At 39.4% G+C, this 144,179-nt stretch overlaps 1 protein-coding gene, 1 long non-coding RNA gene and 1 other non-coding gene across 15 annotated transcripts; 2 read left to right on the top strand and 1 right to left on the bottom strand.

Annotated features, from left to right (window-relative positions):
* Positions 1–16,062: 16,062 nt before the first annotated feature.
* Positions 16,063–16,169, bottom strand: LOC142870283 (U6 spliceosomal RNA). Its single transcript, XR_012918714.1, has one exon. It is a non-coding gene; the product is annotated as a U6 spliceosomal RNA (small nuclear RNA).
* Positions 16,170–35,639: 19,470 nt separating this feature from the next.
* PUM2 (pumilio RNA binding family member 2) lies at positions 35,640–132,843 on the top strand. 13 transcript variants are annotated; one of them, XM_012787722.3, is made up of 23 exons: positions 35,773–35,885; positions 58,116–58,184; positions 59,118–59,242; positions 60,092–60,165; positions 66,208–66,316; positions 68,289–68,476; positions 69,066–69,235; positions 72,330–72,600; positions 72,845–72,938; positions 80,971–81,096; positions 84,498–84,640; positions 87,292–87,430; positions 93,944–94,087; positions 94,202–94,489; positions 99,370–99,606; positions 116,312–116,579; positions 118,573–118,702; positions 122,413–122,547; positions 125,390–125,527; positions 126,190–126,315; positions 126,544–126,665; positions 127,301–127,493; positions 129,836–130,315. In XM_012787722.3, the coding sequence occupies exons 6-23, from the start codon at positions 68,297–68,299 to the stop codon at positions 129,965–129,967; spliced, it is 3,036 nt and encodes a 1,011-aa protein (XP_012643176.2). In that variant the 5' UTR covers positions 35,773–35,885; positions 58,116–58,184; positions 59,118–59,242; positions 60,092–60,165; positions 66,208–66,316; positions 68,289–68,296; the 3' UTR covers positions 129,968–130,315. The 13 variants fall into 13 exon arrangements, with proteins under 13 accessions (XP_075856684.1, XP_075856683.1, XP_012643173.2 ...); XM_076000567.1 differs by lacking the exons at positions 59,118–59,242; positions 60,092–60,165 and adding an exon at positions 41,846–41,937 and having other exon boundaries at positions 35,765–35,885; XM_076000569.1 differs by lacking the exons at positions 35,773–35,885; positions 59,118–59,242; positions 60,092–60,165 and adding an exon at positions 35,640–35,673 and having other exon boundaries at positions 122,413–122,541; positions 129,836–132,843.
* LOC142870015 (uncharacterized) lies at positions 104,201–112,315 on the top strand. The gene is made up of 2 exons (XR_012918534.1): positions 104,201–109,501; positions 111,068–112,315. It is a non-coding gene; the product is annotated as an uncharacterized LOC142870015 (long non-coding RNA).
* Positions 132,844–144,179: the final 11,336 nt, after the last annotated feature.

Below are 144,179 nucleotides of genomic sequence, written 5' to 3'. Positions count from 1 at the left end.
ACCACGTACTAAGATCACATTTCTTAATACCCAAAGCTGACTGAGTCCCCTCTTCTAACCCCACTAGGCGTAGATCCAGGTTTTGTGAAGCCTGAAGCATACAAAATTTGGGGGCCCTCTTTTAATACAACATAGGTACAATGGTGACATCAGTGAAAATGGTAGAGTGAGAAACTCTGAAATTCTGCCTCTCCCTACAAGCAATGAAAAATACTGTCACAATCAACTTTTCAGAAACTAACTAAAAGCTTGCAGTAATCAGGGGAGTCCTTAAGCTAGAAAAACAGCTGCATCCTGGTCAGAACAGGGAGCTTTGTGGCACTTTAACTTACTCTGGTTCCACTCCCCAGCTCATCAGTGGCCTTGAAAATAACAGCTTGCATTCCCAGTGTCAGAACCTGTCCCGGAGGGAGCAGAATGGGAGCACAAAGAATTGTAATTATTTTTTCTGACCTGTCTGGTGGTTCCCTGAAAGACCAACTCACAGGACTTCCCTTTGCCTCACCTAACTTGGAGCTCAGCCAGCGCTAAAGCAGCAAGCAACAATTGATAACAGTCAGGGCAAACAATAGACTCACCAAAATGCTTGGAAGGAAAAGCTGGAAAATGAGACGCTCTGGGGAATAAGGGCTTTGAGAACCTCTGTTACATTCCTGCGAATCTAGAGGGCACACACTTGCCCAGAATGCTGTACATGCTCTGAAAGACCTGAGAAGGCTCTAAACTCTCACCTCTGGCCGACCTTCCTCCAGGCTCTGTACAAGGGGGAAGTGAGGGCTAAGGCACAATTGCAAACCGCCCGGCTGAATGTTGAAGGTGTGCTCCAACACACACATGGAGACCATCTGCAAAGACTGGGAGTTTTCTAGCATCAGGTTTTAGAAGGAAATCTCTCTCTAATTATGTGCTGACTAAACCATGGATAATGGAACAGAATTGAGAATCCAGAAATAAACCTATACATTTGTGGCCAACTGATTTTTACAAAGGGTATCAAGATCATTGTTGTCTTTTCAACAAATGGTGCTGGGGCACTGGATATCCACATGAAAAAGAATGAATTTGGACATCTACCTCATATCATTTACAAAAATTAATCCAAAATGGATCAAAGACCTAAATGTAAGAACTTAGAAACCCATAAAACTCTTAGAAGGAAACATAGTTATAAACCCTCACGACCTTGGATTAGGCAATGGTTTCTTAAATATGCCACCAAAAGCACAAGTAACAAAAGAAAAAATAAATTAGGCTTTATCAAAATTAAAAGCTTTTGCATCAAAAGACATCATCAAGAAAGTGAAAAGGCAACACACAAAGACAACCTCCTCTTTATGACTTCCTTAATAACATCTTTTCTCTAGATTCCTTTATGGCAAGAATACAGTATATAATACAGGTAACATATAAAATATCTGTTAATCAACTGTTTATGGTGTGGCTTCTGGTCAACAGTAGTTATGTTTTGGGGGAGTCAAAAGTTGTCTATGGATTTTCAACTGTGCAGGGGGTCAGCACCCCTAACTCCCACATTGTTCAAGGGTCAAGTGTATCTGCAAATCATACATCTGATAAGAGCCTAGAATCCAGAATATATAAAGAACTCTAACAGCTCAACAACAAAAAGGCAAACAACTCAATTTTTTAAATGGGAAGAAGATTTGAATAGACATTTCTCCAAAAAAGACCATCAAACACATGAAAATATTTTCAACTTGTCATTGGGGAAATGCAAATCAAAATCACAATGTTGGTGAGGATGTGAAGAAATTTGAACCCTCAAGCACTGCTGGTAGGACTGTAAAATGGTGCACCTTTGTGGAAAATACTTTGGTGGTTCCATAAAAATTAAAATATAAAGTCACCATATGACCCAGCAATTCCACTCCCAAGTATATACCCATGAAAATTGAAAACATGTTCACACAAACTTGTACACAAATTTTCGTAACAGCATTATTCTTTTTTTTTTTTTTTTTGAGACAGAGTCTCGCTTTGTTGTCCACACTAGAGTGAGTGCCGTGGTGTCAGCCTCGCTCACAGCAACCTCAAACTCCTGGGCTCAAGTGATCCTCCTGCCTCAGCCTCCCGAGTAGCTGGGACTACAGTCATGCGCCACCATGCCTGGCTAATTTTATATATATATTAGTTGGCCAATGAATTTCTTTCTATTTATAGTAGAGACGGGTCGCTCTTGCTCAGGCTGGTTTCGAACTCCTGACCTGGAGCAATCCGCCCGCCTCGGCCTCCCAGAGTGCTAGGATTACAGGCGTGAGCCACGGCGCCCAGCCAGCATTATTCTTCATAGCCACAAGGTGGAAATAACCCAAGTATCCAACACCTGATGAGTGAATAAGTAAAATGTGGTTTATCCAAACAACAGTTGTTAGAGGCAAGGACCCTCAAAGACCCTCAACTCTCCTATGACTCGTCCTACGCACGGACTTCGCCCTGGAAAATTCCAGCTATAGCTCCGAGAAGAATACATTCCATGACGTGCTGACCACGGGATGCTCCAGGGAGTGCTGACTGCAATTGTTCCCGACCACCTGCCAGGTTGGAGATGAGTAACCAGTCAAAAACAGGATACCGATAAGACGCTGATTGGGGCTGATTAACCCAGACCCAAGCCTCATCGTCACCCCACTCTATTTTTTTGTTTCTACTTCCTTGTTTCTGTATGCTTATAAAACCTACTAAGAATCTAAGTAAAGCAGACCTTGACAACCATTTGCTTGGTCTCGTTCCTTTCTCTCGCTCATCTCTTTCAGGCAAGGTCCCCCTTGACCCCCGCAAGTAACAGAAGGTCCCTCGGGCCGAGACAAACAGTGTATTATTCAGCCATGAAAAGAATGAAGTACTGATATATGCTACTACATGCATGAACCTTGAAAACGTTATACTAAGTAAAAGAAGCCTGGCACAAAAAGCTGCATATTGTATTCTTGCATTTATATAAAATGTCTAGAATAGGTAAATCCATAGGGACAAAAAATGGATTAGTGGTTGCTAAAGGTTGGGGGAAAGAGGAGGTGAGGAGTGACTGCTTAATGTGTATAGAGTTTCTTTTGGGGATTACTGAAAATCTTCTGGAGTTAGAAAGTACTAATGGTTGTACAACATTATAAGCATGAAGAAAACCACTGAGTTCTACCCTTAAAATGGTTAAAGTGATGAATTTTATGTTATGTAACTTTTATCTCAATTTTTAAAAATTAAAACGAAAGATTAGCTCCAGGGCTTTGGAAGGGTCCTATGCAAGTGTCTGTGTTCTATTAGCTTTCAGGGAAATCTGCCTCTGTTCCCCCATCACCAGGGTAGCAGGAAGTGCAGTCTCCCCCTGTGGTTCTCCCCCAGTAACCCAAGGCCCCTGGGGCTGCTCACACTGCTCTGCGAATCAGTCATTGACAGTCTTCCTGTCAATCATCTGCTATTCTGCTGGGAGAGCAGAAGTGCAGACATCTCCTAGAGGACAGACCCAGCAATCGCTAGCCTCCAGAAAGCCCCATCTGCTAGTCTTGGCTTCCTCCACTGCATAAGGTACACCAAGTGCCCCAAAAATACGGTGCTGTGGATACGTGAGAGATGGTTTATCAATGCAAACCTTTCATCTAAAACTAGCTAAATATTAGCCTACCCCAACGAGGCACACATGTCTGCCCTATGGTGCCCCCACAGTGCTGGCAGAGCCCTAGAGATGAGCTGATCCAATACCATCTTCTTTCCTGGTAATGCCACTAAAGCTCAAAGTAGAGCAAAGCAGAACCCAGGCCACAGATGCAGCTAGTGACTCCAGCTGTGCTGGGTGGGGACTCTGTAGCGCCCATGCACATTGTGCTATCCCTGCTCCTCCCCAATATGGCATCTGTGTACAAACAGGGCTCTTAGGTGACTGCATAGCAATGGGGGTGAAGGACTTAAGGGTGTGCATGAAGGACACTGTCCTGCCTGTAGGTCCTCTGGACTCAGCAGCAATGTTCTTTGTCCACCTGGATGCTGGTTATCCCACGGGCATCCAGAATTATGGTCTCTGCCTGGCAAATGTTCAGCCTGGTCTGGCTCAGGCAGGTCCTGGTGTTTCTCTCTCACTGGTTCACATCCACCTCCATTAACACAGGTGTAGGACAGGAGGTGACCTCGAGGAAGGTGCTGGTCAGTTAATACCAGTTTGCTGGTGAGTATATGTGGTGCTTGTTTTTCCATTCTTGGGATAATTCACTTAGTAGTATGGGTTCCAGCTCTATCCAGGAAAATACAAGAGGTGCTATATCACTGTTGTTTCTTAGAGCTGAATAGTACTCCATGGTATACATATACCACATTTTATTAATCCACTCATGAATTGATGGGTACTTGGGTTGTTTCCAACCCAAGTTTACAATTTGAATTGCTTTACAATTATGAATTGTGCTGCTATAGACATTCGAGTGAGGGTTATTTTCTTTGTTGCTATTGTGAAGGGTATTGAGCCATTGATTTGGTTCTCAATTTGACTGTTGTCGGCATATATGAATGCCTCTGATTTCTGTGTATTGATTGTATACTGAGACTTTACTAAATTCATTTATCAATTAAAAAAAAAAAAAAACAGGTGTAGAACCCACGCAGTTTCCGCCACAGCCTCCATCTGGCCTGAGGCTTAAGCAAGTCATCCCTTTGGCACTATGGTGGCACACAGGGCCTCCCCCAGTGGCAGCCCGCTGATTCTCCACACATCCTGCTATGGAGCCTGTAAGAACATCCTGATCTCTTCCACTCCACGTGGGAACCCAGGGCATGCTAGTTCAGGCCCTGACCCTAAACCTCCACACCACATGGGCACGTGCAGTGACATGACAACCCCTGGTTGTCAAAGTTGCCCTGCTCATCATTCCCCTCCCAAAGTTCCAAAAAGAAGTGAGATACAAACCTGCTTTTGGTTTTCCCTCAATCCATGTATCTATGTAACACCCCCCACCAGACAGGGTAGCAGGGGGAGGAAATCTAAGCACATACACCAGATCTCTTATTTCTCCTGTCTCTCTCTCTGGTATCTTCCTACACCTCAGCAGGTCAAAGAGGTCAGCTTCCTACCCCCTGTCTGGGTGGAGCTCTTCCTACCCCATGCCCCCCAATTCCCTAGGGCAGGAGGCCTGCGGGGCTGTTCTGGACTGAATGGAATCCTTCCTTCTTTATGGGAGAAGGTCTGTGTTGATCCATTAAGCTTAACTCTTGAAATCAGAGCCAGAGGACATCCAAAAAGCAGGGGTTACCAAAGCCCCACAGATCTCCCAAAACCACCCAATACCAAGCAGGGTCTCAACAGGCAAGGGCTGTGCATTTCGCGCTGCTCTGAGAAGGAAACAGCTGAGAGCCCGAGGAAGGGTGGGCAAGCTACTAGGATGGCAGCATTTCTTCTCTTTTGATAAATTTAAAGACAGAGAAAAGAACCAAAATGAAGCAAACACAAAATAACAGAGGAGAATTTAGAGAAACCAAAAATCCACAAAACCTCTGGGCCTTACTCTCCATCATGGTTCTTTGTGGCTTTAACTGCAACGAGACCCTCAGGGTCATGGAACCAGGCATGAAAGAAAGGCCTGCACGTGTGGTCCCAGGCCAGGCTGGACCAGCACCTGAAGATCCACTCCTGGCCTGTTCCAGGCCACAGTCAGGGCCATTCTTTGGCGAGGTTTCTTAGCACTATCCAGGCCAAACTGTTTATTGGGTTTCTATTCCCTTTCAGCAGAAATGGGGCTCACAGGGCCAGTACTTAGCCATCCTAGCCTAGCAAGAGCAGATGGGATGGCGTTCTGCAAACACTGTGGCTAGAGGTCTATAGGACACTGTCAGAGCCAGTGACTTGCTACTGAAGCCCGTGGACTCCTGGGCCTTGTTCCTTAAGCTCCTTGACCAGGGCTGTGCTCTGAACCCAAAGGCACTGAACCTGCCCCCTAGGTGGTCACAGCTGTGAAGCTGCTGTATACATATATGGGGGTGTTGGGGTGCTCCTGGGGTGGCTCCAGGGAAGCACGCTGGTCCCCAATTTGCTGTTCTAGGGGTTCCCTCCCACACATCCTTTCCCCGACCAGGTCATTCCATTTTTGTTCCCAACACTTGGGAAAATGTAGTTTCTCTTGGCCTGACCAGGCCTTGAGGAAGGCAAAGGCAGGCACCTTTCAGGAATCAGTGGGGCCCCACGCACCCTGTCTGGCCGCCCAGGGGAGGGCCCTAGGTCAGGTGGGGTGGGGCAGCCTGGGGGCTGGCACTGGCACATTTCCTCACTGTTGACAACCTGGAGTGTCAAAAAGTCCTTTCAAGAATACCCTGGGACACAAATGGTGGGAACACAACTCAGTACCGACTTTTTCAGGCTCTGTGGCCCTACAGCCCCACAAGAGAGCAGGAGAGAGTGGTTGTCAATTCAGAGACCTTGAGTAGGACCCAGGCCTTTCCCATCTGCCCGGGCAGGAGCAGCTGGCCACAGCGTCCCTAGGCTTCGGGGAAGCAGGGCAACGCAGCAGCGGTTCCTGTCCCCTCTCTCCTGAACACAGCATTTCCCACCACACAGAGCCCTATAAGGACAGGACTGAGTCCTGGGAGAGGAGCTGCCCCAGGGGCCCGAGGGCATTCTTGGCACCGCTCCCAGGGCAAAGGGCCCCGCTCAAGCAAAGGCTGATGGGTGGATGCTGGGGCCTGAGCTGAGAGATGCCGCCCTCTAGTGTGCACAGAGGGACAGAAAATTGGATGGAGAAGAGAGAGAACTCAAAGCAAAGGAGAGGTGGAGGGAGACGGCATGGGAAGAAGGGGAGATGAGCACCCCATCCCCTGGGCAGTTCTGTTTCTCACCACGCAGTCACTATTTCCACCTGATCTTACATCAGTCTCTGAGACCAGGACAAATTCGACCAGGGCTCTCTCTCAACTCCAAGAGTGCTGACCAAGGTGGGAATTCCTAAACCCACTAGTCTTGCTGAGACCTCGGAGGTCACGCTGAGGACCAGCTGCCAGATAGGTCAGCTTAGGTGACATCTCCCTCTGACTCCAACTGTCCCATCGATGCCTCTGATTTCCACCCCTCCTTTATGTTTTTGCTAAATCTGTGTTTCTGTCCTCAACCTCCCTCCAGAGCTTCAGACCTCCACATCTGGCTGTCCTATCCACTGGGTACTCCACACTCAAGTCCCTTAAACACCTCAAACTCAGCATGTTCAGAATGCAGCTCATCACCTTGCCCAAACCCACTGCCCCTCCTGGCATTCCTAATCTTCAGCAACCCTCCCATGTTTACTTAATACAGTAGACACTGTGATGGGCTACTAAGGTAGGAATGAGGGGTTTATTCCTCCAACTGCTAGACGCTCTCTCTGCCTGCAGAAAGTCTTCAGGAATTCCCTTAGCTGCAGAGAGCCACCTCACCAACGCCACTCCCACCCCAGGGAAGTGCACATCCAGTGACTGATGGGTGTGGGAGCACAAAGGCCCAGGCCCGTTGCCCTGGCTGTCACAGCCCTGCAGAGTCATCCCAGCTTTACAGCTCCCTGCAGGGTCAGCAGGCTCTTCTGTCGAGGCTGCCTTGCAGCTCAGCTTTTCCATTTGCCCCATCCTGCCTCCTGCCCTTCCCTTCCACAGGTGTCGACCCCAGGAGAACTGCCAAATCGACCTCGGCAATGCCACTCTCTGCCTGAGACTTCTTTCCAGGGAGGGCAATTTGCACGGTGCCTGTTGTAATCTCGAAAGACACAATCCCAAGTGCCATAATCCTGAATAATGAAATCGCAGAAGATCAAAATCCCTAAAGTCTAAAATTTCTACCATCTAAAATCCCAAAAATCACAACCCTGAAAGATTAAAATCCCGAATGTTGAAATCCTGAAAGCCCGAATTCTGGAAAAGGTATTAGGGCACTTTTAGTTGTAGGCAGGATGGTTGCATCATATTAGTTGCATCATGTTAAGCAGAACTATCACCTTGTTATTGTCTTTATTTGCACTTGGCAGAAAATTCAGATGAGTGGATTGGCCATTCGATACATCAAGGAGGAAAATGGCAGTTTAAAAATGCATCATTCGCCTGCATTGGCATTCCTTTCTGCTGAAGAAATCCCAGGAGCTTTTAATGAATTAGAATTAAAGCCAAATTTGTCTGAAGAAGCTAGCAAAGTTACTCACTGGTTTGAAAATAATTATGTGCATGGAAGGACGGGACGACATACAACAGTGTTGCTGTTCCATCACCAGTATTATTTCTGTCAAATTTGTGGTCTGTATACGAGTGCATGCAAAATGGATTTCCTTGTGCCCAAAATAACATAGAAGCATGGCACAGAAGATGGGCAAATTTAATAGGGAATGCGTGTTATGTGGGTATATATGGAATCATGGAAGAATTTAAAAAAGAATAGTGCCATGTAGAAAATGAATGTCAACGTATTCTCCCAGGAGAGCAATGTCCTCAAAGAAAAAAAAAACAGCTAGCTATTCATTGTGATGCAAGACTTAAAAATATATTAATGATCATGAAAATCAGGCAGCTCTATGGACTACCTCTGTACAATTGTCCATACTCTATCCCTGTAATACACAAATTTTCTTTGTTGTTTTCATTTTGTCATTTTTGGGGGGGGTTAGTTCTTTTTTTTTTTTTTTGGCACTGTTTTAAATTGGTGGCATTACTTTTTATTATTAGCAATGCAATGTATTTATTTTTTCTTATTTTTGGAGACAAGATCTCGCTATGTTGTCCAGGCTAGAGTGCAGTGGCTATTCACAGGCACGATCATTGCAAACTACAATTTCAAACTCCTGGGCTCAAGCAACCCTCCTGCCTCAGTCTCTCGATTCGCTGGGACAACAGGCACATATCACCACACCCGCTATGCTATGTATTTCATTTTCACATCATTTTCAGTATGGGAGGCATAAATTGTGTAAAGACTTTTGAGAGTGTTAATTTGTTATATGCATTTTATGCAAATTTGACTCCACCAAAGCACATCGTCACAATGTTGACTTTGTGTAGAAGCACTGTGCGTGTACGTAAAAATGTTGAAACTTCCTCAATAAATATCATTTTGTCCATTTTATATGTATTTTTGAAAGATAAAATTTCTTGAGATCTCAGCTTTTTGGCCAATTGCATGTGTTGTGGTGACTCATTGTGGTTTTTGATCAATCTCCTCAAAAGACTGTGGTCCTCTGTCATGGTATTTCAGATGTCCACAGTCACAAAGCTGGGTGTGCACAATTACCAATCATAGTGATATGTGTTTATAGATTTCCCTTTATGGCCTATTTCTTTGTGAATATGGTTCATCTGCTCATAACTGTTATACTCATCTGCTCATAACTGTATACTCGTACAACTGTCATTAGTATACTTGAGTGTTTATTCTTGCAAAAATCTGTGTGTTATTATTGCCTATTTTATTGTGTAAAGTAGCCTATGAAGTGTTCTGTTGGGTTTGAATATGTTTCTGAAATAAATCTCCTTTTAAAATTGTAATTAAATAAATGCTTTTAAAGAATTTTTAAAATTATTTTTTCTAGATTTATACTTTTGGGATTTTAATCTTTCAGGATTTCAACATTCAGGATCAGGGCATGTAGGATTGTGTCTTTTGGAATGATGAGCCAAACCCCAATTTGTAACACTTGATCAAAGGGTTCAAACCCTTAGAGCCACCACTGACATCTCCTTACCCACAGCCAGGAAGATGGCTGGTCCCCTAGAGAGCTGCCCTCCTCCCCTTTTCTCACACCCCAAGGAGCCAGATTCACCTTCCGAAGCTCCACTTTCCTGTCCAAAGCTGCAGTTCAGCTCCCTCATCCTAGAGTCACGCTGGAATGCCTTGCCCGGGACCCTCATTCCCTAGACAAGCTGTCTGTGCAGCCTTGCTTGCCGCACACCACGCACACCCCCTGGGCTGCCCAATCAGGCCCCACCAGATCCCGGAGCAGGTGAGCCACGGGGGAGCTTCCAGTGGTGGAGCTCAAAGCCGAAGCCGAGGACGCTGACTTGAGAACCGACTGGTTGCCCAGTGGAGACAGGCAGAATCCTTCCCTGGTTTGTCTCCTGTCTCCCTGTGTGGGGCTCCCACTCCAGAGGCCACTCTGGGTGTGTGATGATTAACTGCTGTGAGTGGGGCCAGTGGATGGCAGACAGAGCTGGCACTGCCTGGAGCAGAGTCTCCAGGACCAAGGCAGTAACTGAGGTCCCTCAGAGACATTGTCCAGCTTGGTTTGTCCCTCACACAATTCCCAGGGCTCATGGGAGAGCCCAGGACAAGCTGGGGCCCACTGCTAAGTGAGGATGAGGCCAGTTGCTCTTTACTGCCAGGTGGCTGTCTTCCCATCCAGTTCTTATCTCACCATCTAGACTTTTCTTTGTCTTAAATCATTGAAGTATAGGGACTGATTCTTGGCATTGGCTAAGTGACAAATTGACCTGATTACCCCTTATATGAAACCAGGCCTATAGATGTCATTTATTCTTAGATTCAGAAATTTTTCTTTCTTTTTATATATTTTTTTAGGGTTTTTTAGGTTCTTTTTTTTTTTGAGGGTTTTTTTAGTTTGTTTTTAGCTTTGTTCTTTACACTGTTTCGAAAAGAACAAATGTACTTGCTCTTTGCTCTAGACATTTTGAAATGACATTTAGACGAAACTATAAAATTTTGCCCTTTTAAAAATTAATGAATTATGGGAGCTTTTTGTTTTTAAATGAAAACGATATGCATATCTGAATCCAAACTTAACTTTCCAAAGAACACTTCATTTTGAAGTAATTTTCAGAGTTGTGTACCTCTTTCACTATTAATTTAATCCTAAATATTTTACAATTATTGCCTGGTTGCATGTTACAATTGGGGGTTGGGGTGATCTGCTTAAGAAACTCAGTTATATTCTTTGATTCTTCACTTAGAAAAAGCATCCAAAAGTGTCTCTCTGAACCTATTCTGGTTCAAGGGCTGCCTCATTTGTGCAAAAAAAAAGAAGGAAAGACAGAAAAGGCACCCAAATAGAAGTCCTTTAAATCAGCAACCAGACCTATATTCAGTATGATCTCATTTGTTTTGCACATATGTGTGCACATGCACACTCATAAGTATATATGTTTGTGTGTGTTTGGAAATTTTCTGGAAGAACACAAAAGAAAATGTTAACTGTCACTGCCTTGAAGGAGTGAGACCAGGAAGTGAGTGCATGTTTCTGTGGCTGCCGGCGTCTCTGCCAGCAAGCACAGTCCAGGAGGCATTTGTCTACTCTGGGGTTACAGCAACAGAAATCTCAGTGGCTGGTCCTGTGTTTGCGGGTGCTAAGAGACAGAGTAGAAGGCATGAATTATTTCAAGGGCAATTGCGGTTGAGGAGGTATACCCTTAAGCCAGCAGCTGGGACAGTGATGTCCCGGGCAGGCGGGTTCTGTGGAGATGTTATAGGGGAGCCATTGCTGGAAGCTCGGCCTTCAGTCTGCTCCCCTAGCCCTTGCAACAATTTTGTAATCACCTAGCTTCCTGTATTAAGTTTCTTTCTACTTAACTTGTCTGGAGTCACTTCCATCATCTATAATCGTATCTTGAACTGACCACAAGAGACAGCGGGTAGAGAGGAGACTTACAATTGTCAGGAAAGGAGATCTTCATAGAACATTACCAATAGCATCCTTTGTTGAATGTATCCCCACAGATGAGCACTATGATCTGACCAGATCCTGGTGTCTGTAGAGCAATGTGCATCCCTTCCTTCTCCTAGTTCCTCCTTCTCCGCCTCTTCAGCAAGATATTTGTGTTTGTATATTAGTCAGGACTATTGGATTGCAAGTAACAGAAACTGTTGACTCAATCTATTTTAAGCAATATATATGTATATTGCTTAAATATATATTTAATTGTGATCCACTACTATATATATATAGTAGTGGATCACAACCAAACAGCAAGGAGGGTTGGAGTGGACCAGGGGTGGAGAAGATTTTCATGTTGGAAGGCCATGTTAATTTAGCTGTAATCAAATAAGGCCACATTCAAGAAACATTATTTTGTAAAAATCTAACTACTATCCACTTAATAATTTCAAAAAATGAAAACTGTCAATTTTAAAGTCAACCCTTTTAATGACTTAGTTGTGTCTGCTTTTTGTTGGAGAGCATTTGAATATTTGTTTGCAGCGTGGAGGTCTGCAGTTTCAGTTGATCCTCTACATGGGCATAAGTCATTTGTGACCTTAAGGACATCTTGATTTAAGTAAGGTAGGAGAATGCAGATTCACAGCAATAAGTGCTTGAAAAGCAAGAAAGCATTTTGGGGGCATGTTGCCGAAGGCTTGGGTATTCTACTGCATTTTTTTTTTTTTTTTTGAGACACAGTCTCACTTTGTTGCCCAGGCTAGAATGAGTGCCATGGCGTCAGCCTAGCTCACAGCAACCTCAATCTCCGGGGCTCAAGTGATCCTACTGCCTTAGCCTCCCAAGTAGCTGGGACTACAGGCTTGCGCCACCATGCCTGGCTAATTTTTTGTATATATATTTTTAGTTGGTCAATTAATTTCTTTCTATTTTTAGTAGAGACAGGGTCTTGCTCAGGCTGATTTGGAACTCCTGACCTCAAGCAATCCGCCCGCCTCGGCCTCCTAGAGTGCTAGGATTACAGGTGTGAGCCACCGCACCTGGCCTTTTGGTATTTTAAATATGTTCATTTTTAAAATAAAATAAAAATATAAAAGATGAACAAAAATGTATTAATTAAACTAAAAGGATTTGTTCTGTAAAATTTGGATTCCATCAAAAGGCTGCACTTAAGGACCTAGAACGCTGTATGTGACCTTAAGGCCGAAAGTTCTCCATCCCTGGCGTAGACCCTTCTGTTCCTTTCTCTCCCCTCAACCCTAAACTCTTTTTCTTTTTCTTTTTTTTTGAGACAGAGTCTCGCTTTGTTACCTAGGCTAGAGTGAGTGCCGTGGCGTCAGCCTAGCTCACAGCAACCTCAAACTCCTGGGCTCAAGCAATCCTACTGCCTCAGCCGCCCGAGTAGCTGGGACTACAGGCATGCGCCACCATGCCCGGCTAATTTTTTTATATATATATTAGTTGACCAATTAATTTCTTTCTATTTATAGTAGAGACCAGGGTCTCGCTCTTGCTCAGGCTGGTTTCGAACTCCTGAGCTCAAGCAATCCGCCCGCCTCGGCCTCCCAGAGAGCTAGGATTACAGGCGTGAGCCACCGCGCCCGGCCCCTAAACTCTTTTTCTCTTTCAGTCTCTCTTTTATGCAAATTTCCCTGTTATCTTTCCTTCCTTAGGCTGGCTGTCCTCCACAAAAGTGTAATGATGGGCTGGGCGGGGTGGCTCATGCCTGTAATCCTAACACTCTGAGAGGCAGAGGCGAGCGGATTGCTCGAGGGGTCGGGAGTTTGAAACCAGCCTGAGCAAGAGTGAGACCCCCTCTCTACTATAAATAGAAAGAAATGAATTGGCCAACTAATATATATATAGAAAAAATTAGCCAGGCATGTTGGCGCATGCCTGTACTCCTAGCTACTGGGAGGCTGAGGCAGCAGGATTGCTTGAGCCCAGGAGTTTGAGGTTGCTGTGAGCTGGGCTGACGCCACAGCACTCACTCTAGTAGCCTGGGCAGCAAAGTGAGACTCTGTCTCAAAAAAAAAAAAAAAAAGTGTGATGATGACTGCTGGCAGGTCTTGACTTGAATCATCACTTTGTAAAAGAAGTAAAAGAAAGGAGAGGGGCTTTCCTCTCCCAACTTCAGTTTGAAAAAAATCCTGGGAAATAATTCCATTTGAATCTTGGTTCGTGTGCTTGTCCCTTGGATAAGTCACTATGTCACGAGAGTGATTTAGCCTGGCTCAAGCACAGCCTGTTACTGGAAAAGACTGAAGAATACTTTTAAAAAGTAAATGAAAACCGCAGTATGTCCCTTGACTGCTTCAGTGCATACACAATCCTATCTTTGTAGGTATACAATTCTAATAATGATTTTACTTAAAAACTGACTCTCAGGCCGGGCGCGGTGGCTCACGCCTGTAATCCTAGCTCTTGGGAGGCCGAGGTGGGCGGATTGCTCAAGGTCAGGAGTTCAAAACCAGCCTGAGCAAGAGCGAGACCCCGTCTCTACTATAAATAGAAAGAAATTAATTGGCCAACTGATATATATATAAAAAATTAGCCGGGCATGGTGGCGCATGCCTGTAGTCCCAGCTACTCGGGAGGCTGAGGCAGAAGGATCACTCAAGCCCAGGAGTTTGAGGTTGCTGTGAGCTAGGCTGACACCACGGCACTCACTCTAGCCTGGACAACAAAGTGAGACTCTGTCTCAAAAAAAAAAAAAAACTGACTCTCAAACACAATAAAGATCACATTCATTATGATAGATTGTTTCAAAAACAGCTGCAATAATTCCTCCCTGTGTACCCATGTCCTCAGATAGTTCTAGTGGTATATAGATAAACTGGCGCTCTGAAGAAAGAAAAAAAGGCATTTGCCAATTTCTGTGAAATATGTACTCCCAGAATGGCAAATTTCAAGCTACCAGCAGTTTAACAACTGGCTTGCAAAATTCCTGGAAATTTAACAATTGGCTCTCAAGTTCTTGTTCCGATCTCCCCTCCCATACCAGCCTAGAGATTGGTCTCTTGTCAGTTCGGACTACAATAGCGAACTTGAAGCCAGCAGAGACTTAAATTTAAATTTCCTTTTCCATGAAGTGCCTGTCCTTTGCAAAAGAAAAAAAGCTTACACATTAGTGTGTTCTCTCTCTTGCTCCACTTGGAACTCTGGTTAACCATGTGAACGAGCTAGCTGAACAAGCTGACTGGTGAGAGACACAAGACCCAGTTACCCTGGTGGCCCCAGCCAAGAGCCAGAACTGTGAATGAGGCCATCGACTGGTAGCCTCAGGAACTGGAGCAAGGTCACGGAAGCTTGAGGGAAGGCAGCCCCAACAGCAAGCCCAGCCAGGCCCAGAGGGACTGTCCATTGGACCCAGGCCAAATTGTTAAGCCACAAAATCATTGACCAGTTAATAATTACTGTTTAAAGCTACTGCATGTTAAGGTAATTTGTTATAAAGCAAAAGCTAATTGGTAGACTTATCCTACTACCCAAAGAGAAACAACCAAGGATTATATCCAGCTACTATATTCAGTGGAGTCCAGGATCTCTAAGTGATCTCAATTCTTACCCAAAAGTTTAAGATATAGTTCATCATCATTGCACAGCAACCCATATATTAAATTCAATCAGGCCGGGCGCAGTGGCTCACGCCTGTAATCCTAGCACTCTTGGTGGCGGAGGCGGGTGGATCATTTGAGCTCAGGAGTTCGAAACCAGCCTGAGCAAGAGCGAGACCCCATCTCTACTATAAATAGAAAGAAATTAATTGGCCAACTAATATATAGAGAAAAAAATTAGCTGGGCATGGTGGCGCATGCCTGTAGTCCCAGCTACTCGGGAGGCTGAGGCAGGAGGATCGCTTGAGCCCAGGAGTGTGAGGTTGCTGTGAGCTAGGCTGACGCCACGGCACTCACTCTAGCCTGGGCAACAAAGCGAGACTCTGTCTCAAAAAAAAAAAAAAAAAAAAAAAATTCAATCATCTTCAAAACACTTGATAAACAAGGCTGGGGAAAAAAAAAACAGGTTAACCGAAGGTCCTTTTCAGAAAAGAGAAATAGAAAAGCAAAATATCTAGTGTAATGACATTTGTTATTATTTCTGGTTGCCCAGCATTACAATTCCCTTTAATATCTGAGGATTCCTTTGCTTTTACGAAGCAGAGCCTGCATCCCAGTATAGAAGCCCAAACGTTCCCCAGACTCCCTGGCCGCTTGGGGATGGGCGCGTGCATGGTCTAGGTTCACCAGCCAAATGTATTTTACATTTTGAATCAGAAAATTGCGATGTGAAGAAGCAGGCCCTGCAAAACCCATTTGGCTAGTGAGTGGTGGCAGGGCTGGCAGTTCCTGGGACAGTGTCTAGTGTCAGCATCAGTGGTCTTGACAACACAAGCCTCAGGGATTCTCCCAGTGTCTTCACCACCGAAGGCTTTTTTTTTCTTTTTTATTTATTTACTTACTTTTTTATGGAACACTTCATGAATTTACATATCATCCTTGTGCAGGTGCCATGCTAATCTTCTCTGTATCTTTCCAATTTTAGTATAAGTGCTGCCAAAGAAAGCATGACACATAAGTCTTGCCTTGTGTTCCTGCCTTCATATCCTTCAAGACCAGAGAAGAATTTGTTTCTATATCACAAAGCCCAGAAGCCCTGTGTCTGTCAAAGTTTAATCAGGTAACAGAAACTACAATAGCAATGTTCCTAAGAAAAGAAAGTTAATATAAATAATTGTCAACAATGTTACAAAGCCATTGAAAAGGCAAAAGAAAAGATGTTAAAAATAATATCAAGGGGAGGAAACCGCAAGCATCATTTTCAGCAAAAGCAGGAGACATGTAATCCACAGGCTCCCAAAAACATGTATAAAGGCTACCGTTACAACTGTATTAACTCCCCTAAAAAAAAAAAAAAAAAAAAAAAAGGCTACCCAAAGCTGCTAAATCACTTTATAATCTTTATGAAGATAATAAGATGCAAAAGTTCCTTGGAGTGGGGTAGGGGAGTAAAAAGCAAGACAGCCCAAGGGCAACAGATCACAGAAAACACCAGCATGAAGATTTCCTATAGATAAGAAGGTTAGGCCGGGCGTGGTGGCTCATGCCTGTAATCCTAGCACTTTGGGAGGCCGAGGCGGGCGGATTGCTCAAGGTCAGGAGTTCTAAACCAGCCTGAGCGAGACCCCGTCTCTACCAAAAATAGAAATAAATTAATTGACCAACTAAAAATATATATACAAAAAATTAGCCGGGCATGGTGGCGCATGCCTGTAGTCCCAGCTACTCGGGAGGCTGAGGCAGTAGGATCGCTGAGCCCCGGAGATTGAGGTTGCTGTGAGCCAGGCTGACGCCACGGCACTCACTCTAGCCTGGGCAACAAAGTGAGACTCTGTCTCAAAAAAAAAAAAAGAAGGTTAACCTGAAATGAAAAATCAATATCTCGGCCAGGCATGGTGGCTCATGCCTGTAATCCTAGTACTCTAGGAGGCCGAGGCAGGCGGATTGTTTGAGCTCAGGAGTTCGAGACCAGCCTGAGGAAGAGTGAGACCTCGTCTCTAACAAAAAATCGAAAGAAATTAGCTGGACAACTTAAAAAAAAAAAAAAATATATATATATATATATATATATATATATATATAAAATTAACCAGGCATGGTGGTGCATGCCTGTAGTCCTGCTACTCGGGAGGCTGAGGCAGGAGGATTGCTTGAGCCCAAGAATTTGAGGTTGCTGTGAGCTAAGCTGACACCACAGCATTCACTCTAGCCTGGGCAACAGAGTGAGACTCTGTAAGAAAGGAAGGAAGGAAGGGAGGGAGGGAGGGAGGGAGGGAAGGAGGGAAGGAAGGAAGGAAGGAAGGAAGGAAGGAAGGAAGGAAGGAAGGAAGGAAGGAAGGAAGGAAGGAAGAAAGAAAGAAAGAAAGAAAGAAAGAAAGAAAGAAAGAAAGAAAGAAAGAAAGAAAGAAAGAAAGAAAGAAGGAAAGAAGTGGATATATAGTTTTTTTGTTTTGTTTTGGTTTGGGTTTTATTGAGACAGAGTCTCACTCTGTTGCCCAGGCTAGAGTGCCATGGCATCAGCCTAGCTCACAGCAACCTCAAACTCCTGGGCTCAAGCAATCCTGCTGCCTCAGCCTACCGAGTACCTGGGCTACAGGCATGCGCCACCATGCCTGGCTAATTTTTTCTATATATTTTTAGTTGGCCAATTAATTTCTTTCTATTTTTAGTAGAGATGGGGTATCGCTCTTGCTCAGGCTGGTTTCGAAGTCCTGACCTCAAGAAATCAACCTGCCTCGGCCTCCCAGAGTGCTAGGATTACAGGCATGAGCCACCACGCCTGGCCTGATATATAGTTTTAAAATAAATTATGAAGAAATTGATATGTAGAGAAGACAGACAATGGAGCTCCAACAAGCACACAAGTGGAGTCCCCAAAGAAGAAAAGCAAAACAATGGAACTGAACAAATCGTGCAAGAAAATGTTCCTGAAATAAAGGGCAACTTAACATGTTGTATACTAAGGAAAATTGACACAAAATAGTCACTGCCAAAACATATACAAGTAAAGTTATTAGATGTTAAAGATAAAGAAGCAATCCCTCTTCCTCTTTCTATTCCTCTTTCTTTTTCCTTTTTCTTCTACTCAATTCAGTCCAAAAGCCACTTGGTGGCATGAAGCAAAATAGGCATGCATGTAGGGAATGGGGGCCGGGGGGCAGCCCCAAAGTAGTAGTGTCAGAACTCGGGCAGAGGAAGGACATCTGGGTAGAAGGTGACTGTCCTGGGAGATTGGAACCCAGGGAGGGTAAAGAGAGTGTCTATGCTGGAGGACAGGCTGGCATGGGAGCGGGCAGCCTCTGTGGGTGAGGAGGCCTTCTGCATGGTGGGACAGCTCAGCACAGGGTGTTAGGGCCCGATCAGTGTGAGAGCGGTCTCAGACAGGGTGGGAGGAAATCGAGTGTTCAGTGAGAGCCTGACCATGGCCTGGGGCAGTAAGAAGCAGCTGGGATGAGTGGGAACATACTCAACAGAGCTCAGAGAGATAGCCACAGTGGCGGCTGGCTGGTTATCAGGACCAATGTGGAGGTGACAAGAAAAGCAGGCAAGGAGCCATGGAGATGTAAGATATAAATGTAGGACACCTCCCCAACCCCTGCCTTGGGAACCAGGGTGCCCACCCCAGCATAACACACAGTGCCCAGCACCGCCAGGAGGCCACAGGCCAGAGGAAAAGCAGGCACCTTGCCTAGCACTGGTTCTGGCACCTTACTGACTCAGATCTGTGTACATGCAGGGACTCATGTGCCCAGCATAGCTCAGCCACATTCCAAATAGGAGAGGCTTTAGTGCAAACTCCCAGTACTTACTTTCTAAGTCCACTGTTGTAGAACTAATTCAAGAGGATTCTGTACTTAAAATCTAAACTCCAAGCAATTGCAGATGGAAAGGCAGAATTCTTTGTACTGGGCATATTACCAAGGATATCAAAACATGTTCATGGCTGGGAGAGGTGGCTCACGCCTATAATCCTAGCACTCTGGGAGGCCGAGATGGGAAGATCGCTTGAGGTCAGGAGTTTGAGACCAGCCTAAGCAAGAGCGAGACCCCATCTCTTCTGAAAATAGGAAAATTAGCTGGGTGTGGTGGTGTGGGCCTATAATCCTAGCTACTCAGGAGGCTGAGGTAGGAGGACAGTTTGAGCCCAGGAGTTTGAGTTTGCTGTGAGCTAGGCTGACATCATGGCACTCTAGCTCAAGACGTGTTCATTCTGGGCCAGACAGCACAGGATGAGGGACACAGTGAGAAAGGTTTGGAATTAAGGATAAAGAAGAGAGGCTGGGCACGGTGGCTCACGCCTGTATTCCTAGCTTTCTGGGAGGCCGAGGCGGGTGAATTGCTCAAGGTCAGGAGTTCGAGACCAGCCTGAGCAAGAGCGAGACCCCATCTCTACTATAAATAGAAAGAAATTAATTGGACTAATACGTATAGAAAAAAATTAGCCAGGCATGGTGGCACATGCCTGTAGTCCCAGCTACTCAGGAGGCTGAGGCAGCAGGATTGCTTGAGCCCAGGAGATTGAGGTTGCTGTGAGCTAGGCTGACGCCATGGCACTCACTCTAGCCCGGGCAACAAAGTGAGACTCTGTCTCAAAAACAAAGGATAAAGAAGATAGAGTCAGGATCAGGCATAGCTGGATAAGGGTTTCACCAGTTCCATAGTGTGAAGAGATCGGATTTACTGCCAGAATAACACTCCAGAAAAGAGCTACAGTGAAACTCTCTGTGATATTGGAAATGTTCTTTAACTTTGCTAATACAGTGGCACTAGCTTCTTGTGGCTATTGAGCACTGGAAATGTGGCTAGTACCACTGATGCAAGTTAAGTGAACTCCATTGCTAATCGTGATCCAAGTGGTGTCCAGAGTGGGCAAAGCAAATGAGAAACTGCTCCCAGAAATGCATTATTAGAACACAATAATGACCACTTGTATCTGCTTATTTGTTCCTCGTGTCATGAAGGGGCTTCTTTGTAAACAGGTCAAGTGCCATACGGATTTCCCAGTGGAGCAGAATATCCCAGTGAGCCCCTCCTTACCTAAACACTCCCCACAAAAGCCTGTTAGAGACTAAAAGAAGTGGCGTTGTTCCATCCAGACCAGAACCTATGGGGGTTCTTAGTGAGAAGGTGTAACAGAGGGAGGGTGGCAAAGATGGAGTAAGAAGAGGATAGTTGGGAAATGAGGGATAGAACTGAGTCAACAGCAAAAGAAACTTACCTGGAGTCTGGGGTAAGAAACCAGCAATTTCTAAGAATCCTGTGGTGAGGATGCTTTAATGTGCATTTATTATTTACTAATGTGTGCAAACTCATTAATTTACCCCTGGGGAGATAAAAGATTCAGAAGCCTTCTACAACTCATAATAAGTCAATGGGAAGATGGGGATAGGAGGCAGGCTGACCTCATTGGTCAGCAGAGCCTGTGCCCTGAAAGGGCAGGTGGAGAGTAAGGTTGGAGAGCCTAGAACTTCAGAGAAAATACTGAGGAAGGGAAAAAAGCCAGCTGCTCTGAGGCCAAGCTCCAGGGCTTTCTTCGCCTGGGAAGACTAGGGAGGTTGAGGCTGGCCTGCTAGGACTGCCACAAAGCAGTCTTCCCGCAGCCCTTCTCGTACATCAGACACAAGTGGAAGAAGTTATGTCCGCGTCCATGAGCCAGAGTTCCTATTCTTCTTCCCGTTTGCCCACTCTGGGTTCCAGGGCCCTGCCCAGTTCCCTCCAGCACTGTGGGCACTCTCGGGAGGGGTCTCCGGGTGCTCACAGGCCAGTCTGTCAGCTGCAGTCAGCGCCAACCATCTTCACTGACCGTTCCTCCCCTGCTCCTCTCAGCTCGCGACCCTGAGCAAGGGCATCTCATCTCTGCCTCTGAGGACAGTGCCCCTCATGAAAATGCCAGTGTCTGTCCCCAGAATGCTGTCTTCTATGTTTCCAAAGATGCTGAGCAGAGACGCCAGAGGTGCTGGGCTCCAAGCACAAATTTCCCTGATTTCGTGAAATATTTTACTGCCTCAGCATGAGAGCAACCTTACGTGTGTCACCCAAATGCCCAGACCTCAGCAACCTGGCACTGCCAAATAAGGTCATTAAAAAAACCTCAAACCCTAACTTTTAATGTAACGAGCTCCTCACCTACCTCCCACCTGGTGAAAACCAGTTCAATAGTTCTCTTTCCGGTATTTTGAGCCACCCTCACCCTCAGGGCCTTATGCTGCCCCATGATCGACTCTACCTTATCACTCACTAGCTTCCTTCCCTGTCTGGGATCTGGTGTTCAGTCACATGTATGGGCCAGGCAGGGAGTGGCCGGATTCTGGAAATGGGATCACATCAGCCATCGAGCATTCTTGGTCCCACCCAGCTGTTTCAGATATGCACCCAAGTGTTTACAGCTGACGTCACCCCTCCAGCTTCAGGGAGAAGACAGCCATCACACAAGTCCAGCCATTCCCAGAGTCCTACAGGAAACCCAAGCTGGCCCTGTGGCTCCTAGGCCTAAGGTAGTGGGCCAGCCTGTAAGACCTCAAGGTGATGTAGGAACCAAGGGAAAACGTCTTTGACCTCTAAATGTTCACTGAAAAATCAACTGACAAAAGGCAGATTTGGTTGGGCGGTAGCTCATGCCTGTAATCCTAGCACTCTGAGAGGCCGAGGTGGGAGGACTGCTTGAGGTCAGGAATTCAAGACCAGCCTGAGCAAGAGTGAGACCCAGTCTCTACTAAAAATAGAAAAATTAGCCTGGTGTAGTGCACACCTGTAGTCCCAGCTACTCGGGAGGCTGAGGCAGGAGGATCACCTAAGCCTAGGAGTTTGAGGTTGCTGTGAGCTAGGCTGACACCATGGTACTCTAGCCCAGGGGACATGCGAGACTCTGTCTCAACAAAAACAACAAAAGAAGGCCGAGCATAAGTGGCTCACCTGTAATCCTAGCTACTCTGGGAGGCTGAGGCGGGAGGATTGTTTGAGCTCAGGAGTTTGAGACCAGCCTGAGCAAGAGCGAGGCCTCACTCATCTCTACTAAAAAAATAGAAAGACATAGACATAGACTCTGTCTCAAAAAAAAAGGGGGGGGGGCAGATTAATAGGAGAAAAGGCAAACAAATTTATTAACATGCACATGGAGGAGAATCAGAGTAGTTATTCCCACCCTCAATGGGGCACAGAAACTTATGTATTCTTTTTCATACTGGAGGGAGGAGATGGGGAATGTAGATAATTCTATTGAGGGTCAGTAAATGATTAGTAGGGATAATGAATGGACCAAGGAGACAGAAATTAACTTGGAAATGACTCTTGTTGGTATTTGAATGAGCCCAAGAGGCAGGCACCTCTTGTGGAAAAGTCCATCCAGGAGAGGTTGCATTTCTCAGTCTCCTCTTCTGCACCCGGTTAGCAGGTAACAGGGAGGGGACAGGAGGCAATTATGTTGTTTGGTAAGAAGCTTTCTTGGTCAGATAAGGAAATGCAGAGAGAGTCCCTCCTTGCACCTGGAAAAGGAGGATCAAGACAAGGTTAGAGGCTTATTTCTAAGGCCTTTCCATTTTCAAAAACATGCAGCATGCCCAAACACCACATTTTGTGGAGCCATTTCTGCACCCCGATGGTTGTCACGTGCCTCTGAAGGTTCTGTGGCTCTGCCATTGCCTCCAGGCCTTGGCGCTCAGGGGCACTTCTGCCAGAGTCAGGACTGGCCCTGGGTGCCAGCGCCTGGGCTCGAGTCTCAGGGACCAAGCTCCAATCCAAATTCCCAGCATGGCTGGCTATGATTTGACCCTCCCCTCTCTCTACCAGACACCTTCTCACTCACAGCCCTGGACAGCACCCCCGAAATACGCACATGGGAGGAAACATATGTTCTTCCATTTTTTGTTTTCCCAAGTGGCACAGTCGTCTTCCTTGGCCCTAGCAAGCCACAAGCCAGTACCAGGGGCAGGTTCCAGGACAGAGGGGAGGGAGTCCCGTCAGCAGGTGGAGCTCTGGGTCGGGAGCACAGGGCAGCAGGTGGTGGGATGTCCATCAGTCTGTGTGGGAGTTAGCAGCAGTTAGGGGGAGGGGACTGAGGAGTCCCACTGTCCCTGTGGTGAAGAGCAGTGGTGGGAACTCCCAGAGGTTCCCCAGTGCCTTTCTAGGTCACCAGCAGCCTCAGGGACACAGGCAGCGTGGGTCTCTGCTGGAGGTGGAGAGCAGCTGTGCCCCATACCTGCAGCTGCCTCCCCTGGGAGAACAACAGAAGAGTCACCTTCAAGGGGCTCTGGTCAGTACGCCAAGCCAACCATCGGCCCCTCCCTGGGGCCACTGTGTTTCATATCCCAGGAAACTTCACCTTCCAGAACAGTCTCTTTGTGGCCTAAAATGGTGCTTGGCACACAGCTTATACACCAAAAACGTTTGTTGAATGAATGGAGGACTCTGAAAGTCAGGCTGCTTAATTGTAGCTGCTGGTTTCATAGCAAAACATTTTTACTAGTCTGGCCAGAACCCTGCCTCACCCCAGTCAGACTGGTTTGGATGACTTCATTTCACAGAGCCTGGACTCCTCAAAACAGCATCCTTACAGCAGCAACTCTCAAAACAACACCATCATCTCAAAATAATACCTCACGGCGTCATCAGCCAAATGCCTCAGCGTCATCTATCAAAACACCACCTCACCGCGTCCTCTCCCACAGCCCAAACCCTCTTTCCCGGGGCAGCTACCAACTGTGGTGAGGACACCAGCAGGGACAGGTGACACTGCATGAAGGCAGAGTCCTCCCTCACCGCATCTCCTCAGAGGGTCTGGAGGAAACGCCTATCAAAGTTCCTTTCCATACACAGAAAAATAAAGACTAGATAGATCCTAGTAGATTCTCAGAAATATATTAATATTATTCATATGATTATGTTAATGGAAAAAAGCCAAACTCTGTAAAATAATTTTAAAGAGGTTTCTTCTGAGCCAAATTTGAGGACCATAACCTGGAGCGACTCCCAAGAAGCCTTGAGGAAGTGGACTCGCTGTGGCTGGGTTACAGTTTGGTTTTATACATTTCAGGGAGATAGAGGTTACAGGTAAAGTCATAAATCAATACGTGGGAGGCATACATTGGTTTGCCCCAAAAAGGTGGCCCATCACCAAGTGGGGACTTATAGGTTATAGGTGGGTTTAAAGATTCTTTGGCTTGTAATTGGCTAAAGACAGGAAGCTTTGTCTAAAGACTTGGAATGTTTTAAAATAAGGAACTGTTATCAGAGATAAGCCACAGACATAGATTTGTTGTGTAAATTGAGGATCTGCAGGTTTGTCTTGCATATTCTTAGGCCTGTTAATGGGTTACCAAGGATAGGATCTCTCCAAGAAGGGAGGGGGGCATGATGAGGCATGTCTGATCTCCCTCCTCCTGGCAGGCAATTTAGTTTTAGGATATTCCTTTGGCCCGTTTAGTCAGCTGATGGTGGGGGCGGTGAGCCTTAAAATTTTATTTTAGTTCACAATTACATCTAAAATATTTTACATACTAATTTCAGTACTGACTCCAATTGCGCATTCCAGCACAAACATGTAGCATAGTATTTAGTATACATATTAAGAAAGTCAAACATTAAACAATATATTCATTGGTTTCTTAATTTATGTTCTTTCCAAGGGGCAGGGTTTTTTGTTTGTTTCTGTTAGTTTGTTTTTCCCCCCATAAGTGCCATGAAGTTCAAAAGTTAAAAGTCCCCTAGCCACAGGAATTCACTCACATTGTGCCTAGCAGATAATAAAGCTTATGTTTAAAGTTCAACAAAGAAAAATTTCCTTTCCCAGAGGTGTTTGGGTGAGAGTGAGTAGACACCTTCCGGTGATGACCCCTGTTCATTCCACATCTGTTTCTGAAGGGCTGTTACCAAAAGCTCAGCACTCATCCCCAAGGCCACATCAGAAGAACAGGGACAAGTGGTTTGAGAAGAAAGAAAGAGGAGTTTATTAATTTGCCAGCAAATGAGGAGGCTGGCAGACTCCCATCTCAAAGTACCAGCAGCGTCCTATATCTGAGCAGAAGTACAGATGATGTTTTTTTGTTTTTGTTTTTACATTTCAAAGAAGGAATGGGTCAACTCCCCATAGTGGAGGAGACCAGGAATTTTTAAAGGTTCTGATCAAGGCCATCTTTGGCTAAGATGATCTCCTGACCTCTGCCCAGACAATTCCTTAGAGCTATCTCCAGTGGCACAAAGATCAAAAGATATTCCCAGCCGGGCGCGGTGGCTCACGCCTGTAATCCTAGCTCTTGGGAGGCTGAGGCGGGCGGATTGCTCAAGGTCAGGAGTTCGAAACCAGCCTGAGAAAGAGCGAGACCCTGTCTCTACTATAAATACAAAGAAATTAATTGGCCAACTGATATATATATAAAAAAATTAGCCGGGCATGGTGGCGCATGCCTGTAGTCCCAGCTACTTGGGAGGCTGAGGCAGAAGGATCGCTTGAGCCCAGGAGTTTGAGGTTGCTGTGAGCTAGGCTGATGCCACAGCACTTACTCTAGCCTGGGCAACAAAGTGAGACTGTCTCAAAAAAATAAAATAAAATAAAAAGAGAAAAGTCAAAGATGACTCTTGAGATGACTCAGATCTGAGCAAATAGGAAGAATGAAGCTACCACGAGGAAATGCTTTCAACCCTGGGATCTTGTATTTCTCTGGAAAGAAAATGAAAATCAGGAACTGAAAAAAGGACATGCTAAGGAGCTGGGTATAGTGATCATAGTCCATAGAAGTTGGTGACCCTGCAAATGTGTGTACTGATACGCAGGTAAGCACAAAAGGAGCACAGTGAGGACCACAACACCATTGTGGGTGGTAATGCAGGTGAGCACACTACATACGTCCCAGGTGAAGCTACAGGTGTGCATCATGCATTGGGACAGGCATGTACCATGCAGCACACTCAGGTGAATCTTGTTAAAATAGCAGTCTGGAAGGGTAGTTACTCACCTTATTTTAACTAATGTATATACCAGACTTTTGACATGAATTGTACAGTAAGATTCATCCAGTTCTATTATCTTCTATGGCAAAACTTTGAGATTTTATTTAGGATTTGTGTATGAGAAGTCCATACCCAGGAATGAGAACTGCAATCAGTTTACTCTAAATTCCATAGACAATAAATATTAATTCTGTGCAGAAGGATTTGCTCTTGGACCTCAGTTTTTCTTACTTATAAGCTGGTGAAAATAAATCCATAACTCATATAGCCAAGAGCATAGTCTTTTCCTCATAGGTTTCCTTTTCCCAGGAAATCTTCCAGATCCTTCTTGGTGAGCACCACACTGAGATTGTCTCACATCCTGAAGTTCACTCTGTGACATTTACTTTTAGTTTCAAACAATTTGTTCCTACTCATGGTCAAGAATTCTTATTTTTTGCTTACATCAATGTTTCAAAGAGAATCTGTTTCTCTGATATCTATAAAATGCTGAATGCCAGCTCTGCTTCCAGCCAACCACATGATGGGGTAGTTCTCTTTCCTGCCATGCTGTGTTTCTGTCTGGGACCAGCCTTCAGTGTGAGCTTTGGCAATGGGAAGGGTATCCTAAACCCCTTCTGAGACGAGCCATTCTTACACACAGCACACAGGAGACCATAAACACAGAGGTTGCTGTACAACCAGGAAGTTTTCAATAATATTTTTCACATAGCAATGCATCTCTAGTTTAATGACAAAATAAGAAAACCCAAACTACTTTCAAAATCTCCATTCCTGGAAGTCTATAAAGTACAAGATACAGGTAAATTTTCCCTGACAGCATGGATTAATGGTGATGGGAGCTCACTATATTGCTCTGGTTGGCCTCAAACTCCTGGGCTCGAGTGATCCTCCCACCTCAGCCTCCTAAGGAGCTGGGACTACAGGCACATGCTCAGCTACTTCTTAATTTATAAGTATAATTTGCCTGCCTGACTCACCTGCACACAGGCTCAGAGTCATTCCAGTGGTATGCAGGTCAGGCTCTGGGAATTCTGGACGCGTGGCCTGCTCGAGATAGTACAAGGTTTTCTGGGTATAGTTTTTTCCCTTGCCTTAGTCAGAAACATTGGACAAAGTCATATACATCCCTGTTTCGAAGACTCGCTTTTCTTGTTTTAAGCAAGGAAAGCCTTACTTGCTATATGTGCAAGTGCACAGGTATGAGGAATAACCAGGATTTTCCCCCTGAGAGCCATAACAAGCTGATAGAGCCATGCTTCTGGCTTGCCCTCTGATATTCAGGTGGCCTTTCCTTCATGGGTCAATCAATAGAACATGTAAGATTTTAACCCCATTGGCCTCAGGCACAAACATTTAGAGAACACAAGTAAACAAACTCACAGCCACCTTAGCTTCTCTAAGTTAGAAACATTGTTCCCATAACCCAAAACGTGCCCAAATCCAGATCCCCATTGTTTTATTGCCTGTCAAGGAAGAACATTAGGTAGTCAATGTTTACTTAACAGTGGGGTAATTATTTTTTTATAGGCTTTTGGGCAATGGGGTGGAATTCGAGGCCACATGAGCCATGTTGTTCCATAGAATACCACCAGAATGATACTTCAAAGATAGGAAATAAAACTTAGAAATCCTCTACTTGAGATTGGATGTTTCACTGGAAACAAGTATTATTCAGTGCTGTAAGTTGATCAGCCTATGAACACTAAGAAATTTCCTCACAATTGGGAAAATGAGAAGTCGATGTAAACCAAGCCTTCACAAATATATAATTTCTTAAGAAACTGGGCTCTATCCTAGAAGGGGAAGGCAGCTTACGGTAGCTATGTATAGGCTGGTTCAGAGCTCTTGCTTGGTTTCAGTACTGAGACAAGACTCTAATAGGCCAGGATGCTAATGAGGGGAAAAGCCAGGAAGTGAAGCAGATGTTACCATAGCTCACCATCATTTTTTTTTTTTTTTTTTTTTTTTTTGAGACAGAGTCTTGCTGTGTTGCCTGGGCTAGAGTGCAGTGGCATCATCAAAGCTCACAGCAACCTCAAACTCCTGGGCTCAAGAGACCCTCCTGTCTCAGGCTCCCAAGTAGCTGAGACTACAGATGTGCACCACCAGGCCTGGCTAATTTTTTTCTATTTTTAGTTGTCCAGCTAATTTCTTTCTATCTTTTTTAGTAGAGATGAGCCTCATTCTTGCTGAGGCTAGTCTCAAACTCCTGAGCTCAAGTGATCCTCCCACTTCAGCCTTCCAGAGTGCTAGAATTACAGGCTTGAGCCACCGTATCCAGCCTTTCAGGGCACTCTTAGTTGAAAGAACAAACTGAAGCTCATGGGAGGGGAACAGACCTGTGACTGAGTGGTGTGGGTGTGGGCCTGGACAAAGAATGTTCAAGAAGATCTCTTTGGAGTGACCAGAATCTATGCCCTCCAGCAAAAATCCAATTTAGGGCTGCCTAAACTCTTTCCTTCTCTCACCGTGATTGTCTCAGGCTGCAGAGAAGTGGCCCTTTCTAGTTCTAAACCCAGTACTCAGGCTACAGGTCTAAAGGGAAGACATATTGGTCCCAGATAAATGAGAAAGCTATCAAAAAGATTTTACTCACACTAAGTCAAAGCAAAAAGAAAGTGTGCCAGTTCTGCCCATAATGAACTACTATAGGAAGGAAAAACAACAGTTACATTTCCATGAGGCAGACATACTGGCAGGAGGGAAAAAACACATCACACAAAGGACAGAGAACCCAGTCTAAAAGAAACCATACTCAAAGAACAAAGGTGCTCCATACAAAAACTTGTACATGAATATTTATAGCAGTATTATTCATAATAAACAAAAGGTAGAAACAACCCAGATATTCATCCATTGGTGATAGAGAAACAAAATATGGTGTAGCCATGCAATGAAATATTATTTGGCCATAAAAAGGAATGAAGTACTAATACATGCTCCAAGATTGATGAACCTTTAAAACGTTATACAAAGTGAAAGAAGACAATCACATGTTATATGATGCTATATATATGAAATGTCCAGAATAGGCAAATTATCTATTTTGCCTTTCTAGACAAAAAATACATTAGTGGTAGCTTAGAACTAGAGGGTGGAGGAAGAGAGGAGTGATAATCTAACCACACATGGTTTCTTTTTAAAGTGATAAAAATATTGTAAAATTGACTTTGGCAATGGTTGCACATATCTGTCTATAGATTGAATTGTGTATGTTAAACAGATAAATTGTGGCAGGGCAAGGTGGCTCATGCCTGTAATCTAGCACTCTGGGAGGCCGAGGCTGAAGGATCGCTTGAGGTCAGGAATTCCAGACCAGCCTGAGCAAGAATGAGACCCCCAAGACCCTGTCTCTACTACAAAATAGAAAAAATTAGCCAAGTGTGGTGGTGTGCACCTGTAGTCCCAGCTACTCAGGGGCCTGAGGCAGGAGGATTGCTTGAACCCAGGAGTTTGAGGTTGCCGTGAGCTAGGCTGACCCCATGGCATTCTACTCAGGGTGACAGAGTGACTCTGTCTCAAAATAAATAAATAAATAAATTGTATGATATGTGAATTATATCTCAATAAATCTGTTTGAAAAGTAAGATCTATCAAGGTTGTCAAAAAGAGACACATTTAAACAAAAAAAATAAGAGGCATGAGATTTGAAAAAATTCCAAACATTTTTGAAAAAAAGATTTTTACAAAAAAAACCACAAAGTCACATTTTCTGCAAATGATTAGGCTAGAAAAGAGTTTAATAATTTGACCGCAATAGGACAAGTTCCAGAAGATGATGCATCAGTTAAAGTCCAGGACAATAGAAACTACACAGATTATTTTAACAGAGAGATTTAACCTCAGGGAATTTGTTAAATAGGCACTCAAGAATTGGCAAAACAAAAAGGGTCAATGAGATAACAGTCTTAGCAACTGCAGTAAGCAGCTGCCACCTCTGGGGAAATAGAGGAGTAAAAGAGGTGGATGTTATCTGAATTTAGAAAGTTAGAGGAGGAACCCCATGGAATTGGGACATGGACCTCTGAGGAAGGGGTGACCTGGTTGCTCCTGATAGTTCAGGAGTTTGGAGAAGAGGCCCCAAGGAACTGGGCTTTACTCCTCTGAGGAAGGGTCCTGTACAGCTGCTGCTTATTCCTCTAAGGGGGTACTACAAGGCTAGTTCTGAGAGTGTGCAAGGAAAAGTTGGAAACTCCAACCAGCTGCTGCAGTTGGGCTGACCTGCTGTTCTGGGTTCATTCTGACAGGAAGCACATGCCAACAGAAAGGAGCAAAAGGATTCTTCTTTCTTTTTTGCTTTTGTTTTTTAAAGGGGGCGGGTGGTGGGATCTCCTACTTTCTAATTTCTTTCCAGTTGCCTACTCTTGGCAGAGTCTAACAGGAATAGCTGCTAAAGAAGTACAGTTTGCAGGTTTCCAACTTAAGTATTGCAAAGGTCGGAGCTGAGAGACAATAGATTAATAATCAGTACAGATGACTTGATAAAACATCAAAATGAGATGAAAAGGATGACTGCAGAGCTAAGGAAACATTGAAACCAAAACAATTATATTGCTACATTGCACCATGGCACAATTTGGCAATGAATCAAGTTGAAACAATAACACAGAGAAAAGATTTGAGATAATCACAGTAAATTCAGAAAAAGAAGAAAAATTTATTAAAGTAGCAAGAAGATAGTATATGTGAAAGACAAAGATGTCTCAAATAAGAAAAATCATAGTCCCTGGCCAGGCACGGTGGCTCACGCCTGTAATCGTAGCACTCTGGGAGGCCGAGGCAGGTGGATCGTTTGAGCTCAGGAGTTCGAGACCAGCCTAAGCAAGAGCAAGACCCCGTCTCTACCAAAAATAGAAAGAAGTTAATTGGACAGCTAAAAATATACAGAAAAAAATAGCCGGGCATGGTGGTACATGCCTGTAGTCCCAGCTACTCAGAAGCTGAAGCAGGATTGCTTAAGCCCAGGAGTTTGAGGTGGCTGTGAGGTAGGCTGACACCATGGTACTCTAGCCTGGGCAACAAAGTGAGACTCTGTCTCAAAAAAAAAAAGAAAAGAAAAATCATAGTCCCTGAATCTATCAAAGGTTAGAAAAAGAAATTTAGAAATATTCTTTTCTTTCTTTTTTTGTTTTTTTGAGACAGAGTCTCACTTTGTTGCCCGGGCTAGAGTGAGTGCCGTGGCATCAGCCTAGCTCACAGCAACCTCAATCTCCTGGGCTCAAGCAATCCTGCTGCCTCATCCTCCCAAGTAGCTGGGACTATAGGCATGCACCACCATGCCTGGCTAATTTTTTCTATATATATTAGTTGGCCAATTAATTTATTTCTATTTCTTTAGAAATTAGAAATTTCTTTCTAATTTCTTTCTATTTTTATAGTAGAGACAGGGTCTTGCTCTTGCTCAGGCTGGTTTCGAACTCCTGACCTGGAGCAATCCGCCTGCCTCGGCCTCCCAGAGTGCTAGGAATACAGGCGTGAGCCACCACGCCCGGCCTAGAGAAAAAATTCTTAAGTGTAAGGTTCGAAGCAAACTAGCCTCAAACTCTTCCACAGAGCAATGTAGACAAAGTTCTGAGAGGAAATTTTTTTCCTTCTTTTTTTCTTTTTTTTAGCTATTGTTAGCTTCAGATGAGGGGAAATATTTTTTAACAAAAGCAAGACCCAAGAATAGTTGTTTAAGTAAAACAGGAAGGTTTTCAAACATGAATTTAACTAGCATGAAATGGATAAAAATATTTTGTCGCTCCTCTTATCAAAAGGTAAAGTCTGTTTCTTCATTTTTTGAATCTGTGCTGGCCTTATGATTTGTTTTTCCCAGTGAGTTGTGGTGGAAGGGACACTACATGAGTTCCAAGCCTAGGCCTCAAGAAGCCTTGCAGCTTCCATATTCCCTGTCTGCTCCCACGTGAGCAAGCCTGAGCTAGCCCGCTGGAGAGGAAACAAGGCAGTTTGGCTGATTGCCAGACCTAACCATCCAGCCCCAGCCAAACCACCAGCCCACTGCAATTTCAAAGTGATCTGGGAGAGCTCCACAGAGCCTTCCGGTTGAACTTAGCCAAATTTGCCAATGCACAGATTGCGATCTAATAAAACAATTATGGGGGGTAGTTTATAACACAAGTAAGGGCTAACCAATATGTGACAAAATCCATATAACCAAATCAAAATGAAGTCCAGAAATGGAGCGGTGAACAAGGAATGTATTTAAATACTAAAATTAAGACAAATCAGTAGGGAAATTGTGGATAAAATAGAATGTAAATGGTAGAAGGCCTGACAACGCAAAAAAGATAAAAGTGAAAAATTAGAAGTACAGGGAAGAGGTGGCAGAAAGTGAAAGAATGTGAATTTATCTTTAATAGTAGGAAATTTAATACTGACCAATATTGAAACATTGTTTGAAAAGTTACTCTGTCCTATTAATGATTTTTATAATTTTATGAGGAATCTTTTATGAATCAATCTCTCTTGAGATGAAGTAATATGCATCTGAATGGTTCCTTCAGTTTTTTCTTTTGTTAAATTCAGATAAGAATACATTTAACACTGTATTTTTAAAATATTTTACTTTAAAAATAGTATGTGCACGAAGAACCTATTCCTGTTAGTGTCACTCAATCTATGCATCTCTCTATCCATCCTTAAATCTGTATTTATGCATGCAATAACAGTGTTCGCCAAATGTGGATATTAGTTTTCTGTGATATTAAAGTTGGGATGATTTGAATTTTTTTGGATTTCTGGAAAATTCTATAAAGGACTTACATTATTTTTATCAAAACAACAAGGTTATTAAAAGAGTTTACAAGAAAGTTTCAAGAATAGTCCCAGTGGAAAGGGAGCATTTGCACAGGGAATATTAAAATGGCATTATGCTCTAAGATGTGACCTGTCTAAATCGGTAGTTCTCAATCATGGCTACACATTATTACAAGTAAGGAGCTTTTAAAAAATACCAATGTCCAAATCCATTAAATCAAAATCTCTGGGAGTGGAGCCTGGGAACTGAAATGTTTTAAATGTTCCCCAGGTGATTCTGATGTGCAACTCTGGTTGAGAACCACTTGACTCACAGGCCATATAGACACATTCCCAAGATGCAGTGCTTGTTGCTAGAAAGTCAGGACATTCCATTCTGTGGCTTCTCCAACTCACAAAAACATCCACACCAGGACTAGTTACTAAGGAAGAAGGGGAGAACGAATACTGGATTGGCTATGAGCAGTCTGGTTCCCCTTGCCATCCTAAGATGCCTGTCAGCAGGGACCATGTCAACATATTTTCTTGTTTACATCCAGGAGAGAGAGACTGGCTTCTTCCCCTGAGAAGCTCTGAGTTGGCACCTCTTTGTGTCCTTTATTTGCCCATTACTGAATCAATTTCTGGCGAGCTGGATGGAATTATTGTGATTGGCTTAATAATGCTTCTCAAACTTTATTGTGTATAGGCATTGCCCAGGAATCTTGCTAAAATGCAGATTCTGATTCCATAGGTATGGTATGGGGCCAAGATTCCGAATTTCTAACAAACTCCCAGGTGATTAGAATGGCTATTGAGGTATCAATTACAATGTTCTCAACTACCAAGCACACTAGATATTTGCATTAGCTGAGGGGTACATTTTTTCCTTGCAGGTAAATCTAAAGAGAAGCCAGTTGTAATCAGAAGTGCTTAACGAGCATGGCAGATTGCAAAGCATATGTGAAGGCACAGACGCGAGAAAATGCTCACTGTGCATAGGGAATCAGGGGCTGGAGAGGAGAAAGGACACAGGCAGAGTCAGATTACTAAATTGTTGGGCTTTAACCTGTGTCCAGTAGAGTGCAAAACCTGTCAGAGACTTTCCATAAAAAAAGTCTTCTAGGGTCAAATGTGGTTGGTATGGATGCATTGCATACTATGCTCCTCACTTGGATATTTACAATGCATATTTTGATTGTAAAGGAGCTAAGACATCTGGTAATAAAGAAACCTTTTGTCATATAGAGATAATACCTCATAGGCAGGGCAAACTATGTAATTTTTTGGAGCTCGGAGCAAAATGAAAATGAGAGGCTCCTTTTCCAAAAACCATTGAGACTTTCTATTGTAACAAGACAGCATTAAACCAATTGTGGAATCCTTCCAAGCTCAAGGCCTTGCGCAACTGCACAGATCACATGGCCATGGAGCCAGCCTTGCTCATGGCGGTTAATCCAGAGTGTTAAATGAAACAATGTATGGAAAGTGCTTTGGTGTTGCATACTGTAAGCACACTTTGGTATACATCGGGTTTTTATTTTTTTTAATTTTTTTTATTTATTTAATTTTTTTTTTTTGAGACAGAGTCTCGCTTTGTTACCCAGGCTAGAGTGAGTGCCATGGCGTCAGCCTAGCTCACAGCAACCTCAAACTCCTGGGCTCAAGCGATCCTCCTGCCTCAGCCTCCCGAGTAGCTGGGACTACAGGCATGCGCCACCATGCCCGGCTAATCCGTTTTTTGGTAATAATTAAAAACCGAATAACTCATGCGTTCAGCAGGCACTGGAGGACATACTGGAACAAAACACACATGGTCCCTGCCTTCGTGGAGCTTATGGTCGCCTAGGGAAGACATACATTAAGCTAAGTAAGTACAAGGCCCTAAATGTTTACGAAGTGCCAAATGTCAGGAGGGCCAGGGACCCTGCAAACCATCAAGAACAAGTTGGACACGGAGCCCGCGCTGTCCCACATTACAGCTGTGTGGCAGACAGCGAGTTGGGTCAGGCTGCAGGAACCACTTCTCTGCACAGATGCCGGGCCAGGAGGGCGGCTGCGCCCAGGCCGGTTTGGAGTCTCCAACTAGCTTGTAAACTGCGCAGGAGAGAGCGCTCAGCCCGTGAGTAAAAACAGCCACGAGTGAGCACCGCTGGTCGCTGGAGACCCACGAGACTTTTGTGTTCGCCCCGCCAAGTACTGGTGCCGACGACGAGCTCAGAGACGGCTCGGCTGGCCCAGGGAGCAACCACCGGGAGAGTGACGGTCCACGCACAGGGAGCAACTTTCCTCCCCCACACGGATCTCCGTCGCCTTGGGGGGTGGGGACGTAAAGGTGAAAGCAAAAGGCCTGAATATGTCCGGGTCCTGTGGGTGTCAGAACCCCGGAAACGAAGTGCCAGGAGGACCCCGCGGTGGCGGCGACCACACCCTCACGGGCAGCTGGGGGAGAACAATGAGCTACTGGGAAGAAGCCGAGGGAGAGCAAATTCGGAAGTCGAGGCCTCAGGCGGGCACACAGCGGAACGCCGCGTTCCGGGACACCACGCCTGCGCCGTCCAAGCTGGGCGCGCGCTCCCGCGGGGCGCCGTGACCAAGCCCGGGAGGGCGGGGGAGGGCACGCCGGAGGGACGGCCGAACATGCGAGAGCGCAAAGAGCGTGCGCATGCGCAGAGCCCCCGCCGGCCCGCGCCCGGAGCGCGGGAGAAGGGACGCAAGCCATTGAGTGGAGCCGCGCCTCGGTGAGTGCTTCCCCTCCCCTTTCTCCCGGAGTGCTTTGCGCGCGCCCGGTGGGCGGGGGGAGGGGAGGTGGCGGTGGCAGCCATGTTGTTGTGAGTCTCTGTGTCTCACCCTCGGTACTTCGGTGGTTCGGAGGAGGAGGGGGAGGAGAAGGAGGAGGTGGGGTGGGGGGGGAGGGAGGTAGGTGGAGAGAGAAGACATTGCCGCCACCGAAGGCGGAGAGGGGGAGGACGGCCACGAGCGACGCCGTCGTGTGCCCAACGGTCGGTGTCCCCGGCTGAGGCAGCGCGGCCGCAGCAGCCCCGTAAGTCAGTCCGCGCTCGGCTCCTTTTCCTGTGCTTGGGCGCTGCAGAAGCTGGCTCCCTGGGCTTTGTGTGGCGGCCTCGGCGGGAGCAGACCGTCGGCGGGAGGCCGGCCGGGGCCTGCGGCGTGCCCGGGCGAGCTGCGGCCTGGGGCCCGCTCGCACAATGCAGGGGGAGGGGTGCCGGAAGGGGGTGTGCGCCGGGCGGGGGAGGGGGCGCCGCGCTCTCCCTTTCCCGCTTCCTTTCTGCCCCGCGCCCCCGCCTCGCGGGCCTGGGGCACCGACCGGGTTCGCCCTCCGTGTCGGTGCTCTTGGGGCTAGAGACCGAGCTGTGCGCCCGCTCCAGCTCTGGGGTTCGGAAAGTGGGGGAGAGGCCGGGTGGATCCGGAGAAGCGTGCGAATTGGAAGTGGGTGAAGAGGAAGGAGTGGGTTTATGAAAACAAGTGTGGGGCTTCTCCAAGGCCCGAGTGTGTCCAGGAAAACCTTGTGATAGACAGATGTGGGCATGAAAGAAACAGGGACTTGGGTTCGACTTGTTTAGGTGCCATTGGTAAGGAATGTTTTGTTACAGGAATAGATTTCAGTACTGAAAGAAATACATAAAACCAAGGACAAGATGAGCGGCTTCTAGTATTTTAGCAATAGTTTTGCATCTGAACTGGGTCAGATTTTGGGGAAATGATTTTTTTAAGGTTTTATGCCCAAACACGTGTGTAAAAGTTGGTGCTACTTCTGAGCACATAGCTAGAGAAAACGCACTTTTCTTAGCTTTTAATTCTAATACTTATTTAAACTTTTGGGGAAAGGAGTGTATTGCCGGCGTATTAGCTGCAATAAGACATCATGTCAGAACTTAGTACTTTGAGATTTTTTACTTGTTAAAGAAAACTGGTGACATTTTTTGGTGAAAGTTTTGAAGAAAAGCTCTAGAAAAACGCCTTTAAACGCAGAGAAATGTAATATCTGTGAAGGTATTGTATGTCAGGAAAACAGTTTTTTTTTGTTTTTTTTTTTTGAGACAGAGTCTCACTTTGTTGCCCAGGCTAGAGTGAGTGCCGTGGCGTCAGCCTGGCTCACAGCAACCTCAATCTCCGGGGCTCAGTGATCCTACTGCCTCAGCCTCCCGAGTAGCTGGGACTACAGGCATGCGCCACCATGCCCGGCTAATTTTTTTTTTTTGTATATATATTTTTAGTTGGTCAATTAATTTATTTCTATTTTTGGTAGAGACGGGGTCTCGCTCAGGCTGGTTTCGAACTCCTGACCTTGAGCAATCCGCCCGCCTCGGCCTCCCAAAGTGCTAGGATTACAGGCGTGAGCCACCACGCCCGGCAGGAAAACAGTTTTAATAAAGGAAGTTACCTGAGGATTTTAAAAGCTTGTTTAATGCTTAGATTCGTGTTTAATATGTGACTCTTCATCATGTGACCTTGAGTATTGGAGGATGATTTAAGGAATTCTGACTGGTAGTACTGTTAAAAATACCAGGATAATTATTTTTAACTGGTCGTTTCTGTTCTTAGTTTTCTTTCTTTTTTTTTTTTTTTTTTGAGAGAGTCTCACTCTGTTGCCCCTGCTAGAGTGCCCTGGTGTCAGCCTAGCTCACAACAACCTCAAACTCCTGGGCTCAAGTGATCCTCCTGCCTCAGCCTCTGGAGTAGTTGGGACTACAGGCATGCACCAGCCGCCATGCCCATCTAATGTTATATATATGTATTTTTAGTTGTCCAGCTAATTTCTTTCTTTTTTTTTTTTTTTTTTTGAGACAGAGTCTCACTTTTGTTGCCAAGGCTAGAGTGAGTGCCATGGCGTCAGCCTAGCTCACAGCAACCTCAAACTCCTGGGCTCAAGCGATCCTCCTGCCTCAGCCTCCCGAGTAGCTGGGACTGCAGGCATGCACCACCATGCCCGGCTAATTTTTTGTATATATACTCTTAGTTGGTCAATTAATTTCTTTCTATTTTTAGTAGAGACGGGGTCTTGCTCTTGCTCAGGCTGGTTTCGAACTCCCGAACTTGAGCAATCCGCCAGCCTCGGCCTCCCAGAGTGCTAGGATTACAGGCGTGAGCCACTTGCGCCCAGCTCTTTCTATTTTTTAAGTAGAGACGGAGTCTCACTCTTTCTCAGGCTGGTCTCTAACTCCGGAGCTCAAATGATCCGCCCATCTTGGGCCTCCCAGAATGCCAGGATTACAGGCTTGGCCCACCACGTGTGGCCTGTTCTTGTCTTTTATTAATATCCTTTTAAAAAATTATGTACTTCATGTGCACAGTCATAAATAAAAGATGGCATTTGTTGCAAGAATGTCTTTAAAATTCTGATTTTTGCCGGAATTGCATTGTGTAGAATTGTCTTGATGTCCTTGAGGGCAGGTTTTTTTTTTTTTTTTTTTTGAGACAGAGTCTCACTCTCTTGCCATGGGTAGAGTGCCCTGGTGTCAGCCTAGCTCACAGCAACCTCAAACTCCTGGACTCAAGCAGTCCTTCTGCCTCAGCCTCCCAAGTAGCTGGGACTAGAGGCATGTGCCACCATGCCCAGCTAATTTTTTTCCTATATATTTTAGTTGGCCAATTAATTTCTTTCTGTTTTTAGTAGAGATGGGGTCTTGCTCTTGCTCAGGCTGGTTTTGAACTCCTGACCTCAAGAAATCAACCTGCCTCGGCCTCCCAGAGTGCTAGGATTACAGGCGTGAGCCACCGTACCCAACCTACACTAATTTTAAAAATTAAAGTTATATTTCAGAAACCTGGCTTTTAAGTTCAGGTTATTTTTTGAAGTTCAGTGTTCTTATTTTCGCACAAGTCTAGCTATTTTCGAGTTACACTTGGCATTAGCAAATATAAGCATCTTCAAATAATTTAAGTAAACTGTGTTTAATTTTAATATATGGTTTTCTTTGCTTGTCTGAGTCCAAAGTTGTTAGGTTTTTCAGTATTTCAACTTTTTTTTTTTTTTTGCGACAGAGTCTCGCTTTGTTGTCCAGGCTAGAGTGAGTGCCGTGGCATCAGCAGCCTAGCTCACAGCAACCTCAAACTCCTGGGCTCGAGCAATCCTCCTGCCTCAGCCTCCCGAGTAGCTGGGACTACAGGCATGCGCCACCATGCCCGGCTAATTTTTTTTTTTTTTATATATATATCAGTTGGCCAATTAATTTCTTTCTATTTATAGTAGAGACAGGGTCTTGCTCTTCCTCAGGCTGGTTTTGAACTCCTGACCTTGAGCAATCCGCCCGCCTCGGCCTCCCAGAGAGCTAGGATTACAGGCGTGAGCCACCGCACCCGGCCTCAACTTTTTAAAGAAGCCTAAATTACTGACATTTAAATTGCTCTTATAAGGCTGTCACTTTACTAGACCAAATTTTCTTAGGCATTACAAGTACTGTCTATAAAATATCAAATACAGATTTAACAGTCTGTTATTTAACACAGATACTAATACTTCAATTTTGCTTCTCTTAAGTCATCCATATTTGTTTATAAATATTCTGTTGAAAGATAATTTGTATTCCTGAGTAGATACTTAATCCTAGTTAACATAAGTAATTATGGTCAGATTTGGGCCAGGTGTGACATCCAGAGAAAATTTTCTCAGTTACCAAGCTGCCTCTTTATAGACACTGATAGGGTCTCCATAATTTTAAGTGGAGATTAGCTCCTATCTCCTGAACTCAAGTTCTACATACTTTCTAATTTAAAGACCTTACTGAGTTTCTAAGACATGAAAATATTCTGTATATTTTCACCTTAAAGTTTATGGGCATTTAAAATATTTCTGAATATTTGAATCTCACATGGCTTTGTCTGACTTGCATTCACAGCTTGAGGCCATTTTACTAACAGGTGTGAGTAAGATAAAAACTGCACAGATAGCTGAGTTAAATTGGTTTGTGACATTAAGTAGATTTCTTGCTGTTTTTAAGAAGGTATTAAAATATAGTCTGACTTGCTCCTATTGTCCTACCTCCTCATTCTTTGTAAGAGGGAACTGGTCAAATATGGCTCAGCCCCTTCCTCTGTTTCTCTTTGGGAGTTTTCCCTCTGTAGAAAGCACTTAATTTTTTCTATTTCTTCATGAGACTGCCCTTTTCTAGAGGAGGACAGAAGTCCAGTGCTAACCCGTGACTGGGTTAGGATAATTATGGGGTATGGAAGCTGCTTGGCCTAGATCTGAATTATATCTTGAGTGTACCTTTATCAGTAGTAAAGGAGATACATAGATTACCATCAGTCTAACTCCTGTCTCAGTTCTGAATTTTGGTGTGGTGGAAAAAGGTTTCCTCAAACTCTCATTTAGAAGCTAATATTTTAACTTTTATATTTGGCAATATAGACAGAATACAATTTTCATTTAAAATTTATTGCTTTTGTAGTTGAAAAAGTGAACTTCTGGAGAGATATTTTCAAGCTTTTCCAGTGAATGAAACACTACACAATTATTATATAGGTAGATACATGATAACTTCTTTTTCTTCTCAGAGTTTTAGGTGGCAGTATGTTTAGAGACAAGTTAATGTTTTTGTCCATAGTGACTTTTTCTTTTCAGTAACTCAAGATTTGCCTAATTAAACATAAATATCACCTTCTAAAAGGTTGTTTTAATTCTTAATGAAATTAGAATTTTTTCTTCACTTTTTTTTTTTTTTTTTTTGAGACAGAGTCTCACTCTGTTCCCCAGGCTAGAGTGCCATGGCATCAGCCTAGCTCACAGCAACCTCAAACTCCTGGGCTCAAGCAATCCTACTGCCTCAGCCTCCTGAGTAGCTGGAACTACAGGCATGTGCCACCATGCCCGGCAAATTTTTTCTATATATTTTTAGTTAGCCAATTAATTTCTTTCCATTTATAGTAGAGACGGGGTCTTGCTCTTCTTCAGGCTGGTTTCGAACTCCTGACCTCGAGCAATCCTCCCGCCTCGGCCTCCCAGAGTGCTAGGATTACAGGCGTGAGCCACCACACCCACCCTCTTTTCTTCACTTCTTACTCTTACTATTCTCTTGTGAAGGGATAAAACATTTTATTTTATTTTATTATTTTTTATTTTTTTGAGACAGAATCCCACGTTGTTGCCCAGGCTAGAGTGAGTGCCGTGGTGTCGAGCGCTAGGATTACAGGTGTGAGCCACCGTGCCTAGCCAAAACAATTTATAGTACTGGGAAACATCCATATATGTACACCTCATGTGCTTTTCTCTGTAGCTGCCAAGTACAAAAAAGGGGAAGTAGTATGAAATATGAAAGGAGAAGGGAGAAAATGGGGTAGTTGAGATGTCAGAATGTTAGTTTGACAGCAAATGGGCAAGGGAAAAAAGGTGGTAATCACCTACTTGGAGCAAAATATATGTTTGGACCACAGTGATCTCTTCTCCCACAAATGTGTTTTCTGTAAAAGGTTTGGTTCCGTTGGCTATAAAATGACACTACTAAACCACCTCATCAATACTGCCTAGGAGGGTATAACCTGGAATTGCCTGCCAACATAACCTACAGTGTGGTGGTGGGGAAGGATTATTTACATTTTTTTTAGTCCTGAAAAAGATGCCAGTAAGCATATATGGCATCTGGTTTGAGGATAGTTCTTTTTGATTTCTGTTGTACACATGTCAAGGGTAGCAAGTTCTAGATCTCAAAGTGGTGATCCCTGATTTTAGGCACTATTTCTGAAAGACTTATTAAGGGGCTCATTGGGAGAAAGTCTTCACCCCCCCTTCCCTCCCTCCTCCTCAAGTTGGGAGAAAGATGCAATTGATCTTTTTTTTTTTTTTTTGAGACAGAGTCTCACTTTTTTGCCCAGGCTAGAGTGCCATGGTATCAGCCTAGCTCACAGCAACCTCAAACTCCTGGGCTCAAGCGATCCTCCTGCCTCAGCCTCCTGAGTAGCTGGTACAATAGGCTTGTGCCACCATGCCTGGCCAATTTTTTTTTTTTAGTTGCCCGTCTAATGTCTGTCTGTTCTTTTTTTTTGTAGAGACAGTTGTCGCCATTGCTGAGGCTGGTCTCCAATTCCTAACCTCAAGCGATCCTCCCGCCTTGGCTTCCCAGAGTGCCAGGATTACAGGCGTGAGCCATCACATCCAACCTTAGTGCCTTCATTTAATTTATAAATTATGTGGATCCTATACTAGCAAAAATAGGAGTACTCTAGGCTCTTGGGAAAAATAAATGGCTTGTCAGTTTTTACCAGAATTCTGGTTGAGAAAATAGTCATGGAGTATGGACATTTAGCCCATTTGTAGTCTGACTGTTCTAAGTTGTATCTTTTCATTAAGCCAGACTACCAGAAACCTGCACACATTTGAGGTTACATGCCTGTCGTGTGCCAGACTGTCCTTAGATGTTGGTGATACATGGTCCTTGTTCTTGAATTTATTCTGGAGAGAAAGAGTATTATTTATTTTTTTGAGACAGAGTTGGCTCTTTCCCAGGCTATAGTGCCGTGGCATCAGCCTAGCTCACAGCAACCTCAAACTCCAGGGCTTAAGCAATCCTTCCGCCTCAGCCTCCTGAGTAGCTGGGACTACAGGCATATGCCACCATGCCCAGCTAATTTTATATATATATATTTTTAGTTGTCCAGATAATTTCTTCCTATTTTTAGTAGAGACAGGTCTTGCTCTTGCTCAGGCTGGTTTCGAACTCCTGACCTTGGGTGATCCACCCCCCTTGGCCTCCCAGAGTGCTAGGATTACAGGTGTGAGCCTCCACTCTCGGCCGAGAGAAAGAGTATTAAACTCATGATTACAGTGTAGTACAATACTGCCACTGCTGTGGTGTTACAAGAGTGCTTTTAAGGCAGGTAGGTAGAGACTTCAGGGATAGGAAAAGCTTTCCACAAGAGATAAAGCTGAGTCTTAAAAGATTTACAGAAGTTAAATTAGTCAAGAGATAGGTGAAATGGCATTCAGCCAGATGGTTTGATATCTGTAGTTACCCTGATGAGGGAGAATGGCAGAGATTAAAAGTGCCAGCATAAACTCATGCTACTCAGGAGGCTGAGATAGGAGGATCACGTGAGCCTGGGAGTTGGAGGCTGCAGTGAGCTATGATGGCACCACTGCACTAGCCTGGGCAACAGAGTGAGACTTAGTCTTCAAAAAATGTTTAGATACACAAACTGGGTTTTACTTTTTTTTTTTTTTTTGAGACAGAGTCTCACTCTGTTGCCCAGGCTAGAGTGACATGGCATCAACCTAGCTCACAGCAACCTCAGACTTCTGGGCTCAAGCAATCCTTCTGCTTCAGCCTCCCAAGTAGCTGGAACTACAAGCATGCCCCACCATGCCCAGCTAATTTTTTCTATATATTTTTAGTTGGCCTATTGATTTCTTTCTGTTTTTAGTAGAGACGGGGTCTTGCTTTTGCTCAGGCTGGTTTTGAACTCCTGACCTTGAGCAATTCCTCTGGCCTCGGCCTTCCAGAGTGCTAATATTACAGGTACTTTTTTTTTTTTTAATAGTGACAGGGTCTCTGTCACCCAGGCTAGAGCACCATGACACCATCATAGTTCACTGCAACTTCGAGCTCCTGGGCACAAGTGATCCTCCCAACTCAGCTTCCTGAGTAACTGGGACTACTGGCTTGTGCCAACATGCCTGGCTAGATTTTTAAATTTTTGTAGAGGTAAAGTCTCTCTTTGTTACCCAGGATGGTCTTGAACTCCTGGTCTCAAGCCATCCTCTTGCCTCAGCTTCCCAAAGCGCCTGTGATAATAGGCATGAGGCACCACGCCTGTCAGGTTTTAACTTTTTTAAAACCCAAAGTGTCATGAAGGTATGGCTGAAGACATTTACTATAGTAGATATTGAATGTACATGTACATTTTTTATGTTGACCCTGAAACTTTTGGAAGCTTACAGATAAGACTAAAATGAGGATATTCTTTTTTTTTTTGAGACAGAGTCTCACTTTTGCCCAGGCTAGAGTGAGTGCTGTGGTGTCAGCCTAGCTCACAGCAACCTCAAACTCCTGGACTCAAGCAGTCCTACTGCCTCAGCCTCCCAAGTAGCTGGGACTACAGGCATGCACCACCATGCCTGGCTAAATTTTTTCTATATATGTTAGTTGGCCAATTAATTTCTATTTATAGTAGAGACGGGTCTCGCTCTTGCTCAGGCTGGTTTTGAACCCCTGACCTTGAGCAATCTGCCCGCCTTGGCCTCCCAGAGTGCTAGGGTTACAGGCATGAGCCACTGTTGCCCGGTCAGGATATTCTTTTAGGTGGAGCTTATTTTATTGAAAAGACATTTTTCTGTAATTTCTTTACAAGCCATGATACACAGTCTGTTTATAGGTATATGTATTAGGAAAAATCTAGAAAACCTAGTCTTGCTTATACATTATCATAAACATACCTATTCCCTTGAGGTAAGCTATAGAAATCACTTATTTTTAGTGCTTAGGTGTGGCATATTAGCTAATTCATTAAATATTTGAGTCTTTCCACATATGAGGCCATTGATTTCTAAGTTAACATGACTATAAGAACTATATAAATGTGATTAGTGATTTTATCATGTATATATTTAAATATTTTAAAAAATACAAGTAGCGTGTGGGAAATATTCTAGGAGTAAAGAACTACAAAAATTAAAAACGATGTGTATCCTTTTACCAGATATAAACACTATTAACAGTTAAGTGTAACTCTTATTCTTTCTTCTGTAGCCCACATATATATGCACTTGTGTAAAAATAGGACTATTTTTACAAAACTGGATGATAGAAACATGGACTGGTTTCTTTTCACTTAATATCCTAGAATACTTTTATAGTTTTCTCCCCTCCCTACTACAGTGTCCTTGATATTCTGTCTTTTTTTTTTTTTTTTGAGACAGAGTCTCGCTTGTTGCCCAGGCTAGAGTGAGTGCCGTGGCATCAGCCTAGCTCACAGCAACCTCAAACTCCTGGGCTCAAGCAATCCTGCTGCCTCAGCCTCCCGAGTAGCTGGGACTACAGGCATGCGCCACTATGCCCGGCTAATTTTATATATATATTAGTTGGCCAATTAATTTCTTTCTATTTATAGTAGAGACGGGGTCTTGCTCTTGCTCAGGCTGGTTTCGAACTCCTGACCTCGAGCAATCCGCCCGCCTCAGCCTCCCAGAGTGCTAGGATTACAGGCGTGAGCCGCCACGCCCGGCTGATATTCTGTCTTTTGACGTTTCTTGTAATTAATTAATGAACACTGGCATAACCAGAACAGTTGACAAAGTTGTGTTAAAATTTTTTCATTACTAATTTTGATTTAGAGGAGTTTTAAAATCTGATGGGTAGCCGGGCGCTGTGGCTCACGCCTGTAATCCTAGCACTCTGGGAGGCTGAGGCGGGCGGATTGCTCGAGGTCAGGAGTTCGAAACCAGCCTGAGCAAGAGTGAGACCCCGTCTCTACTATAAATAGAAAGAAATTAATTGGCCAACTAATATATATATATAAAATTAGCCAGGCATGGTGGCGCATGCCTGTAGTCCCAGCTACTCGGAAGGCTGAGGCAGAAGGATTGCTTGAGCCCAGGAGATTGAGGTTGCTGTGAGCTAGGCTGACGCCACGGCACTCACTCTAGCCTGGTCAACAAGCCAGACTCTGTCTCAAAAAAAAAAATAAATAAATAAATAAAATCTGATGGGTAAACTATTATTAATACTGCAAAATACCAATTAAATGCCATGAAAATTAAGAGAAAGATTGGTGTGGGTTTTATACAGAAAGAGGCATTTGAGCTAAATTTTGTGGAGCTTGTGGAATTTGCCAGTGAAAACATAAATGGTAAAGAACTGTTCGGGGGGCTGTTATATAATGTAAGCAAAAGGAAGACTGGAGAGGGCCAGGCATCATGGCTCAAGCCTATAATCCCTGTACTTTAGGAGGCCAGGGAAAGAGGATTGCTTGAGGCCAGGAGTTCAAGACCAGCTTGGGCAACATAACAAGCTCTGGTTTCTACCAAAAAGAAAAAGAAAAATTAGCTGGGTGTGGGTGTGGTGCTGTGCTCTTGTTTTCCCAGCTACTTGGGGATTACTTGAGCCCAGAAATTTTAGGCTGCAGTGAGCTGTGATTGTGCCATTGTACTCCAGCCAAGGTGACAGAAAAACAAAAGGGGGTCTCAAAAAAAAAAATGAGGAAAGAGCTTTATTTATTTATTTTGAGACAGAATCTTGCTCTGTTGCTTGGGCTAGAGTGCCTTGGCATCAGGCTCACTCACAGGAACCTGAAACTCCTGGGCTCAAGTAATCCTTTTGCTTCAGCCTCCCAAGTAGCTGGGACTATAGGCATGCACCACCATACCTGGCTAGTTTTTTATATATATTTTTAGTTATCCAGATAATTTCTTTCTAGTTTAGTAGAGACAGGGTCTCACTCTTGCTCAGGCTGGTCTTGAACTCCTTACCTTAAGTGATCCTCCTGCCTCAGCCTCCCAGAGTGCTAGGATTATAGGCGTGAGCTACCACGGATGGCCAGAAAGATCTTTTAGAGAGTTGTATAATTAACATTTAGTTGAGTGATGGCTTATGCTTGCTTGGTGTGAGAAAAAGCATGGGGCTTTTGGAGTCTCAGTAGTATTGAGTTCTCTGCCATTTTAGTAGCTTTGTTTATTAAAAGGTAGGGAAGTTGACCACAATGGCCTTGATTTGTGTAGTAGGAGTATAGTACCTACTTTGCAGGATTGTTGTGAGAATTAGATATAATGTGCCTAATATATCTCTGGCATAAAAATGGGTGTTCAATAAATTCTGTTATTCTCTTTGTCTTTTGGTTTTTGGATGTTTTTTTTTTTTTTTTTTGAGACAGAGTCTTACTTTGTTGCCCAGGCTAGAGTGAGTGCCGTGGCATCAGCCTAGCTCACAGCAACCTCAAACTCCTGGGCTCAAGCAATCCTCCTGCCTCAGCCTCCCGAGTAGCTGAGACTACAGGCATGCACCACAATGCCCGGCTAATTTTTTCTATATATATTAGTTGGCCAATTAATTTCTTTCTATTTATAGTAGAGACCGAGTCTCACTCTTGCTCAGGCTGGTCTCGAACTCCTGACCTCGAGCAATCTACCCGCCTTGGCCTCCTAGAGTGCTAGGATTATAGGCGTGAGCCACCATGCCCTGTCCCGTTATTCTCTTTGGGGGAAGGTTGTCTGATTAAAAATTAGTCCAAAATTTTACTTATATGGAAATCAGTTTTTAGGAAAAATTTTCATAACACTAGTCAAAAGTATGATTGAGGAAGTAATAAGCCAAATTAAGTTCACATAATGATTTGGACCCTAAGTAAGTTAACCTTGAGGAAAGGAGCCACCTTTAAAAGCTACGGTTTATAAATGTTTTGTTTAAAAAAGAAACAATTTTCTTCCAAATCATGTACCTATCTCCTTCACGATGCAGCTTGAATACCATCTGCTTCATGTGGCTTTCTGTTTTCTTTGTTTGCAGTAGGTGCAGTGAGTGCTCAGTGATGATGTTCATTAAAAACAGTCCAAGGAGGATGATTACCAAAGAAAATGTCATAAGCATAAGTCACTCTCTCTGTGTATTGACTTACATTTAGGTGGCTCAACAAGGTTTTTTTTTTTTGTTTGTTTTTGAGACAGTCTCGCTTTGTTGTCCAGGCTAGAGTGAGTGCCGTGGCTTCAGCCTACCTCACAGCAACCTCAAACTCCCGGGCTCAAGCAATCCTTTTGCCTCAGCCTCCTAGCTGGGACTGCAGGCATGCGCCACCATGCCCAGCTAATTTTTTCTGTATATTTTTAGTTGGTCAATTAATTTCTTTCTATTTATAGTAGAGATGGTGTCTCACTCTTGCTTGCTCAGGCTGCTTTCGAACTCCTGACCTCCAGCAATCCAGCCCGCCTCGGCCTCCTAGAGTGCTAGGATTATAGGCTTGAGCCAAGCCCAGCCTCAACTAGGTTTTTATATACTTTTATTGTGTTTGTACTTGGTGCAAAAGGTAGCTATAGCCTCCAGGTATAGAAGACTGATTTGGAGAAGTAGCTCCACTCAGGCATTTTGTGTTGGTAAATGTCCTCAGCACTACAAAAATTGAGGAGGAAGAGCCTTGTTCATTATCTTATGATTAAAATGAACATTTTGTATTATATATGAAGGCATTTGTAAATTCATAGTCGCTGTCCATATACTAGCTGATTTCATGATCTGAATTCACATTTCATAAAGTATGTTTTTTTTCATTCAGTAAATATTGAGGTTTTTTTTTTTTTGCACCAGTGCAATAGTGAGTGAGAAGGGGGGAAAGTAGTAGAACAAAAAATTCAATCTGTAACTGACTGTGAACAATCAAGTGAGATAACTCACTTCCTTGGGACCAGCCAATATTGAACATTAAGATGGTTAAGACACAGACCCTAATACCTTTTACCCCAGAGATTAATTTCTACTATGGCTTTAAAATGTAATTAAAGGATTATGAAAATGTGATGATTCATGTCATGTGGTGGTAGAATGTTTTAATACTACTTATTGTAGCTCTAAATACTTTTTCTTCACATATGGTAAAGAATTGAATGAGAAAATATAGTATTAATGATATAAATATATTAATGCATTTTCTTGATTTTTTTACATAAGCTGTCAGCTTTTTGGATTATGTACTAGTAAATATGAAAACTGTCACAGAACTTATTCAAGTTGTTACTTGAGGTGTTTAATCTATTTTACTCACATAATTAGTAAAATTAGCTAATGTTAAAGTGTAGAATGAACAAAATAAGACTATCTTTTTTCTGTTCTAGGAAACAGTCATAACATCAGAAACTAACTTTGTAATTTAAATTTATCTCAAGATTACATGGGTCTTGGTCATAGAAAAGTTTCTATGATGTGTTTTCTGTGTTAGCAAATTCTAATTATTAATATTAAAGGAATTTACATTGGGAGGTTTCAAACCTTAATAACGCAGACCAAGAAGACCTGAAGACAGAATTTATACCTCAAGCAGTACAGTGTGCCATAGCTCCTGAATACATTTTCTTCAAATAGTCAATTCAATATTATATAACCAGTTGCTAGTAGGCTCTGTTGCTTGTTAGAAGAAAAGATTGTTTCTTCCTAAGATCTAACCATTCAGGGTAAAGTCATTAAATTCATGTCCAAATTCTAACTTTTTCATTGCCCTTTGATGACACTAGCATTTGTAGCTGCTACAGATAGCAGATTGACATTTTATAAAAATTTTGAAGTCCTGCTTACTGGTGTATGTGCAACCTTCTCCCAACCCCTTTACCTTTATTATTGCCAATATGGAGGTGATGGGAAGAGAGTTGAAAATGTTTATTTCTGCCCTATTATCTTGCCCAATTTCTCTTTCCTCGGGATTGAAATAAACAGTAACACCTTAAACTGAAAAACTGAGCCTAAGTCTTGCTGCGTGAGGTTGTTGGTTGTTTTTGTTTGTTTGTTTGTTTTAATTTTTTCCCTGTAACTACCCTTGTCATTGAAAGATAATAAAATTACCTTCATTTAGTTGTGATCTGAAATCCCCATTCGTTTTAAGGGGAAAAAATATGCCTGGTGTAGTATAAGTTGAAAGGTTGAAAGCAAAGCCCTCATGTTTAACTTTTACTATGCTTTTATTGGGGAGTGGATTATTTTCATTTGATTTTTGTGGAGCAGTCAAGAGAGTAAATGCACTAGAGTAGAGGTCAGAAAACTATGGCCAGTAGGCCAAATCTGGGCCATCATCTGTTTTTACATGGCCTACTGTGTAGGAATGGTTTTTACATTTTTAATTTGTTAGAAAAAATTAAAAAGAATAGTATTTTGTGACACATAAAAACATATGAAATTCAAATTTCACTGTTCATGAAGTTTTATTGAGACACATCCATGATGGTTCATTTTAGTATTGTTTACAGGTGCTTTTGTGGTACAGAAGCAGAGTTGAGTAGTTGCAACAGAGACTGTATGGCCTTGCAAAGCCTAAAATGTTTACTGTGTGAACCTTCACAGAAAATTTTTTGACCCCTGCACTTGGGGCATGATTCACTCCAGCAGTTAGAATGTATCCACAGAGCCATGAGATCTTTCAAAATTATCCAGTTACTTAATGATCTCATCTATTTGGACCACAGATAAAAACCTGTAAGTAAGCAAAAAAGGGTGTCAGTAAAGCTCCTATACTTTACTCTTTTTTTTTTTTTTTTTTTTGAGACAGAGTCTCACTCTGTTGCCCAGGCTAGAGTGAGTGCCGTGGCGTCAGCCTAGCTCACAGCAACCTCAGACTCCTGGGCTTGAGCGATCCTCCTGCCTCAGCCTCCCGAGTAGCTGGGACTACAGGCATGTGCCACCATGCCCGGCTAATTTTTATATATATATATCAGTTGGCCAATTAGTTTCTTTCTATTTATAGTAGAGACGGGGTCTCACTCTTGCTCAGGCTGGTTTTGAACTCCTGACCTTGAGCAATCCGCCCGCCTCGGCCTCCCAGAGAGCTAGGATTACAGGCGTGAGCCACTGCGCCGGCCTATACTTTACTCTTGAGAAAAATTCTTAGGTCTGCTACTGTATTCCTTTCTGCTGTTTGTTTCAAATAGAAATTTTACCCTTCTCTCATTCATAAAATTTAGATGTTTGTTGTAGAAAGGTAATAAAATACAGAAGATGAAAAAATGTACTTGGTCCATTTCCTTTCAATCTTAAATATTAGCATTTTATTTTTTTATTTAGTTTTTTTTTATTTTAGCATATTATGGGGGGTAGAGGTGTTAAAGTTACATATATTGCCTATGCCCCCCTCCCACCATTATTTAGGGTTTTGTTTTTTTTTTAATTTTTTAGTGTTTTTTTGAGACAGATTCTCACTCTGTCACCTGGGCTAAAGTGCTGTGGCATCAGCCTAGGTCACAGCAGCTTCAAGCTCCTGGGTTCATACAGTCCTCCTGCCTCAGCCTCCTGAGTAGCTGGGACTATAGGCACCTGCCATCACACCTGGCTAATATTTTCTATTTTTAGTTGCCCAGCTAATTTTTTCTGGTTTGTTTTTTTTGTTTTTTTGTTTTTTTAGTAGAGACAGAGGTCTCTTTCTTACTCAGGCTGTCTCAAATTCCTGAACTCAAGTGCTCCTCCCACCTTGGCCTCCCAGAGTGCTAGGGTTACAGGCGTGAGCCACCATGCCTGGCCTATATAAGCATTTTCTTAATTGCATACCTATATGGTTTTCATAACTACATAATACTATATTTTGGAATTATGTGTTATATCCTTTATAGGTAAGAGTTGGGAAATCTACCTTCTCAGGGTAAATAGACCTTATAGGGGTTTTCATACGTTCAGTCTACCAGACTAGCTATTCCCTTGAAGATAACCACCTGTGTATCTGGATCACATCCGTGATTGTTCCACAGTGAGCTCTGAGTCCTGCCTCAAGTCAAACATGCTCTTCTGTTCTGTAGCATTTGAAACTGAAGATACTGTTCCTAAATTTGTTTCTCAGAATCCTAAATTTTAGTAAAAGCTCCTCAGGAAGCTGCTGATAGTGGTCTAAAGAATGAAACAATTCCTTTATATGTTCTGGTTTCAGCAGTTTCTTGGTTTTGTCCTTCCCCCACATTCACTGCCTTCTTGGTAATCATAGGTCTCAGACAGATTTCTGTTGTCCCTGCATAATTTTTCTTTTGGAGGTCAGCTTTGAGGATAATGGCCAAAGCTCAGACCCACTGACATCTGAGTTTAGTAAAGGTCTGATCTTTTCATTTTCGGTTAGAGATAACAGTAACCTAGGGATTGAATATTTCACTATTTTATGAGTGTTCATTTTCTCGTGGATCCAGTGAACCAACTTTCTGGGAGTTGGATCTATCTTTAAGTTCTATTGGTAACTTTTACCTTTAGTAACGGAGTGCAGCACAGCTGCTATTGTATACCATGGGTGACCACTTGGCTACCCAGGAATCAAAATTTCTCATCCCCTATCCTTTCTCCTCCCAAACCACATGTTTCTGTGAGCCAGGGCTGTACTGGCAAATCGCACACCAAATGTAAGGCTATAGGAAAAAAACTCAGTTTCTACCACTATACTCTCACAACACAGAACGCTGTGTGACCCCAGATGTAGGGAAGTATCATACAAGCAATTGGTTCTGCAGCAAATTCCCCAGTGGACATCAGCTGGGTGTCTTGTAACTCGATTCTGATACTCTACCTGGGGAGAGCATCAGATGCCATAGATTGAGGGCTCAGTCCCATAATACTCCTGCCTTCCACCTCAGATTCCAGTTGCAAATTGTAGGTTGTTGCCTATACTTCCAGCCAGCTATAAATTGGGATTCCCATGATCCTCTCCTTATGTTTATTTAATTTGCTTGAACAGAACTCAGGGAAATGTATTACTTATATTTACACACTTATTATAAAGGATACAGATGAACAGTCAGATGGAAGAGATGGATAGGGCAGCCTATGGGAAAGTGGGGCATAGAGTTTCCCTGCCTCCTGTATGCACCACCCCTCCAGGAACCTCCACAAGTGGAACTCTCAGAACTAGAACTCTATTCTTTTGGGGTTTTATTAAAACTTTATTACATAGGCATTAAAATTGTTGGCTATTGGTGATCAACTGAACCTTCACCCCTTCCTACTTCCCTGGAGGGGATGGGTGGAAAGGATTGAAAAATCCAACCCTCTAATCAAAAGATTGGTTCCCCTGGCATCCAGCCCTCATCCTGGGGCTATCTAGGGGCCCCCAGGCAATAGCTCATGAGCATACAAAAGACACTCATCGTTCTAGAAATTCCAGGGGTTTTAAGAGCTTTTTGTCTGGAAACAGACAAAAGACCATAAATACTTTACAATAGCAGTCTTGACCCCTTTATTCTAAAAGAATATTTTTACCAGATATAAAATTCTGGGCTGGCAATATTTTCTCCTTTCAGACTTTAAAGTCTAGTCCTTTATATTTTGTCCCCCGTTATTTCTGACTAGCTGACATTCAAATATCATTGTTCATCTTTGTGTAGTACTTTTATTATGGCTACCTTTAGGATTTTCTCTATATCTTTGGTTTTCAGTTTTTTTTTTATTATGTGTGTAGTTGTGGGATTTTTTTCTTATTTTTCTTGCCTGGGGTTCATTAAGCTTCCTGAATTTGTAAATTTGGTTCTGACTAGATTTGGAGAAATCTGGCCATAGTTCACATATTTTTTCCACCCTCGTCTCTCCTTTCCTTCTGGATCTCCAGTAACAACTAAGTATACTGTTTGATATTGTCCCTATGAAAGTTAATTGTATAAATTGAGTCATTCTTATACCCGAGTATAAATCAGAATCGAGGGGCCAGAGGGGAAAAAAGTGCTTGGGGCATATAACACCTGCTCCAAAAATTAAGTTTTCTACAAGTCCAGCTGCTGAAATGGCCTGCTATAACCACTAATACCAGTTTTACCTAGTCTTAGGTAGAAACAACCTGCTGTGGCTCTAAGACTGGTTTTACCTACCATGGTCATCGCTCACCAGTCAGTTTGCCAACTCCCAAAGCTTTGGTGCCAATGAGTTTTCTTTCAAAACAACATGTAACATTTCTCTCTCTCTCTCTCTCTCTCTCTCTCTCTCTCTCTCTCTCTCTCTCTCTCTCTCTCTCTCTCTCTCTCTCTCTCTCTCATTTTTCTATATGTATTAGTTGGCCAATTAATTTCTTTCTATTTATAGTAGAGACGGGGTCTCATTCTTGCTCAGGCCGGTTTCAAACTCCTGACCTGGAGCAATCCTCCCACCTCAGCCTCCCAGAGTGCTAGGTAGTGTGAGTTTTTAATAAATACAACTCACATGGTAGTTAATGAGTTAATATATTTTCCAGTTTGGTTATTACTATTTGGTTTCTTTTATTAATTTCTCTGCTGAAATTTTGTGTTTGTTCATTCCTTAGCATGTTTTTCCTTTCATCTTTGAGCACAGTTTTGATAGTTGTTTTAAGATCCTTGGCTACTAATTCTAACCTGGGTCATCTTGGGGTCTTTTTTATTAATTGAGTTTTCCCTTTAGTTCACATTTTTCTTTTTTCTCATGTATAGTAATTATGGATTACATTCCAAACTTTATGATTGATACATAGAAAATACTTTGTAGATTCTCTTACATTCTTTTGGACAATGTTGGTTTTAATTTGATTTGATAGGACTTAAACTGCACCTTCCTGTGCCTTCTGTGGTGGTCAGCAGCAGAAATTTCTGCTTAATTTTTCAAGCCTTAATTGGGCTTCTTGGAGTCTGTCACACATGTGTTCAGTTAAGGGGTCATCTAAAAATTCTGGCATAATTTATACACAGGATTTTGTTATGTCCTTTCCAGGATTTCCCTTCTTGCTTTTCAGCAGCTCTGGTTGCCCCACACTGTCTTTTCTTTTCTTTTTTTTTTTTTTTGAGACAGATTCTCACTTTGTTGCCCAGGCTAGAGTGAGTGGCGTGTCATCAACCTAGCTCACAGCAACCTCAAACTCGTAGGCTCAAGCAGTCCTTCTGTTTCAGCCTCCCGAGTAGCTGGGACTACAAGCATGTGCCACCATGCCTGGCTAGTTTTTTCTATATATATTAGTTGGCCAGTTAATTTCTTTGTATTTATAGTAGAGATGGGGTCTCGCTCTTGCTCAAGCTGGTTTCCAACTCCTGACCTTGAGCAATCCACCCACCTTGACCTCCCAGAGTGCTAGGATTACAAGCTTGAGACACCGCGCCCAGCCTGTCCTTTCATTATTAACATTATTCTCTAGCTGGGCATGGTGGCTCATGCCTGTAGTCCTAGCACTCTGGGAGGCCGAGATGAGCGGATCGCTCAAGATCAGGAGTTCGAGACCAGCCTGAGCAAGTGCCAGACCCCATCTCTACTAAAGATAGAAAAAATTAGCCAGGCATGGGGCACATGCCTGTAGTCCCAGCAACTGGGGAGGCTGAGGCCAGGAGTTTGGGGTTGTGTTGAGGTAGGTGGACGCCAGGGCACTCTAGCGCCAGCAACAAAGCAAGACTGTGTCTCAAAAAAAAGAAATTCTCTATAGGAATTTTAGGGCCCTACTTCTACATCCAGTCCTGTCCTCAGCCAAAAAAAAAAAAAAAAACCTATTAAAATAATCTTACTATGTGCCAGTTCATTCATTCTTTCATCCTTCCTTTCCCCTTTCACCCCTCCACTCTCCTCTTCCTTTTTTTTTTTTTTTTAAACTGTAGACTATCTTCCAGCTTCAGGTTTTTAGTTGTTTTGCATTGCCCTCAAGTAATTTTTATATTTTCTCTGGATTTGATAGTTATCTGCAGGAGGGTTTGGTGTAATAGGAGATATTCCCCAATTCGTTCCTAGGAAACATAAAAGACTCATTTAAATTGCTTGAGAACAGTGACCATATTTTAAATCATTTTTCTCTACAAAGTTTTACACATTGAAGATGCCCAATAGAACTTTCCTGAATTAATGGAAGGATGAATGAAATGTTCACTTTTTGGTAGCTGTTAATGAATTCATCTTTTCTAGCAAGTTAGTAAGAGAAAAAAATGATTTATTTGCTATCCATGTCTACTTTGATGTATCAGTTCAGATCTTTTGCCCATTTTTTGATTTAGTTTTCTCTTTTTTTCTATATATTTTTTAAGAGAGTTCCTTCTATATTCTAGATACAAGTTCTTTACCAGATATGTGCTTTGTAAATGTTTTTTTCCTAGTCTGTGGCTTGGCTTTTCATTTTCTTAATAGTGTCTTTTGTAGAGCATGTTTCTAATTTTGATGAAATCTAATTTATCAGTTTTTCTTTTGATGTTGATCTGAAAACTCTGGGCCAGACACAAGGTCACACAAACTTCTCCTGTGTTTTTCTAGAAGTTTTATAATAGGTTTTATATTTAGGTATATGATCAATTTTGAGTTAATTTTTATATTAAGGTGTGAGGTATGTATTGAGTGAGGTTCGTTGTTTTGCGGTGAACATATTGTCCCAGCACCATTTGATAGAAAGATTGAAGAAGAGGTGTTTGTTTTGGTTTTGTTTTTGTTTTTCCACAGACAGGGTGTTAGTCTGTTTCCCAGGCCTGGAGTGCAGTGTGATCATAGTTCACTGTACCCTTGAACTCCTGGGCTCAAGTAATCCTCCTGCCTCAGCCTTCTGAGTAGTTGGGACTATAGGTATGTACCACCAAACCCAGATATTTTAAAAAATTTTTTGCATCCTAGTGAGATGGGATCTCGCTATGTTGCACCAGCTGGCCTCAAACTCCTGGCTTCAAGTAATCTTGCTGGGTCTCCCAGATTGCTGGGATTACATGTGTGAGCTACCATACCTGGCCTATATAGAGCTTTGTAATAGCTGACTTTTGAGTGCTTATGTTTCAGCCACTGTTTTAGTGTTTTGTTACTGAATTCAGTGTTCCCTGCAAGTCCATGTGGCCATTACTGTTGTTACTACCCTCACATGAGGAAATTGAGAAAAAACAATTTAGGTTACTTGTCCAGTTACAGAACTACTAAGAGCCACAACTATAATTTGAGTTCAGTTCTCTCCCTTTGTAAACCACATTAGTAAGCTTCATTGAGGAGTTTGAGCCTTATCTTTAAGGGAAGGATTAAAATATGGGAGTCCCATGATCAGAGTACAGGTGAAAAATGACTACACTTTGGAGATTAGATCGTAAAGTGGGGAGATAGGAAGAAGACTGCACTGTTAAAGTTCAGAGGTGATGGTGGGCCAAGCGCGGTGGCTCATGCCTGTAATCCTAGCAGTCTGGGAGACGGAGGTGTGTAGATCGTTTGAGCTCAGGAGTTCGAGACCAGCCTGAACAAGAGCGAAACCCTGTCTCTTCCAAAAATGGAAAAAATTAGCCAGGCATGGTGGGGCATGCCTGTAGTCCCAGCTACTCAGGAGGCTGAGGCAGTAGGATTGCTTGAGCCCAGGAGTTTGAGGTTGCTGTGAGCTAGGCAGATGCCATGCACGGCACTCTAGCCAGGGCAGTAGAGTGAGAATCTGTCTAAAATGAATGAATGAATGAATGAATGAATGAAAAGGATTTACAAGGGTTAAGTTGGACTGTTAATAAAAAAAAAAAAAGAAAGGAAAGGGAAAGGGAGGGAAGTGATGGTGGTTTGAACAACCAGACAGCTAGAGAATGGATCAGTTTAAGTGATTTAACAGGACTTGGTAAGGGATTGGGTATTGGGTATAAGAAGAAAACAAAGTTAGAAGTAAGGATGAAGAAAGTAAATTTGAAATTTCCTATGGCACATCGGGGAATTGAAGGAGATAATTGGGAATTTTAAAGAGGAGAGAGATTTGTGATACAAATGGGAGATTGCTAAATATTGTACTATGAATACTGTATTCTCAAAGCAGCTTAAGTAAAGTAAATGTTGCTTTCAGGTAGAATTGGATCGCCATTTTATTGATAGAATGTATTTGCTAAATATTCACAGTTGATTTTTTTTCTTTTATCATTTCACAGGTAGACTTTTTATCATTGTATAAATAATGAAATCTTGAAAACTCTTAAGGAATTAGCAATGCAAAATAACTTTATAATGGGAAATACAACATAAAAATATAACTCTTTTAGTGCTGAGTTTTTATTTTTTTTTTATTTTTTTTATTTTTTTATTTTTTTATTTTTTAGACAGCACATAACTTCTGCATAGTGCTGAGTTTGCTTCTTCACTTTCCATCTGTTCTTTCGCTTAAGAACCCTTGACTTCATGTTTTTCCACAAGTTTTAATGTACAGGGTGTCCCCAAAGTTGCCATACCTCGAGAAAATGGGAAATTGTATCTACTGGTAGATTGCCATTGTGTACTCTATTTGGAAAAACCTGTTTTCATAGAGAGATCGGTTCTTCGTGTCATGCTAATATTAGTAATAACAGCAGTATAGTATAAAAATAGTTGATGCAGGCCGGGCGCGGTGGCTGACGCCTGTAATCCTAGCACTCTGGGAGGCCGAGGTGGGCGGATTACTCGAGGTCAGGAGTTCGAAACCAGCCTGAGCAAGAGCAAGACCCCGTCTCTACCATAAATAGAAAGAAATTAATTGGCCAACTAATATATATATAGAAAAAATTAGCCGGGCATGGTGGCACATGCCTGTAGTCCCAGCTAGTCGGGAGGCTGAGGCAGCAGGATTGCTTGAGCCCAGGAGTTTGAGGTTGCTGTGAGCTAGGCTGATGCCACGGCACTCACTCTAGCCTGCGCAATAAAGCGAGACTCTGTCTCAAAAAAAAAAAAAAAAATAGTTGATGCAGTCTGTTTAAACATTTCTGCTAACTTTTGTTTTTGTTACTCAACAGGTTTGATCTGTGGATGAAATGAATCATGATTTTCAAGCTCTTGCATTAGAATCTCGGGGAATGGGAGAGGTAAGTATGTATGAAACTAAGAATTTATATCTCACTTTAATTATTTTGAGCCATTGAAACAGTTTTAAAAGTAAATCTTATTGAAATAGTGGTTATATGCTTCAAACTAAATGGGAGATTTTTAAATCTCAGAATATACAATTCTTTAGTTGGAATTTTAGCTTTTTTTTTTTAACTTTTAGCAGTAGGTAATTTTTAGTATGATTATTTGTGTCTAAGTGATTTGATTGAGTTGGTTAGATAATGCCTTATATTTTGATAATGAACTATAATTAGCTTTGCTCAGAAGAAAACCACTTCCTTTATCCTTGTTCTGTTGTTTTATATATGTATGTTGTGTTTGCTTTGGCCACACTTGATTGCTCACTATTCTCCCTCTAAAAAATCTCTTGTTCACCCAAAACTGTTTGGTTAATAAACTTCTAATTCTCTACAAGACTCTACTGAAAAGACATATCTGTTGTCTCATTACTATCTTCAGTAGAATGAATCAGGTCATTTGACTTCTCCTAGTTCTTTATTTATTATATTGCTGCTTATAGTTTGTTTTATATTTGTCTCCCCTGTAAATTGCTAGCTTTGAATGCCTAGCACAGTTAGGTACTTCACCTGTTTGAATGGATTTTATCATTCCTGTTAATCTATGATTTTCTTTGGGGTACCCAATTTAATCTCACCATTACATATTTCAAGGCATCAAAAATACTTAGTTTCCCTTATTAGCTAATGAATATTTAGAGAACTTTATGAAAACTCTTGTGGTCACATCTATATTTTGCCATGTTCTATACTACTAACATAGACTTTGATAATAGAAAATAACAGTGAACAGACATAAGACGTGTAATTAACTGCTTGCTCCTGGAGATTATTTTACTTTGGTAGATTAGAGACCTTCATGAGACTCACTCCATCCAATGCTGTGCTCTTCAGATGCAGAAAAAGAGTCCAGTCACTCCTTTGGGCCACAAGAGGGCACCCTGCAGCTAGCTAACCCTCCCCTTCTTCAGAACAGCGTTTTCCAAAGAGTTTGTCATTTTCAGAGGACTGATTTAAGGGTGAGTTAAGGTGCTTAAGCTTAAGTATTGCCAAAATAAACTTGTTAGTTCAGTGCATAAGGTAAAATTCTGGGCCCCAAGAAAAATTTGAGAGAAGGAGTAATTTTTTGTAAAAAAAATGTAGCTTCATTACAGTGCAGTGTTTGCTTAGGCATTATTTATGCTGTGGGGGAATAAAAAGGCAGTTGAAAAGGGCTTTTGTTCTTTCCCTGCCACCTGTTGTCTTTGGTCTTTAGAAAGCAGAATAACATATCTTAAAAGCAGATTTGAAAAGTGTTTCAGCTTTCTAGTCTGAACTTGTTGATTCTTTTAAGAGCAAGTAGAGTTACACTCCTACATTAATTCTAGTTAGACTCCGTATACTTTATACTTCTTAGATGTATATTCTGTATATGTTTATAAATTGTCTGATTTTTTTCCCTTTCTAAATAATATTTGATAAATCCAAAGGATGTCTTTTAAAAAATGTCATGACCAGAAACGTAGTTGAAAGAGTTTAGTTATTTGGGGGTGGAGAAAGAGTATCTGAGGTTTTTGATAAAGAGGAGCTAGGTTAAATAGTATGTTAAATGAAATAGCTTAACTCCAGGCTTTCTTAATGGACATGTCAGATACAGAGTAAAAGTGACTAGAATTTAGACTACTTGGTGGATAGCAGCAGGTCAGTGTACCTGACCTTCATCCAGTAAAAATTTATTTTTAAATAAGTTGTTTTCACTAATTAAGTTTTTTTCTTAACAGTTTACCAACTAATACTGTTAAATCTAAGAGATAGCTAAGAAACCTACTCAGATTTCTGTCTCTGGGTTCTCTCTCCCACAAGCCTTTCTATCTTTCCTCATCTCACAGGCAGCAGGGAACCTTCTGGGATTTCCTTCTTTGCCTGTCTCTCTCTCACCAGTCTTCTCCTCCTTTCCTGACAGGTGAGGTTTTGGTTTTTGTTTTATCCCAGAATTCTTTCATTGGAATAAATTTAAAAAAGGCTTGAGATTTCTGGCTCTTGAGTTTTCTAAAAATGTTTGGTTTTTTTTAATGCAAACTTTTTTTAAAATAGATTGCCCTATTCTTGATTTTCTGTAAAAAAATAGTTTTTGCTTATTGTGTCTTAAGTGTTGTAAATCTCTAGTGTACAAAGCATTGTATTTATATAAAGGACTAATTTCAAATGTACTATGTTTTGTAGATTATGGTGGCTTTACTGAACCATCATCAGAAGGGCAGTCTCTTCTGGCTGTTCATCCAGAAATAAGGACAGATTTGTATTCATCTATTCATAAATTCACCCTTTCTGTTTTTTCCCTAATAGCATATTTTTTGTCAAGACCTACTGGCAGCATTATGTCATGTGGCTTAAAGAGCAAAGCTTAATCCGTAGGAGATTGAACTCAGCTTCGTTAGTATAGTGTTTTAATCAGATACACTGCAGAGGCACAACCCTTTTATCTTCTTTAGATTGTTGAGGTATATATAACTGGGTTCCTGTTTATTTTTTAAATAATAGGAAAGAAGATTCTGCCTGAAATTCTTTAGGAGCACACACAGTTTAACTTTAAATCCCTGATTTAATGTGTTTTATTTTGAGAGTATTTTTATAGGATAGTATGATAAACAATGTACCCTTTTTTCTTTTCTTTCTCTTTTTCTTTTTTTTTTTGAGACAGAGTCTCACTGTGTTGCCCTGGGCTAGAGTGCAGTGGGTTCAGCCTAACTCACAGCAACCTCAAACTCCTGGGCTCAAGGGATCCTTCTGCCTCAGCCTCCTGAGTAGCTGGGACTACAGGCATATGCCACCATGCCGGCTAATTTTTCTATATATTTTTTAGTTGGCCAATTAATTTCTTTCTATTTTTATTAGAAATGGCGTCTTGGGGTCTTGCTCTTGCTCAGGCTGGTTTCGAACTGGTTTGGAACTCCTGACCTTGAGTGATCCGCCCACCTCGGCCTCCCAGAGTGCTAGGATTACAGGTGTGAGCCACCGGCCCAGCCCTCTTTTCTTTTCTGACACACTAAAGAAAATGTTATAGAAAATTTATGCACTAAGATTACACATGGTCTGATGAAGTGTAAAACAGAGGAGTAAGGAGACTTCTGTTTTCTTTCAGATCTCTTACTAGTATTATGACATTTGAGTTAGACTGACTGCTTTAAAAATAATAATAAGAATAGCCTTTTGCGTGAATCACCTCTCTCAACTGCTCTATTTTTTTTTTTTTTTTTTGAGACAGAGTCTCACTTTGTTGCCCGGGCTAGAGTGAGTGCCGTGGCATCAGCCTAGCTCACAGCAACCTCAATCTCCTGGGCTCAAGCAATCCTGCTGCCTCATCCTCCCAAGTAGCTGGGACTATAGGCATGCACCACCATGCCTGGCTAATTTTTTCTATATATATTAGTTGGCCAATTAATTTATTTCTGTTTATAGTAGAGATGGGGGTGGGGTGGGAGGGGTGGGGGGGTGGTGTCTCACTCTTGCTCAGGCCGGTTTCAGACTCCTGACCTCGAGCAGTCCTCCCTCCTCTGCCTCCCAGAGTGCTAGGATTACGGGCGTGAGCCACTGCCACCCAGCCAACTGCCCTAGTTTTGACCTGAGCTGTTAGGAATAACTGGAATGGAAACTTGCCATTTCAGATAGTATTTAAATAGCTGATCATAGTTTGTCTACATAAACCCTATCTTAACAAGTCTGTCTTAAACTTTACCTACTATAATGGGAAGAATATCATGATAATATCTTAAATTTTTTTTATTATACCTGTTGGTGGATACTGGACAATTTTAGAAATATTGATGAATTAAACTGATTGAGAAGAACTACCTTCTGTGATAGTTAAGTGTAAAGAGAAGGGCCTTAGAATTATTATATATGGGTTCAAATCCCATTGCTACCATTTATCAGTTGTACATGGAACTTTAGTTTAACGTCTGGCTCTGTTTCCTTATGCGGAATGTTACTATGTTAGGCCAGTGTTATCCTTAAGTAATAGGGCTTCATCATCCCCCTGGAATATTCAAAACTGACTCAAGTAAAATAAAGGGCAAATAGCTGTAGACAAAATCTTTGTAGTGAATAATAATAGTTTGAAATAACCAGCCAGTTAAATGTGAGCCAGTGTGTAAACTCACGTTTTATAATAAAGGATTCATACTTTTGGTAGTGAAAGTACATCATATTTACATGTTTGCCATGTGCTAGATGCTGTGCTAGGTAGTACTTATGTTATTATTATTATCATCCTTCCTTTACAGATGGGGAAACTGGAGCTCAGAAAGGTTAAAAATTGGCCCAGAGCCACACAATAGTGCTTGAACAGTAGTTTGAACTCATGAGTGTCTTGACTGTTGTGTACTACTACTTCCTGTTGGAAGTAACAGCATTTAATAATGTTTGCTGGTGATACTAAGGGATGTTAGGAATGAAGAAGATTTGGGAAAGTGGTATGAGTTGAAAACATAAAAAGCGTTAATATCTTTTATTAACAAAAAAGATTAAAACCTGGGAAAGCACCATTCTTAGCTTATAGGAAATTACCTTGTATTTTTTGTTTTCTACACAACTTAGTTTTTAGCATTCTTGTTTTTTATAAACTTCAATTATAAGTAGAGTAACCTTACATCCTGATTTGCCCAGGACTGTCCAGATATTTATGTGTTATAGTATAATTCTAATAGCACCCCCTTTCTCAAACTGTCCCAGTTTGGATTATAAGTTATATGAATGCCTTAATTTAAAATATAATGTCAGCCGGGCGTGGTGGCTCACGCCTGTAATCCTAGCACTTTGGGAGGCTGAGGCGGGCGGATTGCTCAAGGTCAGGAGTTTGAAACCAGCCTGAGCGAGACCCCGTTTCTACCAAAAATAGAAATAAATTAATTGACCAACTAAAAAAAAATATATATATACAAAAAATTAGCCGGGCATGGTGGCGCATGCCTGTAGTCCCAGCTACTCGGGAGGCTGAGGCAGTAGGATCGCTGAGCCCCGGAGATTGAGGTTGCTGTGAGCCAGGCTGACGCCACGGCACTCACTCTAGCCTGGGCAACAAAGTGAGACTCTGTCTCAAAAAAAAAAAAAAATAAAATAAAATATAATGTCGACATTTATCTTTTAAATTCTTTTGTCTTTGGATTATGTTAATTTAGTTGGTTTGGAGATTTTACCTAATTTGTATTAGGAAAATCTGAAGTATAAGTGTACCTTGTGTAAGTGCCTGAACCAGGAATTTCATTGATTGATGGTTTTTGATGCAGTATGCTAGGGTGCTGATTGATTTCTTTGGAGATGGAGAGGGCAAGTCATAGGTCTTTTTGAAGGAAAGGACATTGTATATTCACTTAGTCATATCCAGGTTAAAAGGATAGAAGAGTAGGTTGTCAAGAAACTCTTGAGTTGCCTGATCTTGGTTTAGAGCTTTTGTGAATTAAGGAACTAATTAATATGAAGTGGTATTATATAATATAGTTTATGTGGATTTGTAAGATTTCTTAGCCTTGTTTTCTGTGATATACTTCCCTATTTCTTCTATAGCTATAGTAAAACAGTCTCCAGGGGCAAACCTCTATTTTTATTGCTGTTCGTGCATTGTTGAACCTTTTCTTTTTCTTCTTTATTCTATCCTGAATTGTTGCCTTGCCCTATATTTAGTCCATTTTAGCCTGTTCTTGGTCACCAGCTAGTAGTTTCTCTAAAAGTATTTGAATCAGTGTCTAACGTGTCACAGATAACAGTTTCTTTTTTTTTTTTTGAGTCAGAGTCTCACTCTGTTGCCCAGGCTAGAGTGATGTCAACCTAGTTCACAGCAACCTCAAACTCCTGGGCTCAAGCAATCGATCTGCCTCAGCCTCCCGAGTAGCTGGGACTACAGGCATGCGCCAACATGCCCGGCTAATTTTTTTCTATATATTGTTAGTTGGCCAATTAATTTATTTCTATTTTTAGTAAAGACGGAGTCTCACTCTTGCTCAGGCTGGTTTCCAACTCCTGATCATGAGTGATCTGCCCGCCTACATCTTCCAGAGTGCTAGGAAGACAGGCGTGAGCCACCATGCTCCGCAGAAAACAGTTTCTAGAATGTTGGTGACGGCTTTGGTAGAAGTGTTAATTTTAACTACTATATTGTTTTTCTGTGCTTGGAAACTACTTATAGTACAGTGCTTGGCAAAGTAAGCATGCTTGGTAAGTGGTTGACAGATTCCCCCCCCCCCAGCAGTTATGCAATTTACATTTTAAAGCAGTTGTCAATGAAGGCACTCACAGAATCTTATCCCAGAAACTTTGGAATAGTATCTTCAAAGTTCTGTTGTTTCTATCACCTCAGAAGATTAGCCTGTTCTAGCCATTTCTGTGTCTTCATTAAATGTTTCTATTAGTTATAACTTCTAGATTCCTTACTTGTTACTCTTATTTTGAAACTGAGATTTTTCTCTGTGAAGTATGAGATAAAAGCATTTCTTCTTTTAGGAATTATTTTCATCTTGAAATGGCTTATTTTTAAGGGATTAACTGTCTTACTATGAATAAACATTCAGTTATTTAAATACATCAAGTATGATGCTTTAACAGCAGTATTAGCTTTATATTTTGTTTTAATATTTACATGAATCTTATGGTGAGATTTTTAAAATTGAAGGAACAGAGGAGGCTATAGTTTACTTACCACAATCTTCGTTAGAGCAGATTATTGTCTAATAATCTCATACCCATCTGATACCCTGTTCTATATACACTATACATTGTTTCAAGTTTTTGCCTTTGTTCATGCTTTACTATGTCTTACACACAATCTTATTTCTTTTTTTATAATTTTTTTCACATTAATTTTTAATATTTTTTTCTTTTTCTTTTCCTCAAGGCTGCATCAAAAGAATGAGATTATTTCTTAATCTTATCTCTTGCACACATAATCTTACCTCTCAATTTAGTGATTTAGGTGTTGCTAAGTTACATTTTATTATAGTTTTTATGTTTGTGAGCTCTCTAAAGATGAGGTCACTATGCCCTTAAAGAGGCAAAGACAGGTAATTTAGTATGATAAGTATAGTAATAGAAGTATACACAGGTTGGATTGTTAACACTGAAAGACTGGTCATCTAATTATGGGCTGAGAGGGATGAGTATCTTATGAGTGCTTCTTTAAAATGCTAAGTGCACGTCTCCAAAAACCGATCTATTCAAATATATCCTGATCTGTTCTTCTCACATATATCCTAAGTCCTCCTCCTCTGGGGGACAGGAATGGTAGAAAGGAGAGACCTGGATGAATATTAAAGAATTATTAAAAATTGCCCAAATACATGTTTTGAGTAATCAGTGAATGGTTGTATCACCATATTTTTATGTGCTATGTATGTTGCAAGATAGGACAGAGCATAACTAACACCTTGCGATTGCTAAAGATTGTGGGCCTTTTCTGTGCATATTTTCTACTATCCATGGTTTCTTGATATGGCATTTACATATTGATGGTATTCAGGAGCTAGTAAGAGTTGTAAAGTTCACTTCCATTGAATAACTGAAGTAAGAAAGAAAAAATATTTTCTATCCTGGAAGCTATATGATAGGAGGTGGTTTAAGGACAAAACTTGGAAGTGAAGAAAAATGGTAACCATTTGTATGGACGTGTTTATTACATTATGTGTTCTTGAGGAAGAAATTTAATAAACCTTTTGAATAAATTCATATATGGAGAGAATAGCATAATAAAATATTTGAAAAAATGTAGAAAAGTCAGAAGTGGACTTTGGTTAATGTTTAGGTCTGGAATTATTATTAAAGCCAGTACATAAAAATAAGTGAAAAGTTATTTTACTGTTAATGAGACAATTTAGAAATAGGTCACTCTGAATTTTCATTAGCTATAAAAACTAACACATACATATCAGTAACATGTTTGCTATCCCTTGTATATTAATTCTTTGTAATTAGAATAAAATTTAACTGATTTTTTTTTTCCTTCCCTTCCCCCAAATAGCTTTTGCCTACCAAAAAGTTTTGGGAACCTGATGATTCAACAAAAGATGGACAAAAAGGCATATTTCTTGGGGATGATGAATGGAGAGAGACTGCATGGGGAACTTCTCGTAAGTTACTGGTATATGTGTGAGAATTATGAATATACTTGATGCTTTTTTAAACAAATCCTGCCCATCCTCAGAAAATATCAGGAGAAAATTTGTAGTGTCTTTGAGGATTTTATAAATCTTCGTAATGCACATTTTCTTATGGCGATTAACCCTTGTCTGTCTGGTAGCACATCTGTTGTACTTGATTAGTACACTTAATTTTAGAAGTATTTGTTACTATAACATTTTATGAAGTTTTTTGGTTTTTGGTTTTTAATTAACTCTGATTATGAAATTCTGAATTCCCATTAAAATAGAGGACAGATTAATTTAATCATGGGAATTTTCAGTTGTGTTAGATTGACAGTGGCTTATTTATCTAATTGCAGCTCAGTCTAGCTTTAGACATTTGTTGCACCCAGAGAGGAAGTAAACTGCCTTGATAATGTAGAACTCTCAGAAAGGGAGCAGGTCTTTGAATGCTTTTGATTTCCTTAAGTATTGGGAATAGACTTAGGTCTAAGAAATTGTTAAGGGAAAATTTACTGGTGTATAAGGAGTATAACTTGGAGAAATGGCAGTATTTATTGAGAAATTAAAGAGCATAGTTACATTCTTAAGAAAGCATATTATTTTACTGATTATGTTTTTAAATGATTATGATTTATAAAATCTGAGAGGTGTACAGATAGAATATCAACATGTATTTTACCAATAAGTTTTCTTTTTTATTACCGAGTTTAACACATCTTTGTTTTTTGAGACAGAGTCTCACTCTGTTGCCTGGGCTGGAGTGCCATGGTGTCAGCCAGGCTCACAGCAACCTCAAACTCCTGGGCTCAAGTGATCCTTCTGCCTCAGCCTCCCAAGTAGCTGGGACTACAGGCATGCGCCACCATGCCTGGCTAATTTTTTCTGTTTTTGGTAGAGATGTGGGTCTCCGCTCTTGCTCAGGCTGGTCTGGAACTCCTGAGCTCAAACGATCCGCCCGCCTCCACCTCCCAGAGTGCTAGGATTACAGGCACGAGCCACCACGCCCAGCCAGTTTCTGTAAACTGAAATGTCTCCTTGTACTCCTATTACCCCCAATTTGCTTACTTTAACTTTTTATGTTTCATATTTAGCTTAAATATCACCTTTTTTGGTAGTCAGTCTAAGACTGCTAGGGATTGATGCCCACATCTTTCTGTTCCTGTGGTATCAATACAAATTGAAGCATTTGTATTCTATTCTGATTAAACCTATAGTCTGTTTGAGGGCAAAGACCATCTTGTTTGTTCTTGGATTCTCTGCATAGCTCAATACCTAACATACGAGAAAGTAAATCAATATTTGAACTATATAAATGCATGCATGAGTGAATGATTGAATGAAAGGATATAGTGAAATGGAAGTATTGTAATTTGGCTTAACAAAAGTAGCATCCTTTCAAAATTACTATAGCTAATAAAATTGTGCCCCTATATTAGTTCATTATAGGTAGTCTGTGGCTAGACAGACCTAAGTTCTGTAGTATTAGTGATTTTTTTCAAAATTCATTCACGTTTATAGCGTTAAAGCCATGTGTTCTGATCTCTCCAGCCCATAACTGTGAGCTTGAGAAGTGCTTCTGCCAGTTTGGAAGAAATTATATTTATTCTTCTAGATTTTATCCCTGAAGGTTTTTGTTATGAATTATTATGTTGTCAGTCACCAAAAAGATGGAAGCAACTGAGCCTTCAGGTTAATGTTTCTACCTTCGTTGACCTTTTTAGTTTGCTCTTTACAAAGATTTTTACCTTTTTATTACCAAATGGCTCTTTCCTTCTGTGTTTTCAAGAGTTGTGCTCCAGCCAGTGAGTCTCAACAGAATGAAGAACTTTCTGTAAAAATTAGTAATAACGTTAAAAATAAAACAATATGCTGATTTTTTTGTACTGTGTATATTGTGTAACTACATTTTGTTTCATAAAATGTACAAATATGTAATTATATCCTTTCTTCCAAACAGACCATTCAATGTCCCAGCCTATTATGGTACAGAGAAGATCTGGACAGGGTTTTCATGGAAACAGTGAAGTAAATGCAATACTGTCTCCGCGATCAGAAAGTGGAGGCCTTGGTGTGAGCATGGTAGAATATGTATTAAGTTCTTCTCCTGCTGATAAATTGGATTCTCGATTTAGGAAGGGAACTTTTGTAAGTATTTTGAATAAAGAAATATTTAATATTTGCTTGATAGTTATTTGGTTTTATTTTATTTTTAAGTCAGGTTGTCTCCCTCACCCTTTCCTAGAGCTAAAGGAAATGGTATAGCTATTTGTGCTCTTGTTTTCTTCACTTGGTCACTTCTTGAAATACATGGAATGATAGAAGTATTAGAAATATTTATGATCTAAATCATGTTACAAAAATCAAGCCATATTAATTTTTAAAAATAATTTGCAAAATTAAAATTGCTTACTCTGTATAGTGCTTGATGAAAAAATAACTAAACAAAGTTGTGTATGCATTAAACTAAATAGAATATTAATCTAGTTTGTGGTGTTAACTGCTTTTTCAGCACCGCTATAGTTAAGGTTGACTTAGCCCTTCTGTTATAAATCACTAGTTTGTACTCAAATTTTTGGCTTTTGATAAATTATTTGACTACAAAATTAAAATAAGATTCAATGCTTTTATTGTTTACATGAACTGTAGTGTAGTTTTAGGTCACCTTATGGTGCCTTTTTTGTTTTGTTTTGTTTTCTATTAACTATTCAGAATCAAACAGATTCTTTTTCCTCAGGGCACTAGAGATGCTGAAACAGATGGACCTGAGAAAGGAGATCAAAAAGGCAAGGCTTCTCCATTTGAGGAGGACCAAAACAGAGATCTTAAACAAGGAGATGATGATGATTCTAAAATAAATGGCAGAGGTTTGCCAAATGGAATGGATGCCGATTGCAAAGATTTTAAGTAAGATTTTAACTTTCTAAAGAAGAAAAGCATATCTCTGTAGGGATTATCACTATTAGTTGATGTGACTCACTTAGACATTTTTCCAGTTTAGGTTTATTTCCTTTGTACCTTGTGTTAATCTAGACAAATAATTTTTTAAAAAAGAAAAATTAGTGATTGAGCCATTTTTAAAATAGTATTTAAAACTGTCTCTAAAACAGTACATGCTGTTGAAAGAGTAATGTTAGAAGCTGCTGTTACTTTTCTGCTAATATGGTAGTCTAAATTTAAACTTTCTTCTCTGCTCTAATTTAGTGGAGGTTTAATCTGATTTTTTTTTCCTCCTTGGGGTTGCTTTTGAGCACCTTTCAATGGAGTTTTCCTCTTTCTTCTACACCTGTATTTATTCCCTTCCTTCCATTTAACTTTAATTTTAGAATTGAGATAAAACTAGCTTAGGTGCAGTGACTTGTCTTACGAGTTTATGCTAATTCCTTATATTGTTCCCGCATATACGAAATGGGGAACTTATTAGAAACATCAAAAAACTAGCCTTAAACTCAGAATTCTTTCAGTTGTAGCTTTTCAGTTGCCTTTTTTTGGCAATTAAATAAGAATTTTCTTTTAGTTTTTGGTCTTAGATTAGACAGTGTACATTTATGTACATATTAGGGAGTTGTTTCTTTATATTGATTCCCTGTACTTTATATTTCAACAGTGAGATACTTTAGAGCCTATCCCTGAAAATGAGCTGTTTCTTTGAGGTCTTGTGAACCATGAAATCTTAGATAAAAGAGTATAGGTACATGGTGGGGGATATACTTTTACATTTATTGCTTTTAATTATTAAAAGCTGAGTAACAATGGTTCTTAAAAACAGTGCCATTTCTATCTGTTCTGAGTGCAAAAAAGCATCCAAAACCAGTAAACCTCTTTTGATAAGAAATAAATTTAATGTTATTCAATTTGTTGTAGAACCATATCCTGATCTTGCTCTTCTGCTATTACCTACCCTAACTTTTAGTCAAGAATATGCATTTAAAACTTACTTGATTATAAACCCTTCAGAGTATACATTTATAATTGAAGTGTTAATACACCATTAACTATAGCAAGAAAATAGCACCACTGATAGCATAATGATTTTTATTTCCTAATACATCCTCTAGTTTTTGCTATATGTTATTTCCTGTGAAAGGTTATACTTTGCTCCTTAAGATATTAATATGAACTTAATGTTTATTAGCATTCTAATTTTATTCCATTAGGTTTTAGATACATGTTTAAAAATATTAATTAGTTATGATATTAGTTACCACTTGATAATGTAAAAATGTTTCAACAGAATAGCTGTGTCCGTATGGTCACTGTGCCAGCACATCATTAATAGTGTACATTAACATAATGTATATCATCTGTATATATATTACTGGAGTAGAATGGAAATGTATGAAAGAACTATGGGGTCTTTATTTTTTTCTGATTGCCTGATTTCAAAGAAGATCCTTTTGGTTTCATTTTTTTTTCCATATGTCCTCAATGGAAAATTAGCCTTTGGAATGTTCGTGTGCAAAATTGGGTGTAGCTAAAGAGAAAAGAAGTTTGAAATCTTCCAATGTTGCAAGGACAGTGGTTTTTGTTTTGTTTTTAAATAAAATGCAAGTTAACTTAAATATCTGGAGAACAAGTCTTAAAATCAGGGAATTGCTTTATAAACTACTGTGTACATGTTAGCAAATTTTCCAATGTGGAGCACCTGAAGTTGGGGACAGAATTAGATGTAACCACTGGCATTAAATGCCAGATAAAACAGTGCCATTTACTTAATGTACTTGTGATTGAATATACTATGAATGCATGGTTACTCTAAACAATAAATGAGTTCTTATAAGGAAAAGGAACTTATGTAAATATTTATGTAGAATAAAATACTTCAGATGAGCCTCAATTATGTCTAGAAATAAGGTGAAAACAATGTTTATACCATGAAAGATGATAATGAAAAGACAATACTTAAAATTGAGTCCAGTGCTAATGAATTTCTTATAAGAATTAAGGAGGCCATACAGCAGATAAAGTTTTTTTTTAATATAGAATATACCTTATTTCTTTTTAATTTTTTAATATTTCTTTTTTCTTACTTAAAAAATTTTTTTTCTTCTGTTTTTCTCTTAAGAATGTGTTCTGTAATATAGAATATACCTTTCATACTGTGTATTTACTTTTTGATAAATGTTATATCTTTCTCATGGTTTAAACTGAAACAATTTGGTATGAGGATGATGGTCTTTGGAGAGTCCTCATAGAGAGCTTTCACAAATTGTTGTTTTGTTCTTTTTTTTTTTTCTTTTTGAGACAGAGTCTCATTCGTCATCCTAGCTCACAGCAATCTCAAACTCCTGGGCTCAGGCAGTCCTTCTGCCTCAGTCTCCCGAGTAGCTGGGACTACAGGCATGCACCACCATGCCTGGCCAATTTTTTCTGTATATTTTTAGTTGGCCAATTAATTTCTTTCTGTTTTTACTAGAGACAGGGTCTCACTCTTGCTCACGCTGGCTTCAAACTCCTGACCTTGAGCAGTCCTCCTGCCAAGGCCTCTCAGAGTGCTAGGATTACAGGCGTGAGCCACCACATCCAGCCTGTTGTTTTTGTTCTTATTAGTTGGAACCAGAAGGTCATCTCGATCTCTTCAGTAAGGAAACTGGGGCTTCAAAAATGAAATTATTTGCTCAAAATCTTACTTAAAGGATAATAGTCAGGAGTTAGCCTTATGTTTTAGTTCAATGGCCTTTTCTGTTATGTCCCACATTTTATTCCCTTAAGTGATGAAGACCATAATGATATCTTATGGGCAGGTTTTTTCATTAAATATTATTAAAATTGAGGAGTGTAATCATTAATAATATTTTTTAAATAGCTTCAAACCATGATAGTTCTTAAGATGAAAGTTATATTAAATAGAACAAAATGTGATAAAGTGGCATGGTTAGTGACCCGGAATGCCTTATTTACTGTATTTATCACCACTTGTTGTCATGATTTTTCTAGTTAACCCATTTTACCTTTTGACTTGTTTCTTTTACTCATAATCTTTTCTGTTTTCTTCATGTAGTCGTACTCCTGGAAGTCGACAAGCCTCTCCAACTGAAGTAGTTGAGCGCCTGGGCCCCAATACTAATCCCCCAGAAGGATTGGGGCCTCTTCCTAATCCTACAGCTAATAAACCACTTGTTGAAGAATTTTCAAATCCTGAAACTCAGAATCTGGATGCCATGGAACAAGTTGGTCTGGATTCCTTACAGTTTGACTATCCTGGTAATCAGGTACCAATGGACTCTTCAGGAGCTACTGTAGGCCTTTTTGACTACAATTCTCAACAGCAGGTAAAGCATACTCTTTCTTTAAGAAGTTCTTCTTAATTATATACTGGTATAGCCTGAAGTGCTATGAGACATTTGACATGAATGATAAGGGTTCTTGAACACTTAATATTTTATTGATTGCAATGTCCTGGTGATAGTTCAGAATGTACTTCAAATAAGTGTTTAAAGCAATTTATTCAAAACTTTCTAATTAGAAATGAAATGTTTTGAAACTAATCTTTGTATTAAATACTTTCCTTAATAGCTCTTTCAGAGGACTAATGCACTAACAGTCCAGCAGTTAACTGCAGCTCAACAGCAGCAGTATGCATTAGCAGCAGCTCAGCAGCCACATATAGGTGAGTCTTCCTAAGTTCCCATTTTGACTAGAGTTAAAGACTGTAAGAAAAATCTTGTTTTTAGGAAAAAAATCTTGTGTTTAGAATGTTTCATTTTCCATTTGCGGATTGGTGATACTTTGCTACTTTTTAAAATACCTTATTGAGATCAAAGTTATTTTTCAAGAGTACTAATTAACTAGGGAAGAAGTATTTCTCGTTATTACTTCCATCACAGGTTAAATAAAAATCTATGACTTGAGGCCGGGCGTGGTAGCTCACATCTGTAATCCTAGCACTTGTTGGAGGCCGAGGCAGGAGGATCACTTGAGCCCAGGAGTTTGAGGTTGCTGTGAGCTAGGTTGACGCAACGGCACTCTAGCCTGGGCAACAGAGTGAGACTCTGTCTCAAAAAAAAAAAAAAAAAATCTATAACTTAATGAAAGTTGTTAGTGCTTAAGATTTTTTCCAACGTGAAGTCGAGAGTCAAACACCTAGAAATTCAAATGTAGTTATTTGTGTCCATTATCAAATCAGAATGTTCATTTAAAAATTGTTTTGAAATAGGAATACCAAGAAAATTTCTTAAAAATAGTTTTTTCCTTCATTAAGTTATTTGGTCTTTGACCTTTAGTCTTTTTTTTTTTTTTTGAGACAGAGTCTCACTTTGTTGCCCAGGCTAGAGTGAGTGCCATGGCATCAGCCTAGTTCACAGTAACCTCAAACTCCTGGGCTCAAGCAATCCTACTGCCTCAGCCTCCCGAGTAGCTGGGACTACAGGATGCACCACCATGCCTGGTTAAGTTTTTCTATATATATTAGTTGGCCAATTAATTTCTTTCTATTTATAGTAGAGAGGGGGTCTCACTCTTGCTCAGGCTGGTTTCAAACTCCTGACCTTGAGCAATCCGCCCGCCTCGGCCTCCCAGAGTGCTAGGATTACAGGCGTGAGCCATGGTGCCCGGCCATTGACCTTTAGTCTTTACTGTTAAATATAATGTGAATTTTTACTGCTATTGGGGTTTTTTTGTTTATTTTTATTTATTGCTTCCCCCCCCATAAATCTTTACTGTTTGTTAATATAGATCACTCTTGCTAGTAACCATTTTGTGACTAGTTTTATTAGGTCCCACCACCCACTCCCAACTGTTTTCCTGACCCTTCTGTTGGTAGAATATGGAATAAAATAAGTTGAATGCAATTTTTTTTAAGTTTTTATTTTGAAATAGTTATAGATATACATGAAGTTGCAGAGTATAGACAGGTACTCCATATTGTTTACCAAGTTTCTTCTAATGGCTACATCTTAAATAATTATAGTATTAATACAATACCAGGAGCAGTATTATAACATTGATGGCAGTATATATAGTTTTGTGTCATTTTTATCACATGTAGATTTGCATAAGCATTTTTGTGCCTGATTTTGGCTAAACTTAATTCCTGGTTAGAAAATGTGTGAATACTCAAAATCAGAGTTACGGAGGAGGGAGAGGATATGCAAATTTGGTTCTCTTCCCTTTGTATTATTTTGTGTCAATGAAGTAAGGCTTCATAGGTCCAAAATTTTATTTTTGGTTTTATTCAAAGATGTCTATATTTATAAACAACTTCTTTGGTTTTTTTTTGAGACAGAGTCTCACTTTGTTGCCCAGGCTAGAATGAGTGCGTGGCGTCAGTCTAGCTCACAGCAACCTGAAACTCCTGGGCTCAAGCAATCCTGCCTCAGCTTCCTGAGCAGCTGGGACTGCAGGCATGCGCCACCATGCCCGGCTAATTTTTTCTATATATATTAGTTGGCCAGTTAATTTCTTTCTATTTATAGTAGAGATGGGGTCTCGCTCTTGCTCAGGCTGGTTTCCAACTCCTGACCTTGAGCAATCCACCCTCCTCAGCCTCCCAGAGTGTGAGAATTACAGGCGTGAGCCACCGTGCCCGGCCGTGGCCTCCTTATTTTTCGTTATAGCTTTAAATTGCTATCTGTGAACAATCTTGAATGCCATATATGAGATTTGTGAATTTTTTTAAGTAATTGAATTATACTTCCATCTTGAAATAAAAAGTACTTTATTTTTATTCTTTTAACATGTACTTTCAATTTGCTAGTGTTTTATTTAGTATTTTTTCATCACTGCATATAAGTGAAATTAGTCTCTCGGTTCACTTGTGTGTATTTGCTGTTTTTGTCAGGTTTTGTGTCAAGATACTTCATTAAAAGAATTTTAGAAATGATTCATTGTTAATGCCTTAGAGTATATTAAGTAGCATTGGACTTACATAATCTTTAAAGAAAGATATGGCAAAACTTTTCTGTGAAACCGTCTTGACAGCTCAATGCAGATAAACTTAAAACCTAAATAAAATAGACGTATTTCTGTCAAAGCATAATATATCAAAATTTACCTGACATTTAAATCTTAGTTCCACAGTTAAATATATTCCTTGTTGACAATCAATTCTTTTTAATCCAAGTGTGCCCATTCATCTGTTAGTTGGCCAATAGCTCATTTAGAGTAGCACTATACAATGGAAATACAATATGTGCCACATAACATTTAGTGGGCATATTTTTAAAAATAAGAAATAGGTGAAATTAACTTGAATAATATTTAACTGATACTCAAAATATCATTGCAAAATGTAATCTGTATAAAACTTACTAATGAGAAATTTCACATTCTTTTCTTCATATTAAGTCTTTGAAATCAGATGTGCGTTTTCCTACTTATAGCTGATCTCAAGTCAGACTAGTCACATTTTAAATGCACACAGTGGCTATATGTGGCTGGTGACTACCATATTGGTCAGTGCAGCTCCAGAAGATTTCTTTTTTTTTTTTGAGACAGTCTCGCTTTGTTGCCCAGGCTAGAGTGAGTGCCGTGGCGTTAGCCTGGCTCACAGCAACCTCAATCTCGGGCTCAGCGATCCTACTGCCTCAGCCTCCCGAGTAGCTGGGACTACAGGCATGCGCCACCATGCCCGGCTAATTTTTTGTATATATATTTTTAGTTGGTCAATTAATTTATTTCTATTTTTGGTAGAGACGGGGTCTCGCTCGGGCTGGTTTCGAACTCCTGACCTTGAGCAATCCGCCTGCCTCGGCCTCCCAAAGTGCTAGGATTACAGGCGTGAGCCACCACGCCCGGCCAGAAGATTTCTATAAGTGGGGTTGACGATCTCTGTAAAGGGCCAGATAGTGAATATTTTAAGCTTTGCAGACCATATGGTTACAGTCACAACCAACCAACTCTGCTGTTACAGTGGGACAATGGTCATAGATGATATGTATATAAATGCGTATTTCAGTGATCCAGTACAGCTTTCCATATGGATACTGAAATTTGAATTTCATATAATATCCATGCATTAGAAATTATTTTTTTCAACCATTTAAAAATGTTAAAATTGTTCTCAGCTAGTTCATACAAAAATAGGTTACAGGCTAGACTTGGCCCATGGGTTGGGCTAGAAAGATGCCATAGAATGAAAAAATGGCAGGATTGTGTAGGTGCTTGGGGAATGTTTGCAGTACAAGAAATTGAGGGAAAATCCATAGGAATAAATTGGGAGTAAAGCCATGTGACCAGCAGAGGGCTAGAAGAGGAATAAACAAGCAAAAAGAGGGCCTAATACACCACAAGGATTGATAATCATGTAAGAGGCCCCAGGCCACTAATAGAAGACCTGATTTGGAGATTTGTGTTGTCAAAGTAATCGTGATATCACCTGATGAGCAGGTGAGTGCAAGAGAAACTCTCATATAAAAGAGTGTTTCAGACTTAAATGACAGTACAAGGAAGACCAGCCAGGAAAAACAGTAATATAATAAAGTTTCAAGATGTAGAAATAAGAGAACTTTAAAGTTCTGAAAAGAATTTAATATATTCAGAAGCTTAAGAGATAAAGGATAAGCCATCAGAGATCATTTGGAGGTCTTAAGACAACGGAGTGATGTGGAAATGAATCATGTCAGGATCTTATAAATAAAATGTCATTGAAAAATTGTAAGTGTGCTGCATAATTGACTGGATAACACCCAGGACTAAATGAACTAGAAAATAGAGAATGCTGAAATTACCTATAGTAATCAGGACATGAGAAATATAAAAGAGAAATGAAAAGCTGTGGGAGTAGATTAGGGAATAACTAAAGATGTCTGAGGTATATGTAAAGTAACTCTCCCTGAAGTCTTGAATAAGTAGAGACACATGCTTTTTAAAGAAAACTCGACATCATAAGGATTTCAGTTCTCCCTAAATTAATGTGTGGATTTAATTTTGGTCAGAATGTTTTGTTTTGTACTTTTTGAAACTTTGATATTTGTTTCAGAACAGTAAAATCAGACAATGTATGGAAAACTTAAGGAGGAGGACTTGTTCAACCATCTTTTAAAATAATTATTTACAGTGATTAGGCCACTGTGGTACTGGCGTAAAAATACACAAGTAGACCAGAGAACAAGACTCTGGAATAGATTGTTGTGTGCATGCACGCTTGTTTGGGGGTAGAGTGGTAGAATGAATTTTAATCTTAATTGACATGTCAAATCAATGACAAAAGAATGATTATTTGGAAAATAGCTTGGAGATAATTAGTTCTTATTCCTAATGGATTGAAAACTTAAACGAGAAAAATAAAGGCATAAAAGATTGACACATTTTGCCTTGTTGATAGCCAAGGAGCTATAAATTAAAAGAAAGTAGTTTGTTTTATAAAAAAATGTTTTACTTTGCCTATCAGATTGGCAACTATTTAAAAAGTTTGATAATGTCCTATTTTGGCCAGAATGTGGTTTATATCCTCTTGATAGGAATATAAATTGGTACACTATTCCAAACAGATAATCTGGAAATAGGGATCAAGAATTTATATGTTTTTACCCATTTCAGTGAATTTTCATAAGGATATAATAATGCAGAGACGTGTGTAGTTAAAAAGTAAGAGCATTATTTATAGCAAAAGATCATGAACCGGCAGGGCGCGGTGGCTCACGCCTGTAATCCTAGCTCTTGGGAGGCCGAGGCGGGCGGTTTGCTCAAGGTCAGGAGTTCAAAACCAGCCTGAGCAAGAGCAAGACCCCGTCTCTACTATAAATAGAAAGAAATTAATTGGCCAACTGATATATATATATAAAAAAATTAGCCGGGCATGGTGGCGCATGCCTGTAGTCCCAGCTACTTGGGAGGCTGAGGTAGAAGGATCGCTCGAGCCCAGGAGTTTGAGGTTGCTGTGAGCTAGGCTGACGCCATGGCACTCACTCTAGCCTGGACAACAAAGCGAGACTCTGTCTCAAAAAAAAAAAAAAAAGATCATGAACCATCCAAATATAAATATATATATCTCACTAGACTGATTAAATCATTCCCTCTCTATAGTAGAATGCACATTACATAGTCATTAAAAAAATGAGCTAGGCCAGGCGAGGTGGCTCAGGCCTCTGTAATCCTAGCACTTTGGGAGGCTGAGGCGGGCTGATTGTTCAAGGGTCATGAGTTGGAAACCAGCCTGAGCAAGAGAGAGACCCTGTCTGTACTAAAAATAGAAAGAAATTAATTGGCCAACTAACAATATATAGAAAAAATTAGCCGAGCATGGTGGCACATGCCTGTTGCTGCTCAGGAGGCTGAGGCAGAAGGATTGTTTGAGCCCCAGAGTTTGAGGTTACTGTAAGCTAGGGTGATGCCACAGCACTCTAGCTGGGGCAACAGAGCCAGACTCTGTCTCAAAAAAAAAAAAAAGAATGAGCTACATATGTATCTGTAGACAGAAATCTATGATTAATTAGTAAGTGGGAAAAGCATGTTAAAATACCATTACAAATTAGAATATAAAATGTATGAGTAATATGTATTTTAAAATTGAGGAGACAAACCAGTGTATCAGTAAAGCTTACATGAATACTTTCACTTTATATATACTCCAGTTGCCCTATATTGGTTTACATTTCAGTTTTGTAGTTTTAGAAATCTTAACATTGTCAACCATGAATCCCCATTTTAATGACCAATCTCCCTCCCGTCCTCTTTTCTCTCCTCCCCTCCCCTTCCCTTCCCCTCCCCTCCCCTCTCCTTTCTCCTTTCTTTTTGTTTGGAGACAATTTTACTCTGTTGCCCTGGCTAGAGTGTCATGATGTCAGCCTAGCTTATAGCAGCCTCAAACTCCTGGGCTACAGGCATGTGGCACCATGCCCGGTAATTTTTTCTATTTTTGGTAGAGTCGGGTCTTGCTTTTGCTCAAGCTGGTCTTGAACTCCTGAGCTCAAAGGATCCTCCTGCCTCGGCCTCCCAGAGTGCTAGGATTACAGGCTTGAGCCAACGTGCCTGGCCCCATTTCTTTTTTTTTTTTTTGAGACAGAGTCTCACTTTGTTGCCCAGGCTAGAGTGAGTGCCGCGTCAGCCTAGCTCCCAGCAGTCTCAATCTCCGGGGCTCAACCAATCCTTCTGCCTCAGCCTCCCAAGTAGCTGGGACTTCAGGCATGTGCCACCATGCCCGGCTAATTTTTTGTATATATATATTTTTAGTTGGTCAATTAATTTCTTTCTATTTTTAGTAGAGACAGGGTCTTGCTCAGGCTGGTTTTGAACTCCTGACCTTGAGTGATTCGACCTCCCAGAGTGCTAGGATTATAGGCATGAGCCGCCACACCCTTCCTGGCCCATTTCTTAAAAAAATTAGAATTGGCTGCAAGATGGCTCATGCCTGTAATCCTAGCACTCTGGGAGGCTGAGGCGGGATGATTGTTTGAAGTCAGGAGCTCAAAACCAACCTGAGCAGGAGCGAGAGCCCGTCTCTACTATAAATAGAAAGAAATTAATTGGCCAACTAATATATATACAAAAAATTAACCGGGCATGGTGGAGCATGCCTGTAGTCCCAGCTACTCGGGAGACTGAGGCAGAAGGATTGCTTGAGCCCAGGAGTTTGAGGTTGCTGTGAGTTAGGCTGACGCCACGGCACTCACTCTAGCCGGGGCAACAAAGCGAGACTCTGTCTCAAAAAAGAAAAAAAAGAAATAAATTAATTGGCCGCTAATATATATAGAAAAAATTAGCCGGGCATGGTGGCGCATGCCTGTAGTCCCAGCTACTCAGGAGGCTGAGGCAGTAGGATCACTTAAGCCCAGGAGTTCGAGGTTGCTGTGAGCTAGACTAATGCCGCAGTACTCACTCTAGCCTGGGCAACAAAGTGAGACTCTGTCTCAAAAAAAAAAAAAAAACAAAAAACTTAGAGTCAGTATTACATGCCCAAGATCACTGAGTAAAAATTTGAATTATGTCATGGCCTGTTTGCAGGATGGAGGATGAACACAGAACACAAAAAGACACACACACACACACACAAAGATGGTTACAACATTGCAGTGCAGAATGCACCAGTCGTTTTATTTTTATACCCCAAAAATCAAAGTTAGTTCCAGGCATTTCAGCAATGACCATAAATTCCGGAATGCGTAGCCTTAGGGAAGCAGATATCTCCTGACTCAGGATTTCCAGTGGTTGCTCTAGGTGCTAGGCATAGACCACGGACCAAGATTAGCAAGGATGGGCAAGGCAAGCCACAGGGGGCATTTTTCATCCCACCTTCTCTTAGGGTGACCCCCTAAGCTCTTAGGCTGAACCCCGGCGGCTTTGCCTGGCTTAGGTCGCCCCTCTTCTTGAGGGATCTTAACCGTCATTGACTAACCAGCCATCTTATGGGGTTTGAGCAGCAATCATAGGAATAACGTGGTTTTGGTGTGGCCTCCAGACCCCCATTGCCGTGGGGCCAGGCAGCTCTTTCTTACTGGCAGCTCAGGTCCTTTGTTATGCCTCTAGGCAACAGCCCTGTTTATCACAAGAACCTTTTCTGGAGCACATTGCTTTTAAATGCTCTGGGTAGAGCACATACATTACTCAATTTAATTCTTAAACTAGGAAAATATATGTCAGTCCCCTACAAATTATTATCTGCTCCCCCACTCCACTCCAGATTCAGAGTAGAAATGTTTTTACCTGATGAAGAAAATCACACTTTACATTTTTATTCATTATTTCTCTCCCCCTTTTAAATATAGCTGGTGTATTCTCAGCAGGCCTTGCTCCAGCTGCATTTGTGCCAAATCCATATATTATTAGTGCTGCTCCTCCAGGGACCGATCCGTATACTGCAGCAGGATTGGCTGCAGCAGCAACATTAGCAGGTAACTCAATGTTCATCCTTGTTGCTTATTATGAATTTAGTTTTAATTTTGGTGTAAGCTTTATTTTTATCTATTTGAGCAATTTGAAATTTTTAGGAGATTCTGAAGGATTATCCAGAATGAACTGAAGTTTCCAGGGAGTTATTTTTTAACTGTAATGCTACAGGGGAAAGTTGAAGCGATAACTCTTCCTCCTATACCCTATTGGTTTACATTTGAGTTTTGTAGTTTTAGAAATCTTACGTTGTCATCCATGAATCTCCATTTTAATGACCAATTCCATTACCCTCAGAGACATGCAGAGTTACCTCTCAGAAAATAAATTGGAGGTAGGTGGTGTGAATGGCTAGGTCAGGGATAGCATAAGATATAAAGACTTTCAGCAGTCCTGAGAAAATGCATATCAAAAAGTTTCTTGAGCAATGTTCAAATGGTATAAGCAACCTGGGGACAAAAAGTTAGGGTAGAGTGGAAAAAACTTATTAAAAATTGTCAAAGCCTGAGACCATCACTCAAAATCTGAAATAAAAACTAAAGCTGAATTTATTTCTTATTAAGTAAGCAAACGTTGTGTACTGGTCAGGCATGGTCTTTATTGAACAATATGCTGATTGTAATTAGGGTTTTTGGAAAGAGTTTATGTTATGTTGAGTTAGTTACAGAGACAGAAATGAGCTAGTCTCGGGTGTGGTATGTGTTGGTTATACAGCCAAGAATTGATTTATGTCAGCCTTAGAATTATATTCACTGAAATGTGTCTGCTGGTGGCATGACTTTAAAAATTTAAGGCTGTCAGGGATTTTTTTTTATCTTTCAGGGATATCTTCATGGAGCTGATTGTCACTAATCAGACATTTTTTAATTGACTTCTGGTATTTATTATCATGACTATAGACAGGCAGCCTTGTCCGTGGAGTTTGGGGACTTTTAAATTCAAAATCTTGTTTTAAAAAGTCGGAAGGGGGAGTTAATTTCAAATTCTTATTTGGTATCTTAGCTACCAGACCAAAACTAACCTGTCATATTCAGTAGCCTTTGTAGATTTGCTTGTGATTCCATGAAGATGTGAACTTTTCTGGTGCTATTTTACTGGGTGTTAATATGTAAAGTGCTGATGATATTATACATAGAAAGAACCTATTAACCTATGGGTTGGAAAAAATGCAACTTTAAGAGGTCATTTAGTTGCAGGATGATAAACTTTCTAGGACCAGTGCTATCTAGTAGAGATACAATATGAGCCAAAATATGTAATTTACAATTTCTAGTAGCCATATTATAAAAGCAAAAAACAGATTAAATTAATTGCAGTGATGTGTTTGGTTTGCCGCAACATGTAGAAAATATTATTTCAACATGTAATCAATATTTTTAGAATTATTAATAGGTATCTTCCCCTTTTTTCCAAGTTAAGTCTTTAAAGCCTGAATATGTTAAATAACAGCACATATGTTAAATAAGAGCGATCTACCTTTCAGTTCTTTAGCCACAAGTGGCTTCTGGCTGTGTTGGATAGCAAGGTTCTAGGTAGATGTCAGGTTTGTTTTGCTTTTACAATGTATCCTTTCTTCATAAACTCTTTTTAACACCAATCTTTAGAATATGTTTTGCCTTTAAAGTACAGAGTCTGGATCTGTTGCCCGGGCTAGAGTGCCATGGCGTCAGCCTAGCTCACAGCAACCTCAGACTCCTGGGTTTAAGTGATCCTTTTGCCTCAGCCTTCCGAGTACCAGGGACTACAGGCATGTGCCACCATGTCTGGCTAATTTTTTCTATATATATTAGTTGGCCAATTAATTTCTTTCTATTTTTAGTAGAAACGGGCTCACGCTCTTGCTCATGCTGGTCTCCAACTCCTGACCTTTAATGATCCACCCGCCTCAGCCTCCCACAGTGCTAGGATTATAGGCGTGAGCCACCAAACTTGGCCTGCCTTTAAAATTTTGAAAGCGCTCTCCGCCCCCTTTTTTTCCCCTTGAGACAGGGTCTCACTCTGTCACCCGAACTCTAGAGTGCAGTGGGTCATCATAGCTTACTGCAACCTCAAATTCCTGGGACACAAGATATCCTCTTGTCTCAGCCTCCCAAGTACCTAGGACTACAGTCCTGCACCACCATGCCCGGCTAATTTTTCTATTTTTTGTAGGGATGGGGTCTCACTGTTGCTCACGCTGGTCCTGAACTCAGTGGCCTCAGTCAGTCCTCCTGGCTTGGCCTCCAAAGTGCTAGGATTGCAGGAGTGAGCCACTGTGCGCAACCTCAATTTTTAAAAAAAAATTTTTGTGGAGTGAGCCACTGTGCCCAACCTCAATTTTTTAAAAAAAATTTTGTGGAGATAGTGTTCTGCAGTGTTGCCAAGGCTGCCCTTAAGTGATCCTCCTCCTTCAGCCTCCCAAAGTTAGAGGCAATGAGCCACCACACCTGGCCTAAAGCTTTTATTTTAGTGATTTAGTCAAATATACTGAGCTTTATTTTCTTAACAGAACTAAGTGAAACCAGTATACAAATTAAGGCATCCTAAACTTTCACCAATAAGTTTTTAGGGCATGTCTGCTGTATCAGGAATCATGTGACATTTTATTCATTGCTTTAATTGTGGGGCTTATTATTTATAATACTATTTGTTCTCCAGGAGTCAAGTATTATCTTATAACGTAGAATAGAGCAGGAACCATTCATTCATCATTTCCTAGTTTGCTTTCTTACTTTGACTTTCCTCTGTTCTTGCATTATCTAGTTCTTTGTCTTGACTCATTAGTCTCATTTTCCTGACCACATAAACACTGATATCTCATTTGTTTTCATATAATTTTCAGTTGCTTTGTGAGAATCGTGACTAGTGCTGTTTTAAATGTGAAGAATATCTTTAAGGTTTACAATTCAAATACTATTGTAGCAGGCTTGATACCTGAATGTTCCCTAGTTTTGTGTTATAGATTGTAAAGCAAAAGATTTTTTTAAAAAAATTATAATTCATTTGAATAGTCAAATCCTCTTTATGATAGAAGTGATGAATTGAGCATAAGCAATCTTATAGTTTTATGGTATCTAATATTCTCCGAATATATTACCTGTATTTATCAATATCAGATCCATAAATAGGCATTCATTAAATGTTGAATAGATGGTTAAATGTCCAGTTACTCCATTGGTGGCCTTGAAGTTTGCTTTAAGATCACTGGTGTAACTCCTGAACACTTAAATAATAATCCATACCTGGATGATGCTTGCTCCCTTAAAAATCAGAAAAAATAAGAGTATAACTTGGTAAAAGATTATAAGGACATGTTCTGCTCTAAGTCTTATGCCTGTCCCGTTTTATAATCTAATGGTAACCTCATGTAGCTGTAAAATCTAGTGACTCTTCTTTTTTGGGGGGGCGGTTTGGGTGTGGGGTTTAGGTCCAGCGGTGGTTCCACCTCAGTATTATGGTGTTCCATGGGGGGTGTATCCAGCCAATTTATTTCAGCAACAAGCTGCTGCTGCAGCAAACAACACAGCCAGTCAGCAAGCAGCATCACAAGCTCAGCCTGGACAGCAACAGGTAGGCCTTTTTTCTTTAAATAGTGTCTTTGAAATTCTGTGACCTCCTGGTGTTTAAGATTTGTGTCCTTTTCTCTTTTGTGTCCTCAATATATAACATAGTACCTGGCATATATAGTTGGCACACGCATTATTTATTGCATGGGGTTTCCCCCCAGTCAGTATTACACATATTTAGAGATTCGGTGTATTCCATTTCTGTGTTTCTGTTACTTTGCTGTCTTGAAATATCTAGCAATTTAAAAAAAATGTCTTTTCATCACTTTTTTAGAAGTATGCTAATGTTTCTAACAAAATAATTGTCCCTTCATTTTTCTCCAAGCATTTAAATTTATAATTTTAGGGCCGAGTTTGGTAGCTCACACCTGTAATCTTAGCACTCTGGGAGGCTGAAGCGGGCGGATTGCTCAAGGTCAAGAGTTCGAAACCAGCCTGAGCAAGAGGGAGACTCCATCTCTACTAAAAACAGAAAGAAATTAATTGGCCAACTAAAAATATATAGAAAAAATTAGCCAGGTATGGTGACGCATGCCTATAGTACCAGCTACTTGGGAGGCTGAGGCAGAAGGAATGCTTGAGCCCAGGAGTCTAAGGTTACTGTGAGCTAGACTGGTGCCACAACACTGTAGCCCAGGCAACAGAGTGAGACTCTGTCTCAAAAAAAAAAAAAAAATTAAATTACAATTTTAAATGTTAACTGAATATGTTTTACTAAAGGTTAGGTTTAATTTCTTAAAAAAGGAAGAAAATGTTTGCTATGAATTTCTTAAAAAATTTTTTCAGCCTTTTCCCTCCCTACCTTCTTTCCCTCTTTCTTTTTTTCCTTTTTTCTTTTGATGAGGTTTCACTCTATCACCCAGGTTAGTGCAGTAGTCTCATCATAGCACACTGCAACCTCAAATTCCTGGTCTAAATCAGTCCTCCTGCCTCAGCCTCCTTAGTAGCTGGGACTAAAGGCGAGTGCCACCATGCCTGGTTGATTTTTCTATTATTTTGTGGAGACAGGTCACATTCTTGCTCAGGCTGGTCTTGAACTCCTGGCCTCAAGCAGTCTTCCCACCTCAGCCCCCCAAAGATCTAGGATTACAGGCATCAGCCACTGTGCCCAGCCCTTAGTCCTTCTCAAAGAACTGTCTTGATAATTATGAAAAACTCTCTTGATAAATGTCAAAATTCTGGCTGTCACATTCATCACATTTATATCAAAGATGCAACTTAATGACAAGTACAGTGTTGTTTACTTGGCAGTTAAACTTCATTCTGAATTTCCTTTATTATACTATATTTAATTTATTTTAATACTATATTGGTGTTATGTTGAAGCTGTCCTTTGGCTCAGTTTTTGTACAGCATAACACAGTGTTACTTAATAAATCTTTTTGTACATCCTAAATCTGTTGAAATTATTTTTTAATCTGTATCTTTGGATAATCATAAAAGTGTCACATTATCCCTTTTTTAAAAAAGCATGCTCCTCGGGAAAGTAAAAATGTCACATTATATTAACAGTACTACACGTGTGCTTGAATCCTGCTTGTCCTGAACTATTTTTATATTTCTGAAACTAATGATTAGGTTTATCATGTTTGTGTGTTATTACTATAACAGCTGTGTGTTGTAAAGTAGTAAGACCTGATCAGCCTTAAGAGGATTCACCTTGTTTTGATGTAATTTTGTTTTTTCATTGAAGTTTTTTGCTTAAAAGCAGCTTTTTATTCATTTTCATTAAAGCTTCTGAATTCTCAAAACTTGGTTTGATTTGAAGTTTTTACTCTGCATCACTGTCTTATGACAAATTCATACTTAATTTATTCCCTTAAGCTCCTTCCTTCCTTCCTTCCTTCCTTCCTTCCTTCCTTCCTTCCTTCCTTCCTTCCTTCCTTCCTTCCTTCCTTCCTTCCTCCCTCCCTCCCTCCCTCCCTCCCTCCCTCCCTCCCTCCCTCCCTCTGTTGCCTGGCTAGAGTGTTGTGGCACCAGTCTAGCTCACAGCAACCTCAGACTCCTGGGCTCAAGCATTCCTTCTGCCTCAGCCTCCCGAGTAGCTGGTACTACAGGCATGCGCCACCATGCCTGGCTAATTTTTTCTATATATTTTTAGTTGGCCAATTAATTTCTTTCTATTTATAGTAGAGACTGGGTCTCGCACTTGCTCTGGCTGGTTTTGAACTCCTGACCTTGAGCAATACGCCCGCCTCAGCCTCCCAGAGAGCTAGGATTACAGGCTACAGGCGTGAGCCACCGCACCCAGCCAGCTTCCTGTGTTTCAGTTTTCAGCCATAGAAAATCATTTTATAAAATCTAAATTTTTAAAATCTTTCACTTAAGATTTTGCCATTTGTCCTACTCTCAAATCTTTTTTTATAGTGCCTTAGTAAAGAGCACAAATATTAGAAATAATTTTTACCCAAAGACATTCTAAAACCTTCATGTTGCATTATAGATTGTTCTAGTTGTCAGGAACCAGTCATTGTGTTTTTGATATTAAAGTATTTTGTAATTTTTTTCATGTTAAATCTACATTCCGTTGCATATAACTATTTAAAGACTATCAGACAGCTATTTGTAATGTATACACAGCTGTCCAAGATAAATTTACTTACCTGGTTTATTTCATAATATCACTTTTTAAGAAAATCTTATTTGACCTTTTAGGTTCTCCGTGCTGGAGCAGGTCAGCGTCCTCTTACTCCCAACCAGGGTCAGCAAGGGCAGCAAGCAGAATCCCTTGCAGCAGCTGCAGCAGCAAATCCAACTTTGGCTTTTGGTCAGGGTCTTGCTACTGGCATGCCAGGTATTTAATTGGTTATTTGTGGAAATCTTAATAAATTTTAAATGTTAAATGTAGACATTCATACTGGAGAGTGAAAAAATCAAAAACTGTATTTAAAAATCTTGCCTATCTTATAATTTATTTAGAACTTAGATGCAAATAGTTGAAATCAGTGTTGTTTGTGAGAATCCATGATGGGAATGGCAAATATGTATCAGAATTCTCACTACAGACATTTTTTTTGTGCTCTGTTTTTGGCATAAAGCACAGCATTTTCCCATCTGAACCTAGCCAAGAAGTTTTAATTTAATGCTTCAAGAAATAAAAGCAGTTGGTTAGAGTTGACATGCAAGACAAAACCTGTTTGCCATTCCTGCCTTGTAAGAATAGTTGTTAATGTTGAGAAGCTTGCAGCTAACATTTTCTACTTTGAGCATTGTTTAATCTTGTTTTGCCTATTTATATAGCATTTTAAACTATTGGTATTTATAACTTAATAGCAACAATGTCTGTAAGTATCGGAAAGGCTAATGCATAGAAAATTAAAATATAAAATTCCTGCCAATTGCCACTGTACAACTTTTAGAAAAGGACAACAAAGTGGATTTTTGTGGAACTAAATATAAAATCACTACATCAGTAACAGTGGAGGAAGGAAGGGATTTTTCTCAAACCATAAAAGCAGCACTTGTTTTGTTTTTAAACTGAAATTTAAAGGCCACATTTGAATGTCTTAAGTTCCCATTCTCTCCACTTCTGTAGACTCACTTTTTAAGTATGCTGCTTTTCACTTTTGATACATGAGTGGCTATTCCTGTAACTATATATTGGTTACTTGTTAATGAAATGTGAGTTCATTTCTGTTTAATTGTAAGATAGTTAAATTTTTAAATTCAAATCATTTAGGAAATGTGTTCAGTGTATTGGAAAAGATCATGACTTATATCATTGGAGGTTTCTTTCATGTATTAAGTGCTGGCAAATACTTCTCTCTGTAATCTTAAGGATTTCTATATCAGTTGCATTCATTGTTTTCTCTCTGGAATTCTAAGATCTGGGTTTATTATCTTGTCTAGTCCACTGGATAAAGAGAAGATTTTCATCCCGCTGTCCCTGAAATACAAATAATATTAGAGTTACTTTCTTTTTTTTTACCCAAACCATATATTTGCTTCCTAGAAGCTGCTGTTCTGGAGCCATTGTGGATTAGAGGCCTTGGCAAAAGTAACCTTTTGAGAAGTGGACTGCAAAGCTAAAGTTGTTTTAGGCAGAAAAAGACAAGACTTAAAAGAAGTGAGCTAGGAGTTTTTGAGAGCCACTAAGACTTATTTTGGGTTTTGGGGTTTTAACAACAGGGGAGAGGAGTTGTGGAATAAAACAGTCCTTCCTGCTTAACTAGTTTCTTAGTGGACCCTGGAATTAAGAGAATGCTTCCGGCTTGTGTGTATTTTGTTTCCTATAACTGTTACTGATCTTTCTAGGCTCTTGATGCTGGTCCTGTTATTTTTTTAAATACCTTAGCTCTCTTCATATTGAACTCATAGTTTTCTTGTCTTTCTTATGTTGCTATTACTTTTATCAACTGTAGTCTTACAGTTTATTTTTGTATTCACTTTTCTTCTTTCAATTGCATGAGAAAACTCTGTTGCCTTCTTTCTGTTGTTGTCCAGCGGTGAACTCTGTTGATGATTCTAAAAAAAAGTAACCTTTTATACTGTATTTGTCTAAAAACAATTGTATTTTGGAGTGATGATAAAAAAAATAGAAAATTCTTTTTAAGACATGTCTTAAAGCAGATTATTTTACTTAACCTTTCAAGCCAGAATCTTTCTTTAGCCCCGGTAGAAATATAAACATAAAAACCAGTTTCTAAAAAGTGGCCTGCCTAGAATTAATATTTCTATATCTCAGTGCCTTGTGAGCTTTTCATATGATAGCTGTTGCCGCCTTTACTTCTTTCTGCCTAGGACTATGATGCAATAATTCTCATTTTCTATATCCAAATAGTTATAAACCTAATGAGCTCTATTAAAAAGAACTCACTGGAGAAAATTGATGATTCTTCCAGTCTCATATTTTAACTCTTCCACTTGTTATCTTTCTTCAGTTCTCAGTTTTATCAAATTCCTGTTCACTGTCCTATATTTAACTTTTTTTTTCAGATTTTTCAACTGATCTATATTTAACTCTTACTGTTTCATCCTGTGTTCTGTTTTTCAGTCTTGTACCTTCAGTCTTTTCTCCTCTGCCACCTCCTTCTCTTCATCTGTTGTATTAGTCTGCCTCTTCATCCTGTAAAGTTTTGTCCTCTATTGTGCTCCCTTTACGGACCACTTGTCAAAATTTACACTCTACCCCACACCTTTTATGCCCCCCCGTGATTCCTTTGCAGTATCTCTAACATTACTTGATGATAATTGCAAATTATGACTTCTCCTCCACCCTTATTTTTCTCATTTTGTTCTATTTCACACTGATACACCTCTCTGTAACTCTTTTCTTTTGTTACATCTGTGATATTTTACTCTCTTGGCTTTCCCACCTTTCTCATTGCTTTTTATCAGTCTTTGTTTCCTCCATGTATGTCCTTAAATATAGAAGACAATCTGGCTTAATAACTACATGCTTTGGAGTCAGATCTGCTGATTTTCTACCATTTAGCAGTTATATGACCTTGGCCAAGTCATTTTCCTCTTTGAATTTTGGTTTCAGTATTGGAAAAATGCAGATATTTTAACCATTTCACCTATTATCCCTTTGAGTTAACATCTGCATCTTAGATTCTTTTGTACACACCTAACACATGTCTATCATTTGTGCCAGACATTAGCATGTATATGTTCCAGCCATTCCTTAAACTGAAAATGTCAGAAAATGAACTCTCCAAATTTGCTTATTTTATTATTTATCCTTTTTGTTTGTTTTTTTTTTCCTATGAGACAGAATCTTGCTTTGTTGCCCCAACTAGAGTGCTATGCCACCACACCCAGCTACTTTTCCTATTTTTAGTAGAGACAGGGTTTTCATTCTTGCTCAAGTTGGTCGAACTCCTGAGCTCAAGTGATTCTCCTGTCTTGGTCTCCCAGAGTGCTAGAATTGCAGGCATAGGCCACCATGCCTGGCCTTAACCATTCTATCTTGTCTTCATTTCTTTTCTCTGCTGTTCTTGTTGTCTCTGCTGTTCTTGTCTTAATCCTCTCACTAACTGTTTTTCTGCTAATCTCTTCAGTTCATTTCATCTTTTTATTCTCCTCTTAGGTACCCTTGACAAAAATACATACCAGTTTATACCATTCTGGTTCTTACCACTTTATCTAGCCCCAAACTCTTTTTAACCTAATCTGTGACGTGCCTCTATAGTCCTATGCTTTAGCATACTAGACCACATACTGTTCTCCAAATACACTAGTACTTTTATGCCTCTAGTCCTAGCTCATGTCTTCTTTAACTTAGAATACCTTTCCATAAATTTTAAACAGAATTGGTGTGTATAGTTTGCTTTTTAAAAATCTAGATTTAAACATTTTGTGATTAACTTTCCTTCTCATCTTTTAATACGGTCTCCTCCATGAAGCTTTCCCCAGTTTTTCCCAATTCTCATTCATTAACAGTTTCGCCTCATTCTGCCTTCCTGTGGCACATTACTTGCACCTTTGTTTAGTATTTTTGTCTGCCTTGCATTTTATTTAGCTATTTGTGGCTTATTTTCTCAGTTCTACAACACTTACTTGAACATGCTTAAAAATGGAAAATGTCTTTAAAATAGAAAGAGTTTTATTTCTCTCTCTGCAGGAAGTTATTAGATATTAGATCAATGTTATGTCGTAAAGTAAGTGGCATCTTAGAATTAAGAAAATGGTGTATTTCCTTCTGTGTTAGATTATACAGTTCTTTAGTATGGGGACCATGCTTTGCTTTTTTTTTTTTTTTTTAATCTCTTTTCCCCACCCTTTATACATTCAACCACTCACAGACTTTCCTAGTTAATAAAAACCATAATACAATGGAAATTAGAAACTTTTGAACTGAATTATAGTGACAATACTGTAGGCTGTGGACCTCAAACTGAAACAACATAGAAGGAGACTATATAGGCTTAAATGGAAACATTAGAAAAGAAGAAAGACTGGAAATGAGCTAAGCATTCATCTGGAAACTAAAGAGAATAAACCCAAAGAATATAGAAGTAAGCAAATAATAAGGCCGGAGCTGATGTGAATGAATTTGACAAATATCACAAAAAGCATCAATTGTCCCAAAAGTTAATTTTAAAAGACTAATTTGATAAAACTCTGAGAGGCTCATTAAAAAGAAAGAAGGTATAAATATCCAGGATCAGGAAAATCAATCATAAGCTATAATATTAGGAAAAATCTCGTGTTAGTTAAAAAAATGTAGACTGAACAACTGCATTGTGGTGTCTACCTTACAGTAAATAAATAGCAACTCCATTCTTGTAATACATAAGCCAAAAATAAGAGCAATTCTTGACTCCTTTTTTTCCCCCTCCACACCCCACATCCAGTCTCAACAAATTGTGCTGGCTCCCAGAATTCAGCTATCTTTCTACTTGTCACCAACCAGTACTCTGATCCACTACTTTTTCTTTCCTTTTCATACTTAAAACTGTCTAATGATTTTCTTTCACTTATTTTTTGTCTCTATTTGCAGTAGAAAATAATCTCGAGAATAAAGATGTTTCTTTTTATTGTTCCCTGCTCCATCCCAGTACTTAGAATAGTGCCTGTCATATGGTAGCTACTTGATAAATATTTGTCAAATAGATAAATGCATGAAAAATTAATTAAACTAAGTGGAGAATGGAAGAGGGAAATAACAGCATTCTGTGACAAGGAAACAAAATACATCAAAGCCCTGTAGTGAGAGGAAGCATGATACCTTTGATGAGCTTGAAACCTTATTTTTCTCAGTGTGCGTAAGATATGAGTGTGTCAGAGGAAAGTAAAAAGATGGCCAGGGACCAACCAGATCATACTGTAAACCATATTCAGAGTTTTACTTTTATTTGAAACCCTTTGGAAAGTTTTGGCCAGGGTTGTGGTATTAGTTTGGATATTAAAAGATCACTCTGAAGAATAAGTTATAGAAGTGGGGCAAAAGAATGAGGGCAGACCACATAGAGTTAGTTGGACAGGATAGTGGCAATCAAGAGAATGGATGGATTTGAGAAGGATTTAGGTCAGTCAACAGGTCTTCAGGGATGAATTGACTAGGCTATTTCCTCTTTGGGGTAATTTATATATGCTGTTTAGTAGCAGTTAAGTGCTATTTGATCTGTCAGTATTGTCAGTATAATGTTTGTATCCAAATGTCTAAATGGATTAACTTTTATTCAGATATTCAATACATGATGCGTTTGAACTAGAGTGTTTTTGTGTGTGTCTTACCAGTTAAAATTATTGACTGACAATCTACAGGTTGAGATTTACTAGTAATGTAGATGTTTCATTAGCAATGTGCTAATGCTCATTCTTAGAATTACTATATTTACCAAAAACCATCCTTTTCATATGAAAAGTAATGGTGAACTGCTTATCCCAGCACTGTTTATTGTACTTGAACTGAATTTAGCCCACTGTGTTTGAAAACAATAAAATTGTCGTGCTGTTTTGTGACTAATTTTACTGTGACTTTTGCTTCTTCTGTAAAGCTTTAAAAAGATAAAACTCAAAAATTCATGTTGGAATATATTATATTTCGGTATATTCTGTGTTTCAAAAAACTTTTGGAAGTATTAGAAGTTACCAGTACATATTTGCAGGTAATTTTTAGGCTGTTGGGCCTGAGTTCTTGTCACTGTGTAAGACAGTCTTTCTCAACCTGAGTTCCAGGAGAGAATTAAGTCTTATTGCTATAAAAATTTCCACTATATATGTTAATAATAGTTGGCTTCTCTCCTGTGACTCTAGAGTGGTACTTGTTATGTACCATCCTTGGGAGAATTGACAGAACAGTCATTTGAATCATTTTCTGTGTTCTTTGGTTCAGACAAAGAATCCCCATTGAGAAAGTCTGCAAAGAAGTAAACTTCACTCTCCTTTAGTTCTAAATAATACAAATTATCTGCCTATGCTCAAGGCTACAATAAAACTAATGTCCACGTGATCTTTATTCAGAGTCTAGCCTAAGAACCTTTACAAACAAAGTGTGGAATTTTAAGGTATCTGTTCAGAGCACGATTTAAGTTTTTAAAAAGATACTTACAAATGAAAGTCCAAGGGGGTGCTGGTTATGAGGCACATGGTTTAGAACTTGATTGAAATTGCATAGTAAACATTTCTTACAGTGTTGTGCCTCACTCTTCTCTAGACAAAAAATGTTTAATGACAATGTATTTTTCATATATTATGACTTTCTCAAATGTGTTGCTTTTCATATAGTAACTAAGGTTAATAATAATAGTATTAAAAGACTGTGTTTCCTATTTGTTAAAAATACAAGTGTAGAGGGAAATAAGTATGCATGTTTTTACAAGTGTTTTTGTTAGTAAACATTTACTTTAATGTTATCTAGGCTATCAAGTACTAGCTCCAACTGCCTATTATGATCAGACTGGTGCCTTAGTGGTTGGCCCTGGAGCAAGAACTGGCCTTGGAGCTCCAGTTCGATTAATGGCTCCAACACCTGTTTTAATTAGTTCGGCAGCAGCACAAGCTGGTAAGTGTCACTGACATTTTTAGGATGATATTTTTCTGGTGTAGAGATATAATTTTAAAAATACAGAATAGTTTTCTGTGTAGTTCTAAGAAGTATCTGGATTTTTTTTAACAGCAGCAGCAGCAGCAGCTGGAGGAACTGCAAACAGTCTTACAGGCAGCACAAATGGTCTGTTTCGGCCAATTGGCACTCAGCCACCACAACAGCAGCAGCAACAGCAGCCAAGCACTAATCTGCAATCTAATTCATTTTATGGGAGCAGTTCTTTGACTAATAGCTCTCAGAGCAGTTCTTTGTTTTCTCATGGACCTGGTCAACCTGGAAGTACATCTCTTGGCTTTGGAAGTGGCAGCTCTTTGGGTGCTGCTATAGGCTCAGCCCTCAGTGGATTTGGTTCATCAGGTAAGTTTATTTTTAAGATGGGTGTATTCTGATAAGTGGACATGAGGTATATGTGTGTTTTTAATATAAAAACAAGCAATAATAGCATGTAGTATAGGAAGACAGGAAAAAAGGATTATTTGTTTAATTTTATAGAAGAAAAAAATGTTCCTGCAAATCTTTTAAACATTTATGAATGTTTAACTCACTTCAAGAAGCCCATCCTTTACTCAAATATAATACATTTCCTTTTTCCCCTGAAATTTATTAATAAGAATTTATTACTGGAATTTTTATTTTAGTAAGGTTTGTTTGGATCAATATATTATATGCAAATTATTAACTCTTCCTCATTCTCTACATGTTAGTGTTTTAGGAGATAAATATTTTGCCATCTCAAATATTTGGTGTTTTAAAATAGTTATCTTTGTGTGCTTAGCAGATGGTTCATTCTTATTATATGCTTGTGGTTTATTATGGTTTTACTTGGCACAATTTAATTTAAAATTATACAATGAAATGTTTTAAATAGAAGCCCCTAAGAAACAACCAGTATGCTTATCTTTACTTTAGATTAAATAATTTAGCCTTTGTTGCTAAAAATTCATTTAAAAGAATACCTACTCACATATCTTAACTTTATATAACATTTAGAAATGAAATTTTTAAATAGCTTCTCAAATAGATAATTGACTCATACAAACTGGTTCTTAGATTTTTGACTCAGGAAGAATTAAATGAAATCAGAGGAGGCCCACATTGACTCCATGTTGACACAGTTTGTATATTCTTATGAAGTATTCAGGAAACATTAGGAAAAAACAGCTTACCTAGTTCTGTTGGTACAATTGGCAGCCTTTAATTCCATTAGGGCAGGGCTATTTATTTGGACCTCAAGAGATTTTTCTATTTCTTTACCATGACGCTCTAGAATCCTTAATATCTGCTTCTCATCTATTTTCCCACCACATCAGATTATATTCTTTTCTGGTGTGGAAAATGGCAAAACTAACATATGCCAGTCATCATTAACCGTGCTTGGCAGTTTTCTAAGGGAGTAAGTGTCTTCTGAACTTTTACCATTCATATTTGTTGAAGGGATGGTCTAGAACAGCTATAAACTATTAGAGGCAGAGTGCTTTTTTGTTACAATGAAATATAACAAGGAAATGTCATACTTGCCTAACATAAAATTATCTAAAGAATAGGCACAAGAACTTCGGAAGGAAAATCCAGTGAACATGGAGATCGTGTTAAGTCTTTTAATTTTCCTACCTTAGTTTTTTTAATTCCTTTTGGGGTTTTGTATTTTATGTCCACCTCACTTACTCCCATAGGACTGATTCTTTGTCTCTAACACAATTGGGACATTTTCCCCAAAGAATCCTAAATATTGTGAGGTAAACAGAAGGAACAAGTAACTTAAAAAACAAACTTTGTGGAAATAACTAGTTTCAAAACTACAGATTGTGGACCCTAAATAATCCAGGAAAAGTAGAGCTTTGATAAACCCCACATTCTGTTTTCTAGTGTAATATGTCATTGATGTCTGGTGTAGATTTATAGGACCCCCTGCTCAATTCTTCTAAATTCCCATTTGTCTCTTAGTTAAGAGTCTTAACGGTTCTCCTACATTCAGAAACTGGTTGGCATGAGTATTTTGTCTCCTCCAGATGCCCTTTTCCTCAAATTGATCTTCATACTCCCTTTATTTATAAGTATTGCTTACTCAGTTCTGACTTCCAGTCTGAAAAAGATTCATTTTTACCTTGCTTTAGAGGGCATTAGTGATCACCACTCCTGAAAGCCAATAACCTACCATCTCCCTCTTAGATGTTTTGTGAGAGTTCGTTCAAGTGCCATACATATGTACTCTCATTTTTTTTTTTTTTTTTTTTTTTTTTTTTTGAGACAGTGTCTTACTCTGTTGTTGCCCCAGCTAGAGTGCCATGGCTGTCAGCCTAGCTGACAGCAACCTCAAACTCCTGGGCTCAAGCAATCCTCCTGCCTCAGCCTCCCGAGTAGCTGGGACTACAGGCATGCGTGGCCATCCCTGGCTAATTTTTCCTATATATTTTTAGTTTTCCAGTTAATTTCTATTTTTAGTAGAGACGGGGGTTTCTTGCTCATGCTGGTTTCTAACTCCTGACCTTGAGCAATCCTCCCACCTCGGCCTCCCAGAGTGCTAGGATTACAGACGTGAGCCACTGCGTCCAGCCACATACGTACTCTTTACAATAAGTCTGCCCACTGCCGTTCTACATTATGGCAATTACATACTTAGAGGAAATCTAAGATGTGATATGGTTGTGTGCAAGTGTACACATAGTCATTCTGTTACCTCTATGATGAAATTATTAATGTTTAACAGTGTTAAATACCCTATTTCATAATATAGTTGGCCAGGAAGCTTAGCCATTGTAATATAGTTATTAAATCATCCTTTCTATGACCTATTATTTAAAAGAGCTATTATAATTGAAGGTTTGTAATTTAACCTTTTTTACCCAGTTTATGAATGATTAGCAGTCTTTCTGGCCTCCTAGATATTTTAGGTACACCTCATATTTCATAGTCATATTGTTGCAGATAATTTAGGAATAAAGTAAAACTTTAAAAGAGCCAGCTTTTTTATGTTTAAAGTTATTTCTGAATAATTTTTAAATATTTGGCTTGGATTTTCCTTTTTAGAGGAGAATAATACTGCATGTGTCAAAACTGGTTTCTTTGGTTATTTGCCAGGGGGAATGATAATGCTGCTCTTGTTAGAGAGTTTTTGTCTTTTTCCTTGTGAGTTAAGTTGTTTTCTGAGATAAATAGGAATTTAAAATGTAGCCATGTTTTAAAAAATCACTTTGACAGTGTCCTTTTAAATTAGCATAGTTAATGTAGCATATGTTGACAATTTTGCCAAAAGCAAGTTAAGAGGAGCTATTTATTACATTAGTGTTTATATTTGTTTTGCCATTAAGACACATATAGCTACCCAGTATTTTCCTATAACATGATATCTTAAAATGTGAAATTTTCAATAAACATGATCAGTCTTTCAGAAATTTCATTGGCTGGTATAAAAGATTGAGTAGGTTTATAATCTTTTGTCTAATTGGTAGCATGAGCCTGTTTTTTTCCCCTCTTTATAGAATTTTGGCAAAACCAACATAATTAAGTTTTCTATCTGTACTATAATATAAGCTAACACAGTCTACCCATCATGTACTGTCCTTAATTTTTTTTCTTTAATATCCTGTATGACCTACTTATGTATGACTTGTGATTGGAAAACAAAGATTTAATAGAAACTTCAAAATTCCTTGAATAGAAATGCCATATTGGTCCGAATATAGAACTTGCCCTTAAAAAAATTATTTGGCAGGTTAAGATGTGTGATATGAAATTCTAGATGTAAAAGGCATTCAGTTAAAGGAAGCTAGCACTTACAAATAGGAAGGAAACATACTTGATGAAAATGTGGACTCTAAATGAGATTTGATAATTGGGAGTTTTGCATAGCCCTTACAGACACATGGTAAAGAATTTGGTTATCCAGATATGTATTAATTAACAGCTAGATCTTGGTTTGCTCTTTTGAGCACGCGTAGCTCACCAAAGCCTACATGGTAGTGTGAGTCTATTCTTTGTGATTTTGTGAAATATAGAAAGGAAAGGAGGCCAGCCCAGTGGCTTATGCCTGAAATCCTAGCACTCTGGGAGGCCAAGCGGGGAGGATCACTCGAGCTCAGGAGTTCTAGACAGCCTGAGCAAGTGTAAGACCCCATCTCTACTAAAATTAGAAAAAATTAGCCAGGTAACTAAAAATAGAAACCAAAAAAATTAGCTGGGCATCGTGGCGAGCTCCTGTAATGCCAGCTACTCAGGAGGCTGAGGCAGGAGGATTGCTTGAGCCCAGGAGTTTGAGGTTGCTGTGAGCTAGGCTGACACCAGGGCCCTCACTCTAGGCTGGGCAACAAAGCAAGATTCTGTCTCTAAAAAAAGAGGAAAAGTTATATTAAAAAGCTAGTAGTTAAATTAGGGATTAAATAAAAGGAATTGGATATAAAGTGCAATAAGGCTTGTGAGATAAGTGAAATTGTATCTTTTCTAAGGTAAAAAAACCTTGTCAGTCTTCACTTGAGTAAGAGACCCAGGAAGCCAGTAATAGAATCTTAGGAATGCAAGATCTTGGAGGGATAAGTGAAAGCATGCCATTAGTGTGATAACAGTAATGAGGGCTATTAATCTTCTAAAAGAAAGTGTAGTATTTTCATATATATTTTGTAATTTAGTTGTCCCAGAACAAGGGAGAATGAGTAGTGTGAAAAATACTGAGGAATTAGCTGCCATCTGTGTTTCACAACTGACTGATATTCGGGCCAATATGGATTTAAAGGGCTATGTTTTGAACACAGCTAGAAGCCACATCAAATGTGAATGGTGAAAGAAATGTATTAATAAATATTCCATTTATTAGTATAATCTTTTCTTAGCATTGAGTTGAAGTGTAAGAACCAGGTTCCAGAGACTATTAGGATACTACCAGAATTTAACCATTTGGAATTTAATCTCTAGCATGTCCTAATGCAGACAACTTGCAATTCCAGGGTTTATAAATCATACCAGGGTATTAAAGCACAGTAATCATATGTGTCAGTGGTAAATATGTGTGAAATAATGAAACATATGACTGCTCTGTTAAGTATTTGGTTACTTTATTGGGGTGCATTTATACCCTTTTATGATTAATAAGTTAGTATATATAGTTATCACAGTAATTATCTTCTCCATAATGTTTCTAAAAATAATTATTGTGATCACTTCTGTTATTGCCCAGCAAGAGTTGGGGATAGATTTTATTCAGTTAACACTGTATGTAATTAGGGTTTTTTTTATTTCTTCTTCAGTTGGCAGTTCTGCAAGTAGTAGTGCCACAAGGAGAGAGTCTCTATCTACTAGCTCTGACTTGTACAAAAGATCTAGTAGCAGCCTAGCACCCATAGGGCAACCATTTTACAATAGTCTGGGATTTTCCTCCTCTCCAAGTCCAATAGGCATGCCTCTGCCAAGCCAAACTCCAGGACATTCACTTACGCCACCGCCATCACTTTCATCACATGGATCCTCATCCAGTTTGCATTTAGGTAAAAAAAAACCCAAAACCCTTTTTATTTGTATGTATACATGTATGTGTGTTTGTGTGTGTGTTTATAATATATGTAAAATATTTAATGTTGGATAAAACATGCCAAATTGCTTTTGCTTTTAGATATTAGCCTTTTGAAAAAGTTCTACTTTCCTGAAAATTCAAAGTGAGGGTCTAATGTACAGTAAGGTAAAGACCCCCTATTGTATCTTATGTTTCTTTTATGAAGTACAATGGTGTGTTTTTTTCTTGTCTGTGCTTTTGATTTGTGTGTTTTAGAGCATCTGAAAAGTCAACTATTTATACATGATAGTGAAAAATTTCACTATCAAAAGTTTTTGCACACCATAAGAAAAACATTAGTCACACGGTTACTTACTGACCTTAAATAATTTAGTTACTACAATAGTTTTTGCTTTGACCTTTGAACACCTGGCCATTTTACCAGTTACATCAGGAAATATGAATTTAGTGTGTGAGTTAGAGAAGCTTATGGGCTTGGGCCATGTATTTCTCTTACATTTGAATATGTTAAAAGAAAAAAAATGTTTTAGGCTTGTTGTACCCTGAAGTTGGAACATTTTTGTTTATGTCTGTATATTAAAATTGTCCTCTACCCCAAATTATTAAATTGGTGGTTGCCTTTTTCCCCTCTCTGGGCAAATATTTATCATGTAGATAATAATATATTTTGCAGAGTTTTTGGACATCAGAGGTGGTGTATGAATCCCTATATTGTCAAAGAAAATATTTCATTAAAATTCTATTTTGAATTTTGGCAATTCTAGTTTCCTCAGCTGAAATGGAGGGATTCTGTTGATGACTTGTATGTGCTTGGAAAGATTTAAATCAACTTGTGGTTAAAAGTGATGTTGCTATTGTATGTGGATAAGTTAGTTGATTATGTTTGACCTCCCCCTCCTAATCATATGGGTATAGCTATTTTTTCTTAAAGCCCAGATGTACAATAAATGTCCATGTAACAAAGTTATCTGTTGCAGTGATCATTTATTGTACAATGAGCTAGATTTCTTTTTTAAAGACTCTGGTCCTTTGCCCCAAATTCTGTGCCTTTACTCTTTTGGGGATATTGAATACATACAACCGATTAATTTATTCCGATGGGGTCCTAAGATCTGCTTTGCAGCACTATATGTGCAGGCTTACTGGTGTTTAGCCTCATATTATTTCATTTATCATCTGTTCTTAGTCACAGGAGCTGCTCAGTTCCTGATTTCTGTTATTACTACTCAGACACCCCCTACTACATAAGACATGTCTTTAGAATGGACATAAAAGTTTGGAACATAACAAACCCAAGAATAGACTTATCATAATAGCTTTGTGTTTTATTGTTAAGATATTTGTCATGTCCTGTCATCTTTTCATAGGTAAGTTTCAGATTAGATTCCTGTTCTACTGTTAGCCTGTGTTGTGTTTAGAGCCTGTATGAATAGCAGTAAATGTAGTTCTGTGTAGCTTAGAAATTACATATATGTTACTTTTGAGATGTCGTCATAAGTAAACAGCAATCTAGATATATACTTCTCTACCCTTCTTTAGACCATAAAGAAACCAGCCTAATAGATGCTTAGGGAAGGAATTCTAATCAATTATCAGAAATAATCACTACTTGGGCCAGCAGTTCTGCATTATATAGTCTGATACTTTTGTACCCATAGTTAAACTTCTTAGGTTAGCTTCAGCTTGAAATCTGATATTTTATAATAATACACCTCTGGTTGGAATTAGGAATTAATCGTATTATTTTCTTTTGTGTTCTTCCAGTTTCCCAAAGCTTATAGTCCTAGTATGACTGGCAATGTTGTTAACAATGAATAGACCCATTCCAGGTTGAAAATACTTCAGATGATTCCATAAATTTGCCCTTTGCATACTATTTATGAAAATAATATCTTCTGTACTTTCCATGATTGAATCATAATACAAGGCTTTCATGCTCTCTGATCTATATTCTTGAAGTGGATTTCTTTATGAATCAAGTCTCAAGGCTGCTGATAAATAAAATACCTTTGGAAATGGAATTTGCATCTTTTAGGAATAATTTTACTCAGCTCATATATTAAGAACGTAAAATCAAAAGATAGAGATAAGTTGTTTGTCTCATTTGAATTGGTTGGAATTAATTCCAGGTTATTTTCTTGTGAGATTTTAAAGACAGGAACATTTATAATCATAACTATCTATAAGCCCTGATCTGCGTTCTCAAAGTATTCAGTGAAACACACTAACTTTTTTTTTTTTTTTTTGAGACAGGGTCTCACTTTGTTGCCCAGGCTAGAGTGAGTGCCGTGGCGTCAGCCTAGCTCACAGCAACCTCAAATTCCTGGGCTCAAGCAATCCTTCTGCCTCAGCCTCCCAAGTAGCTGGGACTACAGGCATGCTCCACCATGCCCGGCTAATTTTTTCTATATATAATAGTTGACCAATTAATTTCTTTTTTTATTTATAGTAGAGATGGGGTCTCACTCTTGCTTAGGCTGGTTTCGAACTCTTGACCTCGAGCCACACTAACTTTTTTTAAACCAGCGCTTCCTTTCCTTATGCTATTTAAGATTCACAGAAAAATCCAAATAGCATAACATTTTGTCTTGACTTTCTAAAAAATATGTTTCATTTTTTAAATAGTAGGAATTTACTCAACACATATATTTTTAGCAGGATGACCAGTAGTCATTTTTATTTTTATTTTTTGAGACAAAGTCTCACTGTGTTGCCCAGGCTAGAGTGCTGTGGCATGAGCCTAGCTCACAGCAACCTCAAACTCCTGAGCCCAAGCAATCCTTCTGCCTCAGCCTCCCGAGTAGCTGGGACTTTAGGCGTGTATCACCATGCCCAGCTAATTTTTTGTATATATTTTTAGTTGGCCAATTAATTTCTTTCTATTTTTTGTTAGAGACAGGGTCTTACTCTTGCTCATGCTGGTTTCGAACAACTGACCTTGAGTGATCCACCCGCCTTAGCCTCCCAGAGTGCTAGGATTACAGGCATGAGCCACCACACCCGGCCTGCAGTTTTTATTAATAATCATTGTCTCTGATAGAAGGCAGCATTTCATTTTGATATATTTCATTCTTTGTGGAGAACATTGCCTTATTCCAGTATTATCTCACCTTTCTACCAGTAACTACCTAACAGCTAGTTCCTTCCTTGTTTCCTTTCTTTTTCTTATTCTAATAAACTTATGTGTTGGTGGTTTCTGATTTAATCTCCAGTCTTTATGCTCATAGTAATTTTTTTATGTGGAATTTCTTAGGTATAAAGCAGCATTCTGCATTTTTGTTATTTGACTTAGGTTTTGATAAACTAATGGCTAATAAACTTTTTCCCTTGTACCTGTTTGTTTTTGAACTAGCTTAATTTTTTCTTAAGAAAAGGATACTAAAAAGTGTAATGTGAACTTTGAATTTGGTGAAATTAATTGAAAGGTGGCTGTCAATCCTGGCAATTCATTAATGTCATGTGTTGAGTAAGTAAATGAGTGTGCTTTGGTTTGCTGTAGATTAGAAAATTTCGTAACTTGTCTTTTTTCCCAATCACAGAAAATTTTATATTACAAACAACCAGGATAAATACTAATTTAAAGGATCATTCTGTTAAAATTGCTGGCTTTGGCAGATTTGGTTAGCTACATCATGTAGAATGAAATATTTTAAGAATTAAAATAAGGATACATACCATTTTTCTAAGTTTCATATATATGGACAGTAATGGAAGTTGATAACAATATAAATTATTCTGAAGCTTTCATTCAAAATACTGCTATCCTTTAAGTAGTAAAGTTCCTTATAACTAAATAGCATTTGATGATTTTCTAAAGCACCTTCATATTCATTGTTTCATTTCATTCTGATTATTGACATAGACTAGCTGAATATCTTCATTAAAGATGAGGAAATTAAAGATCAGATGAGCCTAAGAGACTTGCCCAAGTCAATAAATGATAGAATTGAGGTTAGCACACAGTTCTCATTGCTGATACTATCCTTGCTTTTTTCCATTATGCTGTTCTATGAGGAGCTGAACAGTGTTTCAAAGTACATAAGTATATTCTAATCAGCCTCTCAGAAACTAACATTTAATCAGCCTCTCAGAAACTAACATTTGCCTCACTGTTGTGTAAGTCATGCTTTTTGTTGTTGTTAAGATGTGCATAAGATCACCAGATTTCTAAATCCCTTTATTTAGTTATTCTTCAACTTTATATAAAACTCTTGTCTACGTAATCCTAGCACTCTGGGAGGCCGAGGCGGGCGGATTGCTCAAGGTCAGGAGTTCAAAACCAGCCTGAGCGAGACCCCGTCTCTACCATAAAAATAGAAAGAAATTAATTGGCCAACTAATATATATAATATAAAAATCAGCCGGGCATGGTGGCTCGTGCCTGTAGTCCCAGCTACTCGGGAGGCTGAGGCAGCAGGATCGCTTGAGCCCAGGAGTTTGAGGTTGCTGTGAGCTAGGCTGACGCCACGGCACTCACTCTAGCCTAGGCAAGAAAGCGAGACTCTGTCTCAAAAAAAAAAAAAAAAAAAAAAAAAAAAAAAAAAAAAAAAAAAAAAAAAAAAAAAAAACTCTTGTCTAAGCACTTAACTCCCTGAAATAAGAATATTTGGTAATCTAAGGTATACGATTTAGGGACTGATTATAGAGCAGCATATTCAGTGCTCAGTAGAATACTATTTATAGCTCATGATAATGTAAACTAAAGCACAGCTATAGCCCTTTGATATGTCTGAAAGTAATTTATTTGCTGATGAGTAGGAAAGATGTTGTGAAGAAATTCTGTTATTGTATGGAGGAATTTGTGATGTTTGGTTCTCTGTATAAAATTTATTGGTTTTAGTTGGGCTAGCTTTGGGTCACAGTTATTTTTGCCCTTGTATTTTTATTAATTACATTTTAATAACATTATCCGTACTTTGTGGTTCTGATGTCTGAGAATGTTTCCATCAGTTTATCTCAAATTTAGTTAAGATAATCACAGATATAAGATTGGAAAATACTTTATTTGATCCAGTGTTTTGATCAGAATCACTTTGGGCATTTGTTTAAAATATGTAGTGCTAGAATTTCAAACAACAGTTTGGAAATGTGTGGGAACAGTTTTTGCTTGTTTCAATAATTGTGGGGATTCCGTTGACATTAAATTCCAAGCAGGGAGATGTTACAGTTTACATAGTTGGCATACACACAAATAGATCATTCCAGTGAAATTTCTAGTAGCTCCTACATAGATATACTGCATGGAAAGAAATAATTCATAATTCCCATACAGCTTTACTTCCGTGTTAAACTTGCTTTTTTTGGGGGGGAGACATAGTCTCACTCTGTTGCCCATGCTTAGAGTGCTATGGCATCAGCCTAGCTCATAGCAACCTCAAACTCCTGGGTTCAAGTGATCCTCTTGCCTCGGCTTCCTGAGTAGCTGGGACTACAGGCATGTGGTGCCACTATGCCCAGCTAATTTTTTCTATATATTTTTATTATTATTCAGCTCATTTCTTTTTTCTCTCTCTTTCTCTCTCTCTCTTTTTTTTTTAAATAGAGACAGGGTCTCGCTCTGGCTCCTGTTGGTCCACACGTGATTTTTAACTCATAATTCCAGGATTTCTTATATGTCCCCCATCATCTGCCCAATGCATTTTTTTCCTTCTACCTTCCTTTCATTGACCTGAACTCTGCTTGCTATTACATATTTTAAATTTTTGAAAACAAACTTATGGGATGAGAGGCAAAAAATAGAAAAGTCTGATCTCTTTTTGTATGTGTTTCAGAATGCTTTTTCCCAATTGATGTGTAGTTTGCTGACATTACTTTTATATATTTACTGTCTTTTTATTGTTTTCCTTTTGCTTCATTAACCCTACCTTTCCTTCACATTTACATTTCGGCTTCTCACTCAACTTTTTCCTCTCTGTTTTCTTTTTATTGAGCTAGCAAGTAAGTCTTTATATTCCTTAATTACTTTGTGTTTAAATCTAGCCCTCAAAGCAGTTTCACACAATACGGAAAAATTGAACCTTTAAATTTACCATTTATATCTATTATTAGGGATATTACCTTTTGTAACATATCCAGGTACATGATCATGTGACTTTTTTACTTTATATATGATTCTATTTTGAAATGTGATACCTCAGTATGGGTTCATGTTAAAAATTCATCTTTGACTTTATGAAAATAATTTGTAGTTATTAAGAACTGATAGAGATTGTTTTTTAAATTTTTTGTGGGGAGGGGGCGTAGAGGGATGGGCAGTCTCTCGCTCTGTCGCCCAGGCTGGAGTGCAGTGGTGTGTCAACGTAGCTTGCTGCAGCCTCCAACTCCTAGCTAGGCTCCAACAATCCTCCCAGTTCAGCCTCCAGAGTAGCTAGGACTACAGGTACACACCATTCCACCTGGCTAATTTGTCTGTTTTTAGTAGAGAAGGGGTCTCCCTCTTCCGCTGGGTGGTCTTGAGCCTCCTGGCTTCAAGCGTTCCTCCCACCTCAGCCTCTCAAAATGCTAGGATTATAAGTGTGAGCCATCATGCCCAGCCTAAAAAATTCCTTTAATCTACTAAGAATTCACCTGGAATTTACATCATTGCACTATGCTTAATAGTGTACACTAAGGATCAAAAAGTAGCTCTTAAAATACAGGCAGATATGCTTCATGAGAGATTTGCAGCGTTGGCCAAATTAGTTAAAAATGAAAGCAACATATATATCTCTTGGGATGGTATTGCAAAATTATATCATATATGTAGAGAATGTTTTCACATGAGATAGTTTCCTTGTGATGTACCTAGGAATAAATCCAATGAGAAAGGGCAAGGTCTTTTACACTGTAAACTATAAAACACAGAAATTAAAGAAAACTTAAATGGAAGTCCTCCATAACCATGCTTTTGGCTGAAAGATGAAGATACCAGCTTTTTACTAGTTGATCTGTAGATTTAGTACTATCAAATTTTTTTCAGGTTTTTAAAAGAAATTAAGCTGATTTTTAAAATGTAAATGGAAAGCAGAACCAAGCATAGTCGAGACAATCTTAAAGAACAAAGTTAGGGAACTTAATACTGCTAGATACCTACATTTGTAAATGCTACAGTAACTAAAATTGTGGTATTGGCAGAAGTATAGTATAGGTCTATAGGTAAATAGACCAGTGGAACAGAATAAAGTATCTAAAAATAGACCTGCTCATTTAATTACCTAATTTGTGACTAAGGTGCCCTACCAATATGTCACAAAAGGATGGTGGTCTCAGTAAATTGGGCTGGAGCAATTAAATATGAAATGAGAAGAAATGAACTTTGTTATCTTTTTCCCACCATGCACACACATTTCATTTTTTTTTTTTTTTTTTTTGAGACAGAGTAGCTCACAGCAACCTCAAACTCCTGGGCTCAGGCGATCCTCCTGCCTCAGCCTCCCAAGTAGCTGGGACTACAGGCATGCACCACCAGGCCTGGCTAATTTTTTCTTTATATATTAGTTGGCCAGTTAATTTCTTTCTATTTATAGTAGAGACGGGGTCTCGCTCTTGCTCAGGCTGGTTTTGAACTCCTGACCTTGAGCAATCCACCCGCCTCGGCCTCCCAGAGAGCTAGGATTACAGGTGTGAGCCACCACGCCCAGCCTTACACATTTCATTCTTAAAGAAACTAAGTGACTTGTAGTTGTGAAGTTAATAAGAAGCAGAGTAAAAATTTAGAGCCCAGGTCTATCTGGCTTATTCTAAATATCATGCTGCCCCTCAAAGAATGCTTTCATTTCTAATATCTACCTGAATATATTAAAAGGATCTTGTTCCCTAAGTTTAGGGTTTATTTTTTTGTTCATGGGGGTATTAAATATAAATGTATATTTATAGTGGCTTTCTGGTTTTACACTTGCTAACAGTTGACCTTTAACCCAAATTGTTCTTTATTTCAGGGCATTCTTAAAATATTTCATTAATTTTTAAATTAAAATTGATAAGGATCTCCTTTATGTGATATTTTAAGATACTTAAATAGTATATAAATAGCAGGTTTTATTTATAGTTACTAATTGCTGTTTTATGTTTATCTTTTGCATAGTTAGCCTCCTTTTTAGAATTTTTATGTGTGATCAGAATTTTGACTTATTAATTCATTCAACCATTATTAAATATCTATATGCCAGACTCTGGTTAACTGGGAAAAAAAAATCACCGTTTTAATCCACTATCATCAAAATTGTAGTTTTGTGGTAAATACAGACTAAAATAACAGTTATAATATGATTGTAATACTATTGCCTTACTTTGCTTATTTAATAATTCTCTTATAAAATCATACTGACTCTTTCCATTGGAATTATCATTTTCATAGGTTTTTTTGTACTAGTACTACAGACTGGATTATATTAGTTGCGTCTTAGTTTATTTTCCCCACTAGATAAGTAACAAAGCCCAGACCTTTCTCTATAACTTTAAGAATATTCAGATTTCAATAAATGTTTCAGTAGTTGAAGTTGAGTGGTTTTATTTCTTTTTTATTATTATTATTTTAAGAGACAGGGTCTTGCTGTGTTGTTCAGGCTGGAATGCAGTGACTATTCACAGGCTTGATCATAGTGTACTGCAGCCTCAATTCCTAGCCGGCAATTCTCCTGCCTCAGCTTTCCAAGTAGCTGGGACTATAGGTGGTTGCCACTGTGCCCAGCTTGGTTTTTTTGTGTTTTGTTGATAACTTTATTCTTAAGGACACTGGCTACCTTCCTTTCTTAAAAAAAAAAAAAAAAGAAAAGTTTTGTATCCCACGTATATTTCTACATTAAAAAACATTATTTGGCCTTTCCCAGTCAGTGTATTCTCTGTTCAATTGTGTTAGGATCATACTCTTGAGAATATTGCACTAAAATGAAGTTTTTTGACAGTTGTGGAGTTTTTGTTTTTACGTGTGTGTGAAGTTTTTTGTTTTTCTGTAAGTACGTCTTTCACAGAACCTACCCAGTTCTGCCTTCTTCACTCATATCATGAGAGAAAATAAATGTTCCCATAATGTTTGTCTAGGATCAGAATTCTCTCCAATATCTATAATTTTTAAGCAAACCTTAAGATTACATAAGTCCTTCTTAATTTATAATCATGATTTAAGAGAAAATAAAAATCCCAGCTCTTAAATTTTTCATCACTCCACTCAGGAAAGGCGCAAATGGCCATGAAATCTCTGCAGGAATATTTAAAAGGAAATACAGATATAGCTTGATGGTTTATTAACTATTACAAATGTGTTAACCAAAGTAAAGAATTCAGGTCAAATCTGAAAGGGTGATTCGAGATACTTGGGGAAAAGGTCACCCTATTACTGATTTTTTTTTTTCAGAGGGAGAAGAGTAAATTTTTTGTTTTTCTTGTTTGTTTTTTAAAAGACAGAGTCACCCATGCTGGTATACAGTGGCATGAGGGGAGTAAGTTTTCAAAAGTGTTCTCATATTAATTAATTGCAGGGGGGGTGGTTTTCACTCTAGATATAAAATGGAGGTAAGTTTTGAAACTGCACAAAACTACCCCCTTTTGATGGAGTAATAGAAATTGGCAAGGTGGGTTGTTGATAGGAATGATGTGATACTAGCCTGAAGGCTATATAGTTCATATGTAAAACTTAGCCCATTTAAATGCTCTTCAATGGATGAGGGAATAAAGGTTTATTAAATATCTTCTGTGGTGATAGTTTCCCCTTACTTTTTTTTTTAATTTAAGCAGTAGACACTAAAAGCTAAGATTTTAAAATTGCTTTTAGAAAAGGATCAGGAGCAGTAGAAATGGATACAGTAGATTTTTATTTTCTGTTTTAGAACATTTGGAGTATAGTTTGCATCTAATGTTTGCTTACGTATTGTCATAAAGTTTACAGATTTAAGGTAGGTAACACACTTGACATGTCCATATTAGCCCATTAAAATGATGTGGAAGATGATTATACTTTTAACTAGGATTACTTAGGGTTTTAAAGTTACTGTAGCCTTAATCTTTCCCCCAGTAAATTTTTTGTGTCATTATATGGCAACTATATAGTTGTTAATGATAATTAGAAAAATTTTATACAGTTCATGCCCCTAGTGACTTTAGTCATTTTCTAGATTTAAGAATGGCATATGGCTGGCACGTTGGCTCACACCTGTAATCCTAGTACTCTGGGAGGCCAAGGCAGGAGGATCGCTCAAGGTCATGAGTTCAAAACCAGCCTGAGCAAGAGACCTCGTCTCTACTATAAATAGAAAGAAATTAATTGGCCAACTAAAAATATACAGAAAAATTAGCCGGGCATGGTGGCACATGCCTGTAGTCCCAGCTACTCAGGAGGCTGAGGCAGAAGGATTGCTTGAGCCCAGAAGTTTGAGGTTGCTGTGAGCTAAGCTGACACCCACAGCACTTTAGCCTGCCCGGGCAACAGAGTAACACTCTGTCTCAAAAAAAAAAAGGAATGGCATTAAATGTTCTCCAGGAAGTATAGCTGAATATAACTATAAACTTTCAAGTGAATTTATACTTACATAATGGTAAAAAAAAAAAAATTCAGTCTAATTATTAGCTATACTTCCTTGAATAAGTTACTTAGGTTCTCTAAGCCTGTTGTCTCACAAGTGAAATGGTGGGGATATGTTTGTTTCATAGATAATTAAGAGGATAGCATTCTCATATAGCAATGTTACAATAATGTATCCTAAAATAATATTGCAAGCACTTGCAAGTTTAGAGAAACAAAAATTTTTACTTTAAATGCAATTGTTTATGTGCAAAAACTTTTAAATTCTGAGAAAAATGAAAAAAAACCCACACATTTGAGTCATTTACATATTAATCTGGAAAGAAATATTGTCTTACTGGATGATATTTCTGTGTTTTATTATCTTTATTTCAACATTCACTGTTTGTGTGCACGTACTTTATTATTTAAACATGTAACAGTAAGTATTTCAGCTAGTGTATAATTAACTTTCATTAATTTAAAAAAAAGGACATTTGTATTAGCATCCTAGGCCTGCTGTAACAAATTATTACAACCAGACGGCTTCAAACAGCAAAAATTTGTTCTACTCACAGTTCTGAAGCTGTAAGTCTGAAATCAAGGTGTTGACAGGGCCAGCTGAAGGCCCTTGAAAGAACTAGAGGACTTTTTTTTTTTTTTTTTGAGACAGAGTCTCACTTTGTTGTCAAGGCTAGAGTGATTGCTGTGGCGTCAGCCTAGCTCATAGCAACCTCAAACTCCTGGGCTCAGGCAGTCCTACTGCCTCAGCCTCCCAAGTAGCTGGGACTACAGGCATGTGCCACCATGCCTGGCTAATTTTTTCTGTATATATTAGTTGGCCAATTAATTTCTTTGTATTTATAGTAGAGACGGGGTCTCGCTCTTGCTGAGGCTGGTTTCGAACTCCTGACCTCGAGCAGTCCGCCCACCTCGGTCTCTCAGAGTGCTAGGATTACAGGTGTGAGCCACCATGCCCGGCCTTCTAGAGGACAATTTTTCCTTGCCTCTTTCTACTGGTGGTTGCTGGCAATCCTTGGCGTTCTGTAGACGCATTGCTCCAGTGTTTGCCTCCATTGTCACATGGCATTCTCCCTATGTGTCTCTGTATCCAATTTTTCCTCCTCTTATAAGGACATTAGTCACTGGATTAGAACCCACCCATATCAAGTATGAATCCATTTTAACTTGTTTACATCTGCAAAGATGGTCTTTGCCAATAACTTCACATTCACAGATACAGACAATTAGAACTTGAACATATTTTTGGTCTTGTACACAGTTCTACCCTGTATTGTCTAGCCTCTTGTTTCCCAACTGTAGGCCCAGTCTTAGGCAGTTGGATAATGGGTAGAACCTGGAACAACTTTGAAGCACATAATAGAACAAATTACCACGACTGATTGGCTTACGTCATTTTTAAAAATGACCTTTTGGAAGACACAGCTCAATACAGTACAGCATTTCGTGCAAAACTTGCCTATTGCAGTGTCCGATACAGAGTGTTCAATAAATGGTAGCTGCCTTTTTAAAAGTTACCATGTACAGGAGGATAGCAAGGCCATGTTAATGTGTAGCTGGTAGGCTGAGTTAGGCTCAGGGATAGTTGCCTTTTTCTTTTTAAACAAGGTAATAAATTACTACATGCCATAGACCCTCAAGGTGTAGCACATAGTAACAACTATGAGTATTTAGGAATATGTAATGAAGATTCATGTACATATTGAGAAGCACTGCTCTAAAGTCTTCCCCCCACTGTTCAACTTTAGGTTTTCACAGTAAAGCTAAAGTAACATTTAGATAGATTTAGCAATAAGTCAGATTATCCAAGGATGTTATAGTCTCTGAGTATCTGAATCCTTTTTTTGGAAATTAATCTGAGAGAAAATACTGAACTAAATTTATTAATGGATCTCTTTATGGGATAGAAGAAGTAACTAAAGTTAATGCTATAAAATAGACTGTTGTCTTTTTTAGACGTCTTTGTTAGACTTTTTCCAGCTACTCATTCTGTGTCTTTGAGTCTTTGCCTACTGCAACTAACTGGTGATCTTCCATTATCATCTCATTTATTTCAAGAACCTTGCCTTCTGAAACAGGCTCTTATCTAGTAGCCTATATGTAGTTGTATCCTTTTCTGGACCCCAAATCTACTTTTCATTTTTATTTGAAATCAGTAATTGAAAAACCTGTTGTAAAGTGAAGCCTTAAATTATCTTGATTCTAATTCATTAGTCCCCAAACAGTGCTATCAAGAATAGCCTTCGAGTAGATTGTTTTATAAATAAATATTATCCACAAAGGGTAACTCAGTATGTTTTTAGTAAGGCTCAGGAATTTATTTTTGAATATATACACATATCTGATAGATTGAGTAGCTGTCATTCCAAATCCCAGGGTGGAAAATAATCAAAAGCAAAGGCTAATCAGATTTCTTTATTTTTGGTTGTTTGAGTTGTTATATTGTTTTTCTTCCCTGTGTTTTTCCCAATACAGTCTGCCCTCCAGATCTACAGGTTCTGCATCTGCAGATAGTCTTGGGATGCAGGACCTTCTGATAAGAAGGGCCGACTGCAGGACTTGAGCATCTACAGATTTTGCTATCTGAGCAAGTCCTAGAACCAGTCACCCGCAGATATCGAGATATGACTATTTTTTATCTTTTTGATTTCTGATATTTAATAGGGGAGGTTTCTAAACAACAAACTTCTTAAAGAAATTAATATAAACTTGTAAAATCTTATAACAACTTAATAAAGGCAAATGCCTTATTATTTTACTAGAAATGAGTGAATGTGAAAGATACTTTTGTAAATAGCTTATAAGGGCAACACACTATTGTGTGATTAAACTCTGGCCTAAAATTCCTGGCTGATGGTGATGTGATGGTCCACATCACTTTTAGACCATAGCAACCATATCTGTGAAATTACAGTATCGGTCTACATTTCCTATACATATTCCTATTCAAATAGTGATTAAGAAGTAGTGAATGGTAGTGGGTACTGAATGATGAAGTGAAAGGATCTATTATCCATTTAATACATTTTGTGCAGAACATAATCTACTTTTAGACTACCAACAGCAGAAGTATAAATATGGATGACCTGTTTGTTTTTAACTAATTTTGGAATAATTTTAGACTTATGGGATAATTATTACAAAGTTAGTTTTAAAAAATCCAAAATACCTGTCACCCAGATTCTCCAAGTGTTATCATTTACTACATTTGCCTTATCTTTCTCTTTTTCTCCTCCCCCCTCCCCCAACAAAAGGTATATTTTCACTGATACTTTTGAAAGGAAGTTGCAGGCATGATGTCCGTGTTGTCAGTTTTCTCACTGATGTCTTTTTATAAGAAAGGAAAGGAGGGGTGTTGATTGATTGATTTGGGGCCCACTTGAGAACACATTACGTTAATTTGTTACAGCTCTATTTTTTTTTTTTTTTTTTTTGAGACAGAGTCTCACTTTGTTGTCCAGGCTAGAGTGAGTGCCGTGGCGTCAGCCTAGCTCACAGCAACCTCAAACTCCTGGGCTCAAGCGATCCTCCTGCCTCAGCCTCCCGAGTAGCTGGGACTACAGGCATGCGCCACCATGCCCGGCTAATTTTTTTATATATATATCAGTTGGCCAATTAATTTCTTTCTATTTATAGTAGAGACGGGGTCTCGCTCTTGCTCAGGCTGGTTTTGAACTCCTGACCTTGAGCAATCCGCCCGCCTCGGCCTCCCAAGAGCTAGGATTACAGGCGTGAGCCACAGCGCCCAGCCAACAGCTCTATTTTTAATATTGAACTCTTTCTCTGTATTTTATGACCTCGGCGGTTTTGAAGAGTATAGGCCCATTTTGTGTATGTTACTCAGTCTCCAGACAGGTTTTGGATAACCTGCTTTCAGTGTTTAGACAACCAAATTTTAAATGTTTAATCTATATTATAAATTAGGTTTTAGTTTGCTTATTTAATTTGTAAGGAAAGGTATCCTGCCCTGGATAGAATTAATTTTTCAGTTTTATAAATAAGACCAATTAGCCTCCTAGAATTGAAAGTCTTAAGATTTTTAAAACTCTAGGCAGTTTATTAGCATTATTAGATTGTCATACAGAAGTACACTAAAGTGTTGGGAGCTGATAGAATAGAATCAAAGAATATCTAGATATGGGAGAAATTCCTGCTAGACATTAGTAGGATACTTGGAAGGTACCAAATCAAACTGGCTTAGTCATATCCTAGGGTAAGTATGCATATTGAATTTGGTGTTGAAAATCTTTAGCACATTAAGGATAAGATTAGGCCTTATGTTTGAAGTGATAAGCAGTGGCATAGAAATAGTAATGAATAAAGGAGAGAAGATGAGCACTTAGGGTACTATTAGGAAATTTGTGTGAGAAATAGATTTGAAGTAATGACTTGAAAAGTAGGCTGAAGGTTTTAGAGGATGTACTCTAGCAGGATGCTGTAGGTTTTTATCATAAAGTGGTATCACCAAATGGCTTTTGAAAGGAAAAATATAATTGATATGTAATAAAAACAGATTCGAATGATAAACAAAACACCCTTACCCTACAAAAAGGACATGGATGCTAGAGAAAACCCTGTGTTAATGTGTAGGATGTGATACTACCCAATTATAGTAGTATTTGTAAAAGTCATCTGATATATTGTTAAAGAATCTAATGGGCTAGTGATCATTTATTGTTATGAACAATTCTTCAAACTATATAAACAAATAATAGGAAGTTGAAGAATTGGCAGTAGTGAGACAGTATTGAAACACTGAGCTCTTTGACATATTGAATGTCATACATGGGTGCTGAGATAGTTACATAGAACTGGAACAAACAAGAATTTGTTTTTGGTAATTTTGGTGTATAAGATGGTTGTTAAATTACACGATCTTTCAGAACTAAACCATAGGCAGTTGATGCTGTGTAAAATGTGCCCTCTAGTTGTCATTTAGTAAATATTTATCATGCACCCACTTACTGTCTGCTAGATGTTATTCTAGACACTGGATGTCTAGTGTGTTATTGAACGTAATATTATGACACTTATATTGGAGGAGGAGTTGGGGATTCAAATAAATAAATGTATGATATGCTGTATAATATGTTGTATAATGAAGAAAAACAAAGCTAGGGCAGTTGAGACAGAAAATAAGAGGAATGCTCTAACCCAGTTCACCCTCCAGGATTATAACTTTTACTGCTCCCTATCCTTATAATTCTTTTTGGCCTTTAATGCCTCTGTATAGCTTTGCACTGACAGTGTGTCCTTGGGATCATCCATACCCTGTGGCCTGGATTGTATAATAACACTGTTCCACATAGAGTTAATGGTATAAAGCTAGTTGGTTTTGTTTTTCTGAACTACTAAATCTGCAGTTTGCAATTGTGTTTACATTTTTCTTTTTTAAAAGGACACTGCCAAGTAGTTTTAAACTGTTATTTGTAATAAAAACAATATCCTCCTTGTGTTCCCTTTTTCTTTTGGTTTACCCTTTAATTTTCTTGTTTATAATTGAATATAGAGAGGCTTTTTATTCATTTGTCTTAAATAATGAAGGCTATAGGAATAATCATTGCTGTTTATTACTACTATTTCTTATCTGCAAAATAATAGTATTTTATGGCAAGTATTTTCAATAAAATTTTAAAATCCTTTTAAAAAATAGTGTTTTTTTTTAAACTTCAATCAGTGGGTGAACTAAGAAGTGATTTATCTTTACATAGAAGTATATAAGACTTAATACATTTTTAATATCTTTCTCAAAAGTACAGATTCAACATGGTGTTATTTCATTAACATTGCAAATGAATTTCAATCACACTATTTTAGTGGCTTAAAGTCTAAGTTTCCTAGCTGCTTAAACTTGCTTGTTAAGACAACTGAAAATTTTGTTGGTACTTTCAGTATTCTGTATTTGCTATGAGTGCATATAATATTAGATCTTGAAATTACACTTTAAGCTGCCAAAAAACAAATAACAGATTTTTTTCCCCTCGTGTTTTCTGGTCTCTTTTTTCATAGGGCCAAATACATTAAGTATATGTTTGAGATTTTTCTCTTCCAATTTTAATTTCCTGTCATAACAAATAGGAATCAGTGGGGCAATATTTCTTTATTGACTGAATTTATAGTTTAAGTAACTTTTATGAGGAACAACTTTCAAAAATACTTACTGACCACAGCTGCTTTGTTGTAGGAGGACTGACAAATGGTAGTGGTCGATATATCTCTGCAGCACCTGGAGCAGAAGCAAAATATCGAAGTGCTTCAAGCACTTCTAGTCTATTTAGCTCCAGCAGCCAGCTCTTTCCTCCTTCTCGGCTTCGGTATAATAGGTCTGATATTATGCCTTCTGGCCGCAGTAGATTATTGGAAGATTTCAGAAACAACCGCTTCCCAAACCTTCAACTTAGAGACTTGATTGGACATATAGTTGAGTTTTCTCAAGACCAGCATGGTTCTAGGTAGGTGATATTTTCTACTTTGTTTTTTATGGTGTCCCTGTTTTCTTCTATGAGAATATTTTTATAATGAAAATATAGCGGTATCTGTTTTTTCTGTTATTGTGATTATATTGGTTCTGGATGACATTTGTGCACTTGAGTGTCCTGATGTATAGTTTGTCTTAAGAAAAATAGACAATGTTAAATGCTCTTGTATTGCATTATAGGTTGGTATTCAAGGTGACTTGCCTTAGACTGAAATAATGCACATTTCTTATAGAAAAATTTAGTACCTTTTTACATTAAATAGATATAATGCTTGAGAGATATGTGAATTAGCATTCTCAAGATAGGAAAATAGAATACTAACACATTTAGTAAATATAAGTTTTTTGTGGTTTTAAGGTAAACCTCAAATTTTTAAAAAATTGTAAATTAGATAGTTGCATACAAATTTTACCTCACTATATATATAGTCGTGCATCATTTAACAATGGGAATAAGTTCTGAGAAATGTGTCATTGTACAAACATAGAGTATACCTATGCAAACCTAGATGGGATAGGCTATATGTAACAGCCTATTACTCCTAGGCTACAAACCTGTATAACATGTTACTGTACTGAATACTATAGGTAGTTATAACACAATGGTAAATATTTATGTATCTAAACATAGAAAAGGGTCCAATAAAAATACAGTATAAAAGATAAATGGTACACCTGTATAGAGCGCTTACCATGTATGGAGCTTGTAGGACTGAAAGTTGTTCTTATAAACTCTGTACACTCAGCCTACACTAAATTTATGTAAAATTTTTCTCTTTCTTTAATAACAAATTAACCTTAGCTTACTACAATTTTTTTAAATAAATAACTGATAACTTTTTTACTTTATAAACTTTGAAATTTTTTTATTTGTTGAGTCTTTTGTAATAATACTTAGATTAAAACACAAAAACACACTGTATAGCTATACAAAAATATTTTCCTTGTTTGCATCCATATTTAAGCTTTTTTCTATTTTTAAATTTTTTTTTAACTTTTGTGTTAAGAGCTAAGTCAAAGACAGACATTTACTTAGGCCTACACAATGTTAGGACCATCATTATCTGTCTTCCACACTCATCTTATGCCAGTATAGAAGGTTTTCAGGAGTAATGCCAGGCATGGAACTGTCATCTATAATAACAGTGCCTTTTTCTGGAATACTTTCTGATGGACCTACCTAAGGCTGTTTTACAGTTAACTTTTGTTTTTTATATACAGAGGGAGTACACTTTAAAAAGCATAGTAAATAAACTATAACACAGTTGTTTATTATCATTATAAAGCATTATGCACTGTATGTAATTCTGTGTGCTGTACTTAAACAACTGGCAGCACAGTAGGTTTGTTTACCTGCATGACCGCAAACACATATTGATCAAAGTCACTGGTCATTAGGAATGTATCACCTCCATTTTAATCTTAGGGACCACCATAGTATATGCCTCTTATTGTGGATCAAAACATCATAGTGCAGTGCATGACTGTATTTGGAATTTCCTTAAGAGTAGCAAACAAACCTGTGTCACCCATAGTGGCTATGTTAGTTCATTCATAGTGGGTGAATTTTATTTCTTTAATTATGTGCTAAAAGTAGATATTAGTAATATTGTGTCCTATGAAAAATGAACAACCAACTAAATTTTTGTAATTTTCCTCTTCTTTTGTTATGATATTACCAAACTAATCTAAGAAAGATTAAACATCTTTATGTCCAGGTTCTGTATTGGTCTAACTGTAGTTATTTTAAGTTAAAGTGTTACAGAGAAATGTTTTATAACCTTTGTCCTTTTTGTTGTAAACTAGCAGCCTACAATATATAGTGTGTTAATACTATTTTTGGAAATAATTTTGTGTAAACATGTGGAAGAGGGGAATGTAATAGTCAAGTAAGTAAGAGAGATAGATTTACAGATCTTGTTTTCAATTTATCGTTGTGCCATTTAAATTTATTTTCCCCTGCATAGATTCATACAGCAAAAGTTAGAGAGAGCTACTCCAGCTGAGCGACAGATGGTATTTAATGAAATTCTACAAGCAGCCTATCAATTAATGACGGATGTTTTTGGCAACTATGTTATACAGAAGTTTTTTGAGGTAAAAGCATGCATGCATATTTGAGTACCCATGTAGCTGTATAAGTAATGCTAAGAAAAGTTCTAAAAGTTCTATAACAATCATTTCATATAAAAATAGCTATACATCTGGGAGAAAATATTTATAAATATATATCTGGTAATATTAAGATTTTTTTTTTTAATGAAGGATGGGCAGGGGGCTGTGAGGAAGGGCGTTCAGTTGTCGTGTTTGGTTTTTCTTGTTTACACAGAGTATGACTGTTGCCCTGGGTAGAGTACAGTGGCATCATTGTAGCTCACTGTAACCTCCATCTCCTAGGCTCTAAGCGATCCTTTTGCCTCAGCCTCCTGGGTAGCTGGGACTGCAGGCATGCGTTACAATGGCTAGGTGGGGTTTTTCCCTTTTTCTTTTGGTAGAGATAGGGTCTCACTCTTGCTCAGGCTAGTCTTAAACTCCTGAGCTGAAGCAGTCCTCCCACCTCAGCCTCTCAGAGTGCTAGGATTACAAGTGTGGGCCACCGTGCCTGGCCTTGATCTGGTAAGGATTTTATATCTAGGATATATAAAGAAATCCTGAAACTCAACCACAAAAAGACAGATAACCCATTTAAAGAACGGATAAAGGACTTTAACAGACATTTGTCCATAGAAGATAATACAAATGGCCAATAAACCATGAAAAAAATGCTCAACATGCTTAAACAACAGGGGAATACAAATCAATATCACAGCGAGTTAGCACTTTACACCTGCTATAGGCTGTAATTTAAAAAAAAATAACAAAGGGAAAATGCCTGGCATGGTGGCTCACACCTATAATCCCAACTCTGAGAGGCCGAGGCAGGAAGATCACTTGAGGCCAGGAGTTCAAGACTAAACTGGACAACATAGGGAGACCATGTCTCTACAACATAAAAAATTTAAAAAATAGCTGGGCTTAGTGGTGTCCGGCTACTTGGGAGACTAGGCAATAGGATTGCTTCACTTGAGCTCAGAAGTTGGAGGCTGATGTGAGCTGTGATCGCACTACTGCACTCTAGCCTGGGTGACAGTGAGACCCTGTCTCTGAAAAAAATTAATGAATAAAATTTTTTTAATGTAAAACCATTTAAAATGTGTATGTGAAAATGTGCAGAGATTGAAAACTTTGTACATTTCTTGTGGAAATGTAAAATGGTACAGCCAAAAAAGGAATTAACATGCTATAACATGGAAGAACCTTGAAAACATTAATTTAAGTGGAATAAGTCACAGAAGGACAAACATAGGGTTCTATCAGTATGAACTGTTCGGAAGAGCAAATTCCTGGAGACATGAGGTATTATAGATTAGGGCTCCCCAGTGGCTTGTGAAATGGGGGAATAGAAAGTTATTGTTAAACTGATTTCTGTTTGAGGCCGTAGGAGAGAGTTGGAAACAGCAGTGATGGTTGTACAACAATGTGAATGTAATTAACACTACTGAATTATTAGGTTATTAAGTATGAAATGTCCAATTTCCTTACGTACTAAGTTTGACAGTTGATATCTCTGACATTTCACTTTGACACTTGTTTTATGTTTATTGTGAAGGGTACATGTTTGGTCTTTGAAAGGCACATTTTAGCTCGTGGTTATCTGTCAAATTTTTTTAGAGCAATTTTTGTGATACCACAGGTAAGTCAAAAATTCCTGTTATATTTTAATATGAGTTCCATCATGGAATCAATGCAGTGCAGACAGCTCGAAATACCAACAAGGTGTTTGGGAAGATGTGGCTAATGAACACACAGTGGTTTGAGTAGTTCTGTCCTGATGATTTTTTTTTTTTTTTTTTGAGACAGAGTCTCACTTTGTTGCCCAGGCTAGAGTGAGTGCCATGGCATCAGCCTAGCTCACAGCAACCTCAAACTCCTAGGCTCAAGCAATCCTACTGCCTCACCCTCCTGAGTAGCTGGGACTACAGGCATGCGCCACCATGCCCAGCTAATTTTTTGTATATATATTAGCTGGCCAATAAATTTATTTCTATTTATATAGTATAGACGGGGTCTCGCTCTTGCTCAGGCTGGTTTCAAACTCCTGACCTCGAGCGATCCTAGCCTCTCAAGAGTACTAGGATTACTGGCATGAGCCACCGCGCCCAGCCTTGTCCTAATGATTTTTATCTTGAAAATGAGCCACATGGTTGACTTGAGACCAAGGTGGATGATTCTGACTATATGACAAGGTTTGAAACAAATTGCCAAGGTAAAGAAGCTGGATAGATGGACGCTACATGAATTAAAAGAGTGTCAGAAATCATCTTGAAGCTCATCTTTCTTTGCTGTCACGACATAAAGGCAATATTACGTGTGATAAAAATGGATTTTTTTCCTGACAATCACAAGTGTTTGGTACAGTAGTCGGCTAAAGATGAAGTGCCAAAACACAGTCCCAAACCACATATTCATCCTAAAAGCTAATGGTGTCTGTTTGGTAGTCCAGAGCTGGTATTATCCACTACAGTTTCATGAAACCTGGTCAGTCAATTACAGCAAACGTGTACTGCAACCAATTGGACAAAATGATGAGTATGCTTGGGATTAAGCCCCCTTGTTTGGTTAGTAGAGACAGGCCAGTCCTTTTGAAAGACAACACTAGACCGACCACATGTCGCACAGATAACGCTGCTCAACTACAGAAGCTGGACTTAAAAGCTCTCTTGTCATCCACTGTGTTCACCAGTCCTTGCACGAACTAACTACCACTTCTTCCAGGCTTTGGATCACTTATTGCAAGGAAAAATATTCCATTCTGGACAAGCTGTGGAAAACCTGTTTCGCTACTTCATTGACACTTGCCCTCTAGGTTTCTTTGCTGCTGGCATAAAAAAAGCTGATGGCAAAACTGTGTCAATAGTTTAGGTGCATACTTTTGAATGATTATACTGCTTCTGGTCTGAGATATAATAATCTACACTTTTGGTTCGAAATTGGACATTTTATATTTAATGACAATACTTTATTTTTTTTTTGACAATACTTTAAAATAGTTAAAATAACATATTTTGTAAAGTATGCATATTTTATCACAATAAAAAAATTTTTCGGGGTAAGCATGAAACGAGGTTTATTGAGGAGAGAAAGATAGGATTATAGAGCAAAAGCAAGATACAATAAAAAAATTTTAACTATATGAGCCTACTTTAAATGAAAAGTTTAATATTAATCCTGATGAATATTTGAAAATTAAAGTGTTGGGAGTGTTAGGTGAACCAGTTAATGAATAATAGTTTTTATTTGGATTTATAGATGTGTTTTAACTTGTAACTTAGCTAATTTTTAGATAAACTTCTGTGTTATAGCTTGACTTAACAGGTTTTCTCCTCAATTACGTCACAGTATAGTTTGAGAATTGTCTGAGTGAGTGAGTTTTAATGGCCTGAATATATGGCTCAGAAGCTTATATATTAAAGATGGGGATTTTGTTAAGAGTGAAAATGAAGGTGTTTACTTTTAAAGGTGATTGATCTATAGTAACAAGGAAATTTTAGATAGTATGACTTAACCCAAAAAAAGTAGCAAAATTATTATTGCAGTCTATCTCTAAGTCTATCTTAATTGGCTTCTTCCTGAATACCTCCTCCCTTCATAATTACCAAAGGTGTATTTTAAAAACAGATTCACAGGGCTGCAAACACTGTCTTATTCAAGTTTAACAAAGTAATGTTATGGTCACTTTTTATTAATATTATATTCTTTTCTGTCAGTTTGGGAGTTTGGATCAAAAATTAGCCTTGGCTACTCGTATTCGTGGTCATGTTCTGCCCTTAGCCTTGCAGATGTATGGCTGCCGTGTTATTCAGAAAGCATTAGAGTCTATTTCATCTGACCAGCAGGTAATTGTAAGTTATGACAAAATTTTTGTATTATTTTATTCAATTTTAAAATTATTACTTTTTTATCTTAGAATAATCTTGAAATGAGTAAATATTTCCACTAGACTAAAATATTTTTTAAATGTCTCAAATAGCAAAATACTAATTAAAAGTTGCAAAGCAGATCATTTCTAAATGAAGATATTTGAGTACATACTGTGTGCCAAGCAGAATACTAAATGATGGCTGTTTTTACTCTTATTTGATTTTGTGTAATATCAGAATGCGTTATACTATTTCCAGTGTTTATTTGGGTTGTATATAATGTTTCTGTTACAGGAATAAAATGGAATATTACCCAGCCTTAAAGGGGAATGTAAAAAAAAATTTTTTTTTGAGACAGAGTCTCACTCTGTTGTCTGGGCTAGAGTGCCGTGGCGTCAGCCCAGCTCACAGCAACCTCCAACTCCTGGGCTCAAGCAATCCTCCTGCCTCAGCCTCCCAAGTAGCTGCGACTACAGGCATGTACCACCATGCCGGCCTGATTTTTTCTATATATTTTTAGGTGGCCAATTAATTTGTTTCTATTTTTAGTAGAGGTAGCGACTTGCTGGTCACGAACTCCTGACCTTGAGCAATCCACCTGCCTCAGCCTCCCAGAGGGCTGGGATTACAGGCGTGAGCCACCATGCCCGGCCTAAAAATTTTTTTTAAAATAAAATTTTTAGCATCAGTAGCATTACTATATTATATATATATAAATTTTTTTGAAATCTAGCTCAACAGAAAAGTAACCTAAGAATCCTCTTAACAAGATTTAAAATTTTTTGAGAGAACATATAAATTAAATGAGAAATATTCTGTGTTCTTGGATGAGAAGTCTAAATATTAAGTTAATAAGGATTGATGCAAATCCAACCATGTATTTGTGGGCTTTATTTATTTAGTTAGTTAGTTGGCCAATTAATTTCTTTCTGTTTTTAGTGGAGACGGGTCTCGCTCTTGCTCATGCTGTTCTCAAACTCCTGACCTTGAGTGATCCTCCCATCTCGGCCTCCCAGAGTGCTAGGATTATAGGCGTGAGCCACTGTGTCTGGCCTGTGGGCCTTTTTCCGGGCGAGATAACTGATCAAAATAATTGTTACAATTATTTTAAATGGAGTAGAATATTGAGATTAGGAAATGAGGATAAATACTTATCCACCAGATTTTTAAAATATACTGTGAAGCAACACTAATTAGTGGGGTTCTTACACAAGAATAAACAGATTTTAAATATGAAATTAATAACCCTAAGTAGATACTATTTTCTGTACATGATTTATGTATTACAATAAAAACATAAGAGTAAAGGAAATAATTATTTCTTAAAAGATAATTGCAGTTAATATTAGAAAGAAATCGGCTTGACTCCCATACAATGAAAGTAAATTCTAGAATTAAAAACAATAGTATTATATGGATGGATGTTTATGTATGTGTACATGTATATACATTAATCACAGCATTAAAAATCTGTGAGAAAATATAATTATTTCTCCAGAGGAAATCCTCAGTTTCAGAGTAATTGAAGATATGTCACAATGGAGAAAGAAACAAATCTGGACACTTAAAACCATAGAACTTGTCTGTCACATGTGTCAAACTGGTATAGATATTTTAAATGTCTTTGATATTTAAAAATATAAGGCATTGGGAGTAAGTCTTGGGTAAACCAGTTAATGAGTAATGATATTATATTTATTTGGATTCTTAAGTACATTTGATTTTGTTTATACCTAAACATCTGTGTTATAGCTTAATAGGATTGCTACCTGATTGTGTCAGAATGTAGCTCAGAGTTCTTTGGGTGAAAGATACTTAAATGTGAATTCTTTTAAGCTAAGTATGTGTGTTTCATTTCTCCAGGATACCATTTTTATTCTAATTAGGCACACAGATTATTGTATTAATGGTCAAAGCTAGCAAGTTCTTTATTATAAGAGTGTCAGGAAGAACAAAAATGTCCAACAATGATTTCTTCCCTTACAGGAATTATTGAGATAATAGGTGACAATCACATAAACCATATGTGCTCAATTCCTTACTTTTTCCCATGTACTTGTGCAGCCATTAAAAATAATTCCTTTGGAGGGGATGATAAATGAGGCAAAAATGTATAATTCTGAATTAGTTATATGAGTTTACCAACTAAGAACAATTAGTGGATGATATTTACAGTGAAGACAGCTTGAATAAAACAAAAAAAATTTTTTTTGAGACAGAGTCTCGATTTGTTTTGTTGTTCAGGCTAGAGTGAGTGCCGTGGCATCAGCCTAGCCCTCAGCAACCTCAAACTCCTGGGCTCAAGCAATCCTTTTGCCTCAGCCTCCTGAGTGGCTGGGACTACAGGCATGCACCACCATGCCTGGCTAATTTTTTCTATAAATATTAGTTGGCCAATTAATTTCTTCTCTATTTATAGTAAAGACGGGATCTCGCTCTTGCTCAGGGTGGTTTCGAACTCCTGACCTTGAGCAGTCCACCCGCCTTGTGGTAAATATACCACATTTATTAATCCGTGGTATACATATACCACATTTTATTAATCCATCCCAGAGTGCTAGGATTACAGGCGTGAGCCACCGCGCCCGGCCTAAATAAAACAAATTTAGCACCATCAGCATGTATCATTCACATTACAATCCCACAAAATACATTTTAGTAAGTTTTACCTTTAATGGTTTCTCCTAATTATATTTCAAGGAAAAATACTTTAAACTTCCATATATTAAAAAAAATACGAATAGGAAATATTTTTTGAGTGTACTTTTGTTCCCATGTCAGTATTTTTAATTTATTATGTTTATTGACATTTTCTCTTTTACAGAGCGAAATGGTCAAGGAGTTAGATGGTCATGTACTCAAATGTGTGAAAGATCAGAATGGAAACCATGTTGTACAAAAATGTATTGAATGTGTTCAACCACAGTCATTGCAGTTCATCATCGATGCTTTCAAAGGACAAGTAAGATTGAGTTTGGCTTCTAATTTGTTAGGGTATTATTTTAGAATTTTGAATGTTAACACATTTTTTGGAAGTCACAGGATAATACAGAGCACTTGGATACAAAAATAGGAGACAAAATAGTAAATATGCATTAATTTCTTCCTCTTTCTAGAGTTAGTAGATAGCTTCATTTTTTTGAACCTACAAAATGTAGAAATACAAGTTATAATCACTTGACTTTAAGAAGTAAAGGTAATCACTGTTAGAATGTAAACCAAACAGTGTTTTCCAGATTCCCTTGTAGAGGAAGAGGAGGGAAGAAAACTTAAGACTGTATAATAATACAGAAAATACATAGCAATTAGTGACTATTACATAGTACTTAATGGTATTTAATTAAATGTTAAACTACCTTCCCTCTTCTTACCCATTCTTTCCTGTTATTACATACACTCAATCTTGTTGTTAGGTTCCTTTAGATCAGAATACCTTTAGCTCCTAAATTGAGTGCTCCCTCGTCCTACGTCCCAGTCTTTGCTAACATGGTGGTCATATTAAATGTGAATCCATCTCCCTTGTATTTTGAACTAATTCTAGGTGTTGTCAAAAACCTCTCTGCCTCATAAAACTGTTAAAAAATGACAGAGAATGCAAGTACTAATTTTTTACATTTTATTAAGGTATTTGTGCTTTCAACTCATCCTTATGGCTGCAGAGTAATTCAGCGCATCCTAGAACATTGCACTGCAGAACAGACTTTACCTATCTTAGAAGAACTCCACCAACATACAGAACAGTTGGTACAGGTATAAATTACTTAATAATTTGAAATGTTTATATATATTTGGAAATTTTCTGATTTTTAAAAGAAATATATTATTAAATATTCTAGAAACAGTGAAACAAAGTCTATTCTTCTGACTATACTATAGAGTGTTTAGACAAAATTATTAATATCTTTTTAAATAAAGAGTAGTAATCATTATTCTTAAGGAATGACTTAGGTGAATTAATTTTTAAATATTTGTCCTTAGGATCAGTATGGCAATTATGTTATTCAGCATGTACTAGAACATGGTCGACCTGAAGACAAGAGTAAAATTGTTTCTGAAATCAGAGGAAAGGTGTTAGCCCTGAGTCAACACAAATTTGCCAGGTATTGCTGTATTGCTCAATTCTTTGAATTTCTTGGCTTTAACTTATTAGTAAGCACAAAAATGGATGTAGGCTATATCATTGAACTACAATCTTTTTTCATGTTGTTAAAAAGCATATGCAGAACGTTGCTTTTACTTTTGAAAAATCTACATAACAAATTTATTTTGTCCACATAATACAAAAAATTTATTTTGGCCACATGAAGTCTATATTTAAAAAATCAGGTTGGTCCGAGTGCAGTGGTGTTTACAACTAATTGATCACAACCAGTTACAGATTCCTTTGTTCCTTCTCCACTCCCACTGCTCCACTTGACCAGCCTTTAAAAAAAAAAAAAAAAAAAAAAATCATTTATCTACAAGACCTGTGAGGAAATGCAAATTTATTTAGTGCATATTTTTGAAAGTCTCAGGACTTACTAATGATGTAGTTGCCTTTTTTAAATTATAATTTCAATATATAATGTCCCATGATACCAATTTCTGTTTTAAAAGCACTCAAAAGACAAGAGAATCCCATCTTGATTCTTCTGTTTACTACTGCATTGGAATAGATTCTTGATTTCAAAAGTCAAGAAAATTTTGGTGTAAAAAACGAATTAACAAAATATTGTTTATCTACTTTAATTTTTAGCAATGTAGTAGAAAAGTGTGTTACTCATGCCTCCCGTGCTGAGAGAGCTCTACTGATTGATGAAGTTTGCTGCCAGAATGATGGTCCTCACAGTGCCTTATACACCATGATGAAGGACCAGTATGCCAATTACGTGGTTCAAAAGATGATTGATATGGCTGAACCTGCTCAGAGAAAAATAATCATGCACAAGGTAATATATAGATAACTCAATTTATCTGTAACTTCAGGCTACACATTTAACTTCCCTTGCATTTAATTTCCTTATGTATTATAACTAGATAAAAAAATTAAAATTGATGGATAACTTTGGCAGATGTTGGTATGGTTTACCCTTTTATGAAATTCTTAAGGTAATCATGTTGATTAGTCATCTGTTTACCAATGTTTAGTATTGTTCTTTCTTCCCCCATCTTATTTAAATATTCAGTTATGGGGGGGGTTGGTTCCAGGAACACACCCTCTCACACCCCCCCCATGGATACCAAAATCCACAGATGCTCAAGTTCCTTCTTATATAAATGACATAGTATTTGCATATAACCTATGTACATCCTTCCACAGACTAAACCACCTCTCTATTAGTTATGATACCTAATACAATATAAATGCTATATGAATAGTTGTTAAACTGTATTGTTTACAATACAGGAAGCAGTGACAAGAAAAATGTCTGTTTAGTACAGATTCAACTTTTTTTTTTTTTTTTGAGATAGGGGCCTCACTATATCACTGTATTATTTGGTCTAGAATTCTTGGACAAAAGCAATCCTCCTGCCTCAGCCTCCCAAGTAGCTAAGGTTACAGGCATACACCTACTTTTGTTTCTTTCCTTTCTTTCAATTTAAACTTAAAGCTGTTAACTTCTTTCTTTAAAAAGAAAATATATATATATATATATATATATATATAGTTTTGATGCACGTTTGATTGAATCCATGGATATGGAAGGTGGACTGTATTTGATTTACTAATTTACTATATTACATGGTTGAACATTGACTTTAACATAGTACATTTTTCTGAAGAGAATTTGTGTTGATTTCTTTTTGGTTAGCACTAACTCCTAATACTTTCCCTTCACACAGTTTTCTCTGTATCATCCTACTAGAATCTAATGCCTTTTTAAGAAAGAAATCATCTATTGCAATAGGAAGACTTAGTATTGAAAAGAATACTGAAAGAAGTAACATTTTGAACACTCTTGCTCTTTTTCTAAATGTATTCATTTAGGCAGCATGAAATGAACATAACCTGTTTGAACCTCATCTCATTTAGGAAGTGATCTCTTAAGATTGCTTCTAGCCATAAAAGTGTTTGGGCCTTCTGATTTTTAAAATTCATCTTTAATTTGTACTAAATTTTTCACCTACTTCTTTACATTATCATTTCTGCTTAAAAGTATACATACAGATAATTTTTAATATTTTTTAACAGCTACATTATTTAACCGGTAATATATTTATGACACTTGGATCGTCCCTAATTGTTATACATAAGTAGTGCTTCATACAGAATTTTTGCATAGCTATTTTGGTAGAATAAATTCCTGGATGTTAAATTGCTGTGTCAAAGCATTGTAAACATTTTATGTTTTAATAGATACTGCCAAGCTATGCTCAGAATATCTTGTACAAGTTTAGACATCTATCCAATATGAGAAGAGTGCCTGTTTTACCATACCCTCATCAGTGCCAGTTATTATTACTTACAAAAATTTTGCTGGCCTGGCAGAAAAGATAATGATAATATGATTCTTTAAAAATTTAATAGCTCGGCCAGGCACGGTGGCTCACGCCTGTAATCCTAGCACTCTGGGAGGCTGAGGCGGGAGGATCGCTCAAGGTCAGGAGTTCGAAACCAGCCTGAGCAAGAGTGAGACCCCATCTCTACTAAAAATAGAAAGAAATTAATTGGCCAACTAAAAATATATAGAAAAAGCCGGGCATGATTGGCACATGCTTGTAGTCCCAGCTACTTGGGAGGCTGAGGCAGGAGAATCACCTGAGCCCAGGAGTTTGAGGCTGCTATGAGCTAGACTGATGACATGGCACTCTAGCCTGGGCAACAGAATGAGACTCTGTCTCCAAAAAAACACAATTTAGTAGCTCACTACGTCTGGTAGTGTATGTCTGTAGTCCCACCTACTCAGGAAGCTGAGGCAAGAGGATCGACTGAATCCAGGATTTGGAGGCTATGATTACACCATTGCAGTCCAGCTGTGGTGACAGAACAAGACCCTGTTTCTTTAATTAAAAAACAAAACAAGACAAAAAAAACTTTCTTGCTGTTTAGAGTCTCTGTTGTCATGTGACATAGTTTAGGAGTAGTGGTTTGCTTATTCTTTGAACAAATTTTGAGAGCAGATATTTGGAGGGATTGAGATTGATTTCCTTTTGCAAAAAGTAGCTTTCTTTCGATTTAAATTTTTAAATTGTAGTTGTTCCTCTATGTTACCCAGATTTGGGTGTACTTTTTAAAAGAATCAGAAACTAAAATAATATAGATTTCTTAAGCAAATTATATGTTTTTCAGATTCGACCTCACATTACTACTTTGCGGAAATACACATACGGGAAGCATATACTGGCCAAGTTGGAAAAGTATTATTTGAAAAATAGCCCAGATCTAGGGCCTATTGGAGGACCACCAAATGGAATGCTGTAAAGGAACAAGAGAAAGAAGATGATTTAACCATGTGAAGAGAACGTTTCTTTTGTGAATTATCAAAACACAACTCAACTATGAATCTTCAAATTTTTTTTTAAAGCAAAACTATTTATTGACTTTATTCATCCATTTGTAAATTTTTTAAGGTTCTTGTGTATATTTGGGGGGTGGGGGTGGTAAATGATAAATTGTATTCAGCCCTGAGTGGAGACCTATCAGATTGGATTGCTGGCAAAGCACAGAATGCCTGTATATGATGTAACTGTATCAAAAAAAAAAAAAGCTGTCACATATTTTGTAAATTTTTACCTTGTAAAGTCACAAAAATAGTTTTTAAAGGAAAAAGTACAGTATTCTTTTAATAAACTGGCTTGCAGTCTGGTAGGTCTACAACCCCATAGCACAACAGGTTTATAGAGATGTATATAGAATTATAGTCCTTATTTTTTTTTCTTTTGCGTGATGTGACGCCTTTTATAACAGATTAACAATCAACTGCATAAATATTAATATTTTAAAAAGAAAGTTAAGTTGTATTTTGGTAATTCACAAACTATCATGCAAATAAAAACGCAGCAAGAAAGACAAGAATAAAATGATTTGAGATGAAAAGAACCTAACGTTATTTACAGGAGATGTGCTGTTTTAATACAAATACTGCCCTAAAATGTCTCTGGCAATGTACAGAAATATTGTATATACTTACATATGTAATTGTTGTAAGAGTTAGAAAAAACAAAATCATGGTGACACTTCCATGCAGTTAAGTGCACTAAATGAAAAGTTAAGTCACATATTAACTTTTCAGTTTGGTTTGCAATGAGAAAGAGTGAAAATTTGTATTTCGTTTTGCATATAGAATTACAAAAATATGTTGAGGAAGTGTTGAGCTTTATTTTGCTTTTTCATAGTAGATGCAAGAAGTAGGAATCAGATAGAGGTGAAAAGGGGCCACTGAAAAGTGAATTTGATAGCTCAACATTTAAGCATGATTACATATTCAAATAGCTTTTTTTGCTTCCTATAAATATATGCATTGTGTGTGTAGTAATAGGTGTAAGTTTACACTTTGAAAGCAAATCTTGTTTCGATGTTGTTATAAAAGCCTTGCTAATTTAGTAGTGACACCTTCCTTGGTTGTACAGGTGTACATTTGTAAACCTTCATGCTGTAAATGGAATTTGTTTTATCTCTTTGGGAAACATTTGCATTTTAGTGTACATTTATGTCCCTGCCCTCTTTGACCTGGCAATATAGTGTTGTATAATGTAAATTTATTTCTCCAAATTGAGAGTGATTTTTTAAAAATTTTTTATCTTTATATGGTTTAAGAAGTATGAACCAGCTTTCTTTTTATTATTGTGAGAAACGTTTTGTTTTATAACATAGTTGTCGACTCTGTTAATATGGACATGCTAGGATTGGATCACTTTCAATTGAAGTCAGGGTATTGTGCATAATAGAAAGTATTGGACTGAGATATTTGGTTACCATGGAGCCAATGCTTTTTCCATCTTATTAAATGTGATGTGACTTTTTTCTTTGTACAGAAGAGTACTGTATTTTTGAATAGCCTATTCCCAAGTAAGAGCAAATCTGTATGATACCATTTTTTCCTCTGGACATAAGACATAACAGTAACATGATGTACATTTACAAGCGGCCTTATGTACATTTCCCAACAATCTTTTTAAGGCAAAATTGTGAGCATATGTGTATAATTAAAATCGTTTTTAATCCTTTGCCTATGAAAATATTTTGGAAAAACTTGCTGTGTATATTCAGTTTCTGAAAGATAAAGAAAGTGCTTTGTATTTTGTTGAAGTCAGTATTTTGTATGAACATTTATGTTAACCCACTTATGTTTAGTGCTGAAAACTAAAATGAACATGCTGTCAGTTGAACACGGAAGGGATTTTTTACTAGAGGTCTGCAGAGGAAAAGCAGTCCTTCTGAGCACAATATTGAATATAAAGGTTTTATCACTTAGCTGTTCATATCATGAACCTAAAAATAATGGCATAAAGTTTGGGGTGCCAGGCATACTTTTTCATGTTTGATGTTGAGTTATTCTAGTTTTCTTCTAACCCAACATTCCTTGTTGAGGCCATTAAATTCTGCCACCTGTCATTGCTCCTTCTTGTAGTCACACTGGTTCATCAGCATGTCCCAGCAGTGCTTCCTCCACCCCCACACAAAGTTGCTCTCTTCCACTCTTTCCTACTTTGTTTTGCCAGCCTTAGAGTGTCTTGGCCCCTTGTCAAAATTTTGTTCCCAGTATCAGCCCATGGTTTCAGGATCAAAGCTATCCTTGTTGGATATTGATAATGACTAACCTGTCTTTGTACAATTGAATTCCTAGTCTTCATTCTTGCCCTCTGTTGGCATAAGCAGTTGAATCTCTGCAAATTTAGAAAATGGCAATTCTAGAGAATATTACATTGGGAAACTCAACCCTCTGGGGTCCTGATGTTCCCATGTGTCCCAATGCTGACAACCCAATCTTCCCAATATTCTTAGGCCTATTCTAGAAAAACACATCCTTGTAGAAATGTTATGGTCTGCCATTTTTGGTGCCCACTTCAATTCCACCTTTTAGGAAGTTAACATGAAATTTTGGTAAAATCTGAAAATGGCATTTCAGATTAAAGAAATTTAATTGGGCAAAAACACCTAGGCTTTACTTTTGAATGTCTCCTTTTGATATGGATTGTTTCTGGACCAGTTTGTCTTAAGTCCTGGCTCTTATTGGTTCATATGAAATAATGTTAACTTCACTTCTTTGTATATTATGTATAAATTAGAAAATGAAAAAAATGTGTGAATAACGTATGAAATAAACCTGGTCTTGTGTTTTTCTCTAGATAAAATAACCCTCTGTACCTCACTTAAGATTGCCCATTCAAGTTTACTCCGACTTAAGGAAACCAAACAATATCCTGACTGCCCACAGAATCTTGGAGCTAAAGAGTACTTAACTCTAAGAACTTTACTATAGGACGGATGCTATCAGAAATTCATTATTAAGTAGGGTTGTTAGTGAACTTTACCTTCATATCATATAGATAAATTTCTCTAGTTTCTATTATGTTCCAGTCGTAGAACTTAAAAAATATGTATTTACCAAGAACTTAAACCAGATGAAACAGTCTTGTCTTCTATCTGGTAATTTAAGGGAAAAATTGGTTCAATGAAGATTTGATTCAAAGTTTCTTGGACAATTAGAATATGGGCTCTGGAGTTAAACTGCCTAGGTTCCCATCTGTTAGGCAAATGATTTCTTCTTTTAAGCCTTGCTTTCCTTGCATAGGAAAAGGAAATGATAGTGACCTGCCCAGACCATGAAGATTAAAGAACACGTATGAAGTGCCATGGCAAGTGAGTACTTGGTACTTGTTAGCTAACCAAGCAACTCCTGTGCATCACTTGGGGTTATAGTCAATAAATGGCTTTTGATTCAAGTTGTAGATAAATTACTAAGTTATATGTAGATTTGCTCTGATGTGTATGAGCTGCCAGGGTGAAGAGAAAAGCATTGTGATGGAGAATCTCAATCCCTCCCTCTCACAGAGGCCTGGAAGTTGCTGAGGTTTTGTGGAGGTCAGACAGTGGTTCAAGACCATCAATGATCCCTTCCATCTTCACTGGCCAGTTTGGGAGCCCTTGATGCTGTGATTATGCAGTAGTAAAAGAATAGGACTGCCAACAAGTCAGTATTTTGCTGAGCATTTGATTACAAAGAGCTACCTAGGATTATCTCTAAATGTCTGCTTTTTTTAGAGGCAGGGTTTTGCTCCATCACCCAGGTTGGAATGCGGTGTCTCGATCATAGGTAACTGCAACCACAAACAACTAGGCTCAAGGGGTCTTCCTGCCTCAGCCTCCAAGTTAGGTAGGGCTACAGACACAACCTGGCTATGGAGACAGGTAGTTATGTTGCTGGGCTGGTCTTGAACTGGCCTCAAGTGATCCTCCTGTGTCAGCCTCCCAAAGTGCTCGGATTATGTGTGAGCCACCACACCCTGCACGATGTCTGCTTTGAGAATTGAGCAATAGTTGTAGTCAACTGGTCCATCCAAGTGATGGTGCAAGTTTGAGTTTTACCTCAAGAAAGCCACCGTAACACTCCTTAGTTAAACCTCTGCCAATTTGGCCTATTATAGCAACAAAAGCACTGAATTAAGAAAAGTTTGCCTGTTGGCCTTCTAAACCATTCCCTCGGCCAATGCCTGGACAACGGAAGCCTCCCCAAAGCAGTAGGTATTTAGAAATCAGAACCCAAGGGGGTTTCACCCTACACAAAGCACAGGATTCCAGCCTCATAGAAGATACGGAATATGGCCCAGTAATTCCTTACAAAGGTGGCCATCTGTGACTCCTGAGGGAACTCAAGGGTGGTTTGAGAGGATCATGTGCCTTCCCTCCACACGCCTCTTGGGAGCAGGCCTGGTGTCCACTTCAGGGCCATGTCTTCACTGTGTACAGAGCACCTAGCTCATGGCCAGACCTAACTTACGGCAAGAATGGCAAACACTGGAGGGAAACCCGCAACAAGTCATCCCATGACCAGTAGGATCATGTTGAGAACGTTAGGCCTCACTTATTTTTTGGAAAGGCAGTAAGCTTGACGAAAAAGAAATACCCTGTCTCAAAAGCTTTAAATCTAGACAGGAATCAAGATTTCAAAACTAAATTCCGGTGGAGAGCCACTGCCAAGTGCCTTGGGCTGGGAAGGGACAGGCAGAATGAGGAGGGGAGGGTGCCATCCACTCGGGCTCATCCGCCGAGCACCTCCTTTGTGTCGGTGCACTCTAGGCGCTGAGGGTGCAGCCCTGGAAAGCACACATCCCAGTGCAGGGAGACACAGAATGAGGTTCCTGAATATAAGCAACAATGGGGTTCACCCAGGAAATCACAGATGCTGGGGCAGAGAGTGGCCGGGCGGCCGTGGAGGACCCACCCGCGGCGGCGGGGAGACGGCGGCAGCGCACAGTCCACCCTGCGGTCACAGCTGAGGCTCCCACGACCAGGGCCGACCGCAAGCTCTAGCTTCACCCCCAACCCCACCCCGGGCCTTTTATGGGAGGAAGCCTTGAAGAGCCGGGGCTCCCCCGACAGGGGTTAGCAGGAAACCTCGCGATCATCCTGGAGAAGAGCCACGTTTGGGAACCCTCCCCTCTGCCCGACTCCTTCCTTCCAAAGGCAGTTCCGGTCTGGGCTGCAGGGTGGGAGCTTGCAGGGCACCTGTGACCTGAGGAGGGGTGTCTCCACCCAGAGGTTGGGAGGGTGGCGGCTTCCTCTGTACTCCAATCCCACTCCCTCCCGAGTAGAGTGGGGAGCTAGGGAAGGGACCTGCAGGACGCAGCCGTCCCAGGATGAGACAGCTACGGACACTAAGGAGACCGTCTCCAGGTGAGCCAGAGCCCTCTCCTCCCGCCCGCCGGGCTCACGCCAGGAAAGGGCCTTCGGAAGCGGCAGGCCCGCCTGGGTGACACCCTCCGCTCTCCCGGCTTCAGCTTGCGCACCCGCCCAGAAGCCGGCCGGGCAGCTGGCAAGGCTGCCTGGGGGCAGACGCAGGAGGACCGCCACCTCCGCCGCCCGCGCTGAGCACCCCGGTGCCCGCCCTGAGCCGCGCCCGGGCATCGCCGCCCGCCGCCCGCCGCCCAGGGGCGCCCCCTGCCGGCATTCCCGCCAGCGCACCCCGGAGATCGCTCAGGCTCCCGAAGTGTTCTTCCTTTAATTAATTACTTGGCGTTGATCTTTTTAACCGGGTTACACCAACACGCCCTGCTTTCCTGGACAAGGAAAGAATCTCTACCCACCACCCTCGTGGCTCCAACTGCCATTGTTTGACAGCCTGTAGCTGTAGCACATACCCTGTCTATCCTATCACGTCACACTCAGCCCTAATCTCTCCCCTAAGACCTGAACCCCGAAACCCTGCGGCCCGAAATGCAACGTCTCCAATCGCGTGTTCCACTGACCCCGTGTCCCCTGACCGGAACTGAGCCCACCTTCTTGCCCAACCCTTCTTTTTCTCTGCCTCTGTCACTTCCCTTCCTGAACAAACTGTCCTCAAAGCCATACGTGGGGCGACTAACTAAAGTATTAATATCTCCCAAATATTGCATGAAACATACAAAAGATATATATTCATCTGAAGTTCAAATTTAACTGGCATCCTGTGTTTTTATTTGCTAAATCTGGCAACCCTACTGCCTACCTTTCTGAGCCAGTTCCTCCCATTCTTCTAAATCCAGGTCTGGAACCCTCTCTGAGGCCTCCTTGGACAGTTAGAGGGAATAACTCCTCCAGGCACAATGTCATGATCACTGTGATGGCTCTGTATTGGAATGTGTTTTTCCAACAAGACTATGAGCTTTTATTTTATTTTATTTTTTTTTATTTTTTATTTTTTTTTTTTTTGAGACAGAGTCTCACTTTGTTGTCCAGGCTAGAGTGAGTGCCGTGGCGTCAGCCTAGCTCACAGCAACCTCAAACTCCTGGGCTCAAGCGATCCTCCTGCCTCAGCCTCCTGAGTAGCTGGGACTACAGGCATGTGCCACCATGCCCGGCTAATTTTTTTATATATATATCAGTTGGCCAATTAATTTCTTTCTATTTATAGTAGAGACGGGGTCTCGCTCTTGCTCAGGCTGGTTTTGAACTCCTGACCTTGAGCAATCCGCCCGCCTCGGCCTCCCAAGAGCTAGGATTACAGGCGTGAGCCACAGCGCCCGGCCTTATTTTTTTTTTGAGACAGAGTCTCACTTTGTTTCCCAAGCTAGAGTGCAGTGGCGTCAGCCTAGCTCACAGCAACCTCAAACTCCTGGGCTCAAGAGATCCTTCTGCCTCAGCCTCCCAAGTAGCTGGGACTACAGGCATGCACCACCATGCCCAGCTAATTTTTTTCTATATATTTTTTAGTTGGCCAATTAATTTCTTTCTATTTTTAGTAGAGACGAGGTCTTGCTCTTGCTCAGGCTGGTTTTGAACTCCTGACCTCGATCTATCCTCCCACCTCAGCCTCCCAAAGTGATAGGATTCAGGCGTGAGCCACCGCGCCCGGCCCCAGACTATGAGCTTTAGAAAGGCCAGACTGGTTTTTGGTTTTGTTTACTTTCTTTCTTTTTCTTTTCTTTTTTTTTTTTTTTTGAGATTGAGTATTGCTGTGTCACCCAGGTTGGAGTGCAGTAGTGAGATCATAGCTCATTGCAGCCTATAACTTCTGGGCTCAAGTGATCCTTCTGCTAAGTACCTACAGGGCCAGGCCACCATGCTGGGCTAATTTTTTATTTTTTAATTTTTTTTAGAGACAGGGTCTCACTATGTTGCCTAGGCTGGTCTCGAACACCTGGCTTCAAAAGATCCTCTTTTGAAGGCCAAAAGATCCTTGGCCTCCCAAAGTGTTGGGAACCACCTGCCTGGCTCAGACTGTATGTAGATTTTTCTCTCTCTCTACCCAAAGCCTGATGTTAGGTACTTAGGAAATGCAAGGTAAGCACATTTTTTAGTGGCAGTGTCTCAGTCAAGAGCTATCATACAATGGTGCTTTCAGAGGTCTGTTGGCCACTGCACCCAGAGGCTTATACTGCCAGGTTCTCTGAGTTACTTTTGAAAAACATTAATACTTGAACAAATTCATGTGGTAAAAGATTTTTTCAGCCAGTCAAATGTATACAAAGTGAAAACAAACAAAAAGCCTCCCCTTGCAGCCTCTACCCTTTAATTTCACAGCCCTCTCAAGAGTCAATTGCTGTTAACACTATAGTATGTAACTTCCAAATCTTTTTCTTTGTATTTATGAGGCTATAATAAAAAGCCCAACTCTGGGAGGCCGAGGCGGGCGGATTGCTCGAGGTCAGGAGTTCAAAACCAGCCTGAGCAAGACCCCGTCTCTACCAAAATATAGAAAGAAATTAATTGACCAACTAAAAATATATATACAAAAAAAAAATTAGCCGGGCATGGTGGCGCATGCCTGTAGTCCCAGCTACTAGGGAGGCTGAGGCAGTAGGATCGCTGAGCCCAGGAGATTGAGGTTGCTGTGAGCCAGGCTGACGCCACGGCACTCACTCTAGCCTGGGCAAGAAAGTGAGACTCTGTCTCAAAAAAAAAAAAAAAAAAGCCCAATAAATTCCAAAAAACTGGAATCATATAGGACACATTCACTGAATAGAATGTAACAGAATTACAAATGGAGGCCAAAAATATATCTTGGAACTAGAAATAGAAATACATCAATTAATAAAGCATATGTCTTAGAAATAAAAATAGATTTATTACTAGAAATAATCTTAGAAAATTTTAAAATACTCTTCTTAATAACTCCTAGGTTAAAGAGCTAATCTAATGTGGGATAAACTATTATGGATTAATTTCAAAATTAATTTCAAAATAACAATAAGAGTCTTATATATCAAAATCTGGGGGATTCAGGCCAAAGGCTATCTAGAGAAAAATGTTTAGCCAAGAAAATCTGAAGCTAAATGAACTCAAGAAGTTAGTAAAATAACAATAAAATAATTACAAAGAAACTAGAAAGGAGTTAATAACAAACTCACACACGAAAAAAACTTGATTGCTTAAAAATAATAATGAATTAGACATGCTTTTGGCAAATCTGAATTTTTTTAGGTATTAGTAATACCTAATAATACCTAATAATTTTATGCTCCCTTTTTTAAATAAATGAGAATATTATATTAAAGGTCTACCTATAAATTAAAAACCCAAATTAAATAAATAATTTTCCAGGGAAATACATAGTTTCAGAATTGACACAAGTGGGAAACTTGAATAGATCAATAGTCATAAAAGAAATTAAGAGAGTACTCAAAAGAACAAAGTTCGAAGTCTTATACTTCCTGATTTCAAAACATATGACAAAGCTACATTAATCAAAATCTACTGGCTTAAAGACAGACATATAAACCAATGGAAGAGATTAGACAGCACAGAAATAAACCTTCGACTATATATATGGTCAAATAATCTTCCACAAGGGTACCAAGATCATTCAATGGGGAAAGGACAATCTTTTCAACAAATGTTGGGAAAATTGGATATCCACACACAAAAGTTGGACCCTTACCTTTCACCATATACAAAAATTAACTCAAAAGGAATAAAAACCTAAACGTAAGATGTAAAGCTGTAAAACTCTTAGAAGAAAACATAGGGGGAAATCTTCGAAACAATGGATTTGGCAGTGATTCTTGGTTATGACACCAAAAGCACATGCAACAAAAGCAAAAATAGATAAATGAGACTACATCAAACTAAAAACTTCTATGCACCAAAGGAAATGATCAACAATGTGAGAAGGCAACCTACAGACTGGGAGAAAATATTTGCAAATCATGTATATGATAAGGGGTCAAGACCCAAACTATGTAAAGAACTCCTGCAACTTAACAACAACAACAATGACAACAGAACCTGGTTAAAAAAATGGGGAAAGGACTTAAATAGACATTTCTCCAAAGATAACATAAATGGCAAAAAAGCACATGAAAAGATGCTCAAAATCATTCATCATTAAGAAAATGCAAACCAAAAGCACAGTGAGATATCACTTCACACCCACTAGGGTGGCATCTGCTAAATTTTTTTTTAAAAATCAGAAAATAAATATTGGCAAGGATGTGGAGAAATTGGAACCCTTGTACACTATTGATGGGAATATAAAATAGGGTAGCTCCTATGGAAAAAACAGTATGGTGGTTCCTCAAAAAATTAAAAATAGAACTATCATATGATTCATCAATCCCACTTCTTAGAATACATCTAAAACAATTGAAAGCAGGATCTTGAAAAGATATTTGCCTGCCCATGTTCACAACATTATTCACAGTATCTAAGAGATAGAAATAGCCCCAGTGATCATTTACAGGTGAAGGGAAATGGATAAACAAAATGTGGTGTGTGTATGTATTATATATATATGTATATATATATAATACATACACAAATGAAATATTAATTGGCCTTAAAAAAGAAGAAAGTTTTGATTACATGCTACATAAAACATGTATGAAAAGCAAGGGCATTGTGCTAAATGAAGTAAGTCAGTCACAAAAGACAAATACTGTATTTGTACGAAAACTACGTCCACACAGAAAACTGCACACAAATGTTTATAGCAGCTTTATTCATAATTGCCAAAAATTCAGAGCAACCACGATATCCTTCAGAAACGGATAAACTGGTGCATCCATACAATGGAATATTATTCTGCAATAAAATGAAATGAGCTTATCAAGCCATAAAAAGACAGGGAGGTACCCTAAATGCCTACTACTATGTGAAAGAAGCCAAGCTGAAAAGGCTACATACTGTATGTTTGCAGCTATATGACATTCTGGAAAAGGCAAAACTGTATAAAGACAACGTAAAGAGCAGGGGTTGCCAGGGATCGAGGGGAGTGAGGGGTGACCAGGTAGAACCCAGGGCATTTTTAGAGCAGGGAAGCTGCTCTGTATTATGCTGTAATGGTGGAGACATGTCGTTATGTATTTGTCCAAACCCATAGACCACTGAGAGTGAACCCTAATGTAAACTATAGACTTTATTTAATAATAATGTGTCAACATTGGTTCATCAGTTGTAACACATGTACCATACAAATGCAAGATGTTAACAATAGGGGACCAGCTTGGGCAATATAGGGGGACCCCATATCTACAAAAAATTAAAGAAAAAATTAACTGGGTGTAGTGGTGTGCTCCTATCGTCCCAGATACTTGGGAGGCTGAGGCAGGAGGATCATTTCAGCCCAGGAGTTTGAGGCTGCAGTGAGCTATGGATCGTGTCACTGCACTGCAGCCTGGGTGACAGAGCAAGACCCTATCTCTCTAAAAAGAAAAGGAGACACAGTGAGTATTGGGGAGGGGTCTCTGTGAGATCTCCCTATACTTTTCTACTCAATTTTTCTGTAAACCTAAAATGGCTCTTAAGAAAGTCTATTAATTTAAAAAGGAAGGAAGGGAGGGAGGCGGGGAGGGAAGGAAACCACTGCTCACACCACAAAGGGCCAGGCTCCTGGCGGGCTCTTGCCAAGTGTGAGTTCCTGACCCCCGCCCCAGCACCTGTCCTCTCTCCCCTCCAGCCCCGGTTCAGACTTCCTCAGGTGTGTGTAATCAGGCATCTCTGAGGACGCTCAGCAGCATTGTTTGTGGTGGCAAAGCAATTAAGAATGACATCTATCAGAAGGGAAATGGTTAATAAACCAAGGTAAAGCCAAGCTGGGGAATCCCAAGAGCAATTAATAAGGTCAAGTCTGGTCTACAGATACTGACATTTCTTTTTTTTTTCTTTTTTTTTTTTTTTTGAGATAGAGTCTTGCTTTGTTGCCCAGGCTAGAGTGAGTGCCGTGGCGTCAGCCTAGCTCACAGCAACCTCAAACTCCTGGGCTCAAGCAATCCTGCTGCCTCAGCTTCCCCAGTAGCTGGGACTACAGGCATGTGCCACCATGTCCAGCTAATTTTTTCGATATGTATTAATTGGCCAATTAATTTCTTTCTATTTATAGCAGAGACGGGGTCTCGCTCTTGCTCAGGCTGGTTTCGAACTCCTGACCTCAAGCAATCCGCCTGTCTCGGCCTCCCAGAGTGCTAGGATTACAGGCGTGAGCCACAGCACCTTTTTTTTTTTTTTTTTTTTTGAGACAGAGTCTCACTCTGTTGCCCAGGCTATAGTGCTGTGGAGTCAGCCTAGCTCACAGCAACCTCAAACTCCTGGGCTCAAGCAATCTTTCTGCCTCAGCCTCCCAAGTAGCTGGGACTACAGGCATGCGCCACCATGCCTGGCTAATTTTTTCTATATATATTAGTTGGCCAGGTAATTTCTTTCTATTTTTTTAGTAAAGACAGGGTCTCACTCTTGGTCAGGCTGGTCTTGAATTCCTGAGCTCAAATGATCCGCCCGCCTTGGCCTCCTTGAGTACTCGGATTACAGGTGTGAGCCACCGTGCCCGGCCCAGATACTGACATTTCTAACCCATATTGTCAGGTCAAAAGGCCAGTTGTGGAAGATGTTAAACAACATATACAGACAATCATATATTTGTATGATTGTCATTTATGCATGTAAATGGACAGGAAAAAGTCTGATTAAGCCCCCGCCAAACTGGGGAGAAGAATGTGTCATAGAAGGAAGGAGGTAGCAGAGAAGTTGGGAGGGGGTTTACTTTGTCCTCTATATACCTCTGTATTATTAGAATTTTTTAATAGCAAGACTGTATTCATGTATCAGTTGTATTTGTAAAAAAAATGGGATGAATCTATATATGCTGACTTAGAAATATGCCCAGTCTATGTTGTTAACATAAGAGTTAACACACACACACACAATTGTGTGGACACAGGAAAGCAATCTGGAAGGCTCCATCACAAACTTCTAACAGTGGTTACCCCTGAGGAGTGGCCTAAGGGAAAAGGAACTTTCAAGTTTTATGTTCTATACTTTGGTACGGTTTGAATTTGTTATGACAAGCAAATTATTAATCTTGTTGTTAAAACAACAATAAAGCCTATTTTCTGTGGAAAGTTTTGATGAAGGAGGACTGAACGGATGAATGAGGTGGGTAAATGAAGCGATTCTCTGGCCAGAGGCTTGCTCCAGGCTTGTCTCCTCAGCAGAAAGGGCCTGTCCCTGTCCGGAGGAGTGAGTGGGGGACGTCGTCTCTTCTGCTGCTCAAAGTGCAGGAAACTCGCCTTCTTGTCAGAGAGGGCTCCCTGGCACCCAAGGGTGCAGGACGGCCACCGCACTCTCCCCACCTCCCCAGCATAAGCCCAGTGAGTGGTTTCCAGTAAAACGTGGCACTTCCCAGCCTCTCCTGCCCTGCCCACACTGTGCCGGGATCACCCTCCCCTTTCTTCTGCCTAGATGAGCACCGCTGGGCATTAGAGGCCGAGGCCGAGGCCGCTGCCTGGACTCACCCGCCCCGCCTGCCTGCCTCCTATTGGGTCCAGTGTCGCGACGGGGGACTGCCTGCCTGTGCCTCTGTGTGTCTCAGACAGAAAGTGGGGTCCTTGGGGGCAAAGGCCATCTCCTCACCAGCGTCCCCACAGCCTGGCCCTGACATTGAAGGGAATTCCCTTTCAGCTTCTCCAACACTTCATACCATGGGATTTCAGAAGGAGGACGGGAAGACAACCAAGTGTGACACCCCATCAGAGCTCACGGGGCTTATGTGTCAACGAGAGGTGTTTTCCCCCATCAGGCCTAGACTGTACGTGAGTCAGGGGACTGCGTGGTCAAGGCGGAGACACGTGGAGACAGCACGTCCTGGGAGAGAGTCTGGTTCCCACTGTGTCGCGTCCAGGATTAGCAGGTGACAGGGTGAGACTCGCGGAACACGAGCTGTGCCAATTAAGGAAGGCACCTTCCAAGCTCCATGGAGGTTGGCTTGGATCCTGAAATCATGGGCTGATGCCAGAAATGGTGATAACAGCAGCAGCTGAAAGTTATAGAATCTTTCCTAAGTGCCAGGTGCCAAGTGCTTCACACGTGTTATCTCATCTCCCCCTCATAACAACTCTGGGAGGAATGTACTATGATCATACCCATTTTATAGATAAAGAAACTGAGGCTGGGCCAGGCGCGGTGGCTCACGCCAGTAATCCTAGCACTCCGGGAGGCCTAGGCGGGCGGATTGCTCAAGGTCAGGAGTTCAAAACCAGCCTGAGCAAGACCCTGTCTCTACTATAAAAAAATAGAAAGAAATTAATTGGCCAACTAATATATGTATAAAAAATTAGCTGGGCATGGTGGCGCATGCCTGTAGTCCCAGCTACTCGGGAGGCTGAGGCAGCAGGATTGCTTGAGCCCAGGAGTTTGAGGTTGCTGTGAGCTAGGCTGACGCCACGGCACTCACTCTAGCCTGGGCAACAAAGCAAAACTCTGTCTCAAAAATAAAAAAAAGAAACTGAGGCTTAGAGAGGTTATATAACCTGTCCAGGGTGGCAGGCCCAGACAGTTTAATGCCAGAGCCAACACCCTTAAGTGCCACGCCCGGGCTCTGGAACTCAGACCCCACAGGCCCAGGGGCTAGTGGAGACCAGAAATGCACACACTGCAACTTGCGTCTTCAGCTGGTCTCTGTCTTGATGGGATGTGGGTCCAACATACTAGCTTTTCTGATTCTGCTAGAAAAGTCAGAAATCTAGCTTCTGATATGCAATTTCCTTATGGAAATCTCCTTTGT

This window comes from Microcebus murinus, chromosome 3, assembly GCF_040939455.1.
Source record: "Microcebus murinus isolate Inina chromosome 3, M.murinus_Inina_mat1.0, whole genome shotgun sequence".
Taxonomy (NCBI): Eukaryota; Metazoa; Chordata; class Mammalia; order Primates; family Cheirogaleidae; genus Microcebus; species Microcebus murinus.
The sequence above is the reverse complement of the archived record's forward strand: the minus strand, read 5'-3'. Positions and strand labels throughout refer to the sequence as shown.

Bases quoted from the DNA above. Each gene is read 5' to 3' on its own strand.
- PUM2 (XM_076000568.1), top strand. From the start codon at position 58,134: ATGAATCATGATTTTCAAGCTCTTGCATTAGAATCTCGGGGAATGGGA. The intron at 118,703-122,412 runs GTAAAAGCATGC...CTTTTCTGTCAG, and splicing joins TTATACAGAAGTTTTTTGAG to TTTGGGAGTTTGGATCAAAA. The intron at 127,494-129,835 runs GTAATATATAGA...TATGTTTTTCAG, and splicing joins GAAAAATAATCATGCACAAG to ATTCGACCTCACATTACTAC.